The 144,179-nt window shown below is 45.2% G+C and overlaps 4 protein-coding genes, 4 long non-coding RNA genes and 4 pseudogenes across 8 annotated transcripts in view; 5 read left to right on the forward strand and 7 right to left on the reverse strand.

The window, feature by feature from the left end:
* Window positions 1-7,856, forward strand: part of LOC136545356 (uncharacterized) — an 11,249-nt gene extending 3,393 nt beyond the window's left edge. The window contains exons 6-11 of the long non-coding RNA XR_010781003.1: window positions 693-751; window positions 1,172-1,315; window positions 1,393-1,701; window positions 7,051-7,127; window positions 7,197-7,290; window positions 7,374-7,856. This is a non-coding gene — a long non-coding RNA (uncharacterized lncRNA). The remainder of the gene's footprint in view (window positions 1-692; window positions 752-1,171; window positions 1,316-1,392; window positions 1,702-7,050; window positions 7,128-7,196; window positions 7,291-7,373) is intronic.
* Window positions 7,857-50,372: 42,516 nt separating this feature from the next.
* On the reverse strand, window positions 50,373-51,382 carry LOC136543433 (uncharacterized; annotated as a pseudogene).
* Window positions 51,383-51,503: 121 nt separating this feature from the next.
* LOC136545357 (uncharacterized) lies at window positions 51,504-55,608 on the reverse strand. Its single transcript, XR_010781004.1, has 8 exons — window positions 55,357-55,608; window positions 54,976-55,023; window positions 54,602-54,886; window positions 53,821-54,511; window positions 53,511-53,727; window positions 53,305-53,364; window positions 52,764-52,837; window positions 51,504-52,605 (listed from the first exon to the last, which is right to left on the reverse strand). It is a non-coding gene; the product is annotated as an uncharacterized lncRNA (long non-coding RNA).
* Window positions 55,609-58,382: 2,774 nt separating this feature from the next.
* Window positions 58,383-61,257, reverse strand: LOC136543434 (uncharacterized; annotated as a pseudogene).
* A 2,646-nt stretch (window positions 61,258-63,903) lies between these two features.
* On the reverse strand, window positions 63,904-65,702 carry LOC136545358 (uncharacterized; annotated as a pseudogene).
* Window positions 65,703-66,944: 1,242 nt separating this feature from the next.
* LOC136543435 (uncharacterized) lies at window positions 66,945-74,660 on the reverse strand (annotated as a pseudogene).
* Window positions 74,661-86,734: 12,074 nt separating this feature from the next.
* Window positions 86,735-88,347, forward strand: LOC136545360 (uncharacterized). The gene is made up of 2 exons (XM_066537386.1): window positions 86,735-86,763; window positions 86,858-88,347. Exon 2 carries the CDS (start codon window positions 86,873-86,875, stop codon window positions 88,202-88,204), a length of 1,332 nt encoding a protein of 443 aa, XP_066393483.1. The 5' UTR covers window positions 86,735-86,763; window positions 86,858-86,872; the 3' UTR covers window positions 88,205-88,347.
* A 7,402-nt stretch (window positions 88,348-95,749) lies between these two features.
* LOC136545361 (uncharacterized) lies at window positions 95,750-97,499 on the reverse strand. Its single transcript, XM_066537387.1, has 2 exons — window positions 97,397-97,499; window positions 95,750-97,300 (listed from the first exon to the last, which is right to left on the reverse strand). The coding sequence occupies exon 2, from the start codon at window positions 97,283-97,285 to the stop codon at window positions 95,843-95,845; it is 1,443 nt and encodes a 480-aa protein (XP_066393484.1). The 5' UTR covers window positions 97,286-97,300; window positions 97,397-97,499; the 3' UTR covers window positions 95,750-95,842.
* Window positions 97,500-98,655: 1,156 nt separating this feature from the next.
* On the forward strand, window positions 98,656-99,648 carry LOC136543436 (uncharacterized). The gene is made up of 2 exons (XM_066535883.1): window positions 98,656-99,286; window positions 99,403-99,648. The coding sequence occupies exons 1-2, from the start codon at window positions 98,656-98,658 to the stop codon at window positions 99,489-99,491; spliced, it is 720 nt and encodes a 239-aa protein (XP_066391980.1). The 3' UTR covers window positions 99,492-99,648.
* A 22,810-nt stretch (window positions 99,649-122,458) lies between these two features.
* LOC136545362 (uncharacterized) lies at window positions 122,459-122,851 on the forward strand. The gene is made up of 3 exons (XR_010781005.1): window positions 122,459-122,524; window positions 122,611-122,682; window positions 122,766-122,851. It is a non-coding gene; the product is annotated as an uncharacterized lncRNA (long non-coding RNA).
* An 8,321-nt stretch (window positions 122,852-131,172) lies between these two features.
* LOC136543437 (F-box protein At2g23160-like) lies at window positions 131,173-132,408 on the reverse strand. Its single transcript, XM_066535885.1, has 3 exons — window positions 131,719-132,408; window positions 131,414-131,647; window positions 131,173-131,307 (listed from the first exon to the last, which is right to left on the reverse strand). The coding sequence occupies exons 1-3, from the start codon at window positions 132,406-132,408 to the stop codon at window positions 131,173-131,175; spliced, it is 1,059 nt and encodes a 352-aa protein (XP_066391982.1).
* Window positions 132,409-142,943: 10,535 nt separating this feature from the next.
* On the forward strand, window positions 142,944-143,314 carry LOC136545363 (uncharacterized). The gene is made up of 3 exons (XR_010781006.1): window positions 142,944-143,042; window positions 143,151-143,214; window positions 143,291-143,314. It is a non-coding gene; the product is annotated as an uncharacterized lncRNA (long non-coding RNA).
* Window positions 143,315-144,179: the final 865 nt, after the last annotated feature.

Genomic DNA, 144,179 nt, shown 5'->3' on the forward strand with positions numbered 1-144,179 from the left:
ATTCTGCTGACGCTGTAAAGCACCAAATTATTTTAATCGATGCTTCTGGTCGACCTCAAATTGTTTGTTGCTGGTTGAATGGAAACCTAAAACCTAGAAATTGGTAAAGACTGGATAGCTTTTTTTTATTTTGCCTTCATAACTCACCCGAAGTCGTAGTGAACCTCAAATTGGCAACTTGTACAGTACAGTCAGTCTTAGCTAATGAGAATCTGTATGGCCCATATGCATTCAGAGTTTATAATAGACAGTTAGCTAACTGAATGCTGCATAGTGGATGCATCCATCATCAGATACCAACGCAATTTAAGGTATTTGATTTTATTTTATCAGGTTGGTTGCCGAGAAAATTAAAACAATCATATTGTTTATTGCACGAGAAAACAAAATGGTCTTTAGTATAACTCAGCTTCTAAAACAGAGAAAAATTCTAAGTAATAAAAAGGTTGCGAATTTCAAAAACAGAGAAAATAATTATCAAGAAAGGAAAAAGAAATTAGCTTCTCCCATCATGTGAAGCCACATGCTGCAAGTTGCTATTCCTTCGTGATGATAAGAACGCCTACCTTTTTGTTACTTGTGCAGTTGTGCTTCTTTATGAGTTGCTTTTCAGTTGTCTTTCTTAGTTCTACTTGTCATAGCCAAATAGCCTTCAAACATGCTTTCTCATGGTATGATTACTTTTTTTTCAGTGATCTGACAGAACTTCCAATTGGTTCTATGTCCACCTGTTGAATTTTATAAAGACAAGGTAACAATTATTACTTTGCCATCACCACAATGTACCTCCACTATCAGCCCGCAAATTTGTTTGAAATTTCTGTTTATTTCTATATTTTAGGGTTTTCTGCTTTGGGTTAGCAAGCAGAAACCGCTTACTTTTGACTCAATTTTGGTTTGTATCTCAACCATCAAAATTTAGTCCTTAAATTGTTGTATAGCCTGCAATGTAGTATTATCTTATCTACAATAATTCATCAGGACAGGAGACATGAAACCTAGAACTGGATTTTCATGTTGCATCTTATGGTTTGTTCTGAATTTTGATTGCTGCAAACTTGCCTAAATGTAGAATACTAAAATGGTCAAAATTATTTGCATTGTGCAAAATAGGATTTAGCAGTCTGCAGAGTAGTTGTAGATATTTAACAATTTGATCTCTGAATGTCAGCTCGAGCAGAGCGCTCAGTTTCAGTGTGCATCTCAAGTACAAGGCTATAGAAATTGTGGAAAAACCTACCATGTTGAAAGTAAGCTTCGCCGATGTTTTTGAAATTCAACATCTCGTGACAAATGTATCCAGAAAATTGCTCAGGTACTATACATGAGACTATGTTAATTTTCACTTTATCTGTCAAACATTTTGAAAAAGGGGAATTTGTGAACTGTTAGTTGAATATACAAGAACAAGAGTGAGCTGGCAAACAAGAGTGCACGGCCTATATTGGCGTGGCGGTTCCCTAGCGCGGCGGTGTGCTGGCGCCCTATCTCTCTACCCCGAAGGCGAGGCAACCACGACCGGCGGTGGTGGTTCTGCACGGAGGCAAGAACCAGCTGCTGTGGTTGTGTACTGAAGCTAGGGTTGGCGGTGGCGTGACACACGGAGGCAATGCTAATCGGTGGCTGTTGTGCACGGAGGCTCAAAGGGGAAGGCCACACCCATGACCCCATCAGTGCTTGCCACCCCCTGTAGGTGCTCATGTAAGTTTCTGGTTCCTCTTGCTTCGAATTTTACAAAAACGCTAGCTAAATAAACTGTTTTCATCCCCCATGTTAGTAGGTGTTGGGTGAATTTTTGTGCTGTGCATATTTGTATTTACCATTCCAATAGGTGTTTATGGTAGGGATTCAATTGGCAGCACCAGGCGCGATCACAATTACAGTCAACAAATATATCGATTGGACTTAACACCACACACACACCTAATTCTCATTGGACATAACACAAGAATGGATAGTGGGTGTAACATACGAAGAACTATTTCTCACCAAAAAGGAAACTACAAATCCAAGGGATGGTCCCTCTCAAAACAATTATTCATTGCCTTGGTAGCTAAAAAAATACTTCTTGTTGTTCCCATGATGGTCATCAGTTAGGATAGCTACCTCAACGCCGGCGGTGGCACCAGCACCATCAGTACCTGGCACCATCGCCACCAGAGGTGGTGCCGACAGTGCTCCTAGTACTGCATGGCACACGAGGGGTGCGAGGAATGCAGCACACCTTCGGCTGTAGTCTATAGCGATCGCCCTGATGGTGGCTATGGTGAGGTGGATGCGAAGGTGGTCAGGGATGGCAGGACGCTAGACGGCCAGGAAGTTGAACTTGCGTTGTCTAGGGAGGCACTCACCATAGAAGCAGAACATGGAAGCATCATAGGTCAAGGCCGCCTCAAGGGCATGCCAAAACCTGCCGATCCACAGCCTGAGTCGGGTGTGTGGGATGCGGATCTCCGTAGCCCACCTGCCCCAACTCTGCTCTCGCACGCCCGTCCAGCCTAGGGCCTTCTGTGGGCGACGACGAGTGGACATTGTTGGCACCGTAGCCGGACGCCCTCTGCGGTGCCGCTGGGAACGTCCCCTCCTCGCTGGTGCCACGTTGCTGGTTGGCGCGGCTGCTGCGGGCATAGCTCATCACCTGCAGCATGCAAGAAACTTGAGCGAGGGTAGAGCGGTGGTGTTGAGTGGAGATGAACGGGATAGAGGGTGTGTTTTTAAACGCGAGGCTAGAGATAGACCGGTGCACTGGTCAATTAGTGAAGTACGAAGGTAAAAAATGAAGGTGACCATATTTCGATGCTTTGCAAGCACCGAGTCAAAACTGAATCTACTGGTGTGGTTGTGCTAGATTCTCTTCTCAGGTAGCAAATGCATACACGTACCATTTCAGAATTCTATAGGCTGTTTTGCTTGCTGGCCAAGCGTAGTTTTCTGTGTTTGTTCTTGTTCCCATGCTTGTTACCTGCCAGCCATTCAGACCTATACCTCTTACACCACAGTGTTTATTAGCACTCAAGGTTAGTGATGCTCTGATAAAGGTTTTAGGTGTGTGTGTACTGAGCGTGTTTCATTCAACGTCAAATTAGTTGTTCTGCTTTCTTGTATTTTTAAACATCTGATTAGATCACCACTAAAATGAACTGCCATTGTCCAGGCTTCAATGTAGTTTGACATATTACCAGATAATAGATCTAGATTAGGGAATGTTCCTGCTGTTCCAATATGGAATACATGCCATCACAAACGCCCAACGCATATATTTATCTCAAGGTGGCAAACAAGGACATTGGACAGTACATATGCGAGAATACACACAACCAAAGGTACACACATAGGTACTTAATAACGTACATGCTAGAATAGCATAGGAGACTAACACTGCTAAATAACATATTGGATACCAGGACTCTAGGTGGACGGAAGGAGCCATGGGCTTCTAGCTGCACATGTGCTGGTATTAGCGATGGAATATTCGCTGGATGGTACATAGCATTGAGCCATAGTACTAGGTTACAACGTCCTCAAGAGACTGCTAGGATAGCATAGGGCTCCAGACGTAGTACCTTCGGACTTCCTAGAGAGCTCTGGTGATTGTGTCCCTGCCAGGGAGTGCATAAGTACAGGTTAGCGAGTCATTCGGAAGAAAATAGAAGAGTGGCTGGAAACTGGCATAGACCAAGGAGCATGCATACCTTTAAAGACTCCCAGAAGGGATGTACGTAGGGGTGTTCCCTAGCATAAGGCTGAATAGCTGTTCGACAAGCTAGACATACCGTGGGTATGGTCCAGGAGAGGGCTCTGCTCCAATGGACGTAAGAGGAGTCGCTAACGAAAGGATATCACCATAGCTTGAACAGATGGAGCCGAGGTGGTCAAGTAGTTTTTTATGAGACTTCAATAGGCTGTCCGTCTGTACGCGCAGCATATCATACCTGGTCTAAACAAGCTAGGACCAGGACATGAAGTGGTTCAGTTGCTTGTATGTTTCCTTAAAGGAAGGATAAGTTAGATCATTGATGCAAATATTCAGCCTTGCTATAAAATAGCAGATTGCTTGCTCAGAAACACTTTCTTGTACCTCATATTCGGTCATGCAAGGGACGTTGTGGAAAGTCTGAACTTCTGGCAAGCCCTTGCTGCCCGGTTTGGAATGAATCTCAATGCTGAGCCAGGCCATCGTTTTCTTGGTGTCCACCTTAACTGCTCCCTCGGTGCGAATAGCCACGCCTATCTTGGGAAGGATCTGTCTTAGCATGCTTTTGCGTGATATGTCAAGTAAAACCGGATCCTACAAAAAAGTTAAGCAAATATGAAGAGTCAGAACATCTTTGCATGTATAGGTGGACCTAGGGAATTAAGCTACCACCTAAACTCATTTACGCACACGAGCGGTCGTAGCACAACTAATCACGGTGCACAAATAGCGGTGTCATGTTGTGAATAGTGTTAGCGAATGGCGGTACATGGTAACACAATACCATCATGCTTCATTCGAAGCCAACTAAATAAAGTAATACCTAGGGCATGGGGACATGGGCACCCAAGCCGCTCGATGGAAGTGGTGGCACGGGGACATGGGCACCCAAGCCGCTCGATGGAAGTGGTGGCATGGGGACATGGGCACCCAAGCCACCTGATGGAAGTGGGGGCACCGGGACATGGGCACCCAAGCCATCCGATGGAAGTGGCGGCGCTGGTTCCTCGATGACGCTCTTACCCTTATCCATGTTAATGATGATGCTCTTACCCTTATCCATGTTCCTGCTAGATGAGTGGGAACCTACTATGTGAGATATATAACATACACTGGTGCATACATAGGCCACATAGCTTTTAGATTTAAAACAAAAGCAAATATAGTTACGACTTCATGTTTGTAGGTATATTTGTTCCAAATAAAAATTCACACTGGCACATGCTAAGCTCTGAAAAGAGGACCAAATAAGATAAAGTTGCTGAAAGTAACATCAATGGTTTGACAATGTATGTTCTTGTAATTTATCTACTCGACCACCGCCTGGCACGTGGACCACAGCAAGTGCTATTTTCGTACCTATACCAGGAACCTATCGCAAGGAGAAATTTAGAAGGCTAAATTACCTACTACTGACCTATGCCTGCTTGCAGACTGCCGGTGCAGTCCTAGACATGGAACCTGCCATATAAATAGAGAAGCCTGCGCAGGTGTAGTATTGCCGGCGGACATGAACCCATGGGCAGGTGAACTACATGCACGACAAGGATGGGCTACTTGAGTAGATGTTGGTACTGTTAATAGTAGGTACCTTCAATGAGATGCACCTCAGGCATGCCACCAATCTGGCAGGGCATAATACCAATGCCGGGTGTAGTGCATTGCTATGAACACGTTATGCCCGAGTGGGTGCACGCGTGATTGCGATTACACAAGTTGTACCTTTTGCCCACTGGCAGGGTCACTTGAGGGCCCTTCTAGGCGCTGCCTCCTACCCTACATAGGCTTTTAGGAGTCTATGTCAGTGTGTAGTAGGTGCACCTCAGCTGTCCCCTACTGTAGATAGGTTTCGGTGCCTACCCTAGATAGGTTTTTAGGAGCTTGTGTTGGTTTCAGTATGTGCACGCGTGCACAGAGAACTACATTTTTGGCTGGCTACATGCATACATCCACACCATGACAAAACACACATTACGTGCCCCTTGTGTATTAGACCTTTCACCCTGCTGATGGTAGTGCAGATGCATGGCCATATTTCACTTACTTAGTTGCTCTATTACTTCCATTGACCAGCTCATGTACTAACCTAATGGTCAATGGTGGAAGCCTCGGCCACAAAAAATGACAGCAGCTAACAGGAACCTATCTTGCAGACCCACACTCATTCGGCAAGGTGTCATGACCTGCACACACACACAAAGAAACATATATAACAATACATTAATGTAGCTTGTAAACCCTTGCATCAGAGTTTGATGGATGCGATATTTAGAAGCCATCATCACGGCCTGTCCATAGAGCTAAATGGGTAGAGTGGGTCAGGAATTGGGTTCACCAATTACGACCCAGTTCCATCGATAGGCCATGCTGCCTCTTTCTTGGTCGGTGAGAGGAAGCCCCATATGTGATCAATGTGTCCCTATGGAGGGTCTGAGGACTACAAAAAAGACGCATCCAAAGAAGTGTTTGAACAATTGATGGGCCATGCATAAAAGGACAAAAAAATTCATCTGCCCTTCCCAGGTAGGATAGTTACTACGGTAGGAGAAATTTACACCACATGTGTCTTCTTCCCTTATATATAAATTTACTATTAGATACTCCTTTACATGCAAGAAAGCTACTATCAACAACTGTATTCCTTTGCATGTAGAAAATTTACTATCATCTACTCCAATGCATGCAGGAAATTTACTATCGGTGGTAGGAATTTACAGCGCATCTAATGCCTTGCATGAGGTAGACGAAACGAGAAACAGGAACACAGCATGCAGGCGGCTGTGAGAAATAGGACAAGGTACGGCTAGGTAGGTCATAACTCCCCTCCTGTGTCCACATTTATGGCACAGTACAGGTTGCCCAGTATACCACTTGGGTAGGTCATAAATCCCTTCCTGAGTTCACATTTATGAGACAGTACAGGTTGTCTAGTATACCGCTGTCATTTATGGTACAGTCTAGTTTGTCCAATATAGCAATGCCACCCAAGTCCATTAAATAGCCATTCTTGGGACCGCAGTGCACAGACAGTTCGTGCATCCTGTGAATCGAGTCCCCTTATTGGAGTCTAGAACAAACATTGTGCAGCATGCTAAGTGCTGAGCGCATGGCAGCGTTGCTCGACAACCAGTTTTGCCAGCCATACCCACTGCACCATAGAGCTTGTAACTACATCTGCCTGGATGGCCAAGGACTACATCAAGAAGCTTTGTGCCTACATTGCCGAGTAGACCATATATCCCACCGGACCCTACAGGTTCTAGGATTCGCCCTTTATAGACAACCCTAAGCCTTCCATTATGGCCACCCCTAAGTAGCTCATGTTTAATTGAATAACTACCTAACTCATCGTGCAGGTGCTAAAGAAAGCAATGAGAGACGTGGTACGTGTACGAGATGTGTCGAGTCTCATTGACATATCTGAGGTGCAATGGTACGTCTATAACGGGTATAAAGTGGTTTACCTCAAGAAATGGTCTGGTAATCAAGGCTCTGTGTTTAGGCCCAAGCTTCGGTACCTCAGGATGTCTGCATGTGTTGGCTGCAGACGGAGACTCAAGAGTACATAAATGTTTTGCTCCATTGGGTGCAAACACGTAGGCTCCTGTTTCTTTTCTTTTCAAAAAAACAGTTACGGTCTTAAGCTTGGTGATCATTTCTTTGAGTCATTGTTATGTAGGAAGCGACTGCAACTCACACGACACAGGATGCTGGGCTGCCCAAGCGCCCATTCAAGCTAGAGGATGGTGTTGAATCTAGCTGCTCACTCAATAAGGTCGCAGCGCTTTCGAGGACGTCACGCAAGGGGCGCCCGATACGCGCGCATCTTATTGAGCCATACGCAGTGGGGGAGGAGGAGTGTACAGATGAGGGACAGTATGGAGAACATACTACTGTAATCAGATACGTCGCTGCATGTCTGTCAACGTTTGTAATATATGGATGCCGCAACTTAGATCCTGTTTTAGGTAGGGACCGGGCTACTGCATCGCATGGGCCACTTGTGCGCGTGCACTGCTGGTATGCTATCCATATGTTTAGCTTTTCAGCACGCAAATGATGCGTGGGCAAGGCCTAATTTCGTTTCTAAGAATGCAAGCAAGGGCTCACATAATAGGAGTTTACATGTGTTGGTAATACTATGTTTTTTGGCCATGGTGTCCTGTTCTCAAATGTATAGGTAATGAATCTCTGTATGTAAATTCACGCATGTAAATACCTGCTGTCCATTTATGTATCTACATGTGTTGTTAATACTATGGTCCTGGACGTGGCGATCTGTTCTAAAATTGGCTGACCGGATTTATGCATGTAAATACCTTCTGGTCATTTATCTGTGGACCTGCTTAACGATAGCAAATGCTTGTATGTAAAGAGAAAAGGACATTGCATGTCCTGGCCATGCTGTGCTATTTTTCAAATTTGCTGATAGTAATGTTCTGCATGTAAACATCAGCTGTTCATTTAGCAAGGCTGTGTAAACATCTGCTGACAGTAGAGGTGTGCATGTAAACACTTAGATCTCCAACACAGCAAATCTTGGTATCTGAAGGGATGTCAAGTATGACAAAGGTTGGTGGTCATGCACACTATTATTAGTTTTACACTAACATACATCAATCAGTCTGAGTACAAGCAAGAAAGGTTTTACTCAAATTTTTTAAACCAAGAATCGAAAGCTGAACTTCAAATTTATCAAATCATTATCAATTTCCTGGTCCCGGTCAACCTAGTTGGTTACCGATGGGGACCAAATAGTAACCCCTGGTTTTGCAATTCCTGATTCAATACGATGGATCAAGCAAGGATGCTTTTTTGATGGCTTACCAGTTACATGTAATTCTAATTTCTAAGCACTATTTTTGTGCAGTTGGATTCTGGCAAATCATATTCTGTTCTCGTATATGGCACATCTGCTGTGGTTGCAATTTGGATATCATCAATTGTGGTTTCTGCACTCCATTCAGTACCTTTGGTTACCTCTCATTTCTCTGCATATGTGATACTATATTTTCAATACTTGAAATAGCAGTAGGTAACTATCACCGAGACCATACAAAATTTAGATCATTGATAGTTTGAGCCAACTAAAGTGTTACTGTGATTTGACCAACGGCTGGGAATTTGATGGATAACCCCCCCCCCCCCCCCCCCCCCCCCACCCCACCACCACCACCACCAAACAAAATGATCATTGTTTTGGATGAGCAGGTTCCTCAGGTGACGGAAGTTGTTGGGCTTGGCTTCACAATTTGGTTCACATAGAGATATATGATATCTAAGGTGATTACTTGTGCTCCATATGGGTACCTGTTTACCACCTCCAGTACGGATATTTTGATGTTTTTTTTGTTCGTGCAGGAGAACCATGATGAACTTACCACCAGAGTCAGCTCCATCACTGAGTTTTAATGAAGATGTTTTTCCTGGGAAATAATCAGTACATTTTTCGGACTTACCCTGCAAATTGTACCAATCGAAAGGTAGAAGTTGTGTTGTGGCATGTAGGTACGGCGCTCTTTGCGTTGATTCCAACTAATTGCAGGGCTGCTATCACGTGCTGACTCACACGCTGTGTATGTAGGCACGTAGGCAAGGTAGTATTATGTGCGATTTTCTTTGCATGCGTTACAGGCCCGTTGAGGCGGTTATCAATTTAATCGGAAGGTGTCTCGCACAGCCACGACGGCCACTCTAGCAGCTTGGCCTTTCTTCTGGCCCTAGCACATCCGCTTGGGAGCAGAGCACAGACGCTAGGCACTTAACTTTCTTCAGGCCCAGTTAGACATTACACAGCACGGCCCACGCAAGCACTTGGTCTCCCAATCCCACGTACCGCTCCGACTCCGCTTATCCCGACTCGCTGCTCGGCGGCATCGCCGTGCGCCCACGGCCGGCTTTTGGATACGGCGACACAGCGATGGCGCGGGCGCGTGGCAGCAGCCATCGGCCGGCCTGCCAGGCAGGGTAGGGCCCAACCTACCAGGGGTGCGAGCGCGCGGCTTCCGCCTGGAGGTGGCCGCCGGCAGGTGGTAGGGGGCAGCGGCGCGGCCAGGCCGGGGCCTGGGCCGGCAGACAGGCACCCGGCTTGGGCGCGGAGCTGGGCCCGACTGGCGCTTGGGTGCAGGAACCCGGCAGCCAGGTACGCAGGCAGCAGAGGCTGGGCAAGCAGCGGACGAGCAGCGGAGGCTGTAGCGCTACATGGGTTGTCCGTATAGGCCATTCATTTTCAGGTGCACGCAATTGATCTTTGGTAACTATGATCGGTACACATGCTAATCTGTTTTTGTGATTTGATGGAGAATGACGTATCGAGGGACCTAAGGTCATCGTCACGCCGGCCTCCGCCAGCGCGCCGAGCTAGGATGACCAGCTCTTGGCCGCAGGAACCCAACAGCCTGGTACACAGCTAGAAGTAAGGATGAAAACGGTACAGAAATATCCCGTACCGAACCGTATCGTTTTCTATATTTAATCCGATCGAATTCGTATTTTCGGACAAATTCGAATTCGGTTCGAAATTCAGAACACAAAATTTGAAATCAGAACAAAAACGGTTTAGACATTTTTTCGACCGTTTTCTAATTTTCTACTTTTAATTCGGAATATCCCGAATTCGAAATTCGGTTTCGAAATTCGGTTTGAACCAAATTTGGCCCACTACAAGTCCAACCTTAGAAAAATCATATCTTTTTCATACAATCTCGGATGAAGATGATTTTTATATGAAAATTGTAGCTCTCGATGAGATATACAACTTTTTAGTTCTTAGTTTTTTCATTTGATGTCTTGAAGATGTTCAAAAAAATTAAACAAAGTCAGCGATATATTAATCGCGTACAAGCGCTTGTTGCCTTAAAACAATCATATCTTCCTTACATCGTGTCGAATGGAGATACTTTTTAAAAAAGTTGTAGGACTTGTTAATTATTATGTACTTGTTAATTGTTATGTACTTGGTCCTACGGGTCAATATTCCGTATTGATTTTTCGTATACCGACCGTGTTCGACGTAATTCTGCTCGAATTAGTTCGTTTTCAAAATTTTTGATATTCCGTAAGTTCGTGTTCGTTTTCGTGTCCGGCTTTACCGCTTTCGTTTTCGTTTTCGTTTTCGTATTCAAATGTAGAAGTAGAAAACGGTTGAGTGGTTTTCCGACCGTTTTCATCCCTAGCTAGAAGAGGATGGGCAAGACGCTGGACAGCAGCTGAGGCTGGAGTGCCTGATGAGCTGTCTGATTAAACCATTCACTTGCAGGTATACACACCTGCTTTTCTGTTACCCATGGTAGTTAAAAGCTAATTTTGTCTCTATGATTCGGTGGATAACAACACAACGGTGAGGCTAATGATACTCTAGATTGTCACAGCAGTCGCAAGACTCGCATAGAAGCTAGGATAAAGTGTGACGCCTTTATGAGACAACCGATAAAGGCTGGTAGACAAGTAGTTGGAATTAGCAGGGAGGAAGAGAAACCAACATATGGTCGTGACTACAAATGGAGTGGCATGCATTATCCTCCCGGGGTCTCAGATTCTAAAATTCCATATCCGTTCGACTAATCTGTTGCATCCTTTCCTTTGTAGTACATACCTATTTTTTTCCCATTGGTGTTCCAATATAGAAAACTTTTAAAGCCCATGAACAAAGACACACCAAGGAAATAAGCAGCACATGCTTTCCAGGACTCGGTTCCCAGCTCTCTCCCATCGTGTCCGAAGAGCCAAACACTACGTAGAAAAAGGTTTTTAGGGGCGGCTGGTAACCCTCTGTAGGGGCGGTTTTGCCAGCCGCCCCTATGAAAGGGCGGCTACAAATCACAGATTTGTAGGAGCGGTTCCCAGACCGCCCCTACAAATCGATTTGTATGGGTGGCTGGTGTTATTAGCCGCCCCTACAAATCAATTTGTAGGGGCGGCTGGATATTGAGCCGCCCCTACAAATCAATTTCCAGAAATCACGAAAAAGAGGCAAAAAAAAATAGCAATTTTTTTTAATCTGAGGAGGACCCCACCGGCAGCACCCTCACTCTACGATTGTAGCATTTTTTTATGATTTTTGCACACTTTGCGCCGGTCAGGTTTCGAACCCGCGACCTCTTGCTCACGCGTAAACTCCTCTACCACTGCATCTCATGATCACTTATGTCTACGTTCCATTTTGGTTCCCCATATATTATACAAAACTAAGCATAAATTGATTATTTGAGGCCCTAAACTAATTCAAATGAAAAAGTTGTCAACTACAAAGTTTTATAACTTTTCGAGATCTACAACTTTCATTTTGGTAGTTTCTCCATCTGAGGTCGTTTACAAAATTTAAATTTCAAATTTAAGAAATTCAAACGTAGTTTTCGATGACAAGATGATTTCAAATCAAAAAGTTATCAACTACAAAGTTTCATAACTTTTTGAGATCAACAAATTTCATTTTTGCTGTTTGTCCATCCGAGGTCATTTAAAAAATTCAAATTTCAAATTTTTTGAAATTCAAATGTAGTTTTCCTTGACAAGATGTTTTCAAATTAAAAAGTTGTCAACTACAGAGTTTCATAACTTTTCGAGATCTACAACTTCTATTTTGATCATTTATTCATTCGACATAGTGGTAGTAACATTGTTCACAAATGTTACATATCCCTCTTATTGTTTATGAAACTATAAGAGAGAGATGTAAATTTTGTGAACAATGTTATTACTACTTTATCGGATGAAGAAATGACCAAAATAAAACTTGTAGATCTTGATAAGTTCTACAACTTCTATGTTCATGATTTTTTCATCTGAAATCAAATAGTGTTCCAAAATAACGTTTGAAGTTGTTATTTTTTGAAATTCAAAATTCAAATAGATAAAACACGGTCACATGAAAAGATAGATAAAATAATAGTGGTAAGAACACAATAAATTGATAGGGCATGATTTTAGAAATTTTTAGAAAAAAAATCATCAAATTTGAAGTTAGTATGAGGGAGAAAGACTAGTTACAAGTTTTAGCCAGAGATTAAAAAGAGAAATCAGAGTTCTTCAATAATTTTAAATTTTAATTTCAAATAGTATTTTCAAGTAGTAAATGATCTCAACTGAAAAAGTTGTCAACTACAAAGTTTCATAACTTTTTGAGATCTACAACTTTTATTTTGATTGTTTCTCCATCCGAGGTTGTTTACAAAATTTGAATTTTAGTGCTTAATTTTTAATACTCGGCGTCTATTTGTAGAGGCACTTCAATATTGAGCCGCCCCTACAAATCTGATTTGTAGGGGCGGCTGGATATAGAGTCGCCCCTATAAATCGGGTCATTTGTAGGGGCGGCTGATAACACCGGCTGTCCCTACAAATCCATTTGTAAGGGCGGCTCATTTGGCAACCATTTGTAGGCCCCTACAAAGAAAGCAAGGCGTTGCTACAAATCATTTTTGTAGTAGTGGAACCGAGGTGGACGAAGACAGGAGAAGGGGAGGCGGCGACGGGGACACAGGGCACGCAGCCACCACGGTGGTGTGGGAACGGGGAAAGCAACACTATCATGTTGCCACTTTTGGATAGAAAACATATATGTTGGACAATAAGTGGGTGGCTCGTCCTCTACAAGTTAGGAGCTGTACAAGCCACCCTGTATTAGTAAAAAATCACTGCCTTTGAACTGCTGTTGGTGGTGCAGCGATGTGAATGCAAACATAGAATTGTACGACCGAACAGATTTAATAAAATATTTGGAAAGAACACCACTATTTGGATTCAACAGCCCATCTAGGAATGGAGGAGGGTCTTTTTGGGAAGGCAAACTGACCTTCCCTCCCTTGCAGCAAAGATGGAAACAAATAGCGGCTACGTCACCTGGATATGACCTTTTCACACGCTCTTGGTACCAAAACTGCGCACCACATTGCTGGCACTCATGTGCTGGAGGCCCGTAGTATGAAGTCTCAGTGGAAAGGCAATCTGCACAAGGCACAAGGCATCAGACAACCCAGGAATCTATTTTATCACCACCTAGTACATATGTCTGTAGGGTAATCGTAGATTTGTAGGACATATATTGGCACCTGCTTTTTGCTGAGGCCCACCACAATTTCCTGCGTATGGAATCAAAACTTGCACGTTAACATAAGGGGAAAGCAACGCAACACCTACGCACACACACCTATACAAACGAGAAGGTACACAACTAACCTTTTTTCTTTAGCTATCTTTTAGACCTCTGACGTTGTTGCCTCTCACGTATTGTCCCCTCAACTATAACTAGAGGCGGAGGGCAGGGAAGACAGGCAAAGAGAGGAATGTTTAATTAGGGATGGGAACAGCATAAATGAAAGGGGAACAGTAAACAATCAAACACCTGGAACTGAAGCTGCACTCTCCCCATGCTGCCTCTTCCTTGGCCGGCTAGAGGAAGCTCCTTCCATGTGCCATCAATGTGTGCCTGTACACGTTCGGAGCACCACAAAAACTACATACCGACGAGACGAAGGTTAGGAGAGGAGAGGACCGACGCAAACAAAAGGAAAAGAAAATAAGAGAACAGGAAGCCAGATGTATAGCAGCAAGGGCACAAACAAGGCTGCAGGCGCCACTTCCCAGGATCGAGATCATGCGCTAAACACATATAGGCACAGTGGAATGATTTGGTCGGACATGATCACAACACGTGTATATGCACAAAGTGTGCCTGTTACATTCATATGCACATGCTAACTAAGTGAGCTCAGATGTATATGCACATGCTAACTAAGTGAGCTCAAATTCAAAGCTTTGCCTAGCCACTCGCTACGTTCATAGTTAGGCGTTAATTTTATAAAATCTTTCATTACGATAGGTTCACAGCACAGACCTACTGTGTCGTGCTTCCTATGCAGTCTGTTCTGGTTATGCCATTATCCGTGCCTGGGAAATGTCACGGCATCTATGCTGGTGGTTTTAGTGTAACAAAGGCCAGGAACAACAACACAAGCTACTGCAGGGGTGAATTATATGAGCTACAAGGAGGGCACTTGCAAGCAATGGGAGGAAGCGATGAAGCATCGGGCGGCACACCACATGCTTATATAGGCAAGAGCCGGAGGCATGGGCTCCTCTTCCACCATCGGGTGCAAGGACCTCATCAATGGGAGTGGGTCCAACCTAAATAAGGTGTGCATGCACGCTTGGATGGCTGTGTGAGTACAAATGCCGATGTATGTTCCTCGAAGAAGGAGCTGTTCTTCATGCACTGATAGCAAGGAGGCCAATCACTAGATGGACCCACCTACTCTCGCCTATGCTGTGCATGTGAATTTTTTTAACCGAAGGCACATGAAGCTTAGCATGCATGGTGTAAAAGAAGTACTATTTTACCTCCAACAAAATATTTAAGAGGCACTATTAGGTAGCTACGGTGCACATGTTCATGGTAAATCTGAATGGCAAGAACACCTACAATTTTTAAATAGTCTAGGGAACACTCATGCATGCAGGAAAGTTTACCACATTGTCTTGAGCAAAGTACACCTACAGTTCATATTGTCCTTGCATGCATGGTCATTCAATTTTTCATCCACTTCATTGAATGCGTCCACTTGCTTCATCTATCCACTGCTGAATGCATGGAGGAAGTCTGGTTGTGACGCGCTTCATCTGAGTCGTGGAATTTCTATCTAACGCACCAACTAAATGGAACATACGTGGACACCCTGGGAGGCTGCCTTGACGGCGTGCCTTCATATTTGCACATGTTCATAGTAAATTTGAATGGTAAGAACACCTACAATTTTTAAATAGGCTAGGGAACACTCGTGCATGCAGGAAAGTTTACCACATTGTCTTGAGCTACCTGTAAAATTTTAACCACGGATGATGTAAATCCCTGCTGACGGGTAAATTTTCTGCAGGCAAAGAGGCCCTTGCTATGGTCTCACCTAGGGTTGCTGCTACGGTGCACATATTCATGGTAAATCTGGATGGTAAGAGCACCTACACTTTTTATATAGCCTAGAGAACACTTGTGCATGATAAAAATTTACCACATTGGCTAAAAGGACCACAGGCCTCACCTGGGGTTGCTTCCTTCCCTGTAAAAACTGGGTGGCAGTAAGTTCCTCTATGTAAAAGGACAAGGCACAGTGATGTAAATTCCCATGGTAACTTCCTGCATGTAAAGGACACCTATAGTTTTAGATGGTGCTTGCATGCATGCTCAATCAATTTTTCATCTGCTCCATTCAATGCATCCACTTGCTTCAGCCCACCATGGCATGCATGGAGGTACCACTTCATGTGGGTCATGGAGGCACTACTTCATCTGGGTCGTGGAATTTCTATCAAACACACCAACTAAATGAAACATAGTAGACACCCTGAGAGGCCGCCTAGACAGCGTGCCTTCATATCTCTAATGTAAGTGTTGGTTGATTGGATGGGAGTTGAGCAGGGTTTGTAGAGGGACTGTTGTCGAGCCGTGGTGTGGTGTCCATGGCATGAATACGATTGTGTAGTTGCAGACGACAACAAAGCCCTTTCTGAGAATGCGGATTTTTGCATCGGATGAGTGTACCTGCACAAAGTAATCTGGACCGTACTTTGATGTGTCTTCTATGTGGATGTCCACCTGGAATTGTTGCTGGATTGCATCCGTCAAGTTTTGGTGGTTGATTGCATCTGCGACTGATGATGGAACCTTTGCAATCAGCGCGTTGCCAAAAGAACTGAGATCCACTACTTTGAGATCTGCTTCGTCGAGGATTCTCAGGTTTGGGTAACGGTTATTGGCCATCTTGGTGGTACTGCAGATGTATAGATGATTTATATTTAGTAACTTGACATATGGATATAATCGTAATTATGAAAAGTAATGAGGAATGCAGGCTTGACATATGGATATAATCGTAGTTATGTATGTGAGAATTATCTTTGGCAGAGAAAGAAACAGTTAAGTGATTTATGCTTCTGTAAGCAGTACTTCAGTAGATCAATATTCCTTAGCGTTTCCTACTAAACTTAATAGCTTTTTGGAAGCTCTGCAAACAAATCGAATCGGATTTTATACCTGCTTTGCTGGTAGGTGTTAGGCCTCAGTTTTTACTCGGAGGCGGTGACTGCCATCCTGTTTAAGCAAAGGATTTGTGTAAGCCATAGCTGAACTGATGGTAAATGTAATTATCATGTATAATAGGACGGTAGTGGACGTGACATAAACTGTTCAGAATAGAATGGCTAATGTGGGATTAATAAGTCTGCTCTGATAAACATGAGCAATATGCTATCTAAGAAAATAATAGTACTGAACAATGTAGGATTGATAAACCAAAATTTGTGAGGTAATAGTAACCTAAATTGGGTGGTAGGTATTATGAGCAATCGTGTTGTTCAACGGTCCTCTGAATTTAGAGGCTGTAGGTAAGGTATAGTGTACTAACAGATATAGTTTGATCTAGCTATACCACTGTGTAGATGGCAGGAAAAAAAGGAGGTGTACCTTAATAGTTGTTGCTTTAAGTGGGCAGGGATATATGTAAACTGAAATTTAGAGCAAACGAAAATATGACTGCAGAGTAATACGGACCAGTGAGTGGACACGTGAAACACTACTTCGTACCAGAAATATTCTTGCAAAGAGAACCTGAGGAGGGGTAGAAGTAAGAATGTCGATTGAGTAGTATAAGTACCTTAGGGCGGAGTCGGTGCTGATTAGGGCCGCGGGTGGTGATACTGAGCGGGTTTCATGAGATGAATGTTGCGGAGGCCGGAGGGGGGGGGGGGGGGGGGGGGGAGGCACTACTGGACTCGCATGCGCCCTCGGCAAAGGACCAGAAACCCTCGGCAAAGGCTTTGCCGAGGGCTGCCCTCGGCAAAGACCCCTCGGGGAATTTTTAGACGGCGAAGGGGTCTTTGCCGAGGGCCCTTTATCGGGCACTCGGCAAAGCCTTTGCCGAGGGCCAGGACGGCCCTCGGCAAAGAAATGGTTTTTTTTTTGAATTTTTTTTGCCGAGGGTCGGCCCTCGGCAAAGAATTTTTTTTTAAATCTTTGCCGAGGGCCTCCTCCCTGGCCCTCGGCAAAGAAATTTTTAGGATTTTTCCCAAAAAAACCTTTGCCGAGGGAGGCCCTCGGCAAAGGTTTTTTTTTAAAAAAATTGTTTACCGAGGGCCGGCCCTCGGCAAAGAAATAGTTTTTTTTTGAATTTTTTTTAAAAAACCTTTGCCGAGGGTCTGCTCCCTGGCCCTCGGCAAAGAAATTTTTAGGATTTTTAAAAAAAATCTTTGCTGAGGGCTATTGCTAGGGCCCTCGGCAAAGGACCCTTCTTTGCCGAGGGTCTTGGTCATTGCCCTCGCAAAGAGACAGAAATTTAATTTTTTTTTTGTTTTTTGCATTCCATCGACACAAGCATTTCATATATATACATATATATATCACAGAGAACCCATTTTCTCACAATATATCACAACCATAATTGTGAACCACAAATCACAATATATTACAACGACAAGTCACATGTTCATCATCATTCACATGTTTATTACGACAAGTTAATGAAATCCAAGCACAAGTCACAACCATAAATCACAAATCACGCTAAAGTCCAACCACATCACCTAGCACGAGTCCTCATCAAGCTAGCCTATGAGACGATGGTGAAGGAAAAGCAGGATCACCCGATGACGCACTAGCGGGTTGATTGGAACCCGCGGACGGAAGCTGCACAAAGGAGCAGAGATTGCATGTGTGAGTAATCCGGGAAAACAGTTTTGGAACTTAGAGATTGCATCTAGTAATCTAGGAATACAAAAAGATTAGACTCAATTGAAAATTTCGGCAGCACCTCCCCTGCACGGGGAGGTTTCCAAAACTTGCAAGAAACGACGGCACGAACGCCGACATCCACAACGGCACGAAGGCCGACATAAATGCAAAGCACAAGCGAAAAGTGAACTTTCATATTTACAGGAGTAGCTGTAGGAGTAGGAGGTGGAGGAGCTGAAAACTACATAGGTACACCCGATGCTTGCCCAAGACTTTGCATGATCACCATCATCTCCGTCATCTGCTTCTGCGCGGCCTCGAACGTGACCTTCTGGGCCTGCAGCTGTGCGGTCAGCTCTACGTTCTGCTCTTGACTTTGCCTTCTTGTTTCTTGCAGCTCGGCCTACAATATTTTACTCCAATGTATCAGTAATGCAAATCTAATTTAGGTGTGTAAATATCTACGTACAACGAGTAAAGCAGGAATTACCTGGAGTGCTTGGACCTGCTGCAGTGCTGGAGAAGGCCGTGGACATATGGGCTGGCTGGAGCTCGTGCTCCGTGCTCGGATAGCGTCGAGGGAGGGAACAGTGGTGGAGTCGATGGCGCCATCTACAATCCACAGCCGCCCGTGCTTCTTGCCTCCTCCGAGCCTCATGATCGCCTCTGCATCAATGGGCTCAGTGCGCATATTGTAATCTTCCCCATAGATCTCCCTTACCGTTGACGTGTACTCTTGGACTTTAGTGTACACGTTTGGGTCGGAGTACGCCTGGGGCGGGGCAGCCGGGTCGAAGGAGATAGAGGACGACGCCCTGCCCATGTGGGACATAGCCCACGCAGAGAACTCCGAGACCTCCTCGCCCGGGTGCGCAGCCTCCTGCGAGAAAGATGGGAAGATGGTGAGAAATCAAGCAGAATTGAGCATCAAAATAAATGAAAGAAATCACTTACGTATGCTTGTTTGTATCCGGGGAGGCTACGGCTGCCTTGATGGTGAGTTGGACCTTGCCTCATTAGACGCTGTTCCCGCTGCCTCTCGTGCATGTCAACAAAGTCCTGTGATAACCACTTGTCCATGATCATGGCCCAGCACTCGGGATACGATCGGCACCACCAGGGAATCACCTACAAGTCATTGAGTATTTGACATATCAGAAGATGAAATTGAACCTACTTAATATCAAAACGAATCATTATGAATGTTATTCGCCTACCTCAAGGTACTGGTCCTGGGTCAGCGTAATCCGTCTTGTTTGAGGCTTGGGGAGGGACTGCCTAAGTACCGACCTGTAGTAGTCTATGTGGGCCTGGACGCGCCCATGGTGGTGCATCTCGGTGACGTACTTCCTACAAGCTGCGGCAGCCGCCCGATCCGCCTGGGCCTCAAGTCCTTCTTTGGCCTTGAAATATTTCTGCATACAAAATCGATGTATCCATTCATTATTTCAATAAAAGATTTAACCAATGAATGCGATGTATTAAGCAATGTTGTGCGAGAGAGACTTACCCAAAACTCCGCCAATACTCGCTCCTACTTGTTGCGGTAAGTGTCATCCGTGACCAGCGTGTACCTGTCCCAGTTGGAGGCCGGCTCCCGCACCATCGGCTCTTCGGACAGTTGCACAATGCCGGGGTACCATTTCCTGCACAAAACACCAAGGATGCTCGCGGGGGTGCGTGCTAGAGTACCCGATAAAACCAACCAGGCCCTGCATAAGTGATTAAGAAAATTTATCAGTTTCTCTTAAGATTTCCAACATATCTTATGAAGTAGTTGTGATAACATCCATAGTTACTTACCTCTTTGCCATAGGCCGAATCACTGGGCGGTTGTGAGGAAGCGGAACCGGAGGGAGGCTCGTGGGACCTCGCTCGTAGAGAGTCCGGGTAGCGGTACCCTCTCCCTCGCCCTCGAGCGCCTCGCCTCCCTCGCCCTCGAGCGCCTCGCCTCCCTCGCCCTCGAGCGCCTCATCTCCCTCGCCCGTCTACTAACCCCTCTCATCCTCCGATAAGGACGAGGCCATGGCCATCACGTGCTCCTCCTCTAGCACCTTGTCACATGTTGAGGGAGGAGACCACTGCCTCCTGTGGCGGCTGCCCCTGGTCCTCCTCTCGTCACCTCCTATGGACGCTACCCCGGACGACGACCCCTCACCTCGAAGGAGAGGGCGGTCTCTCCTATAAACCGAGGGCGTGTCACGGCGTGGATGTCTGCTCGCCATCTTTGTCTAATCACCTGCAATCACAAAGAATGAACAAGACTAATTAGTACATATATTAGAAATAGATTCAAAATATATAAACAAAACACAAATTAAAAAACCATAGTATTACATGTATTAGGAATAATCTTCATGATTGGGATCATAGGTCTCATCATCACTATCAAAATTGTCCAAATGGGCAACACTATCCGAAGGTTCTATGTTGTCATCGTCGTCATTGCCTAGAAGTAATCGCTCAAGCATTGCTATGTCCTTGGCATTTACCACCACATCTCCATCGACCTCGTCATCAACCGTTTTGTTGTCTACTTCCATTTCGATTGCTTCGGGTAAGACTATCTCAAACGTGCCTGGTAGCCCATCTTCTTGATAGAACTGTCCATCATATGTGTTTGCATTGAAGTTGTAATCATCATCGTTTGGGGCAGGTAGTTTACCATGTGGAGATACCTGGTGCACAATAGCCCAACCCTTAAGATCCTCTTTGTCTTGGTTGGCGTATTGAGTATAATACACCTGCACGGTCTGTTGAGCCACAATGTAGACATCTTTTCTAGGATAGATGGAATCTTCTCGAATCTCCACTAGCCCAAGATGAGGGGTTCGTCTCGTTGATCGAGGATTAAACCAGTGGCATTTGAACATGACAGGTTTAAGAGGTTCGTCTCCATGAAATGAGAGTTCATAGATTTCCTCAACTCTACCATGATAGTCGAGGCCATCAGTGCTGGGTGTACAAACTCCGCTATTTGTGGTTTTTCGTTTGGGCCGAATCTGCTCGTAACTTGTTGTGTGGAAGCGATATCCGTTCACATCATAGCCGGTAAATGACTTCACCCTAACATCACAGCCGTTTGCAACCTGTTTCAACTCGTCGCTCATGGACGAATCGGTCTGGGCCTGCAAGGTGAATCATGATAGATCGTTATATTAATCAAACGTACGATCACCTTGGATGATCGAACATACGAGCTAAATTGGACATTACCTTTTGTTTGAACCAAAAAATGAAATCAGGCCTCCCCGCTCCCGCACCCCGTGAAACAAGGGTGTCTTGTTCATGCGAGGTAGGATCCCTTGATTGATGCTAGAATTCATGAACAAATTCCCTTTCCGAACAAGAATCAATGGGGTTGGATACAGAATAGTGACGGCATATTGAAATAAGTTCGTTGAGAACTTACTTGATGAATGGCTGCACCTCGGTAAGGTTATTCAACACATATAGCATGATACTGTGCCACTCTTCATTTCCTAATAGCTTTGGGGTTGATCCACTTGCGCTGTTGAGTTGGCCTTGGAAAAGGCTCAGGGTCGATTCATTTTCGCCAGTATTGTAACGAGGGGGTGGATTATGGTTGCTAGGAAGGTTCGGCTTGTAGTATAGCATTGTGAAGTTTGCCACCTCCTCCCGAAGGCATGCCTCTGCAATGGAAGCCTCAATTCTGGCTTTATTTGTACATTTTTTGCGAAGAGTCTTTAGACATCTCTTGATTGGATAGCACCAACGGGCCTGCACGGGCCCCCCCAAATGTGCCTCGGACAGGAGGTGCACAATCAGATGTTGCATCGGCAAGAAGAAGCCGGGTGGAAAGATCTTCTCTAGCTTACAGAGCAACACAGGTGCCGCTTTTTCCAAGTCCTGAGCGACGGTCCGAGATATCTCCTTGGCACAAAGCTAGCGGAAGAAAAAGCTCAACTCTGCCAGCACTTGCCAGACATGCTCAGAGACATAGCCACGGACCATCGCCGGAAGAAGCCGCTCAATCCATATGTGGTAGTCATGACTCTTCATCCTGTTGACTCACAGAGTGCCTAAGTTCACTCCCCTACTAAGATTCACTGCATATCCATCAGGAAACATTAACATTTGCATCCATTTTAGTACCTCCCTCCTTTATCGATTTGCAAGATGAAATTGACCTTAGGCCTTTTCCAGTTCTTGTTTCGGCCACTAGGAGGCTGCATCGCTTGATTCGGTCTATCGCACAACGTCGCTAGGTCCACTCTAGCCTTAATGTTGTCCTTAGACTTGTCAGTGTCCATGAGAGTTCCCCAAAGTGCCTCGGCAATATTCTTTTCAGTGTGCATTACATCAATGTTATGTGGCAGAAGAAGGTCATCGAAATAGGGGAGCCTCGTCAAGCCGGATTTATGAGTCCACATATGTTCCTCACCATATCCCACAAAACCACCTTCTTCATTGGGCACGAGAGCATCTATCTGAACACGAACCTCGGCACCAGTCCTCAAGTGCGGTTTAGGGTCTATCACTTTGACACCTTTCGTAAAGCTCTTGATGTCTTCTCTAAATTCATGGTTTAGAGGGAGGAACTGACGATGCTGGTCGAACGACGAATACTTGCCACCCTTCTTCAACCAAATGAACCTCACGGCTTCCTTGCATACTAGGCATGGTAACTTTTTGTGAACACACCAGGCGGCGAATAACCCATACGCCAGGAAGTCATGCAGGGAGTAGTGGTACCAAACGTGCATTTTGAAGCTTGTCTTTGTAGCTCGATCGTATGTCCATACCCCCTTCTCCCAAGCGTGGATCAATTCATCAATCACAGGCTCCATGAACACACCCATATTACTCCCCGGGTGTCCAGGAATTATCAACGACAAGAATACGTTATGCCGTTGAAAGGAGATGCCGAGAGGGAGATTGAGGGGGATAACAAAAACAGGCCAGCATGTGTATGGGGCGGCCATCATTCCATAAGGATTGAACCCATCTGTTGCCAGCGCGACACGTACATTATGGGCCTCAGCTGCTTTGTCATGATGTTTGTCATTGAAATACGTCCATGCTTTAGCATCAGACGGATGTACCATCTTCCCAGGATTGTACCGTTTGCCATCTTTGTGCCATGTCATCTGTTTCACGGATTCCTCAGTCATGAATAGCCGTTGGATCCTCAGTAGGAAAGGAAGGTGACGTAGCACTCTCGCGGGGATCGGAAGCTGCTTCTTCTGACCATCACCAGAGTCTACCTCCAGGTACCTGGAGGATTTACACTTCGGACAGTAATTTGCATCCTTGTGTTCTTTCCTAAATAGGACGCACCCCTTTGGACAAACATGTATCTTGTCATACGACATCTTAAGCATACGAAGGAGTTTCTCTGCCTCGTACAAGTTCATCGACAAAGTGTGCTTCTCCAGTAGCATGGTCCCAAACATGGCCAATATCTTATCGAAGCCTTCTCGACTCAGGTTTAACTCGGCCTTCAACCCCATTACGCGTCCAATCGCATCTAGCTGAGAAATCATTGTACGCTCATGAAGGGGTTTCTGTGCCAAGTCCAACATTTTGTAGAAGTCCTTTGCGGATTCCTCCATCTCCTCCTTCTCACGTCGTTCAGCGAAGTGAGCTTGGTGGGCGTCATCTAGCATGTCTGCTACCCCGGCATCATCATCAAAAGCCTCGAGGCGTGGTCTCACCACCTTCGCTCTTATACGATCTGCTTCACCATGGTAGATCCACTGCTAGTAGCCAGGCGTATAACCATTGAACACAAGATGTCTACCCATGGTCTTCTCGTCTACTTTTCTCCTGTTGTCACATTTGCTGCAGGGACACCAAACTAGAGAATGTCCTCCTGCTCCTGGGCCAAATGCATGTTTCAAGAAACCATCTGTCCCCTTCACCCATTCATAGTCGTAGTCACTCCCGCTTCTCCAGCCTGTGTATATCCACTGACGGTCCTCCATCCTTTAACATTTACAGCATAGAGTATTGTGACCATCAATTGCATCTACGCGGTGTTCCTACTGTCTAATAGGTGAGGATAGGTCCTAATCCCACCCGCGGATACGTAGATGAGGTCAGTTTCCATGCTTCGCTCCTCTCCGAGACAGAATTTCGGCAGCACCTCCCCGCTGTTCTCTCGATACACGTCCTGCAAGGGAGAGTGTGTATCCAGAGAACAACAAGGAGGTGTTGCCGAAACTCCTTCTCGGACCGGAGCGGACCATGGAAACTAACCCATCTATAAATCCATAGGCTGTCCAAAAAACGTGGACAATCCAAAACAGATACAGTCGCAGATACGCAAAGATCCGCATACCTACGACCGTATCTCTTTCGGACGGGAGATGCCTAACTGGGTTACGCGCGGGCTACGGCAGACATGCGCAAAAAGAGGTTATTTATACCTAGGGTGTCGGTGAAGTAAGGCTAGCGGGGCAGTGGCGAATCGACGCAGTGGCGAGGCGACGCAGTGCAGGCAGAACCGCGACGTCGACGAAGACGATCAGGGTCCTCCGGGTCCCCTCCGACGTACTCTTCTCCTGCATAAAAAGACAATAGGTTATTTTTTGTTCAAAATTTTGCCAGCACCTCCCCTGCACGGGGAGGTTTCCAAAACCTACAAAAAAACGACACGATGGCCGACATTCACAACGGCATGAAGGCCGACAACCACAATGGCACGAAGGCCCTCATATCAACTTACGGCACGAAGGCCCACACAACCACATACGGCACGAAGGCTGACAACGAGAGTTTTACCTAGGGTTGCGGTGGAGTCGGGCATCGCGGTGCGGGGGTCACTTTCTTCTCCGGCGAGGTCGAGCGGCATTGGAGTACTCCTCTCCCCCTCTTCCCTTTCTTCTCTCCTTTTCCCCTTCTTCTCCTTCTCTTCCCCTTCCTCCTTCTCCTCTTCTTCTCCTTTTCTTCCCCTTCCTCCTTCTCCTCTTCTCCTTCTCTTCTTCCTCCAACTTCACCCTCTGCCTCCTCCCCTCCAACAGCAGCCGGCGACGGGGGCGGCCTGGGGGCTAGGGTCGGGGCGGGAAGGCCGGCGAGGGGGAGTCGCTGGAGGGCCGGCCGGGGCGGTCGACCTCCCCTTGCTCGACGGAGACGGGGAACGGAGGCAGGGCGCGACCTCAGCGCCACTTAGGCGTGGTGGGGCGGCGGGCACCTGGCGGCCGAGCGTGGGCGGTGGGGCCCGCAGTGGGGCCGGGCGCACGTCGTTCGGCGCTGTGGCGGTGGTGGAGGCGCGGGCGAATCGGGGTGCACGCGGGGGTGGTGGGGCGCGCAGCGGCGGTCGCGCGGCGTGTGGGGCTAGCGGCGACGATGGTGGAGGCAACGGGCGGTCGGGTGTCTGCGCGCGCGAATGGGGGGCGGTCGGGGCTTGTGGGCTGCGGGCAGCCTCTCGTTTGAGGATCGCAGCAGGCGCGCATGTGGGTGCGCGGCGGGGGGGTAGCGGCGGGGCTAGCAGCGGCGGTGGTGGAGGGCGCGGGGTACGGGTGCGCGCGTGAAGGTTGGGCGCTCGGGGCGGCCCGGGTCTCGGCAAAGCCGGCGGGCGCGTGGCGGCGGGTGCGCGGCGCGGTGGTGGTACGCGCGGGGCCGCCGCGAGTCGGGCGCGTGGGGAGGGAGATGGTCAAGCGGGATTTTTTTTTCACGAGATTCCGATCGGGAATTTGGGCTGCGGCCCGATTTAGGTTTCGGTCCTTTGTCGAGGGGCCAGATCCAGGGCCCTCGGCAAAGATTTTTTATTTTTTTTAAATTCTTTGCCGAGGGCCACGGGCCAGGCCCTCGGTAAAGAGCCCTCGGCAATTTTTTTTTTGGTTTTTTTAGCCCAGTTTTTTTGTGGTGCTACAATACATTGTTTTGAACTCAATTTTAAAATTTAGGCCAATTTTGATTTTGTTTTGTATATTTCCTTAATTTATTTCGATTCTTTGATTTTTTTCGAATATGTCAAATTTGAACTGCAGGTGCATGGAATATTGCAATGTAATGTTTCAAAAAATGTTATTCATGTTAATTGGTGCATGTTGAGTCCCTATCCACGAACTCGCATCAAATTTCACGCATCTTGTTCGCGTAACATGACGACCGACTTGCCTGAAAAGTGTTTTAAAATTATATAAAATCCATACGAAGTCTGAAAATCACGAAACTTGGCGAAATGTCATGTTATCGCATGTGTAGGCTGTGATAAAAAATTGAGAAGGTTTCGAGCGAGTTGCGACGTCGGATGCCTAAAAATTTTGGCCAAAAAACTGGTTTTAAAAAAATATTTGCCGAGGGCCTGGTCTAGGGCCCTCGGCAAAGACTTAAAAAAAATTTACCGAAAAAGCTGGTTCCACAAAAAAAAAACCTTTGCCGAGAGCCTAACGGGTGGCCCTCGGCAAAGCTTGACGGGAAATGACCGCCGTGACCCAACGGGCCTAATTTGCCGAGGGCATCTTTGCCGAGGGCCGCGGCCCTCAGCAAAGATTTGATTTACCGTGGGCCTGTCTTTGCCGAGGGCCATACCCTCGGCAAAGGCCTCTTTGCCGAGGGCTGTTCTTTGCCGAGGGCTCCTGTGGCTGGCCCTTGGCAAAGAGTGTCTTTGCTGAGTGCCCAAGATTTGGCCTTCGGCAAAGCCTCTGGCCCTCGGCAAAGCACGTGTTTCCAGTAGTGAGGGGTGCTGTGGTAGTGTGGATTCGTTACTGAGTTACCAGATCTGGGAAGGAGAGGTGGGGAGCACGGGATGGTATGTGCCAAGGATGGAGGGAAGCAGCGGTGAAGCCATGGATGGCGCAGTATATAAAGTGGAGTGGAGCGGGAGCAGCGAGGTAGCAGTAGACAGTGAGTGGGTAGGTGGAAGTAGTAAAGTGGAAGGGTGAGGAGGATGAGGATGCTTTTATGCTGTGTTTAGTTTCTAAAAAGTTTCCCAAAAAGTGCTACAGTAGTCATTACATCGAATCTTGCGATACGTGCATGGAGCATTAAATGTAGACGAGAAAAAACTAATTGCACAGTTTGGTTGGAAATCGCGAGACGAACGTTTTGAGCCTAATTAGTCCATGATTGAACATTAATTACCAAATAAAAATGAAAATGCTACAGTAGCCAAATTCCTAAATTTCACAAACTAAACACAGCCTTAGGGTGGCTGTGTAGAGAGAGTTCTGGGCACTATCGACCGGTGTTGGGCCCAATATCTCCTGTTTTTTTCTCTTTTTTTCAGTCTCTTTGCCTTTTTTTTAGCGTTTGTGTGCTATTTTATTATAGGATAATTGTCAAACGCCTGCTGTTGTTGAGTTGGCAATAGTCTTAAATTTGAAAGTTCTTACTATGAGTAAAGAGTGTTTATTATATTTTCACCTTTCTCTCGTTTCCCCTTCCCTTTTTGAGGCTTAAAAGGGGGGAAAAAAAGGGAGTTCAAAGAAAAAAAGGGGAAAAAAGAGGGACAAAAGTGTGGTAAAAACACATACTTTGATTACATGAACTAAGCGACATTTATGGTATGTGGTACATGAAAAATGGGTACGTACATATAAACTTGGACATACACACACACACATAATCATGGCACTAATATATATATATATATATATATATATATATATCATGATTAATTATACGGTATAGGTGCACAAAACCTGTACATAAGGTTTTATGGTACATGATAACTGAACATATCTAATATATACATATATATGTTCCATGATAGAGTATACGCTATATTTACACAGATACTATACACAGAACTGCTGTTGCAGGAATTGTTCATCTAAATATGTCTTTAAATAGGCTTCTTGAACAAGGCATATCCTGTGTCCTGTCTCCCTGCTGATGAATGTGATGTGGATAGATGGTTCCCTGATCTGATATGAACACTGATCATGTCAAGTTTATTTATCTTGGTTGCAATATATATAAGTGGCTTATGTAGATATAGATATAGTTATATAAATCGCTGCTTTTTTTTGGCTGACGTAGCGTTACCTGATAAATCTGCAAGATTTGGTCTCCATCACTTGTAATTAATCTGTGGGTGGTGTCGTTCTGGAAGGTCGTATTGCCCGGCTCCAGCGATAGTACGCTGTTGGAGAGTATATTTTGATGTGAGCAGCATGGTACTCTTGCTGCAAAATATGTAGAGTTATTATGTTCTATGGGTAGTTATGGGATTGAAGTATGCATGTATTCAGTAGATTATCTTGCAGTTGTCAAAAGATTGGCATAAGTTGTTCATGCTTGTGCAATGTTGATCCAATGTCTGGAAAAGCTTAGTTGTTGCTTCGTCGTGACACTAAAAGTCGCGGGTATTTAGTTCCTGCAGATTCACCGCTTGGTATGTGTGGGCTATATTTTTGTACACTTTATCCACTACTGGATTCAGGCGCTTTGCCGAGTGCCTAATGCACTCGGCAAAGGCTACTTTGCCCTCGGCAAAGCCTTTGCCGAGGGCAGCACTCGGTAAAGAGCCTCCGGTAAAAAATCTGTCGGCAAAGAATTCTTTGCCGAGCGCCTTTTATCGGGTACTCGGCAAAGTCTTTGCTGAGTGCAATCTCGGCACTCGGCAAAGCAAAGTGACTGTCACGGCACCTGTTATGTTACCACATGCTTTGCCGAGTGGCATGTCAGAGGCGCTCGGCAAAGATTTTTTAATTTTTTTTTCAAAATTTCTTTGCCGAGTGCCCTACTGGGGAGGCACTTGGCAAAGATTTTTTTTAATAATTTCTTTGCCGAGTGCCCTGCCAGGTCGGCGCTCGGCAAATATTTTTAATTTTTTTTTGTAATTTCTTTGCCGAGTGCCCTGGCCCTAGCACTCGGCAAAGAGGCTAATTTTTTTTGATTCTATATTCACAAACACAGCATATAAGAGATATATATAACATCTGTGACATCAAAAACACAATATAGCACATATATATATCACATCCATCTCATCACAAAGGCAATACCACATATATATCACATGTCGATCACACAATATCTCACATACACGACATCACAAGCATAATAGGTCCAATATCCATCGAAACAAGTCGATAGTTGATCACAGTGCATCACATGTCCATCAAGCGGTGAAAAAGAGATACAAACTACCGGTGGGGAGGAAACTGAGTGCTTGGTGAAGGAAAAGTGCCGTCGCCTGCTTGCGCCTGAGATGGGTTATTCGAACCCACCGACGGAGGCTGCATAAAGGATAAGAGAGTGCATCTGTTAGAGTGGTCATCCAATGAAAGCACTAGTCGAAGCAATTTGGTTTCATACTCACAGGACTAGCTATAACTGGCGGCGACGGTGGAGCGAACTACGGCATAGCTACACCGTGCATTTGCCCAAAGTTCTTCAGGAACGTCGTAATCTCTGCCAGCTGCTTGGCCTGCCTTTCCCGCTCGGCCTGTCTTTCCCGCTCGGCCTGCTCGGTCCTCACCGCCAGGTCCCGCAGCTCCTGAGCCATCCTCTCATTATCGGCCTGCAACATTTCAATCGAATGTTTCAGTAATGCAAAGGTAACTAAGTTATTTAAAGATCAATGTACGAAGAGTTAAACGGGACTAACCTGGAGTGCATCGACCCGCTGCTGTGAAGGGGACGGCCGTTGGCGTATGGCCGGGCCTCCGCTCGGGGTCTATGCTCGGATCTGGGAGAGGGAGGGAATCTCGCTGGGCTCGAGGGCGCCATCGCCTATCCAGTACTGCCCATGCTTCTTGCCTTGTCCGAGCCTCATGACCATCGTCCCATCGATGTCGTCGGTGCTCGGATCCTAGTCTGGCCCATGGACCGACCTTGCCTCCAATGCGTACGAACTGATGCGGCTGTGGATGCTCGGGTTGCTGTAGGACTCAGGCGGGTCATCCAGGGTGAAGGTGACAGCGGACGTCGCCTTACCCTTGCGGGCCAGACCATATGCCATGAAATTGGAGATGGACTGCCCACCATGTGACGCCGACTGCGAGAAAGACAACAAGATGATTAGAAGAAACATGTAGAATGGAGCGTACATCCACTGACGGTCCTCCATCCTCTAGCATATATAACATCTCCACAGGTGACCCTACTCTCTAATAGGTGAGGATAGGTCCTAATCCCACCCGCGGATGCGTAGATGAGGTTAGTTTCCATGCTCCGCTCCTATCTGAGACAGAATTTCGGCAGCACCTCCCCGTTGTTCTACCGATACACGTCCTGCAAGGGAGAGTGTGTATCCGGAGAACAACATGGGGTAATGCCAAAATACCATCTCGGACTAGAGCAGACCATGGAAACTAACCCATCTACGCATCCGCGGGCTGTCCAAAAAACATGGACAATCCGAAACAGATACGGTCGCTGATATACAAAGATCTGCATACCTCCAACCATATATCTTTCGGATGGGAGACACCTAACTAGGTTACGCGACCAAAGACCACATACGGATAGAGGGGTTATACCTAGGGTGCCTGTAACAACCCAGAATTTTCCAGAAAACAAAAAAAAATCACAACTACAATTTTTTTTTCTAAAAATAGCCAATGGTCGGTGAATGTCTTGTAGGAAAACTACCCTAGTTGCATAAGTAGTACCTATTGTAGATGTTTATATCCTTGTATTTAATTAAATTTGCATGAGTTGCTTCTTATGTTCTTTTGTATTGATTAATAAAAGCAACAACATTTATTTAAATATTTAAATAAATGTGTGTGTGTTGTTGCCAACCCATGGTTGAACCCTAAATGACCACTAGTGGACCCCACTAGGGCATACATGTGTATGCATGTAGGAACTATGGAGTAGCTAGAAAAATGAAGAAATAACATAGAAGAGCTAATTTAATTAAGCTAAAATGGAGAAACCCCTTTTGGCCCTAGAGCTCAAGCTAGCCTGGCTCCATAGCCCGTGAACGGACTCCAGCCCAGCAGGCTGCGCACCGGCACCCGCGGGCCAACCCAACCCCCCAACCGGCCCAGCCTTTCAGCTGCCCCACTCCCACCGTGACGGGCCACGGATTCGGCACGGCCCAACAACGCCGAGACGGCCCAGCTGGGAGCCCGCTCTTCGTTCACGTTATACAGGAGCCGCTCTTCCCTTTTTCCTGGTCACCGCCAGCTGGGACCCTATTGTCATCGTCCTCCTCGTGCCTTCACCCCCTTTTTGTGCCCGAGTCAGGACAGAGGAGGGGGAATCTCCATCGCCAGCCGTTCTCTTCACGTCGGTTGACAACGAACGCGTGGATGCGACGCCACATCGCCTATCCGCACTGCTACCGTCCCCAGCTAGAGCCATCCACGCCATGACGCCATCGCTGTGGCCCACGCCCTTGCAACCACCCCTGGCACCCTCGTACGAAGCCTGAGCAGGTTATTGCGCCAAAACGGAGGCACCAAGGCAACCCACGACCGCACCATGACCTTAACCCTAGCCTAAGCGCACCGATCACCTCCACGGGGCCCTAAGCCCCCTTCCCGCCATTCACCTCACCATGATCACCACCTCCCTATAAGAAGGCACCACCGAGGTGCCCTAGCCATTTCCCATCACCTCGCCGTCGCCCTGGTGGCCACCACTTCCCATCGCGACCAAGAGAAGGAGGGGAAGGAGGGAGAAGGGGGGGGGGTAGAGAAGAGAGGGTTCTACCGGAGCCGCCGAAGAGGAGCCACTGGAACGGAAGGCGATGACCCGATCGGCTACAGCGGAGGAGCTGCTCGCCATGGCATGGCCTCGCCCCGACACTGCCTCGACTCGCCCTGCATCGATATCCCTTCGCCATCGCCACCTACAGTGAGCCCCAGCACCCTCCTAGCTCTCTACCGTAGTGTTCGCGGGCATCACTTTGCTATCTCCATAATGGGAACAAGCAAGAGGAGGCCCTGACCCCTGTACCCTGCCTACACACATGCACGCACACCTGCCGCCCCAACCATCGACCGCACTGCGCACCGAGAGCCTAGGAACGCTGGAGGGGCGATGCGTTGCGGAGCATGCCCGCCATGGCTAGAGCTCACCATGGTGAGGTTCCGTTCTTACCGCGTCAGGCCGATAGAAGCAAGGGAAGGAGGGCTATCTGTTTTGCCTTGGTAAGGGATGCGCCGCGCGCAGCAAGATCGAGGAAGAGAGCCACGTGAGGGAGCTGCTCACGTTTACCTTGTCAGTGGAGCCACACTCTAGAGCACCGTCGTGCCGAGAGCGTTCCCAATCGCACCGGCCACCTCGCTGGACAAGGGCGGGCCGAGAAGTCTTCGGTTTAGCCTAAAAACGCTGCTGAGGAGCCGCCGTGGCTAGAGAACGGCCGCTCACCGCCGGCGGGCACGCCACCGCGCGGGGAAGCAAGGGGAGGGGCTGGTACAGTAGTTCGGTGCACCATGTACACCATGAATCAAGAGGAAGAAAGAGAAGGTGAATGCGGTTCACCGTAGATCCCACGTGCACCCATGAACCGCTCGGTCATGCCCACCGCGAGCCACACCTACAAAGACTGGAGCCCTTTTCGAATCCATAGCGCAACATGGCATCACGAGGAGCTGCCATGTGTCCAGGCTGGCTCGGCCCAGACCGGCCCAACCCGGCCTGTATCCAGCCCTTGCCCGGCCCGCCAGAGCCCGATCTCGGCCCGGTCAAAGTTGACCGTTGACCGTTGACCAGTCAACAGACCCACCTATCAGTGACTCACTCCGTCCCAGCCAATCGGGTGCTGCCACATGTCACTGTCTGGAATTTCCAATTCTTTTTCTTTTTTAGAAATTCATTTAATCTTTGAAAATTCATAACTAATTCATTTTAACTCAGAAAAATACCAAACCAGTGTTCAAATCTTTCTAAAAATGAGCTCTATGTCATAGGCTTGTGTTTGAGTGCCTTTGGATCTTTCAAATTTCTATTGCTCCTTTGTGCACCTTTATAGGAGTCATTCACGTGACCATATGTTACGTTTAACAGAGCCGGAGGACCTGCTGACTGAGGAGTACGACCCTGACTACAGCGAGGACTTGGGAGACAACCTGCCAGGTGCCACGCCCCACCCAATCTCGTAGATCCTATTACGCATGTTATAACTAGAATTGCTAGCACTTTATCTTTTGTGCAATAATATGATGTTAGGTTGCATGGTAGTTTTACTTGAGCCTTATACCTTGTTGCAACCTTACTCCTGCACACCCGCTGATACGCTAGATGCTTGCTTGTTACATACTTACTGCTTTACTCTTACTCGCATTATATCTGTGATGTGATGCTGGTGAGGGAGAGACGTATGTGCGTAAGGCACGAGGTGCCGTAAAAATTGGTAAAACTAGATAATGAACATGGGGAGATCTTGGCGTGTGTTTTGGGTGTGTGTTGAGGGTTGAGTCGATCGGACAGGATCTTACGATGAGTCTTTGGGGCAAGTCTTGCTGAAGAGGTGCGACCTGGTCATCCCTTGCGAGAGTTACCTGTGGCGGGTGTATGTGAGAGGTGGACCGGGGTGTTGGTTATCCCTAGTGAGGTGTTGTCATGGCACGGGGAGTTGGTGATCCCCTTTTGAGAAGATATCCTGTCCGGTCCCCCTAAGGACTGGTATGTCTTGAGAACCAGAACCATGGGACCTTCGTGCACACCACTCGCTCTCGATGGGTAGGGGATGATTACCCGACTGACTAGGGCGGTACCACTACTACTAGGTTGGAAGGTGATAGTGTAGGGAGGTATGGGCATGGGGACCCACACCCTCCTAAGACAGCGTAGTGACCTTGGGGGCCTGGTACTACGTCTCACAGTCTCAGCGTTTTGGTGGACTCTAGGGTGGCCCAGGGCTGAGTGGTAGGGTGGTACTGTACCGGTTGGGAGCTAGTCGGAATCAGCCTAGACGAGCCGGATCATCGAGGATGGCGATCTTGTGGATTACCAGGTGTACATGCTCTGTAGAGTTGATCGATCTATATGTATAGCCGTGTCTACGGATATGGACATTCCTGTGACCTACGCTTTACTTGATTTGAGAGAGGAGTGCTTCTCTACCTTTCCCCCGAGTTTCGTGTTGGATTCCGGCTTTGGCCGTTGAGGCGAGATCTGAGCGGCAGTCAATCTCGTCGCCTAGAGAGAGAGTGAGATGAGATGAGATGTGTGTGATGGGTGGGGAGAACGTGTGAATAAGACGGGTTAAAAAACCTGATGAACATATTATTATTAAAATATTAACTACTTGCATAGGAAACCCACAGCCTAAATAGGTCTCTTTCTACTTCCCCCAATGCATTCCACTCTCCATAAAGCAATGCAAGTATAGGGTGGGCGATGCGTGGCCAGTACCAATTGTACTGATAGATTTTTGGCAGGTTCCGAGCCCGAGTACGACTACGAGGGCGATGACTGGGAGGACTAGAGGATCTGTTCTACGCTCGAGCTGGTTCTAGGAGATTGTTTTCCGCTGCTATCCTCATCAGAGGCTGTTCTGGATGCCATGTGTGAGTGTGTTTCGCCCTGCGTGGCGAAGAGAATAATTTATGTAAAACTCTTTATTATACTCTGATAATCGTGTATGACTTGGTGTATCACTGAGATTTGGGTAAATTGACGGATCGTTTCGTCATTTTACACTTCGTTTCTGTGGATTTCCCTTCATGGAAATCAAGGACGTTTCAGTTGGTATCAGAGCCATGCTTGACCCTAGGACAGACCCGTAGGTTTGGACAATAGGATTATGAAAGATCTTGACACTTTCGGTTATATTACCGACCGTGCTGCATTTTCGTGCATGGCTTACCTCAATTTCACACTCTCTTACCTAAATTTCATTCTACCTTTGAAAGGTCCTTGTTTGGTTTTGGTAATTGAGTGACAACTTAGGTGGACTAATTGTGTTTATGTGAGATACACAGGTGATTAGTCCACAGGTACATGTGTGTGAGCAACATATGCCATGAATGTGAAAATGGCTTGGAGATGTTGCAAAGCTCACACATATGATGATGAAGGAGCTTAAATGCACATGAGACATGACATTGAGTCATGTGATCAAGGTGGAGAAGATCCAGACAAGACTTGGCTTGATGGACCGGTTGCAAGCGTGAAGGGCAAGTCGAAGGCTTTGGAGTGATGGACCGCATGGCGGTGAAGCTTGAGCAAGACTTGGCGCCGATGGATGATGGCAACGGTGAAGAGCAAGTGAAGTCAAGATCGATGAACCAATATGATCACGTGATGATATGAAGTGGATCATATCATTGTTGATCGTGTTGGTGCATGTGTTGCATCGACATTGGAGGAGATGGAATGGAATGCGCAAGGCAAAGGTATAACCTAGGGCATTTCATTTCACCGGTCATAGGTGTGTAGAGAAGTTTATGACTGGGTTTAGGATAGATGGCCGTACTATCAAGAGGGGCAAACTTGTTTGCATATTGGTCATCTAGTGCCACTCGAGTGATCTAACTTTGCATTGTCGCTAGGATCGAGTGGCGTGGCAAGTTGAGTGGCTAACATCCTTTGGAAAATGATTGTGAAAAGCTAACACACATACACATTGTGGTGTACACTTGGTGGTGTTGGCACATTTACAAAGGAGGTGGTGTTTGTAGGGTTGAGATGGGTTTGGGTCCCTCTCTCCCTCCCGCCGAACTTGCTCGGCGGGATTTGGCGCTTTCGGGAAAATGGAATGCCTATTTTCTATTGCGCCGGATGCAAATTCTTGGTGGTTAGCTCTTTGGAGCAAGGGTGAAGAAGTTAGAAGTGAAAACAAGTTGGTCGCGAAGATGCTGGCGTCGGTCAACTGACCGGACGCTGGATCTGAATGCACCGGACGCTGGCAGGCTGCGTCCGGTAAGGCTAACGTACGGTGACGTAGAAGCTGGAGTGTGACCGGACGCTGGCTGCGTCCGATCATGTGTGACCGGACGCGTCCGGTCGAGGTCGATACCTTACTGGAAATGACCGGACGCTGGGGGTTCAGCGTCCGGTTAGTTGAAAGCTGCTGCGTCCGGTCAGGTCAAGTGACCGTTGGAATCGGGACACGTGGTTGTCTACGAGCGACCGGACGCTGAGGTCCAGCGTCCGGTCAACACGACCGGAGCGTCCGGTCGGCCCGACCGTTGCCCAGTGAAGGGGTAACGGCTAGTTTAGCCCTTGGGGCTATAAATAGAAGTGGCCTTCGGCCATGGCTTGTGCTGAGCACCTTGGGGGACTTTGTGTCCATGCTTGATAGTGCTTGGGAGCCCTCCATCACACATATACTTGATAGTGATCATTCGATTGTGTGAGTGAGCGATTCTAGTGCGATTGCATCATGAGGTTGCATCGAGTGGCACTAGGTGATCGAGTTGCAAGCCAGTGGTGCTTGTTACTCTTGGAGGTTGCCACCTCCTAGACAGCTTGGTGGTGGTCTCCGTCGAAGCGCGCAAGAAGCTTGTGCGGTGCTCCGGAGAAGTGCTTGTGAGGGGCATTGTGCTCGCCCCGCGGGAGCCGCGAAGAGCAACTCTAGTAAAGCGTGTCATTGAGCTACCCTCACTTCTGGGGTAGGTTCTTGCGGCGCCCGACGTGCGGGCTTAGCGGGTGATGCTAATTAGCCGCCGAACCACCAAGTGAGCGGTCGACACAACGGGGACTAGCGTGTTGGCAAACACGTGAACCTCGGGAGAAAAATCATCGTGTCAACCTTGTTCTTCCCGTTGGTTTGCATCCCCATTACACAAGCTTGCAATTACTTTTATACATATTAAGCTTGTGTAGTTGCTCTTGTAATTAGATAGCTTGTGTAGCTTGCTAATTACCTTCTTGCGTGTGTAGCATAGAAGTAGCTCCCTTGCGTGGCTAATTTGGTTTTAGTAACCTTGTTAGTCACATTGCTTAGTTTGTGTAGCTAAGTATTTGCGCTCTCTAATTAGGCATTGGTTGCCTTGTTATTGAGCATTGCTAGTAAGCTTAGTTAGCTTTGTGCTTTTGCTTACTAGCATGTGTAGGAGCTCCCTTGTTGCTTAAATTACTAGTGGCATAGGTTTGTGTAACCTTGCTCCTAGAATTGTTTAGGAAAGTTCTAACTAGCCCGGCACCTTTGTTGCATAATTGTTATCTTTGCAAGGTGCTAGAGAACATAGATAGAGGGGTGTAGTCTTGGCTAGACCGATAGTTATAATTCCACACTTGTTTCGGTTAGCCGACGCGATTAGTTTTAGAAAAGACTATTCACCCCCCCTCTAGTACGCCATCTCGACCCTTCAACCTTACCCATCACATCGCTTCGTTCCACCCTGATTCACCCTGTATCACTCAGGATTCACCAAGTATCACCCTTATTTACCTTGTTTTTCCTTGTCTTACCAAGTTTCACTCTGTATTACTCAAGATACTTCATAAATAACAAGTACTGACTCCGTCTTACGATTAAAATTGCAGATGGCTCCAGTTGTTCAGCTCCCTGTGGACGGACTGGCCTACCGTGGGTTCGCCATGATCCTGTATGACACACTGGACTCGCTAGGCGTCCCCATAGAGAAGATCGAGTACGTGTGCCGGGGTGAGCCTAGACCTGATGGGCTCAAGGGCCACATCATGGTCCACCTCAAGGTCCCCGCTAGCGAGTTCGTACCCATGCTGCGTGCCTTCGAGACACTAGAGATGGAGAACTCCATCGCTTCATGCGTGCAGTCTGTCTCGCGCAATGCTCTTCATAGTGTGATGCGTGACGCACACGACTACCTCAAGACGGGACCGTACCGCCTGCTGCCTGCCGCTCTAGACCTCAACAGGTTCTCGGAGCCGCAGATCACTGCTGCAGACCATGCTGCACGTGATGAGGTCGACCCCTGCCTAAGGGCCTTCGCGTAGTACATCATCGCCCAGGATCGCTACATCATGGATGTGGAGATGCAGAACCACCGCTACCGAGACCTCCTGTTCCATTGCGACGAGGAGTTCCTCAAGGTGGAGCAGAAGGAGGAGGAGATGGTCGGCAAGCTCGAGGAGGAGCGCATGGGCTATGACAAAATGAAGACCTTCTATGAGACATGTGAGAAGTCACTTCGGGAGGAGATCGCCAACCTCAAGGACAAAGTTGGGGAGGCTGAGCTTTGCCACGACTATCTTGAGTGCAAGGTGCTTGAGTGCGAGGATCAGATTGAGCATTAGAGGCTTACCTTGAGGGAGTTCCACGAGAAGGAGAAGCACCGTGGCATCAAGAAGCTTGCCCTGGAGGCCCGTTGCAACACAATGGAGAAGTTGGCTGTGGAGGCTGCCGTCACTACCACCTACAACATGCATCACCTGGTTCGCTACATCAAGTGCACCGAGTACCTTCAGGACAAGGTGAACCGCATCAGCCAGGCTTGGATCGACGCTGATCGCAAGCGCGTCTAGGAGATCAGGAAGGTCTAGGACGTCCTCTTACCTGGGATGCGCAAGAAGCCACGCAGACAACCCTTCCACGTTGAGGCCATCAAGCTCAACTTCAAGGCTTGCCCGATGGAGGGTTACTCAGAGGTTCCAAGGATAGAGATGCTGGACTACGCTCTCACCTACGTCGTGAGGATCCACCGCTTCGACGACGAGCTCCGTGCCATGGAGGGCACTCCCGAGGCTTCCACTTTTGGTCCTTCAACACCACCCGTCACTCTCGGACAGGAGTAGTTAATGTAGTAGTAGACATGTTGAGCCCTGCGTGGCTAGAGATATGACGCACCCATGGAGTAAAGTAGGATGTCCCACTTTTGGAGCTGCCTGCGAGTAGCACGATTCCCGCGAATCTATTAGTGTAGCTACTGGAGATGTCGCAATGTAATAAATTAATGTAATGGATGTTTTGGATCTTATTGCATCTTATGGATCTTATTTGCATCTTTGTATGAGTGTTGGATAGAAATCTCATTTTAAATTGATAAACACTTAACAATGCATCTAACAAAAAATGTTAAATAATGACCTAACCCTGCAGAGAGATGTCTTGTCGCCGTTCTGCTCGTCTGAACAACCGCTCACTTTCCCCCGCGTCCATGGCCCGTGGTCGTGGCCGTGGCCGTGGAGGAGGCAGGGGAGCTCCCTTCGGTGCCAGGGAGGAGCCCGCACCAGAGGAGCCCGCACTAGGGGCAGGTGCCGCCCAGCAGCTTGGAGGAGGAGCACCACCGCCGCCACCACCACCACAGTTGGCGAAGGTGATGGACCGCCAAACCTGCCTCTTGGAGGCATTGGCTCAGGGGATGCTTCACCACCACGGGGGTCCTCCCAATGACTTCCAACAGAAGTTGGTGGGTTTCCTCAAGCTGAGGCCTCCTACTTTCGACACCACCGACGACGACCCCATCGCCGCCGAGGACTGGCTCCATGAGATGGAGAAGAAGCTGGACCTCACCACCGGCACTAATGAGGAGTGCGTGGGGGTCGCCACCCACCAGCTCACTAGCACTGCACGCGCATGGTGGGACAGCTACTGTGATGCCCATGAGGACCTGGGGAGTATCTCTTGGGAGGAGTTCGCCGAGGCCTTCCATGAGCACCACGTGCCCGAAGGTGTCATGGATGCCAAGGTGGAGGAGTTTCACAACATCTCCTAGGGCTCCCAGAAGGTTCAGGAGTACACCACTCGCTTCACCCACATGATGAGGTATGCTCCAGGTGAGACTGATACCGAGAAGAAGAAGATGTACTGCTTCAAGAAGGGGCTGAACTCTCGTCTCAAGGTGGCCCTCTCGGGTCATGCCTGTCGCACCCTTCGCGAGATGGTCAACAAGGTGCTGGAGATGGAGAGGGATCGTCTAGAGGCGGACGCCCTCCATAAGGAGAAGAAGCGCCGGTTCGAGAGTTCCTCTCGTGGCCTGGCCCCGCAGAGGCCACATGCTCACGTGCTTCCTCCGCTCCGATCACGCTACACTTAGGGGCTGTGACCGCTCTGAGCCGTGGAGGTGGTACCTACACCACCAACTACCACCGCCTCGCTCAGAGCCATCTTGCTCCGAGTCGCCCCACTCAGGGAGCTGGCACATGGAGGACCGCTATGCCCACCTCCATAGGTAGCGCGCCCTTCACCTGCTTCGGTTGTGGCCAGCCCGGTCACAAGATCGCTAAGTGCCCCATCAAGAATGGCACATCGCCTGCTCTGACCCAGGCGAGATAGGCTGCTACACCTACTACTCCATGCAAGAACATTGCAGGGGCTGTCCGTAGTCGTCTCAACCACATGACCACGGAGGACGCCCAGGACGCTCCCGATGTGGTGTACGGTATGTTTTTGGTACAGGGAGTTATAGCTTCGGTTTTATTTGACTGTGGAGCTACTTGTTCATACATTTCCACCAAGTTTGCACGAGAGCATAGCATACCTGTGACCCCCTGCAAGGAGCCCATTGACACTAGTTCACCTTTAGGTCGCATTATATGCACCAAGAGATGTCAGGGAGTGAGTATCACCATTGAGGGCTACCCTTTTCTAGCCGATCTCACCTTACTTCCATCTGAGGGACTAGATGTCATACTAGGAATGGATTGGTTGACACAGCACAAAGGAGTGATATCTTGTTCACCAAGGTACATAGAGATCACACACCCGAGTGGTCACATAATCCGCTGTAAGCCTAATCAGGGAAAGACAGTCTCTATGTTGTGTGCCTTAGAGGCCAAGACAGTCGAGGAGGTAACCGTTGTGAATGAGTACCCTGACATGTTTCCTAAGGAGTTGCCAGGCATGCCACCTGATCAGGACGTAGAGTTTGTGATTGACCTTCTACCTGGTACCGGGCCTATTGCTAAAAGACCCTACCGCATGTCAGTCGATGAGCTGGAGGCACTAAAGAAATAGCTCAAGGAGTTGTCGGACAAGGGGTACATTAGACCCAGTGCTTCACCCTAGGGTTCCCCTATTTTGTTCGTGAAAAAGAAGGATGGATCCATGAGGATGTGCATTGACTATCGGAACTTGAATGCCGTGACAGTCAAGAACAAGTATCCTCTGCCCAGGATCGATGACCTCCTAGATCAACTGAAAGATGCCAAGTACTTTTCCAAGATTGATCTCAGGTCTGGGTATCATCAGATGAAAATTAGACCCGAGGACATTCCTAAGACAGCTTTCGTCACCAGATACGGGCAATATGAGTTCACAGTGGTGTCCTTCGGACTCACTAATGCCTCAGCTTATTTCATGAACATGATGAATAAGGTATTCATGGACGAGCTGGACAAGTTCATGGTGGTGTTCATTGATGACATCCTTATCTATTCCTCCACCGCTGAAGTGCATGAACAACACTTGAGAGTCATTCTGGAGAAGTTGAGGCAGAATCAGCTTTATGCCAAGTTTAGCAAGTGTGACTTCTGGCTCGAAAAAGTCACCTTTCTTGGTCACGTTCTCACTGCTGAGGGAGTCGCTGTAGATCCCGCAAAGATTGAAGCTGTGAAGGAGTGGGAACAACCCCACAATGTGACCGATATCCGCAGTTTTCTCGGATTGGCCGGGTACTATCGAAGGTTCATCGAGAACTTCTCAAAGATAGCCAAGCCCATGACCAACCTACTGAAGAAGACTAATGAGTTTGAATGGATGCCCGAGTGCGAGCACAGCTTCCAGACTCTAAAACAGAGGCTTACCACCACTCCTGTTCTTGCCTTGCCTGATATCCAGAAAGACTTCGTAGTCTATTGTGATGCATCCAGACAAGGACTGGGTTGCATTTTGATGTAGAGTGGGAGAGTCATTGCCTATGCGTCCCGACAGTTGAAGGACCATGAGCAATGCTACTCGACCCACGATCTTGAGCTTGCCGCTGTTGTGCATGTCCTAAAGATCTGGAGGCACTACTTGATCAGAAATAAGTGTGATATCTACACCGATCACAAGAGCCTGAAGTACTTCTTCACACAAGAGGATTTGAACATGAGACAGCGCAGATGGCTAGAGCTTATAAAGGATTATGACCTGGAGATTCACTATCATCCGGGAAAAGCTAATGTAGTCGTTGATCCCTTGAGCCGAAAGAGCTATTGCCACAATCTATCCATGGAAGCTGTACCACCCGAGCTGTGTCAGGAAATGGGTGACCTTCGTCTTGAGATTCTACCAAAGGGTATGCTAAATGAGCTTCGAGTGCAATACAACCTCAAGGATCGGATCCGCAATGCTCAACTAGAGTGTCCAGAAATCTGGGAGATCCGAGAACTCATGAAGAGGGGCAAGTGCCCCGAGTTCAGGGAAGATGTGCAAGGAGTGTATTGGTACAAGGACAGAATCTGTGTACCATCTAATCCCGCCTTGCGGCAAGAAATCTTGGAAGAGGGTCATGACTCTAAGTATTATATCCACCCAGGAAGCACCAAATGTATGTCGATATGAAGAAACAGTTCTGGTGGAAGAACATGAAGGCAGATATTGCTGGGCATGTCGCGCGATGCGACATTTGCAATAGGGTCAAGGCCGAGCATCAGAGACCGGCCAGGTTGCTTAATCCCTTGGACATCCCAGTGTGGAAATGGGAGATCATATCCATGGACTTTATAGTGGGTTTACCTCAAACCCCTAAAGGTCATGACTCGATTTGGGTGATTGTTGACCGACTAACCAAGGTAGCTCACTTCATAGCTATGAGGAATGACTACAGAGTTGAGAAGTTAATAGATCCGTACATCGAGCACATTCTCAGACTCCACGGAGCCCCCACTAGCATAGTGTCTGATCGTGGCACGCAATATGTGTCTAAGTTCTAGAAGAGTCTCCACAAGGCCATAGGGACTCGACTAGATTACAGCACCACGTACCACCCACAGACAGATGGTTAGACAATGAGGGTTAATCAGATTTTGGAGGACATGCTCCGAGCTTGTGTCTTGAAGTATGGGTCTGATTAGGAGAAAAGTTTGTCCCACGCAGAGTTCTCGTACAACAATAGCTACCAGGCTAGTCTCAAGATGTCACCGTTTGAGGCATTGTATGGCAGAGAGTGTAGAACCCCTCTGATGTGGTCAGAGGTAGGAGAGAGATCATTCTTTGGCCCCGCAAAGATCAAAGACGCCGAAGAAGGAGTCGCCCAAGTGCGAGAGAACCTGAGGATTGCCCAAAGCCGACAGAAGAGCTACGCAGATAACCGTCGGAGAGACCTCGAGTTTCAGGTTGGGGACTATGTCTATCTCAAAGTCTCCCCACTCCGAGGCGCTGTCAGATTTCATGTGAAAGGGAAGTTGGCCCCCAGGTACATGGGACCTTATAGGATTTGTCAGAGGATCGGCATGTTGGCATACATGGTAGAGTTGCCCGAGGAGTTGACAGGAGTACACCTAGTGTTTCACGTGTCCTAGCTACGCAAGTGCTTGTAGTTGCCAGAGCAAGAGGTACACACAGATGCACTAGATATTTAGGACACCCTAGAGTACAAAGAACACCCGATCCGAATACTAGACATAGCTGAGAAGGAGACTAGAAGCACCGTGATACCCATGTGCAAGGTTCAGTGGAGCAACCACATTGAACGGGAAGCTACATGGGAGAAGGAGTCCGAACTCTGGATGCTTTACCCCTACCTCTTTGAAAGGTATGTCACACCTTAAATCTCGGGACGAGATTTCTGTGAGGGGGAAGGACTGTAACAACCCAGAAATTTCTAGAAAAAAAAATCACAACTACAATTTTTTTTCTTCTAAAAATAGCCAATGGTTGGTGAATGTCTTGTAGGAAAACTACCCTAGTTGCATAATTAGTACCTATTGTAGATGTTTATATCCTTGTATTTAATTAAATTTGCATGAGTTGCTTCTTATGTTCTTTTGTATTGATTAATAAAAGCAACAACATTTATTTAAATATTTAAATAAATGTGTGTGTGTTGTTGCCAACCCTTGGTTGAACCCTAAATGACCTCTAGTGGACCCCACTAGGGCATACATGTGTAGGCAACACATGTGTATGCATGTAGGAACTATGGAGTAGCTAGAAAAATGAAGACATAACATAGAAGAGCTAATTCAATTAAGCTAAAATGGAGAAACCCCTTTTGGCCCTAGAGCTCAAGCCAGCCTGGCTCCACAGCCCGCGAACGGACTCCAGCCCAGCAGGCCACGCACCGGCACCCGCGGGCCAACCCAACCCCCCAACCGGCCCAGCCTTTCAACTGCCCCACTCCCACCGTGATGGGCCACGGATTCAGCACGGCCCAATAATGCCGAGACGGCCCAGCTGGGAGCCCGCTTTTCGTTCGCGTTATACAGGAGCCGCTCTTCCCTTTTTCTCGGTCACCGCCAGCTGGGACCCCGTTGTCATCGTCCTCCTCGCGCCTTCATCCCCTTTTTGCGCCTGAGTTAGGACAGAGGAGGGGGAATCTCCATCGCCAGCCGTTCTCTTCACGTCGGTTGACAACGAATGCGTGGATGCGACGCCACATCGCCTATCCGCACTGCTACCGTCCCCAGCTGGAGCCATCCGCGCCATGACGCCATCGCTGTGGCCCGCACCCTTGCAACCACCCCTGGCACCATCGTACGAAGCCTAAGCAGGTTGTTGCGCCAAAACGGAGGCGCCAAGGCAACCCGCAACCGCGCCATGACCTTAACCCTAGCCTAAGCGCACCGATCACCTCCACGTGGCCCTAAGCCCCCTTCCCGCTGTTCACCTCGCCATGATCACCACCTCCCTATAAGAAGGCACCACCGAGGTGCCCTAGCCGTTTCCCATCACCTCGCTACCGCCCTGGTGGCCACCACTTCCCATCGTGACCAAGAGAAGGAGGGGAAGGAGGGAGAAGGGGGGTAGAGAAGAGAGGGTTCTACCGGAGCCGCCGAAAGAGGATCCACTGGAACGGAAGGTGACGACCCAATCGGCTACAGCGGAGTAGCTACTCGGCACGGCACGGCCTTGCCCCGACACTGCCTCGACTCGCCCTGCATCGATATCCCTTCGCCATCGCCACCTACGGTGAGCCCCAGCACCCTCTCGGCTCTCTATCATAGTGTTCGCGGGCATCTCTTCGCCGTCTCCGTAATGGGAATGAGCAAGAGGAGGCCCTGACCCCTGTACCCTACCTACACACATGCACGCACACTTGCCGCCCCAACCACGGATCGCACTGCGCACCAAGGGCCTGGGAACGCTGGAGGGGCGACGCGCTGCGGAGCATGCCCGCCATGGCTAGAGCTCACCATGGCGAGGTTCCGTTCTTGCCGCGTCAGGCCGGTAGAAGCGAGGGAAGGAGGGCTATCTGTTTTGCCTTGGCAAGGGACGCGCCGCACGCAGCAAGATCGAGGAAGAGAGCCACGTGAGGGAGCTGCTCGCGTTTACCTTGTCGGTGGAGCTGCGCTCCAGAGCGCCGTCGTGCCGAGAGCGTTCCTAATCGCACCGGCCACCTCGCTGGACAAGGGCGGGCCGAGAAGTCTTCGGTTGAGCCTAAAAACGTTGCTGAGGAGCTGCCGTGGCTAGAGAACGGCCGCTCACCACCGGCGGGCGCGCCACCGCGTGGGGAAGCAAGGGGAGGGGCCGGGACAGTAGTTTGGTGCACCATGTACACCATGAACCAAGAGGAAGAAAGATAAGGTGAACGCGGTCCACCGTAGATCCCACGTGCACCCGTGAACCGCTCGGTCATCCCCACCGCGAGCCACGCCTACAAAGACTGGAGCCCTTTTTGAATCCACAGCGCAATGTGGCATCACGAGGAGCTGCCACGTGTCTGGGCCGGCCCAGCCCAGACCGGCCCGTATCCAGCCCTAGCCCGGCCCGCCAGAGCTCGGCCTCGGCCCGGTCAAAGTTGACCATTGACCGTTGACCAGACAACGAACCCACCTGTCAGTGACTCACTCCGTCCCAGCCAATTAGGTGCTGCCACGTGTCACTGCCTGGAATTTCCAATTCTTTTTCTTTTTCAGAAATTCATTTAATCTTTGAAAATTCATAACTAATTCATTTTAACTCAGAAAAATACCAAACCAGTGTTCAAATCTTTCTAAAAATGAGCTCTATGTCATAGGCTTGTGTTTGAGTGCCTTTGGATCTTTTGAATTTCTATTGCTCCTTTGTGCACCTTTATAGGAGTCGCTCACGCGACCATATGTTACGTTTAACAGAGCTGGAGGACCTACCGACTGAGGAGTACGACCCCGACTACAGCGAGGACTTGGGAGATGACCTACCAGGTGCCACGCCCACCCAATCTCGTAGATCCTATTACGCATGCTATAACTAGAATTGCTAGCGCTTTATCTTTTATGCAATAATATGATGTTAGGTTGCATGGTAGTTTTACTTGAGCCTTATACCATGTTGCAACCTTACTCCTGCACACCCGATGATAGGCTAGATGCTCACTTGTTACATACTTACTGCTTTACTCTTACTCGCATTATATCTGTGATGTGATGCTGGTGAGGGAGAGACGTATGTGCATAAGGCACGAGGTGCCGTAAAAATTGGTAAAACTGGATAATGAACATGGGGAGATCTTGGCATGTGTTTTGGGTGTGGTGAGGGTTGAGTCAATCGGATAGGATCTTAGAACGAGTCTTTGGGGCAAGTCTTGCCGAAGGGGTGCGACCTGGGCATCCCTTGCGAGAGTTACCTATGGCGGGTATATGTGAGAGGTGGACCGGGGTGTTGGTTATCCCTTGTGAGGTGCTGTCGTGGCACGGGGAGTTGGTGATCCCCTTTTGAGAAGATATCATGTTCGGTCCCCCTAAGGACTGGTATGTCTTGAGAACCGGAACCATGGGACCTTCATGCACACCACTCGCTCCTGATAGGCGGGGGACGATTACCCGACTAACTAGGGCGGTACCACTACTACTAGGTTGGAAGGTGATAGTGTAGGGAGGTACGGGCATGGAGACCCACACCCTCCTAAGACAGCATAGTGACCTTGGGGGCCTGGTACTACGTCTCACAGTCTCAGCGTTTTGGTGGACTCCAGGGTGGCCTAGGGCTGAGTGGTAGGGTGGTACTATACCGGTTGGGAGGCAGTCGGAATCAGCCTAGACGAGCCGGATCATCGAGGATGGCGATCTTGTGGATTACCAGGTGTACATGCTCTGCAGAGTTGATTGATCTATACGTATAGGCGCGTCTGCGGATATGGACATTCCCATGACCTACGCTTTACTTGATTAGAGAGAGGAGTCCTTCTCTACCTTTCCCCCGGGTTTCGTGTTGGATTCCGGCTTTGGCCGTTGAGGCGAGATCTGAGCGGGAGTCGATCTCGTCGCCTAGAGAGAGAGTGAGATGAGATGAGATGTGTGTGATGGGTGGGGAGAACGTGTGAATAAGATGGGTTAAAAAACCTGTTGAACATATTATTATTAAAATATTAACTACTTGCATAGGAAACCCACAGCCTAAATAGGTCTCTTTCTACTTCCCCCAATGCATTCCACTCTCCACAAAGCAATGCAAGTATAGGGTGGGTGATGCGTGGCCAGTACCAAGTGTACTGATAGATTTTTGGCAGGTTCTGAGCCCGAGTACGACTACGAGGGCGATGACTGGGAGGGCTAGAGGGTCTGTTCTGCACTCGAGCTGGTTCCAGGAGATCGTTTTCCGCTGCTATCCTCATCAGAGGTTGTTCAGGATGCTATGTGTGAGTGTGTTCCGCCCTGCGTGGCGAAGAGAATAATTTATGTAAAACTCTTTATTGTACTCTGATAATCGTGTATGACTTGGTGTATCACTGAGATTTGGGTAAATTGACGGATCGTTTCGTCATTTTACACTTCGTTTCTGTGGATTTCCCTTCGTGGAAATCAAGGACGTTTCAGTGCCGGTGAGGTCAAGGTAGCGGGGCGGTGGAGAGTCGATGCAGTGGCGAGTCGACGCGGTGCAGGAAGACCCACAGCGCCGACGAAGACGATCAGGGTCGCCGAGTCCCTCCCACAGGTCCTCCTGTAAAAAAGGGCAAAAATGGTTAGTGTCGACTCAAAATTTCGGCAGCACCTCCCCTGCACGGGGAGGTTCCCAAAACCTGCAAAAAACATGGCACACAGGCCAACAACCACATATATACCAAACATGGGCACGAAGGCCAACAACCACCAATATATCAAGAGGAGCCATGTACTTTAGTTCTCTTTCCATGCAGATGAAAGTATTGAAGTAGTACAACAACAATTACTACTAACCCTACAACTACTACTAAAACTACTACTAACAACTACTTAACTACTAACAATACTAATACTAAGAACTACTTAAGTATTAACAACTACTACTAACCACTACTACTTACTAACTACTACTACTACTAACCCTACAACTAACACTACTAACTACTACAACTAACACTACAACTAACACTACTAACTACTACTACTAACACTACAACTAACTACTACTAACTACTACTACTACTAACCCTACAAGGGTAGGGCTTACCTTGGCGGCAAGAATGGCAAGAGCGAGGGCCGACGATGACGGCGGGGATGACCATAGCAGCGCGAGGATCAACGGGCGGTCGGAACGGCGCGAGGATCGACGGGCGGTTGGGTCGGCACCTTCCTCTTCTTCCTCCTCCCCTTTCTCTTTCATCCTCTTCTTCCTCCTCCCCCTTCTCTTTCTTCCTCTTCCTCCTTCCCCTTCTCTTTCTTCCTCTTGCTCCTCTCCTTCTCCCTCTGCTGGCCGGCCGCAGGGCACGGCGGGGCCGGTGGACCTCGGGGCCGGCGGGGGAGCTCGGGGCCGGCCGGGTCGCTGTCCCCGGGGAGCTCGGAGCCCGGGGTGCCGGCGAGCTCGGGGTGCGGGCGCGGGGCCGCCGGGGTGGGGGCACTGGGCCGCCGGAGCCAGGCGGGATCACCGGCCGGGCGCCGGACCGAACGTCGTCGGGACGGGGGCGCCGGGGTGGGCCCGGCAGGAGCTCGCCGGCCGGAGGGGGATGACTGTGGGGGCGGCGGCGGCGCGGCAGGGATGCGGGGGCGCGGGTGGGAGAGAAGTGAGGAGGGGGTGGGGTTGGGCCGGCCCGTTCTGGGCCTTTAGGTTAAAAGATTTGCCGAGTGCCGAGCCCAGCGGCACTCGACAATGGTTTTTTTATTTTTTTTTAATTCTTTACCGAGCGCCCTGTGACCTGGCGCTCGGCAAAGGCTTCTTTGCCGAGTGCCAAGGTTGGCACTCGGCAAATTAAAAAAATTGTTTTTTTCTCCCTAATTTTTTCCTGAGGCCTTGCTACAGTAATTAAAACTCCATTTCAAAATTTGGAACAATTTTGAGTTTTTTACTATATTTCCTTAATTATTTTTGTTTCGTTGAATTTTTCTGACTATTTCAAATTTGAACTACATGTACATGAAATAATGGAATTTGGTCATTCAAAAAATGGTATTCATGATGTTTGGCGTATGTTGAGGCCGTATCCAGGAACTCGCATGAAATTACGAGCATGTTGTTGTCGTAACATGACGATGTACTTGCGGAAAAAGTGTATTTAAATTATATAAAATCCAAACGAAGTCTAAAAATCACGAAACTTGTCGAGGTGTCTTGTTATCGCATGTGGAGGCCGTGGTAAAAAATTAAGAAAGTTTAAAGCAAGTTGTGACGTCGGATGCCTAAAAGCCAGACATCTCCAGAGAGCCTAACGTCGGCAAAGAATGGAGTTTTAATTACTGTAACAAGGCCCCAGGAAAAAACTAGGAGAAAAAACAAAAAAAAATTAATTTGCCGAGTGCCAACCTTGGCACTCGGCAAAGAAGCCTTTGCCGAACGCCCTGTGACCTACCGCTCGGCAAAGAATTAAAAAAAATTAAAAAACCTTTGCCGAAAGCCTAACGTCGGGGTACTCGGCAAAGACTGACGGCAGGTGGCCGCCGTCACGCCGGCCACCTTTGCCGACGGCCAAATTTTGCCGAGTGCCCGGCACTCGGCAAAGATTTTTTTGCCGACAGCCGCTCTCGGCAAAGGCATATTTGCCGACGGCCTATCTTTGCCGAGTGCCGCTGGGTCCGGCTCTCGACAAAGATTGCCTTTGCTGAGTGTCCGACAGAAAGCGCTCGGCAAATCTATTTGCACTCGGCAAATCGACCGTGTCCGGTAGTGATCTAGCTGTCTCATGCTAATTTTACTGAACAATTGAAACATGTTGATACGTGCATTCTATGTATCTATGTCAGATACTAATTTTGCGAGAGTTGTGAAATTGTGAAATTGAGGTCAACTATCTTGTATCCCTGAACATTGGTAATGTGCTTTAGAGAGTAATAAATTGCAGCTGCTTCCATTGCTGTTGCGGTTTTCTCGTGGTCCCCATAATACCTGCGTGTGAAGTTGCCTATTGTAATGTATGTTTCAAACCTGTTCTCCTGTCTCTTTAGAGTCTCAATAAGAGGTTTGGTCCTGTGAATCTTGTCAACAGCACTATTGAAAATGACCTTTAAGCGATCTGCATATGTTGGGGGAACCGGTATCAGTGGCATAAATAGTGACATTATATTGCGGAAGCCAATAATATAATTTTTCTCGTTATAAGAAATGGAAAGGTACAATATGCTGGGGAAGCTAACGATGTAATAGTTGGATAATTGTTATTACCTCAGTAGAGGGTGGGCCATCTTTGAAAGCTTCGAGGTCCAAAGGTGGATCAATATGTTTCAGGAGTGAAGTTGCAAGTTGGTTGAGGTCTGCTAATGATGTATCTGTATACTGGACAGCACTCTTGAGGCTGTTAAGAAAAGCATGGTTGTGTGGTAGCATGCTGAGAGTGGCCACGGTATGCGACGGCTGGATGTATGTGCTGACATCTGAGATATGTGTTTCTGTAGTAGAATAAAAATCATGTAACGTTTGTTGGATTGTGGCGGTAATGTTTTTGGACTCTGAAAATACTGGCTTTGGTCCGGTAGAAGTCTCGGGGTTCAGTGATCAGTAGGTAGCTGTGATCCGGCGCTCGGAGGTCATAGTTTCTTGGTATTGTAGCTGCAAAAGTATCCTTTAGTCGATTGGTGCCTGTGTACAGGTGTAGTGCAATATATATTAGAGCTGAAGGGAGTATACTGTGAAATACTCATGTACTAGAAAACCAGAGCGGCTTTGCCGCGCCATCTGTTGAGTGAGCCTGCAAGTTTTTACAGGTTTTGTTGCTCCTCTTTGCTCTATATCTTCTATACCTTTCACCATATCTTCTTTGCAAGACGTATTACTGATAAATAGAGGGGATAATTTTGTTTGACATTGGTAATACTGAGTTGTAGTAAAACTTTTGTTTGCTGAAATCTTGAGGACAAATGTGTATGTCTATTTTCTGCCCAATCAAATGTTGTTCTTTCAGGAGACAGGCTTTCAAATAATCAAAGAGGCATATATAGCTTGTGTCTGTCTATTATGAATAATAAATTGTTTTTGTGCTGAATTTTCATAGAAGGAAAATAGATCTCCCTGGGAAGCATTGTCATTTGAAGGTATGGCAAACGTTTAGAGATAAGCATATAGCAAACATGTATTAAGCACACCTTAGGCAGAGATGGATAGACTGGCATGCTACAGCCTATACAAAGACGTTCACTCAGTATTCAGTGTCGTAGCCACTGAGACATCCACTTCGAGTCTTCCAAAAGCTTCACAGACTAAGGTACTTCCATTTGCTAAAATAGCAGCACGTACAGTCTAAATAGTGCAGTACCTGAGTACATTGAGTCTATAAGTGATCCAGATTCAAGATTCAGGAGTAAGTGATCTTAAAATGGTATGAGGAGGTAAGCAACGTAGGCGGAGGAGACATAGGCACCAACTGGGACTCACCAGTTCTGCCCATTTAGAAGAATATGGCAGCATTAATGAATAGAAACATGTATTAGAGGAAAATTTATTCTTGAAAAGAGACATATGGAAACATGTATATATAATAACAATAACAAATCTTAGAATTCTAAATTATGCATTTATTTCAACCAAGGCCCCAGGAGTCTTTCCGGCACCATTATGATAATTATACAACCGAGATAGACCTATTGGCATGAAATCTGAAATTCATAAGTAACACACATGCATAGCCATGGTTCGCATGTAGGTCGGCAGGTGTATTTTTTCCCAATTTCATGAGTACCATAACAGTGGGTATTCTATGTCTTTACATTGCTTCAGAAACAAACAAAATGGCATGATGTACAACATGCAATTGGTAAACACGATCCTCTGAAAATAAATTTGAAGCTGACAACACATACAGAAAACAATAGATGTAGAGACGATGAGAGGGGTGTACTCAGCTGAATAGGTTGGGTGGGGAGGGGATGGCAAGTAACTTCGGTTGGACTGGCTGTACTGCCGTAGTGGGCTGCAGCAGGGAGAGACAGGCAGGGAAATGTTCATGCCAACATTGGAGCTTCTGTATGATGAAATTGCAGTCTTCACCTGGCCAAAAAAAAAGACATACCATTAAGAAATCATGAAGGATACCTTGAGATATGATCGGTGTGTCATATTGTATAGGAGATGTAGAATGGAAGAATCTGCATTATATAATTGATAAGCATGTAAAAGTAGTCGCATCCATTCGGTCAATAACTCACCCCTTCATACTGACTCCAAGGAGACTTTGCTGTTGCCATAAGTAGAATGGTGTAGCCAAGACTTCAATTGTGTACTGAAAGGATGCGAGCATTGCTATTAATTTTGGAATGAAAAGGAAGAATTAAAGCCTTTAGTTAATATGTTCACTATGGGAGAATGAAAGAATCAATATATAAGATATAGTTGTCTTTTACTCTTTGTAGAACTGCATGTCAGTCTTAGTGTCTTTAATTATTAATGAAATTTTGCTTTTCTGACAGGGATATCAAAGGGGCAAGCACACTTGTTGATGGTAATGGCGACAGGAAGGCCAGCATGCAAGTGGTAAACTCTGTGAAGCATCTCATAATTTTATACTCGACTGCCTGTCTTATCTTATACTTTTAATCAATAATCTGTTATATTTACATATAAATCAGCATATGTATGAAATCCTTGAAAGGGAGCCTTTACCGGATGGAAGAATTTGCATCATATAATTGATAAGTATGTCAAAGTAATTGCATCCATTCAGTCAATAACCCACCCCTTCATACTTACTCCAAGGAGGCTTTGCTGTTGCCATACGAAGAATGGTGCAGCCAAGGCTCCAAATGTGTACTGAAAGGCGGAAAATTTAGACATCGAAGGAAAGAAATGAAGTGCTTAGTTCACATGTTCAATACGGGAAAATCCAATGATCAACATATAAGGCTAATCCAAAGCCGGTGCAGCATCGCATTTGGTTAAGCATCAGGAAGCCTTACCCATCGTTAATGGCACATTAAGCTTCGTTAATTCGTTGGAGCACACTGCCAGCCCCCCATTGTCGTTGGAGCATACCGTCATTACCTTCATGTAGGAGAGGTCTGATTAGAGTCACAACTGGGGTCCGAGATGTTTCATCACTTACATTATTAGTAGGATTATGTTCCTGGAAAAATCTGAAGACTGCATTCCTGCTGGCACTGATATGGCGTCCACCTAAATTTATGGCACCCTCAAAAAAAATAGGATGAGATGAATTAGTACAACATTTTAACAAACAGCTGATGTGCGTATCAGGAATTCATGTACCTTCTTTAACTGGAGTACGCCAACGCTGCTGCAGAGTTTGTTGGCGTGCAGAGCTTGGCACCAGGGGTGGGGAGGGAAGCCGTGAGGTTCATCGAGGTGCGGCATCGAGGTGGGCGGCAGCGGAGGCGGCGTGACGGAGCCGGGCTGCGCCGCTAGGGTTTGGCCGCGCCGGGGCTCCTGTGCTGTCGCGGCGCAACGTCGGGCCGCCAGAGAGGAGTGGAGCGTCGTTGCTGGGAGAGGCGGAGGGCATCGCGAAGGCCAGCCGGAGAGGGCGGACCTGCGCCATCGCTGCGACGGCGTGGACTCGGCGTCCGGCGGCGGCGCGACTCCGGGGAGAGTGGACGGAGGAGGAGGGCGGCCGGCCCATTGAAAAGGCCTAGATTGCGGGTTGATTTCGGTAAAGTTCGAGGGTTTTTTTGCAAAAAAAAACTGAGAGGAGGCTTGGACTGCGGGTTGATTCGACTAAAGTTCGAGGGTTTTTTGCAAAAAAAACCACGTCTCCCACGCTCTGGGCCGTTCACGCGCCCGATCCGACGGCCAGGAACGGCCTGCGACGTGGCCACTCTCGCCGGCCCGCTTTTGGTCCCAGGATTCATAGTATAAGATATTACAAACCTGGATTTTTTTTTTGACACAACAGGCAGTATTGTAAGTGGGTCGATGGCTATTTCGGAGGTGTCTCCTTCCTGACCTGCATGCATTGAAAATGGAATTCTGCTAGGTGAAGGATTGAAACATTAAGAAGAGGTAATTGTAAAGAGCGTGGGAATTGAATAGGTACCTGTGATCCATGGTAGTTGAGCCCATTCATGTTCTTTGCACCATGGTAACATTTCTAGTTGGAAATAGTTTGTGTCCAGCGTTTGATGTGCAAGCACAGCTGCCTATGCCTGTGGGTTGTCCAAGTGAATGATGAAGTTTGGTGGTACGTGTATTATGTCAGATAACTCAACATATATGTTTAGCGCATGCGCAATGTGTTCTATAATCTGGTGTGGGCGTAGGCTGTATGCATCGTGTTCTTATTTGTTGAGCCTGCCGATAACTGCGAACTGCAAATCTCTTCCTGAGATAAAGTATTGAGCATGATGATACTTTTTAATGCAACCTTAATACAACATACAGGAAAAGCGGGAGTTTTCGTTGCTATTTTACCCTGTGTGGATGTTGATGAATGCATTGCTGATGGAAATAGCAAGATGCCTGCATAATGTACGGTTTAGTGTTAGAAGCAAAAATTGTCTGTATTAATGGCATGGGTGTGAGCAATTGAAGATTACATATAAAATAGTTCACACTAAACATGAACACAAATATAATGGACCTGGTTTGTTTAAATTGTAATATTGGGACAGGTGTTTAGGGATTTCTATCAACAGCAACAAGGTAAATTGGCATAGTAAATCTATAACATAAAAAATTCGCGAATGTGTATCTGTGTTGGGCAAAAGGAGGGTGGGAGATTTTAACTTTAATCTAGAAATTAGATCTTTAGAAGTGAAAATGGTAAAATGAGGAAACAGTAATTTGTATTACCAGCAGCTGGGTCGGACGATGGCAGACCGGTGGCTGTAGCAGAAGGAGCGTTGCTGTTGAGTGCGCGCAGGGCACGCCGGCGCAGGTTGTGGGTCACTGGTTCCCAGTGGGGGCGTCGATCGCCGGCGGCCCTGTGCAGCTTAAGGACCGTCGCCAGACCTCTGCTGGGATAATCGGTGACGAACAAACGCGCGGAGCTATCTAGGGTTGGGTGCGGCACTACGATAGATAGAGGATGCAGGGAGGCGTCAATGGCCGCCGTGGGGCGCTGCAGTGGCGAGGTTGATGGTTGCTGGTTTCTTGATTGCCTCACATGCGTTAGCTGGGCCAGAGATCTTAGAAATTGAGCCCAATATTTAGGCCCACGTTAACATGAAGACCGAGACTTTAAAGTCTTTTCTGCACTTCCCTAGGGCCATGACTCCAGCGGTATTTTGGATGTTATTGTTTTTCTATATAAAATCTGGATTATTTGGGTTATACTATTTCTGGGGTAAATTGCCACTGTTATAGAAAAAGTTAGTGTACTGTTTCGTTGATGTGAATGTAAATTTTAGGGCAAAAGAAAATTGAAATGTTGGTGGCCTCCTTGATCTTTTTTTTTTGTTTCCTTGTATATCTGTACATATATACGTATATTTAGTTTGAAGTGTGAACATTTTTTTTTCCTTTTTCTTTTCCTGTTTTTTTCCCCTTCGTGTATGTTTCCTGGAAATTGTCTGGTTCAATGAACTGGAACCGTAACTAGTATGGCTACGTGGTATATGTAAACAAACGTAGGTCTATTTAGGAGTATTTAGAAAATACAACAGCTATAGTTGACCTCGTCACCTCTGTTTAGTTTACCTATTTGTCGGTCACATACACTGCATTATGAAAACGAAACATGGTAATAGTGCATTCAGTTTGGTCACTACTATATTAATACTGGTACCACAAATGCTTGGTGGAAGCATTTTAATAGCCATCTACATAGGTTCAGTTCAGAACTAAACGGGTACACCTTACGAATTTTCTTACAGCCAGTGGTAGCCTGGATATTATACAGTTAACAGGCTGGAGAGCTAGGGTGCCAATAAATGTGCGCCTGGTTACTAACCAACGCTAGATGGATGTGCAATGCCTTAGATATTATACAGTCAAAAGGCCTCGAAACTGATTCCACATCTATTTGTGCAGTATGATCATTGGGACAGCGCTAAGCATCCTGATCCGCAAAAGGTTGATGGTACTCCCTTCTGAATCACTGCAGCCTGCACTGAGTTAGAAAGGAAGAACGCGATGGACAGGCCATTAGATGAAGGTTTTGGTATTTTTTTAGTAAATTTAGAAAATTAAATGGACTAAAAAACGTGGTAGATATTTGATAATTGCGAAAGTCGAAACTTAATGAATAGCTAGCTGCTATCACTCTGTCCACACGCTGAAAGGAAAATATTAATATTTATTGTGAAAGACATATAACCTCAGATTGCAGGCTAAAATTTATGCAGAAGATAAAGTTCAGTGCCTGATGGCAAAGATATGAACATGGCAGACTAAACACATAATGTTTACTTAGTTTGATATGGTACCTTAAGTTGGGCTGCTTGATATGGTACCTTAAGTTGGGCTGCTTGAACTGGATCCTGACTGATTTTTCGTGGTTTCAGATCTGGCTCTGTCAATTGATTGCATGGAGTTAGCAAAAACTATATACTCGCAAGTAAATTGGAGCTATTTTTTTTCTTATTTGTTCTAATAATTTTTGTGGTGTCTTGTGTTGCATGGTTTTACCTTTTTGTTTGTGGGTGTGGTGGTGAAGCTGTTGGACCACTGAAATTTTCATGCAGCAGTCCTGGTGCAGGTAAATTATCCTCATCTGCAACTTACTGGGAAAATGGAAGCAGGATGGTTCACGGAGTTTCAACAACTGTAAGCTATATGGTTGCTGTGAAGAATTGATGTACACACAGATCTGAGAGGCACAAAATAGTATTTGTTGACAATTATACCTTGTCAGTAAGATCGTCGTGTTCAAATAAGCGCTTGCGAACATTTGAGGTCTCTGCTAGCTAGTGACCTAGAACATGTACAAAGGACGTTAAGTTGGTGGTGGAAATTATTAAAAGCTGAAAGGAGGTATACTTAGACAATTAATTCGGGTGTGGTAGTGCATCTTACTTGGTGGTAGTATCCCTTACACTACAAAAAAAATCCCCTTATACATAACGGTTTACTTTGGTCACAGACATGCGAAAATACGTCACAGTTAACTCATGATAACGATCGCGAAAAACGTCATGTATCTCACGTCATACATTTGTTGAACCGAAATGGACCATCACATGTTGGCTTTTTTATTCGTCATTGATGAACTGGTCGGCAACAATAGTAAAAGGCAATAGTGATGAAATGAACCGTCACGATTATGTTACACGTGGCTGCTACGTTGCCACGTCATCAGTAGGCTGTTTGTGGCCCATTGTTCATGAGGCCCATGTGTTGTGTAGTTTTTTAGTTTTAGTTAGGCCCATATTGTAGCAGGTGCTATTGGGCTAGCCCAATTGCACAATAGAATTGGCCCACTGTGGGCTATCAAAAATCAGCAGACATTCAAATTTAAATTGCACCAACTTCAAATTTAAATTGACAATAAATTCAAACTTAAATTCACACCATTCAGGTAGTCACAGATCATCACAGATTCATATAAATATGCCATCGCATATAAATAGATATAGAGGTCACATCATCACAGATTCACAGATACATCTAAATATATGCCAACATAGTAATTATCAGTTACATAAGAAGTTTGGCACACCATAGGCTAGGACATGCATCAGACCTTACATCAGTTCATCAGTTCACAGAACATGCATCGGTTCATAGGTCGAAGATCATGCATCAGTTCAAACAAAAGACCATGCATCTACCTGTTCACAGACTAACATTGCCGGAAGACAACTTGTCAAAATGCATCCATTACCAAAAGAAGCATCCAACAGCATCGGTGCGCCAGTCGGTAACCCAAGACAACCTTACTATTTTGCTTGACATCCTGGAATCATGGACATCAAAGTCCTGATCAGTGCATTAGTGTCAGCTTGCCTTTTCTTCAATTCCTCTTCTTGCTTAACCCTCGTTGTTTCTGATTCCTGGAATTTCTTTATCATTTCTTCCATTTGCTGTTGTTGAGTCTTGATAACCTCCCTAAGATCACTTGATGTTTGTTTCTCCACCACCGGTTCCTCTTCTAGGTCGCGCTCACTGACACAAGTACCTTTGCTTCTGAGCCCCACATTTACAAGAAATATGTTCTTCTTAGTTTTCTGAACAAGAGCCTCAGAGACCACATCAGTCACATCCTTTGGTTCAAGACCATCATCTACAGGTTCATTTAGCTTCTCCTCCATTTCAACCTAGCAGTGGAGGAGACATAGATAGCTCAATGACCATGACATATGAACCTAATGTATCATCTGGTTGTGAACTAAGTATGATTTTACTTACAATAAGAGATTGAACTGCAGGAGCAAACCCTTTCTTTTTGCTGTAGTGCATCTCTTTAAATAGTTCCAGTGCATTTGGTGGTTCATTTTTGTACTTGTCCGCCTGAAAATGAATAGAAAAGGACACTTTAAAAAACTGTTGCTGATTCTATGTATTTCTAACACAGATAAAAGGCAGTAAACAAACTAAAGTTACAACATGTTCTAGTGAAAGTGCCATAGCTAATTTTACAGCCCCAAGTTTAGTATGTTGTGACATAATTTTGAAAACCAAGCAACCAGCAGCAGATTTTTATCAACTATTACTAATCTATGTGGCATAACTACATACAAAGCTCTCTTAAATATGCAGAGAAGAAAAGACCTGACAAACAAATGACAATACTTGGTATTCAACTTAAAGTTAGTTCATATACAGTATCTTGCAATTGAAGCTCAAACAGCATGTTCTAGTGAAAAGTGCTAGTGAGTTGTACTCACCAAATTTACAATCTGCATTTCATAGCTGCGAGAACTAGTGGTCTGATGGAACTGCACTTTGCTTCTGTTCTCTCTGTTCTTCTCACAAGTCACCTACAACAACACAGTTATGTTGTTAAGCACATATGACATCAACATGATGAGATGGGGAATAGTTGGATGAACTTACCATTTTTTGCTCATTTTTCTAGTGTTCCACAAGTTTATCCCATTGCTCATCAGTCATTGAGGCCACAGGAGATGTTTTGGGCACTAGATGTAGTGGCAAAGCATCAAAATACCTCTTTTTGAGCTTGTAGTGCTGCTGGCGAATAGCTTTCTTCATCATAGCCACACATGCTTTTTTTCATAGGTGCTGCCTTTACATCCGTATGAAACTTTGGCTGGTAACAGTAAACAACATTGCCAAATGTTATTGAATACACAATGTTAGTGTTGGAAATAAACAGTGGAAAGAGGCGAGTTTGAACACTTACACCAACTCTGTCTATGTACCCCTTGATGATCTTAGGATGTTTCTTGTACTCCTTCCAATGTGGAAATATCGGAACATGGTTCCTTACAGCAATGTTGTACTCAGTTGCAAATTTTGCAGCAATCATCACTGAGTTCGATCTTTTCTTCCCCGATTCAATAACCAAAGGAAGTTTGCCTTTCCTCGAGTTAGTCATTGAATCAAGTTCTCTCCCAATATTAGGTCCCCTCATCCTGTCCTCCTCATCAAATGGGTCATCTACAAAGGATAAGCATAAACTTCTGAACTCTGATTCAAGAAATTCACCACTCGGTAATGCAGAAACAAAAGTAGTAACAAATGCTAGTTAAATATTATCCTATCAACTTATGAAAATTAAAGTTGTTGATTTAACAATAATATCAAAACTAGTGTTCAAGACTGAGCCAGTTTTCATTTTATTATGAACAATGTATGAAGTACAGAATTTTAGTCATGCATTGGTGACTAAATTGTCTATCCATGAGTTATCTTAAGCATTGGAGTATCAACCAACCATAATAAATATCCTAATATAATTGACTAATTGAGCCTAGCAATACCAGGTTGACTTGAGCAGAAAATAACTGTAACTTGAACTGATGCTCATGTAGAGAAGCAAAGCATGCACAATTTGACTGCAAAGACAAGCTCGACTTGTGGTTCTTCTATGGTACTATGCACTTGCTGAACCATCAGGACAAGCTAAAACATGCGAAGAACAAATACCAAGAGCATGACACAGCATGACACATCTTCAGAAACGTTGACACCCTCTATTTCTCCATTTTCATTGACATCATTCATTATGGCAGCTTCAGAGAGGTTCAGCTCAGTTTGCATATGCTCATCTCCAGTCAGGCAGCCATTTTGCTCACCTACATCAGCTACAATGCAATATAGAATTAGTAATAGTACTTTGGAATGCTGGTTCTACAATTTGAGTTCAATTTGTTACAGGATTGTAGTCATTTAACCTTCCTCTATAGGCTGATTGCAGATTTCAGCTTGATTAGTCACTGCAGTAACATCAGCTGGATGATTCTTCTGTGACCTTCTGAGAACACCAGGTTACATCTCAGGTTGCGCCTTCTGAACAGCTCTCTTGGTAACCTTTGTTGTTGTCTTCTTCTACATAGAACCAATCAAATGTATAGATTGGGAGATAAACATTAAATGCAATGAGCAAGCAATCCACATATTAAGATGACACTATGGAATAACTAGCACCTTATATGATAAACTAGCAAGTGTACAACCCAACTCTGTCTCCGGTTCTAGGCCATCATCACTTAGATGGCCATCACTGTTAGGCTCATCCTCACCATTGTACTCCAAACCAGAGTTTTTTTGTTTCCTTCTGCTGCTGGATTTCTAGGGAAATCCTAGTGTTCGTAAAAATATAGCTAGTACAGGAAGTCCTAGTTGCCGCATCTTTGCGTTGTTGCGGAAACACTTTCTCATATGCTAAAGTTCATAGTCAGTAAGCGGACGATCTGCATTAAGAAGGAATAAAGAGAAAATTAGGGACATATTTAAGCATCCTGTTCACATCAGCAACCAGTTCACATCCAGTTCACAACCAGACAGAAAACATTTTTAACATCCACTTCACATCAGCAAGGCCACAAGCAGCAGTCCTTAATCTGTACAAGGATCCTCTGCTACTTGCTATACAGATCTTAATCTATACAAGGACATCTTATTTTTATTTTCCCTTCACATAAAAAAAATTGGCACCCATCATATATACCAATCAGACATAGCATATCTTTGGAAGAAAAAAGAAATCAAAGCAACCTTCCTCAGCACTTTGCTTCTTTCGCATTTCACTACACCATCGAGTACAGCCTGAACTAAGAGGCAGCAAAGAAAACTAATAGCACTAAAAGATGGCGGTAGGAACAACGATGTTAAGAAACACAGCACCACCCCACCAACCCTGAACCCACCATGGCAATCAGACTTTGTGGACCAAGAAACACAGGCATCTTAACTCAAATAGGGTTCTAATCACCTACAGCCATTATCACTTAGATAGGGTTCGTAGGAGCATATCTAGGCGACCCGATACTGTGTAAGCAAGATCACTGAAAATAAGGATGCAAGAGAGACACTTCGCCTGCAAACTGGTTTCCCGTCCGTGGCCTCTTCGCTGGTTTTCTGCCCCTCTTCTTCGGTGACATCGGCGTTTCTATAGGTACTCCTGGAGAAGAGGAAGCGGTGGCTGTGGGATAGTAGAGCGGCGGTGGCTGCGGGACGGCGGACGGTGGGGCCGCTGGCTGCGGGACGATGGATGGCGGGGCGTAGGGTTCTGGGGGCGAGATTTGGAGGATTGGGGGGGATTTGGGGGCGGCGTTGCCTGCAAGATGGCGGAGCCCGATTATATAGGGCGCTGCAATATTACCAAAATAGCCTCATCGTTTCCTTTGTGTGATGGAGTGCTGTCTAGGTGGGCGGGCCAGATTGGTAAATTCGCATGCCAAATTGTGGAGTGGGGAAGGCCGCTGTCAGCAAAAAATTCAGGGTGCACACCTACACTATTCAGAATGCCCGCCGAAACATTCAAGGTGCTTCTTTTTTCTCGAAATGGTCCTTATATATTTTTTGTAGCTATAAAGATATTAAAATAGTGCACGGTAATAACCAAATTTGGATTACTATATATACTTGCTCGGTATTAATTGTATAAATTTGGTCAATTAAATTGTTTAGGCCTGGTAATGTAAATAAATCACTACTGCCCCCTCTTATGACAAGTAATAGTACTTAATAGCACATATTAAGCCCAATAATCTATATAACTTCGAAGCTCTCACATGTATTTCTACAAAGGCTACATTTTACTTTGTGGTACGTGCCACATAACCTATACTGATCATTAATGATTTGAGAAGTGTTCGACTCGAACGTATCTTGCTTATGGGGTTTTGGTGGTTATATATATATATATATATATATATATATATATATATATATATATATATATATATATATATATATATATATATATATATATATATATATATATATATAGTCAGTACCAAATAACTTGTACTAATCCCTAAAGGTTCTCTACCTACGTAGATCAATCAACTCCATCGTGTTATGCTATATAAGGCTGATTTTTTGGTGACTACCCATTGATGTCTGTATATATAGTACTCCTTGAACATATTATACTCTACACATCGATCAGCTATTGCTTGTATTTCTCCACTGGCTACATTTGACTTTGTGGTAGGTGTCACATAACCTATAGTAATCGTTGATGATTTTAGAAGTGTTCGACTCGAACGTATCTTGCTTAGGGTGATTTGGTGTTGATTTTATATATAGTAAGTACCAAATAACTTGTACCAATTCAATTCCTAGAGGTTCATCTCTAGCTAGCTAGCTAGATCTCAATCGAAATCAGGGTGACTACCCAATGCATGTCTAGTAATCATATAAGATGTTCTACATCGATAATCAACTCCATTCCAAGTTAGGATGATTATGTGAAAATAGAGTGATTTTGTGGTGACTACATAGTAAGCACCAAATGTACATCAAGATATTGTGTATGTCCTATATTTAAGAATATGAAATTATAGAAATTCTTGAAATTTTGACAAAAATTCTTCAAAAATAAAAAAGGTATGAAATTTGGTCAAAATCTTGGCCAAAATCTACTCCTTAGTTTATCACCTATCTGTCTTCAAAATTCTCTCGGCCAAAAGGATGTTGTGTAACTAAATGACATTCTTTTCTTTAAATTTATTCTGTTTGCTGAAATTTGTTATTTTATCTGTATAATGAAATTTGGTCTTCAAACTTGCAAAATATGTACCTTTTCTCACTTGATCTGGAGTACATGTGTGCAAAAACTGTGTGGATTACATGATGAAAACAGAAATGGTCACAATCCAAACAGGGGCAGCTTGCAATACTAAACAGGGAAATTCTGGACATAATATAGTCATAAATCCAAACAGAAATGTCTTGTTGCTTCCAAATATGGTTTCTTAACTCCATTACTAAATAGGGAAAATATTACATAATAATACATGACAAATGATCAGATCACTAGTACAGAAACTACTCATCATCGCTATCTACCTCAATAGGGACAACTTCTTCTTCACTCCAGTACTCCATCAGTGTGTCATCCTCTGCCTCATCACCCTCTTCATCTTCACTAATAGTCTTTGATTGATTTTCCTTTGTAAATCGAGCAACCTCAGCAGTCTCAACAAGAAGGCCTGCCTCATCAGCCCTGTTCAAAGGCATGTCAGGTAACATCTCAGAAACTTCTGGTCTTCTGCCAATGTCCACAGCACATGTCTGCTCTTGATAGGGTGCAGCAGTGGATACGACACTATCTATTTCAGACACATTGTACAAATGACGATGCTTAAATGTCTGGACAATAGGCCAATTCGTTCCATTCTTAATATCTAGCAAATAGAAAACCTATGTAGCTTGAGTTGCCAAAATAAAACAGTCTTTCTTGTACCACAAGCTGCCAATATTGATGCTTTTACAAAATCCATCATCCCTTACTGCAGTATGCTTACCATCCAATTTATACCAGTCACATCTAAAAACAACAACAGTTCTTTTTGTACCATCATCCTTGGCATTGTACTGTAACTCAATAATCTCTTTCAATGTACCATAAAAATCAATCATCTCACTTCTGTATGCACCTGCACAGGCCACCCCAGAGTTTTGTGTCTTCTTGTTTTTGTCATGCTCGACGGTGCAGTACCGCACACCATTGACAACACATGTGGAGTATGATCTTACTCTAAGGTCAGGGCCACAAGCTAGGGCAAATATATCATCATCTACCTCCTCTGATGCATTCAACCTCCACACCTGCAAAAGGGAATGTCTCAGCGCCAAAATAATTATCTACAAGATAACTAAAAATTTAGGATAACAATAAGATACTAACGTAATTCCTAAACCAACTCCCAAATCCCTACTATGTCCTTCTTTCAAGATCTGCAGCAGCCACCCCTGCTGCTGTTAATTCATCTTCAAACATTCTGTAACTCAAAAATAAAAAAATCAGTAAGTTGCTAATCTGAAAATCATTAAGAAACAGATGTAATATACAAAATATAGATTTAAGAACATACTTTATGTACTTCTCGGCCTGATCACAGTTATGGAGAACATACCAAACCAACTTATCAAGTTCCTCGGAGTAGGAAAGATCACATGCACCAATAAGATTGACATTGTGCCCAAAAACATCAACAGTATAGGCTGATTGATCTGAAAATCCAACATTTCTTGGGAGTCGATTAAACCTTGTCTCTACATCATCCATATATCTCGAGCAAAATGTGAGGGCTTCATCTGCCACATAAGCCTCTGCAATTGAGCCTTCTGGGAGTGCCTTGTTCCTAACAGACCTCTTCAAACTATACAAGCGCCGTTCAATTGGGTACATCCACCCAAACTGCACAGGTCCACGGAGGATGGCCTCATCAGGCAAGTGGACAGCAAGGTGAACCATGACATCAAAAAAAGCAGGGGGGAGATTTTCTCAAGCTTGCACAATATGATAGGTATTTCAGTCTTCATTCGAGCCAAGACATCTTTGTTTAGTTTTTGCCTGCACAATTCCCTAAAAATTTTGCTGAACTCAACAAGTGTTTGATATATATCATCATCCAACAGCCCTCTCAGCCCAGCAGGTATAATCCTTTGCAACAGAATGTGGCAGTCATGAGTTTTCAGGCCTTGCCACTTGATTGAGTCAGCATTTAAGCATCTTTGTATATTTGAAGCATATCCATTTGGAAACTTGGCCTCCTTCAAGAAATTACAAAATTCAATCTTCTTTGACTTGGACAACGTATATCGAGCTTTGGGCATGTCATATGAATCTCCACTATGCTGTAATTGCAACTCCTTTCTAATTTTCAAATCAGCTAGATCAAGCCTTGCATTAACTGTGTCCTTTGACTTCCCTTTTATGTCCAGAATGGTACCAAGGAGGCTTTCACACACATTTCTTTCAATATGCATGACATCAAGATTGTGTCTAAGCTTCAGAGATGGCCAATATGGTAAGTCCCACAAACAAATCCTTTTGCTTCAGAGATGGCCAATATGTAAGTCCCACAAACAAATCCTTCTGCCCCAAATTGGCACACGATTCCTCGAACGCTTCCTTTTCTATCCTACTCTAACATCTCTAACCTTTTCTAATTCTTCTAGCAGCTCTTTTGTGGTGAAAGTACCTGGCTTCGCACTGCTATCATGGAGGGATGCAAATTCACTGTCCTTGCGCAAACGATGACCTCTCGGAAGGAAACGATAGTGCCCAATATAACATAGCTTGCTCCTTATGGCATATGACAGAGGATTTTGGTCACAATGGAGACAAGCAAAGTAACCACTTGTGGTACGCCCTGATAGGGTACTTAGTGCTAGATAATCATGAATGCACCACAACACTGCAGCACGAAGCTTAAAATCTTTTCCGGTGATAGCATCAAGAGTATCCACACTAGACCATAGCTCAAGTAATTCTTCTACAAGAGGCTGCAAGAAAACATCAAAGGCCTTCCTCGGTGAATGAGGATCGGGAATCAACAAAGCCATCATGAAATTAGATTCATCCATGCATGCCCAAGGTGGTAAGTTGTATGGAATCACAAAAAAACAGGCCACATGCTATAAGATGAACTCATGTTGCTAAAAGGATTGAAACCATATGTGGCAAGTCCAAGTCTTAGGTTTCGGGCATCTTCAACAAAATCAGGCCAGCAGTTGTCAAAATTTTCCCATGCCTTTCCATCTATTGGATGGGTCATTTCCTTCTCATTGTCTTTCCTCTACAACTTATGTCACTATCCTTCCTCAGATCTTTTCTTGGAAACAAACAACCTTTGTAGCCTAGGGACCAATGGAAAATGCTGCAATACTTTTGCTGGAACCTTCTTGCTCTCATGATCTTTCCATCTTGATGCCTCACAAACTGGACAATTATCCAATTCTGCATATGTCTTTCTAAATAGCACACAATTATTGGGGCACACATGAATTGATACATAACCAAGTCCTAATTCACGTTGCATTTTCTTTACTTCATCATATGATTTTGGAATAGTATTGAATTATGGGAAAGCTTCTGACAAGATCCTCAAAATTGCAAAAAATGTTGAGTTAGTGATCCTATAGTATGACTTCACATGGAGCATCTTGATTACAAATGTGAACCTTGAAAAATTGATGCAACCAGGATATAGCTCACGCTTAGCCTCTTCAATCAGCTGTTTGAAACGTGATGCAACGTCCTCATTTCCATCTTCAAGTGCAGCCTCATTTCCATTTTGTTCAGACCTAACGAGTTCCCCTAACATCCCTTCAAGTCCACAATCATTAGTGTCCTCAGATATAAAAGAATCAACATTTGCATCCTCAAGTACTGCTGGTTCCTCCAAAACATGAACATCGATGTCCTCTCCATAATTTATCCACCTGCTATATGTGCTAGACATGCCATTGAACAGTAGGTGCCTCTCCACTTCATTTTGGTGCAGAGATTGATGGTTCATACAGCGACTACATGGGCACAAAATTTGCTCATCCTCAGTAAACCTCTCTCTGACGAAGTTCATGAAAGACAGGACACCACAAATATACTGAGGCGTAAACAGAGCACCATGAATCCAATGTCTATCCATCTACATAAAAAATTGTAGAAAATAAATAAATCTTCATTACAACCACTACATCAAGTAACAAATGACATCACTGAATTAAACTGTGCATCCAAATCCATACCAGTCGAAGTCAGCTGATCCAAGATCCGCAGGTGGCCGGCGATGGATCCCGTGCAGGGGAGCCTTGACGGAGCCGCTGCCGCCGCTGGAACCGCTGGCCCTCAGTATCCTCTCCACCGCTGCCGCCGCTTCCACTATACCGCCAACGCTTCTGTTGCCACCCCCTACGCCGCCTCCAGCCAGGAGCTCCTACGCCACCGCTAGCAGCTCCTAGGCCGCCGCCAGAAGCTCCTATGACGCTGCATATGCTGCTGCCAACGCCATAGGTCAAACGGCCGTCGCGGACAGGATCGGCCGCCGCGGACAGGGTCGTGGAAAGGGGCGGCCGGCGCAGACAAGTGTGGTCAGTGGTCAAATGGCTCCTTAATCTCAAAGCACTATAATTTGTTTGAGAAAGGACTAAAGAAAAAATAGATTAGCAGTATGCGAAAACAATTCAGTATCCTAGTGGTTAGGTGCCTGCTCTTGCAACCGAGAGGTTCGCGGTTCGATTCCCAGTAGCGGCAAATTTTTTTGCACATTTAGCTTCCTCACCGACAGGTAGGTCCCACCTTCCCTGTTTACATCCCTCACCGACAAGTAGGTCCCACCTGCCCAGCGCCAGCCCCCTGCCTCTCAGTCTCTGATCAGCATGACACGTTGGATGTTGGATCTGTGACCTCCCACATGAGTCTGTCATAGATGACTACGGAGGTGCCAAAATGATCGGTGATGTCCAACCATGACAATAATTTAACTAATCGTCATATATCTATCACCTTGGATTTGGACCGTCATAGATGACTACATTCTGTGATGATTTGTTGGAAGGTCACGGGTAAACCGTCATATATAAGGGTATTTCTTGTAGTGTTACCGGTGTTTCACCTGGATCAACAACAGGAGCAGGTGTCTGCACATAAAATTTGAGCAAGAAATCTATCAAGGTATATAGATATATAGAAAATTATGAATAACTAAGGGAGATAGTTTTAGCATACTGATTGATTGTCGTGGGTAATCTGAAGAACTTGTTGCTGAGGTTGTGGACCATGCGTGATCTAAAGTGAACTTGGTGGCTGCGTAGATGTGGTTGCTGGAGCTGGAACAGTTTCTGCGGGTTTTCCAGATGCAGCAATGTTCAGTGCAGAGTTTCGCCTATCAGATCTATCTAAAATATGATTGACCAGGTACTGCCTCCTTGCTCTAGTGGTGAATATGAGTCTTCAGTGAGGCCAACGGAGAAAGTAAATTTCTTGGAAATAATGGACTGGAGAGGCTGAGGTAGGCCAGATGCTAATTTCAAAGGGTTTATAATTAGACCGCGGTCTTTCTGAACAATTAACTTGGCTATCTCATCATAAGCGAAAAAACTTGCTTCTCCTGTTTCATCCTTCGCGGTGAAATTTAGTAGGTACCTATATATTTCAGATAAATGAAACGTTGTTAATTGCATGGTCTTCAATTACTTAATATACGATGAGGTTGCTGCTGAGGAAGTTTAAATAATTATTGATTACCTGGGCCAAGGTGTTGTGGCATAGCATTTTGGACATTTGTATCCTCCACCAAGCTGAGGATCCATTTTTTTTCTTGCATCCTTTGCAAGACATGTACCACCAGTTATTGTTATCTGCTATGTTTGTGACGGTCACCGTGCATTTATAGCCTTCGTCCTATTATGGGATTTATGGGTCACAGAAAGTTGCAGTTAATTATAGGGCTATAGAAGTAAAAGGAATTTTCTGAAATAAAATTAGGGAGGATCACTTGGGCTATACCGCAAACTCATATGGATCTATGCTATTTAGCTCAGCAATATTTTTCTGTTGTAGTGGAGTATCATGTGGCTGCATAGGCACTTCTGCTTTAGACGGCGGAGAGGCCGTTCTATATATATTGGCTGATCCTTAAACCTATATCATTCACACGAAGTAAGTAATGTAAATATGTTTCTTATAATCTGAAGTGAACATTGTTGATTTCAATATATGAAAATGTGTTTCTCTGATGCAGTAGTTACCCTGTTGTAAAATGGCAAAGCTTCTTTGACATCAGGGTTTAAATAGTAATGGCAACCACTGCTGGCACTAAGATAAGGTTTGTCTTCAATGTCCCGTGAGTGCCATTTTCTAGGTATGAAACCGACGAAGAGAGCAATAACTGCTTTTGGGTTTTCTTTAGTGTTGAGATAGTCTACAGTGAAGTTCATTGCGTAATCACTCCAGAGGGTTATTTTGAGCTCGTTGTCACTGCGAAGAGAAAGTTCGTTATTATTTATATATCACAGCTAAAAATATAGGCAAAAGGTTTTGATGGGTACTGAAAAACGAATTATAGGTTCCTTGTGTATATACCTCATGTCCTTTATAAAGACTTCCCTAAGGATACTTGCTCTTTCCTTGCCTTTGGGGGTTATGGATGTTACCGAGAGTTGTATCTTGTAATGTAACCCAGGACATCTGACAACAAAGATGAACGGGATAGTAAAATGCAGACTGCATATGAGTAATAGCAGAAATTCTATAAGCTTACCTGTCCTTCAGAAGGAACTATCTTGTCAAATGCAGTAAGAGTGTACACATACGCTGGAAATGTTTTTGGTAGATTTTCAGCTAACTTTACTGATGTAAACTCGGTAAATTCTAGCATCAAGTGACCATCCAAAGGCTTGTATGTTGCCTTCGCAGGGTTGACTTTGAATTTGCTGATCACATAGATATTGTCGACACATATAAGAGGATCTACTGCCGGTATTATTTCCTGGGGAATCTCAGCATACATGGCATCTCCCTGTATGTAGATAACAATGGAATTAGAGGAGAAAAGTATTGGAGCTGTGCATTACTGTAATATACATTGGCAGGCACAATTGTGTGATGACTATGTCAATATATTTTTAAAGAACAGTCTACTGAAATGTGTACAACTGTTTGTTAGTGTAAGTGTACATGCACGAATCTTACCTTCGCATCTGCTAAGACCAAACCAATATATAGTGGTGCTCTTTGACCCATGGTCTCTCTTACTGTCCATTTTCTCATGATACGCACGCATACAGAGGATTTGGGCCGTCCTTTTTGGAGCTTGCCTAAATAGGTGCCCTGCATCCTATAGATCACCAAAGTATGGAAACATTTAGGATAAAATTTAGAAGTACATGGACTCTTCATCATCAGGATGTTTCAAGGCGTGTAGTACTTTTCAGAAATCAGGAACATGTAAAGACGCAAGGTTAGGGGAGTAGAGCAATGAGGCAAACATAGGAATTGAATGTAAAGGATTTTAGTATATCGATCAGCACATAACCAATAACTGGACAGAGCAAAACCAAATTTAACAGCCATACGTACGTACAATAATCATGGTAACTATTTTATTTAGCTTGAGGTAGATATGCTGAGGTTTACATGGATTGAAACTAAGAAGCAAAGGCATCTAGGCCCAAACAACAATATACAAGAACTGTTAACAGCAAAATCCTATGTAGTTGCCTCAACAGTCTATGAATCCAAAAGCGCTGTGATCATGTCATCACATGTCAGACTTCAGTCATAACTTAGTGGACTTCACTATGCAGAAGGTAGATATGCCAGCACCTCCCTATAAACAACATTTCTTGTTTCATTTGTGCAACTACCATGTTCATCTTCTATAAGAATCTTCAGACCATGTTTGGTTGTGACACGTGAGACAGCCACGTATAGCTGGCCATGTGAGAAAACGGGTCTTTTAAGATAAACACCCACAGCCGATAGTGTTTGTCCTTGACTTTTGTTGATTGTCATAGCATAGCACACCTTTATTGGATACTGACGTCTTTGAAGAACAAATGGCCACTTGTTACTTTTCATGGTGAGAGAAATCCGTGGGATGAGAACGCTTTGCCCAGAAAATTTTCCACTAATTATTCTAGCCTCCATGACCATGTCTCCTAAGGAAACTATAACTAATCTTGTGCCATTGCAGAGTCCATCAGATTGGTTGAGATTACGGAGAAGCATCACTGGAACACCCTTTTTGAGTATTAACCGGTGCCGAGGAAAGTTGTTTCCATTGAGTGAGTTTAAAAACTCAACTGGATAAAGCAGATCATATGCTTCATGTGGTCCTACAGATTTTGCAATGCTATCTGAGCTAAGGTATTCTTTTTCTATTCCTGGGAGCAAGGAGACAATGTAGTCATTGATCACATCAGTTACTTCATTTGTTGGTGTTAGTATTGCTCTTTCACTGAGATATGCTGTATTACAATATTGTGACTCCAAATTTGGGTAAATAGCATTTACTATACAAGAGAGCTTGTCACCGTCTGTTACTAAAAGCAAGTCTTCAGGTATCTTAATCCATGAAGGTTCGGTTTCACCTTCTTTTGCAACTGAAGGTATTTTGCCTTCTCCAACATCTAGCGCCCATTTGCTAAATTCAGCGACCTCTTTCTAGTATTCTGGATCTGATGATGAGCAGGACAAGTGCATATTTTGGCATAAACTGAGCGCCTGTACATGTGACCACAGACGTGAATTAATTATGGCAGAGTTGACAATTTCTGATCTACTGCCTCCTTCAACAACAGGGAGTATTTGCCTGAGATCACCACCAAGTACCACTACTTCACCACCAAAGGGGATGTCAGCAGCCTCTGGGTGGTGTGCGGACTGTACGTCACGAAAAGTTCTATCAAGAGCTTCAAAAGCTCTTCTATCGGTCATGAGAGCTTCATCCCAAATAGCCAAAGTTGTCTCTTCAATAAGTTCAGAAAGCATCGTCCACCTTCTTATGTCACACACTGATCCATCATCTAAGTCACATGGAATTTTAAATCTAGAGTGAGCAGTGCGGCTACCTGGTAAGAGAAGTGAAGCGACCCCCGAAGAAGCAACAGTAAGAACAATTTGTTCCTGTGCTCTAAGGTAGCTAACGATGTGGTTCCATAAATAGGTCTTGCCAGTTCCACCATAACCAGAAACAAAAAAGAATCCCGGCTGATTGTTGACAACCTTGTTCACTATGGCGTGAAATGCATGTATCTGATCACTATTTAGAGTAGTTGTGAGGTTCGCTGTGTCCAAGAGAGGGTCCGAGGGATATGAAAGCTCTTCATCAATTAGGCGGTTGTATGATACAGAGTACAGATTCTCTGTTCATTGAGGTAGGTTGAAGTCACGTATGTTACTCCCGTTTTTTTGCAAATATGGAGGCTAATTCTTCAAGAAGATAGTCCCTTGCATTGGTGTCAGGCATTTGATAATTAAGATCACCAATGATATCTCTAAATTGATATTAGATATCATCAGCTAACAGTGGCCATACTTTTTCAAAGAAGGCATTCCCATCTCCAACTTCACAGAAAAGTATCATGGTAACAAATAGTTTGCATAATTGGGCTGATGTAGCCCAAGCGGTAGCCTCATCAAAAGCATTGTACCACTCTTGATCATCACCGAGAAGACCACAGGATCTACATGCCTCTTTAAAAGTTGGATGACATGTATGGTTGTGAAATCTAAGGTCTTCGTAGCTGGTTGCACCTTTCACAATTAGTAATAGCATTCTAAGATAGTATATCGCTCTCCCGCTGATGGATGTACATAGTGGAGGCGACCAATCTTTCCCTGCCGATGATGACGTTTCTCCCAGATTCTATCCTTCTGTTCCCATTTCCATCTAGAAGGAAACTATGAATAGGTGAGAGTTCTAGCATTAGGGTTTAGCTGATTGCATGTAAACCATTCAGTTAACATAGTTTTCCTTAGAAATTCTTCTGAAACAACTCTGTCCATTCTGGACCTAGCACTAAAAGTAATGAAGTTTTCATTAGGTAAGTGCACAGGCATTCTTTCAACAGCAGGATGATGTCTATGAATATCATAGCCGAATATTTGCCATCATGCATCTTGTTCACAAATGTAGCGACAGTCAAGGTATTCCTTCACCTCATTGATTGTGTCTGTATCTCTATCATATGGAGTAGATTCAGCTCTTCTTATCCTTTCAAGATAAACCTTACTGCAGTCTGCACCCTTTGTGACATATTTGAAGAGATACTTTATGAAAGTACTTTTGTTGCACCATTCGACATTTATATGAGCTTGATACTTCTTCAATAGGCTTATATTGTATGGAACAACCCATCTGTTGTCCATCTGAAGACCACCTTTTTCAATATAAAGATTGTTCTGACGGCGTTTGTAGAGTGCAAAGCCATCAAAATTTACGGAAGTTTCTTCATGATATGGTTTTGGGAAATGTTTTGAGCACTTTCCATCTTTCATGCAAGGGCAGGTTGGATTTTGTGGACCACACGGTCCATGGATCATATGCTCAGCAACAAGGGCATAACCTAGTGGGTCATCCTTTGGATCAGGTATTTCAACGCTAACATATGAGTCAATCATTGTAGGAGTCGGATCTGATGTGTCTGCTGCAGTCCATAAAATTATGTGTGCATGTGGAAGTCACCATTTTTGGAATTCCACAGTATGCAGCACTGTAATTTGGACAGCAAAATTGACACGGGTAAGATGAGCATAAATGAATCAGAATAATAGGATAAGGTTTCTGTACATGAGAAAAATGATAGCACAAGAGGAAGTGAAAGCAGGAGGTTTTGTAACAGGAACCAACTAATTCAGCATGGCTAAAGCTATATGAATGAAGACGTCTAGGGGAACATAACAATGCATATGAGCAGTACCTGCGTTGCATGGTCCAAAAGCATAACCATCTTTGATATCATGTAAGAGCTCCTCCAACTTCATATTGAACACCCTAACAATAATATCAGCCCTATCATTTGGTTTCTGTCCAGGCTCGAAGATGCCTTCAGCAATTTCTAGCCATTTACGAGTGCTCATGAAAAAGTAGTCAGGAGGGCCATACTCTCTACAAATTGCAATCCCATCATGATAATTATGTATCATGTATCGTCTACCTCCTGTGTGTGACGCTGGTAAGACTGTCATTTTGCCCATTTCACTGCCCTCTGTACAACCCCTGCTAATAGCATCACGGATACCTTGAATACTTTTCATCCGAATATCTTTCTGATGCTTCATTATATACCATAGCCTGTTTTCGTCAACACATGCACGGGCGTCGACTTTGGCTTGGCTAGATAAGGCACCATAAGAGAGATAAGAATTCGGTCGATTTCTTCTGTAATGGAACATGTAACAGAAGTAATCTTGCATGGTGACTTTAGTGTAAAAATTTTGTTGTGTTGGTCTTGTGCCTGCATATAAAACTCCAGCCTGGAACCCACACTCACCAAACGGAAACAACAAGGGATATTAAAGAGCCATAAAAGTAGGATGCAAAGCTGATATCTGCTTAAGCTCTCCTGAACGTGTCTCAATGATGATATCACACTCAAAAGCATCAGGGGAAAAATCTCCGACAACAAGCATAGCTAGTTGATCAGTTGTTGGCAAGTTATACTGGGGCAGATCCCCATCTCTAAGCCCAACAATTTGAACAACAAAGTCTTCATCACCATGGTCAGCTAACCTTTCTCTGGCCATTCTAAACTGTTTTGCCAAAGGATTATAATCATCTAGCATAGTTATTGGGGACTGGACTATAGAAGGATCTAGATCTGAGCCCCATCTCTCATCACGATGCAGAGATTGAATTATGTTGTGAACCGCATTAGATGTGTCATAAACATATAGCTGAATTTTTTTTGGAGGGTTCCCATCTGGAGGCAGCAATGATCCAATACGGTGATGGACTTGGCCACATATCTTGAAAACCGGAGGACCACGTCCATCGTTCATTGTCCGGTCAATGTTAGCCCCCATTGATGTGAAAGAAAAAAAGACAATTGTATTGCCTTATGTTTTTCATGAACTTGTTTGAGACTGTGCCACCATTGAATCTTGCCAATGAGGCTAACGGTTCTGGACGAGGCAGAAACAGTGGTATAACTTTACCACCTCTACAACAACTGTTGTAAACAATTCTTCCTGAACGTTGGCTTGAATCACGACCAACCTTTTCAGCATACCAAAACGCTGCATGACAATGTGGGCATTCATGATCTGGTGCTCCATAGTAGGATCTCCGTGGATATGAAACTGCATTGGTCGAATGAAGAATGGACCGGGAAAAGATAAGGCACTATTTCATACATGAAGATATAGAAACTATGAGAAGGAAATAATATTGAAGGCTCAACGGAAGCTACAAGGCTGGAAAATTTGAGGGATTAAATAGTTTGTACCTTTCAGAGCCTCTACAAATGCCTCATCAAACTGGCCACATGTGAGGTGATCGGTTGCGTGCCAGGGACCTCCTATTACATTTGAGAACCATATTTTTGTAAATTTTGGTGAGATCGTATGCTACAGAGAAAATGTAAACCAAGCGACAAACAAAGGAAAATATGCGAAGGATCCTGAAAAGATTGGATCGTTCGCGATATTACCTTTCCAAACTAAACGGTGCTGATCCAAGAGTCTCTTCCGCTTTTGTCTAGGTGTGGAAGGGTCAGTGTTTGGTGTACCGCATGAGCCACCTGATCTTGCTGCAGGAGCACGTATGGTCACAAAGCAGCGGGACAGTCTATGAACTAAGGGAAATAGAGGGAAGCAATCGCTGCAGGATACGTACAGTTTCCTGCAGGGGAAAATGCTGCAGTGCATGGCGCAGAGGTGCTTATAGGCACCGATGTAGAAGCTGCCAGGTTTTAATAAAATAGTCAATACATATATATATATAAAGCGCAATAATGAAAAGGGCAAATAACACGCATTAATCGCAAAGGTGCCACTGGGCACCAATGTAGGGGCTGCCAGGTTTAAATTACAACGGTCAATCCACATATAGTGAGGAAAACAACAGTAAAACCAAAAGGAATAGAATGAAGGCGGCCTAAGTGGCACGTACGGGACTGCTGAGCATCCATTTGAACTTGAATATTCATGAAGAAACGGCACCATAAAGCTGCATAGTCTAGTAGCACAAACCAAGACAAAAGGAAAAGGCACAAAGTTTTTAAGAAACAAAGGCAACGATTAAAGACGACGTCGATCCTTTTCATTTTAGATTTTCTCTATTCTATGTGTACACTTCATACAATCTCAGGTTCCGTATTAGGTGCTGTGTTTGAAAATAGAGTTCGATGTTGCAGCGGTCCATAGACCGCACAGGACGTATGTACTAGCCCACAACTTGCCAGTAACATGAAAGGTAATTACAGATCTAATAGGCTATCAAAAAAGGCAATATTTATACACATACATACACGACACAGGGTACAAAAAAAATTTGTTGTTCGAAACAGGTAGGTTACAAAGAACAAGAAGTGTTGGGCATATCACTAACCTCATGCAGCAGCCACTCTGCAGAAGCCAATAAGTCCGAATCATATTGGACTCCTTGCAGTGAGCTAGTGATTAGAAACCTGGCTAGTTGAACACCTCTATTAGCTACAGGAAGGAGGCGCTGTGCTAGTTCTATAAACTATTAAACCATGGATGTTGTAGTCTAAGACAACAAAGCCGTATATGTCTTGTAACGCCAGAAGTGCTTGCAGAGCAGCAGCCTCGTAAGCTGCGGAACGTTCCATGCCAGTGGCGGACCCAGGATTTGAACTCAGGGTATGCCGTCCAAAATTTTTCATATATAATTCGGTAAAACCATTTCTCAATTCGGTAATAATTATAAAATCAAACATAATTTGATATATACACACTAAATTACATGATAAGTATGAAACTGAAAGACATAAATTTTAATATAAATAGTTCAAACATCGATTAACAGTCCCAAATATAAACATAAAAGAGAGTATATATCATGCTACTTATCTGACTTTTTAAACTATTTTCTAAGGGATGTGAATGTTTCGATTATATTATCTTTATTCACTTAAAAATGCCTCTTAACAAATTCTTAATTTTGCTTTCACTACATCATTGTAGAAAATACCCTATCAACAATTGACATTGCCTAGCAATATCAATAGGCGTTATGTTTTTACATAAAATAAAAGAGAAGAGACAAAAGCAGAGATGGAATACCTCGGTAGCTAGCAGTCGAGATCTATGCCTAGCACGTTAGTCGTGCACGCACAGCAGCCGACCAGCAGCAGCGAAGTAGATGGGGCGGATCCTCAATCTGACCATCTTAATCATGATTAGTGGTGACGTCGTGTCCTCGTAGCCTCGCCTGAGCGCGTGTACGGCTTCGATGATCAGAGACGGCGGCGATCTGAGACCCAATGGCATTGGATCGATGGACTCCTACCATAAAGTCCCGTCGTGTGGGGTCCTTCCAAGTGACATCGTGTGGCCGTAGGCCGGCCCGTAGCTGGTATAGGCCGTGTCACAGGGTGAGGTCGTGAGGCTCGAAAGTGAAAAGGCCTCACACCGCATGGCGCAGCCTCAGTTAGTTATTTTGAAAGTTTTTTCTGTTTTACTACAAATAAATATACATGTATATATACTCTATACATGCTAGACCTGCAGGGTATGCCAGTGCATACCTGACATATCCTGTAGATCCGTCCCTGTTCCATGCCAGAACTTTCCCAAAAAAAAAAGTGTTCGTGAGTTGACACGGGAATATGGAACTGGCAATTCAACCTCAATGCCATATAAGTAAGTACCATCTTCGAGAATTTCATGTCTACCAGATATGTAGGGAAAGCAGCACTGCTGTGCAACTTGCTGCAGGATAGTGAGGTACGGCACACGTACTGTGAACATTTTCAGTGGACAATAGAAGCGCCGTGCGAGAGGCTAGAAGCAATAAGCAAACATGGCCCCCAATCCCCCATTAAACAACCGAGGTAAAAAAAATAGTGGACACAGACTGTGTCAAGAACGACAATAAAACGTCACATTTTTTTCAAAATTTATTTGTAGACAGTAAAAACAGAATCAATATTTATAGTCTCCCTTTTTTTTCCCCCTTTGGTTTGTGAAAAACCCAAGACAAAACCTTTTTAAAATGTTGTTTTCCCTTTTTTTTCCCTGGAGCCGGGGGGAACGGCCCAAAAAAATAAAAGAAAAGCAGAACACAATATTAGTCACATAAGTCATAACAACAATGCAGAACACAACAAGAGGTACACGTATAAATGCAAAACAGAGGATAAGACGTAGGCATGTACCTGTGCAAGACACTGCGGTGTCACAGAAACAGAAGCTGCAGCACAAGGAAGACCAATTGGAGTCCTCTCACAAGACAGCTGAGGTAAATATAGAACCTATATTCACTAGCACAAAATTCAGCCATAAAATGTGTCGTTGCCAGGCAATTGGCAATAGGTATACCCTAACTGAGACATACCTTTGGGACAACTAAAGGACAACGTCAGCCTGGAACCAGAGGTGAGGCCAGGGAGGAGTGGAAAAATTTACGATGTAAGTCATATGGGTTATGACAATAATACATAGCACAACACAAGGTACACAGATGCATCCAAAATAGAGGATGAGACGCAGATATATACCTGTGTGAGGCAATGCGGTGTCACAGAGGCAGGAGCTGCAGAAGAATAAAGGACAATACGAATCCTCTCAGACAACAGCCTAGATAAATGTAGAACCTATATTAACCGATGCAAAATGAAGCCTGAAACTGTGGGATAGCCAAGTGACAAATCCTGACAGAAGACAGGTCAGGTAATATGGAAGCTTATATTTGAATGACAATTTAGAGAAGCTGTTGGAGGGTAGTTTTTCAACCAAATCTCTATTCCTAACGTTTAGGAAGGATATGGAGAGTGTCTTGGAGATGCTCTAAGCAGGAAGAAGAAGCCAGGTGGAAACGACGATTACAATAGGAAGCGGTAAGAAGTGAAACAGTAATAACAGAATCGGATCCAGGTAAAATCATGCGGGAACAGCTGGAACCGTCGATGGTCTGCATCCAACGAGCGAAAAGATTCTAGGTGACGTGGCCACGGGTTCTTTTTTAGGAGCCCGCAAGGTCTGTAGAGTTAAACACGATGTGATGTGCACTTTTAACCTTTTTTTTTAGGGAATGTGCCCTACTAACCTGCCTTGAAGAGTTCTTGTGTAGAACATGTTCCGTAGAGGCTTCCAAGTCGTCTAACGCTTATACTGAATCTTTCAAGGCATTGAAAGCAACACATGGTAACGGAACATTAAAAACGAAAGCTCTGCCACATTAACCTCAAAACTGTCTACTGATGAAAAATACATGACTGAGCATAGCTTTTTTTTTTATATATGTCTGCTTGATTGTGCCTCAAAATTTTGTTGTATTGCTTTGAGTGGATGACTGGTTTAAAGATTAATTATCACAAATCAGAAGTTCTAGTACTAGGGGCTGAAAGAAATGAACAGGAGAGAGTTGCAAACATGCTTAATTGCTCAATTGGGAATCTACCTATGATTTACCTTGGTATTCCCATATCTGATGCTCATCTAGGGATTAAAGCTCTAAGTGGGATAGTGGCCAAAACCAGGAAAAGACTTCAACCCTGGAAAGGAAAGCACATGTCTTCAGGGGGTAGACTGATCCTAACCAATTCATCTTTGAGCAGTCTTCCTCTTTACATTATGGGGATGTACAACCTGAAAGAAGGAATACATCAACAATTAGACTCTATTAGGTCCAAATTCTTCTGGCAGGGCGTCAATGATAAATTTAAGTACCACATGGTTAGATGGGAGAATATCGGCATTCCAAAGGATTATGGGGGCTTAGGGGTGATAGACACTAGGACTATGAATGAGGAGTGGGCAAGTGGGTATGGAGGATGTTGAAAGCCAAGGATGATGATCAAGTTTACACTATTCTTAAAAGAAAATACTTCAAAAACAAATCCTTTGCACAGGCTGAGGGTAAATAGGGATCTCAATTTTGGAAGGGGATAATGAAAACTAGGAATTCTGTAAAGTGGGGCCTAACTGCTAGAGTGGGTAATGGAAAGAATGTACTTTTCTAGGAGGAGGTATGGGTTTTAGATATACCACTAAGGCTTGAGTTTTTATCCCCCTTTGATCTCTGCAAGATGCAGAAAGTGGTGGTGGTTGATCATTGTAACACCCCTGGTGTTAAGCATCACTAAAACATGATCATGTCATCATCATGCATAGTAATCACTCATAGTAGCTAATCAAGTTTTGCATCCACTAAAAACAATGTTCTTTGATTAGCAATGCAATGCATGTGTGTTGTAATGTGTTGAAACCAAAATTCTTTTAAGGTACTTTGTTACCTTCTATTTTGGAATTTCACTAAAATACTTGAACTTATGCTCTAATAAACTTTGAGGTGTAAAGTGAGTACTTTACACTAGTGTCAAGTGTTGGGCATGAATTCAAGTCCAACCAAGTAAAAAAATTGAACCTAAAAATTGAAATCAGAATTGAAAACCCACACTTAGGCAATTTTGCAATTTTGCCTAAGTCCTGGAATTTCGTTTTGAATTCAATTTTGGAGGGATTATAAAAATGAAATTCATAAATAAAATGGTTCAAACATTAGTATCAATTGTTAGTATAAAGTTTGTAATACAAGATGGTACTATTGATTGAAAGGTTTGCTAGTTGATTAATCACTAATTAAATTCCCTAAGATAGCTAACCAAATCAAATTTTCAAAACCCTAACTGAAGTTCCGAAATCAGTTTCAAAGTGCTCTTGTTCTTGACCTTGGATCTCTCAATCTGTTTAGAATTAGGAGATGATTCTTAAATCAATGCTGGAGATCATATCAAGAGGAACAACTTTTATTTCTGGAGCTTTTCAAGTTTACATTTAGGATCTGGAGAAAAATTAGGAAGAAGATTGATCATGCTGCTACAGTACTACGTCGGCAACCAGCTTGCCTGCCTGCTTCACCGACGAGCCGCCGCCCTCCAGCGCCGCTGTTTCTACGCGTTGCACGCAGCTGCTCGCGGTGGCAACGCCAACCAGCTGCTGGCGCGCCCAGAAACATCGACCGCGTCGACTTAAGCCCGAGCCACCGCTGCTCTCTATCTTCTTCCCTCTCCGCTCGCCCCCGTTCCTCTCTGCCCGCCGGTCGTTTTCATCGTGGCCACCGCGCACATAGCTCCGCCTCGTCTTTGCGCTCTAGTTGAGCTAGCTTGCAGTGTCTCGCACCGCGGGAGTTGCCCGCGCCGCCGCTTCCCACCACAGCAATTCGCCATCGCCGCCGTGACCACCTCACCGTGGCCAGGTCGCTCCGGTGAGTCTTTCACCGAGCTGTTTCGCATACTAGCTCCGCCCTGATGCCGTGATGCTCGTCGACTTACCCGTTTAACCTCTACCGTACAGAATCTGTCAGAACGTGTTCTTGCCGTTGGTTCGCGCCGCCGTCATCGCCCTCACCGTCGACCGTGCAGCTCCGCCCCGTCTCCGTCTCAACCAGTAGGCGCAACGGCTTCGTGGTGAGCTCTTGATACTGCCTAGGTCGCTATTTAAGCCAATTAGGTTCGGGTTTGGCCGGAGCATAGTTGCGCTGGCAAGCTCTGCTCTGTTGTGCCACCTTGGCCGCGGGCAAGCACGTCCCAGACTCCAATCTGCCCGAATGACCCCTCGGGCGGGTTCACATGATCGACTAGAGTGTATAGGCATAGCTAACGTCGCCAGTATCATCGTCGTTGATTACCGCCGTCGTGCTGGAGCGCCGCCAAGCCGCCATGGACGCCGTCGTGCTTGCTGCCGTGCTCTAGATTTTCAACCGGTAGCGTCAGGAGGTTTGCGAGGTAGTGGAGAGTCCGTTGTGGTATCTCTCGTCGCCGGCGAGCTCGCCGTCGGCGAGTACCCGCCAGTCAACGGCCGCCGTGCTGCGGTCAGCGCTGGCGTGACCCCTGGTGTCACTGTCAGTGTGATTTTTGATTTTCTGAAAATGTTAATAAATGCTAAAACTTGATTAATTCATAACTAAATAATTAAGACTGATAAGTTTATGAAAATTTTTGTGTAATATTATCTTTGTATGCTCTACCTAAGAAAAATAGGAAATGTACATTTTCAGTACGTCTAGTAGGTTTAAAATTTATCTCTTTTAATTAATAAATGGATCTTCCATGAATTTTATAGGTTAAAATAATTATCCTAAAATCATAAAAATTTTATTGTATATTTTTTATGCTTCAATCAACCTTCATAAAAAGTTTGGCTCTGTTTTGATAAAAATAAATTGTTTACATAATTTAAATGCCTTTTATGGATTAATAAAAATACTAAAATGATTTCTATAAATCCCTAAATGGCTTGGGTGTGATTTTGGACTTGATTGTGGACCTTGGAACACTAATCCCTTTGCTGTTCCCTAGCAATTACTTTACTTGATTATTGTACTCATATTAAACTTGTTAATAATAATAACAAACAATATTGATTTGTGAGTAATTAACCAAACTTAACCGCAAAGGAAAGTTGTATTCAAGTAGTTACCTTTATTTAGTCATCTTAATGTATGCTTAGCATCTCATCATTCTAAAGCATGCATGTTTAATTACGTTTAGTAATCGAGAGTGGAATTCCATTGTTGAGCAAGTCCCAGTAGTGGAATTCTTTTAAGTCGGAGTTGGATTTTGTATCTGTGGTATTTCTGAACTAACTGACAACCTCGACACCTAAGGCAAGCCCCGAAGCATAAACCTATTTCCTTGTGTTTACAAATGCTATTCACATAAGTCTATGGCTTGTTGCATTTAAGTAAATAGGAGTTGGTTGAATACCAATTGTTGCATGCCTGCCTTGACTTTTCAATACTCATCCTTGTCACCCTATTAGCTATGATATGTTAATAAGGCTTAGTCATGCTTAGTTGATAGGAGTTAAGTAACGAGTTAATGGTTCCACACTCAGGGTTGGTCCTGAGTCTTAATGATGATCATGAATATTAATTTGAGACCGGGCGAACTCTTTGCTTGCGTCAAGAATGGAGTCTTGACGTAGTGCCCCACCTGCGTCGATTAAGGACCATTCCGTTGTAGATATGTTGTGTTCGAGACCTTGTAATACTGGCCACATACTCCGGTAAGCATGATATCTCTGTTATTCCATTATGTGAAAAGACAATTGTGTACTGGAAGTGTGGAGATGGTGAGAGTAGCGTGTACCCATCCTGTGAATCCACCAGGACTGGCGCAGGGAGGTGGAGTACTGTGCTCTCAGGTAGCGCAGACCGGTTCACATTTTGGGGGAGCCGAGTGAGGGTTGATATATGTAGGTCCGAGACCGAGAAATGCATATGTCGTGTGGTAAGGAAACCCCGGCTGGGCCAAATCAATTCAAATCGCCGTGCTTCTCAGAGAAGGAGACTCGATCCCCCGATCTACATCGTAGTTAATAACTGAAACATTAGTGATTTGATCCTAAGGTGAGATGGTTAAAGAAGTGATTGATGTAGATCAGGTGCAATTGAGAGACTCATAATTACTTAACTTGGGCTAAAACTTTAAAAGTAAGGATCAAACATTAGTAAGCTTTTCTGCAAAAGTTAATCTTGATTCTTGTTACAGACTTACCTGCATATCATTGGAGTCTTTTCTTTTCGTCGGTTAAGTCTTGTTAAGTACCTTTGTACTCAGGGTTTGTTAAACCCTTGTTGCAGGAGGAGAGCCAGCAGTAGAAGAGTTTGTTGTGCACCCTTGGACAGGGTGAACCCTCTTTTGTGTGTTGCATAGTGGTACCTGTCATGCTACCCTACTGCCTAGTTGGCTAAAGCTTATAAGTTTGAAATAACTTAATGGATAATTTGTAAACTTATGGTTTGTAAGACTTCCGCCATTTACTCTGATGTAACATATTTATGTATTTGTACAAACTGTTGTAATATTGCAATGTCTTCTTTAATGGATCTTGCTCGAGAGAAGAAAGTGGATGATTCGGGGTTCTCCGAGGACACCCGACAGACTTCATGAATTGTTTGGCTCCCATGTGCTGCAGTCAAAAGTTTGTAAGGCAATGACAGGCACAGGTGGACCATATAATTTGAGCGGTTCTACCACAATCATTGGACAGTGCATGGATGGAAAATTGAATTTCGAAGGCCTCTAGGGATAGAGGATATGCATGAGTGGAAAAGACTGATGGACATTCTCGATAATGTTGTTATATCTGAAGGAGAGGATACCTTTTCATGGATACTGGAAAAATCTGGTCAATATTCAACTAAGTCTATGCATCGCAGATTATCGTTTAGAGGTATTGTTAACAGGAGAATGGTCAAACTATGGAAGAATAAAATTCCAATGAAAATTAGAGTCTTTATGTGGCTAGTGATGCAGGGTAGACTCCAGACAGGGTCTAACTTGAAAAAGAAACAGTGGAGGGGTACTGGCAAGTGCTGCCTGTGTGGGGCTTGGGAAGATGAGAATCATATCTTTTTTTTCGGTGTATTCTAGCTAGATCAATTTGGGCTTGCTTTAAAGAAGCCTTGGGGTGGGACAGAGCACCCTGTAGCCTACAAGATTTCTTTGATAACTGGCTGCCTTTGAATAGTAAACAATATCATGTTAAGCTCTTTGCATTTTCTGTTGTTCTGTGGTCAATCTGGACTACTCGAAATAAAATGGGGATAGAGAGGAAATTCCAAAGATCAACTAACGAGGTCTTTCACAAAATGTTCAACTTTCTGCAGAAGTGGAAGATACTGCTGAGAAAAGGAGATGCAAGATACCTAGAAGATATAATCAGCGTCATGAAGCTGTGGCTGGAGGCGTTCTGGAAGCAATCTGACGGCATGGAAATTGAAGACGTGCTGTGAGAAGCCTAGTCAATAACTCGAATGTTCTGTTCTTTCTCAAAATTCTGGTTGTAAGGTGTTTGATGCAGGCTTTTTGTATGCGTGGCTTTATTTAGGCTTCTTTCGCAAACTGGAATCCCCAGTATTTATATTCTGTGTGTGTCGGCCTTTTGTTTTTAGTTCTTTCTTGTATCGCTGACAAACAGCAACTTGTGAGCTTTCTATAAAAGCTGGGTATTTTCCTCTGCCAAAATAAATTGTGCCTGCGATATCAGAGCTTGCTTCGCTGTAGGCCTGTTCTATACTGCTGCAACTAATAGTTGCTATGGTTCTTTAAGAGCTACTTAATTTAACTGTACACGTTAGCTGTATATGATACTTGAAATATTCCATGGCGCTTTTCTAATGTAACTTAAATGGCAAAAAAACTTGCAATTTTTTGCTAAAAGTTCTGAGCTGTGGATGTTGTCCTTGTGATGAAGTTGTATCAGGAAGCAGTGCCAAAGTTCTACGAGAGAAGAGCATCTCCAAGAGACTCTATTTCCTTCCTAAATGTTAGGAATAGAGATTTTGGTGAAAAACTATCATCTAACAGCTTCTCGAAATGGTTATCCAAATATAGTCATTTCTTATTTCGAATTTTTCGCTAGCTAAAAAGAGAAGACGAGAATAACTCTCTAGACTGTGCACTGGAGAATGAAAAGATATATGAAAGCGATTTTTAATTATGCAAATGACTCTTTAAATGATAATTTCGAAAGTGAGATTTAAAGAGGCTCTTCGAGATGCTTTTAGCTACGTGATGAGGTGAAGTGCCAAAGTTCCAGAAGCAATTAGAGGAAAGGGCCCTCGGCATTTCCATGTGATTCTGTTTTGAAATCCACACCATTTCCCAGCTAGGAGGCAATTAAATAAGCCCTTGTGTACCTTTGTCTCGGTTCTAACTCCTAATTACCGCAACAATTATTTTAATTGACACATTGCAAATAACCTAAATTTTGTAGTGTTCCTTTGCCCATTATTGTAGCGTTCTCGGGCAAATCCGCCTATTATTGACCGGTAAATTACTTGAAAACTGATTTTATTAACCACACATTTTACAGATTTTGGGAAATCTGATAAAACATTCTCAAGACTCACCTTTGTAGAGAGAAGTGAATAAGATCATCATACACTAGGCATCCTCTCTTTTTTTTTTTTTTTTTTTTTGAGGAACACTAGCCATCTGTTGGACGGTCATGAAGACCAGACACTAGTCACTGTTGGCCCAGCAGCGAGGGCAAGAGGCCCAGCCCAGAAACTCATTTTACAAAACGCAGCCCTTGAAGCCCAAACCTGCTCTCCTGGTCTGCTCCACTGCCCGGCCCAGCGGCCCCTGAGTCAGTGAGTCAGACAAGGTGCTAGTGTTTTAGCCCAATTCCTCGGTCGATTTCGCTTCCTCGGCACCGTCCAGCGCCGTCACCGTCAGCCCCGGTCGTCTCCGGCGCCGGTACGCTTTCCTGCTGACTGCTGCTGCATCTCTCTCTCTCTCTCACGCATGCCTGATTCCCCTCGCATCTTTCGCTCGGTCCCCCGCTTTGCAGTTTGCTTTCGGTGGAATGGACTGCCCCAAGACGCGCGACGCGGAGGCGGTCGCCGGGCTCCCCGACGACCCCCTCGTGGAGATCCTCTCCCGCGTCCCCGTCAAGTCCCTCTGCCGCTGCAAGTGCGTCTCCAAGGCCTGGCTCGACCTCATCACTGACCCCCTCAACCGCAAGAAGCTACCCCAGACCCTAGAAGGGTTCTTCTTCGTTGTCGACAGCGACAGGGATGATGGAGATGGTGAAGACAGCAAGAGTGATGGAGGTGGCGACGACAGCGACAGTGATGATGGAGATGGTGAAGACAGCAAGAGTGATGGAGGTGGCGACAACAGCGACAGTGATGATGGAGATGGTGAAGACAGCAGGAGTGATGGAGGCGACGACAGCAACAACTTGCGACGCCAAGTCTGTGTGCATTTCATCGACGTGTTTGGGAGACCCTCGCGTCCTGTGGACCATTACTTCCCCTTCCTGACTGAGCTGCCTGGGATTGAGGAAATCATGCTCTTGGATGGCTGCAGTGGCCTCCTCCTCCTCTTTGGCTGTAGCCAGGGATCAGGCAAATCATTTAACAAGAGCTATTATATCGTGTCCAACCCTGCGACTGAGCAATGGGTCGCTGTGCCCGGCCCTGACACGGAGTGGCTTTACTCGTCCTTCTATTTGGTTTTCGATCGGCTGCCTCTTCCCACTTCCATTTGGTCGAGAACACGGATAGCAGTGCACATCTACTCGTCTAACTCTGGGGTGTGGAGTCCTGTCGGAATAGACTGGGGTGACCTTCGCATAGAACATGGCTTGCACAGAGCCAGCGCGTATGCTAATGGCATGGTGTATGTGGTCTTGTATGAGGGACTGAATCAGATACTTGTGATGGATGTGGAAGGCAACACAAGGAAGACCATCCATGTTCCCTTACAGGAGGGCTATGAGTTCAGGCTGTGTTATGATTATGTTGGTCAATCCCAAGGGCATTTGCATTTGATTTACCATGCTTACCTTGACCTGGATTGTGATGAAATCCCCCCAGAAAATCAGAGTTATGAATTGTTCATATGGGTTCTTGAGGATTACGATACAGAAGAATGGGTCCTGAAGGACACTGTAAGCTCTTTGAAGCTGTTTGGATCGATGAGTCCCGGAACGACCAATGACTTCGAAGTGGTTGCAGTTCATCCAGATCACAATTTGGTATTTCTTATTCAGCACTATAAAGATGAGCTTATATCATATAACATGGACAGCAAGGTACTTTGTCGTCTCTGCACTCTTGATCCTGGCTATGTGCCCATCTTTCCATATGTGCCCTACTTCTCAGAGTTGCCAGCGCTTGAAAATAAGCACTGAAATTGTTGCTTGTGGGCTACTTATTGGGACATTCAGCCGAAATCAGATCTTCCTGTTATGGTGTACCTGGCAGCTTGGGTAACTGTAGTAGGATTGGGCGATACCTTTGGTTCTTCGATTGGCTATGTATGTGGTTCAATTAATACTGCAATCTGTTCAGACGAGTATATGTAAGCTAGCCTTACATCTGGTTGTCTCAATGAATATTCTAAATGCTACCTTTGAGCTTCCAGAATTATAAATCTCCTTATATATGATGCGTTCTTTTTTTCCATGGCTTTACTAGTGAGTGAGTACTGTCTGGTGTTTATACTGAATCTTTCGTGGCATTGCAAACAACACATGGTAACAGAAATTAAAAATGAAAGCTCTGTCACATTAACCTCAAAACTGACTAGTCATGAAAACTGAAAAGTCACTACCGGAAACAGTAGAATTGCCGAGTGCCTGAGGGTTTGCCGAGTGCATTCCATCAGGCACTCGGCAAACATCCTATTTACCGAGTGTTTTTAATTCAACACTCGGCAAAACCCAACTTTGTCGAGTGCCTAATAAAAAACATTCGGCAAACTACAACGAAACACTCGGCAAAGTAGAGGCACGTGCGCTGGGCGTGCGGCGGCCATGTGACGGCCGTTGGGTGCGTCGCCCTGCCGTTATAACTTTATCGAGTGTCCGTTAGAGACACTCGGCAAAGACAAGGTTTGCCGAGTGTTTTTTATGGACACTCGGCAAAATCATGTTGTTGACGAGTGTTTTTTATTGGCACTCGGCAAAATAATAAATTTTTTTTCTCTCCTGCTCCCCAAACTTTTTCTGCTCTCCACATACAACATGTGGTACTACATTTTAAAATTTGGTATATTTATCTGTTTGTTATATTTAATTAATTTATTGCATTTAGAGAATTTTTTTTGTTTAAGTCAAATTTGAACTGCAAGTGATTCAAATAATGGAATAAATTGAGTGGAAAAATCATATTCATGTTATTGAGTCCATTTTGGGGCCTTACCTGGGAAATGAAAAGAAATTTCGAACATTTTGTTCAGGAAATACGACCACGAACGTGTGGCCGAATGGTTTTTAAATTCTAAAAAAGCAAACAAAGTCTGAAAATCACGAGATTTGTCAAGATCTCATGATATCATACATGGAGACTGTGGTAAAAAATTAAGAAGGTTTCGCACAATTTGTCACGTACGACCTTTACAAACCGAAGCATCTCCGAAAAAGAATCAAGGAGTTGAGAAGAATCTGGTAAGATTTGAAGTCAAAGTGACGGTCAAATTGGGGTTTGACTTCAAAACTTTTTGTATAGGCAATAGACAACATAGATTGGTTCACGTCAAATTTTTGTAATTTTTCGGATCCGTTTGATAATTTTAATTTATTAACTGCAATTATAGAATTTTAATTGATATAAATTGAAGTTGAGTTATAACTGCATGAAATAATGGATTAATATTCGTAGAAAAATCAAATATGCATTGTTGAATGAATTTGACAAGGTATTTTCAAATTACATCATAACAAATTTAGTAAAACGCGTTATGAAGAAGGAGGATGGGTGGCCATGAAATATCAATTTTATTTTGCCGAGTGTTAACTGTACGACACTCGGCAAACAATATAGTTGCCGAGTGTGGACACTCGGCAACATACCCAAGCCGGCCCCACTTACCAGTACCGTACCGGTTGGAAATTTGAAAAAAACAATGCCGAGTGTTTTGAATCTGGCACTCGGCATACCTTTACTTTGCCGAGTGCCAAATCACGGGCACTCAGCAAAGCCCTTTGGTTTTTACCCGATCCGGCAGCACACTTACTCACACACACTCACTCGCACACACACGCACACCGGACCGCCCTCCGCGCCGCCGGACCGACCTCGGCCGCTGGGCCGCCACCCCCCGCAGCCGGACCGCCACCCTCCGCCGCCGGATGGGCACCCCCCGCTGTCGGGCCGCCGCCTTCCCATGCCGCCGCCACCGGCCCCCGCCTTCCCGGCGCGTCGGCGCGACTCTCGGCCCGGCCCCTGGCGCGACGCCCCTCCCGCCGCCGCACTGCGGCTCGGCCACCCGGCGCCCCTGCCTCCCAGCGGCCGCCGCCGGGTTGTCCCCCTCGCCTGGCCACCCCCTCGCCGGGTAGCCACCTGCTCGATCTCCACCCCTGCTCCGTGACTGCCCCCACCTGGCCACCTTGCCTCGTCCCAAGAACCGATGAGCCCTTCCTCTCTCCTCCTTATCCTCCCCAGATCGAGCTCCTGCAACTTGGATGTGTAATTTTTACTCATTGGATGTGCTTGTAGTAGTATATTGAGAATATCATGTTTTGTCTCATGGTTAAAGAACTGCCTTGTAGTAGTATATTGAGAATTTCGGCAGCTACAGATTTAGACAAAGAGAGAGCATAAAGCATTCCATGAAATCCTGATTGTCTGCCCAGCATAAATGGATCATAGATAAGAGATCACGTATTGAGAGGAAAGCTTAGGTTCTATGGAGGTGGAGATGGACATGTGATAAGGGTGATCAAGCTCTAACTTGGAAAAGAAGAAAGAGAAAAACAAAAATCCTATGGAGATCAAGGCAAAGGTATATGATAGGATTTTGTTTTGGCACTCAAGACACCATAGAGGGTGTGAGGGTGTTTAGGATAGATAGCCGTTCTATTAAGAGGGAAAAAACTTGGCTAAGCGATTATTGAGTGCCACTAGGTGAGATGATTCATGCATAGGCATTAGGACCTAGTGTGCTAAGAATTAACCCTTGAAAAATGCTTGGAAAAATGCTAACACACATGCACATGGGTTATACATTTTGTGGTTAGCAACTTGGAAACAAGGGTGAAGTGTTTGAGGAGATAGAATAAGAAAAGGAGGAGAAGGCAGGGGACCGGACCCTGCTGGCGTAGGGGTTCCAAACCTAGGAGTGAGTCCAGTCCAGACTGCAACCCTAGCCAGTGGACGGCCTTGGCGGCCCTGGACCCAGCGCCGCTGGACGACCGGACGTAGGGCGCAGGGTCCGGTCTCGGCGTGGCAGCACCAGGCGCGCGAGCAGGTGGATTCAGACCGTGGCGTGTGGGAGCTCTGGACCCACAGTGCAGGGTCCGGTTGTGGCACAGCAAAGGCCTCGGTTGCGTAATGCAAGGAGGAGAACCGGACTCGCACTGTGGCAGTCAGGTTGCTTGAGCCGGACTAGGTCCAGTCTCAAAATCGCACTCGGGGAGCTTTCTGCATGAAAATTGAAGCAACCAGACCCGCGGGTGCTGGGGGTCCGGACCCTAACTGCTAGGTCCAGTCCGGTTGCATTGACTAAGAGCTATTGGCGCTGATCAAGTTACCGTTGAGATCCAACGTCTGTGGTTGAACGCAGGGACAGGTGGCGCACATCCATGAACCGGACACTCACTGTAGATGGTCTGGACCTAGGGTCCGGTCTCCGGAGGTCCCATGAGCATATATAACGGCTAGTGGAGCTTGTGTGACTCTATAAATAGTAGAGGTACAGCTTGGGCTCACTATCTTGCACATTTTCATCAGTGATACATCCTTGTGAGCTTAAGCAAATATCTCCCACTCATCTCCTCCATTGATTCATCATCAAAGTGAGATTGAGAGTTATCCTTTGTGCATTTGCTTGAGTGATTGCATCTAGTGGCACTTGGGAATTATTGTGGCTGCGGTTTTCTTTGTTACTCTTGGTGGTTGCTGCCACCTAAACGGCTTGAAGCAGCTTGTGGTGATTGGCATGAGGTGGAGCTTGTTCATGGCCATGCTAATCATGATTGTAAGGGGTTCTTGACCTTTGCCTGGTGGAGAGCCAAAAGGTACTCTAGTGGATTGCTCGTGTCATTGAGTTACCCTCACTTTGGGTAGGTTCTTGTGACGCCCTAGTGAACGGCTTGGTGTGGTGCCAATTAGCTCGCGAACCACCAAGTGTGTGGTCGACACAACGGGGACTAGAGTGCCGGCAAGTACGTGAACCTCAAGATAAAATCGTGTGTCTCCCGGTGTTCATTTGGTATTCATTGACTGATTGATCATCTCTTGCCACGTGCGGTATACCTCTTGCATTTATATTCCTAGAGATATCTTGTGTAGAGGTAGCTGAGTAGCTAGTGTAGCTTAGCTTAGTTGGTAATTTAGTTGTTTAGCTAGCTCACTAGTGTAATGTGATCATAGCAACTAGAATTATTGGTGTAGGTGGCTTGCAACCTTTGTAAAGCTAGAGCAAATTTGCATTTCGTCATTTAGTGTACTAACCATTTGCTATAGTGAATTTGTAGATAATTTTTATAGGCTACTCACCCCCTTCTAGCCATTTAGGACCTTTCATGCCTGTTGGGTGATATGGACCACAAGAAACAGAGTTTTCTTCAATTATGGTCAGATCAACATCAATGTTGGGAAATGGGAGTTTAAAGATGAACTTGGCTTGTGTGCACACAAAGCCAAGTCTAACAGGCAAGGCCCTCTTAGTCTTTGGAGAGATAGCTATAATGTTTAATTTATCTTTTTTTATTTTGGGCCTAGCTGACCTCACTTTGTTGTACATAAACCATTCTTTCATTTAATCAAAAAAGCAAAAAAAAAAAGAGAAGTGGGCTCCCCTACCTGTTCGGTCAAAAAAAGTTACAAAAATATATATTTTATATTTTCAGGGTAACCTAATTTGTTTAGAATAAATTATGATTTTAAAACAACCTACAGAAAATGGATGAGCGCAGTACTGCGGCACCATACATGCACCACCTAATGGGTGGTTCTAGGTCAGTACTAGAGGTAGGTGTTCGGTCTGTTCATTTTTTTTGGTTCGATCTGTTCAGTCTCTGAAAAATTCGGGTTTGAAAAAACAAGAACTGAAATTTACAAAAAAAAAATGCTATATTACAGGCGTCTAAATTTTCAATTTTTTCAGGTGACGGATCTGAGCCATTGGATCAAGATCCAACGTCCCCAGCTGACCCAGCGTTGTTCATCTTCTTCATCGGCTCATTGCCTTCCACCCCGACTCCCGGCTCCAGCCCGCTCCCCCGCCGCCGGCCGAGCCCTAGCGCGCCCGCGATGGCCGCCTTCCCACCCCCCTCGCCGGAGCTCCCCCGACCCGACTTGACCCGGCCGCCTCCACCGCAACCAGGGCCCCTAAACCGCCCTCCACCATCCCCACCGTCTGGACTGCCTACCTAAGATACAGAACTCTAAAAATGATTTAAGCACAATAACTATGCCAAGTACTATTTTAATGCAAGGCTTTGCCACGTCAGGTCTTTTAACTGAAATGCATCAATCCACAATACCCGTCGGGCGTCGGGGAGGGAGAGAGAGAGAGAGGGAGCAGAGTGTTGAGCGGAGCGTCGCCTGAAACTCTCATATATATTAATCAACTGAGATATAAGAGGTGTGAAAACAATAATAGGAACCGAACCCAAAAATGGAAATATTTCGGTTCGATCTATTCGGTCCACTGAATTGACCAAATGTTGTTCGAATATTTTTTCTCATGCTCTTCAAACATAAAAATAATTTCTTTAGTCATTTCTTTCCAAATATTGTCTTCTTTGACCTCATAAAACATATACAATAAAGATAGTAATTTTAGTGTAATCTGACAGTTTATACCTTAGATTAAGAGCAATAAATACAAGTATGAACACATTATTAGATCACTCACTATTTGTGACTTGTGAGAGGCCTATTCAGGTTATTCAGTCTATTCAGGTTTTAGAGCCTAAAAAACTGAGCCTAACCCGTACCATGAATTAAAATAAAATCAAAACCAAACCCGAGACTCGAATAGACTGATAATTCATGTTATTCGGATTCGGTTCAGGTCGGTTTTCGGGTTAAAAGGGCCCACCCCTATGGGTCGTTGCCTTAATTTTTTTCTTCTTTCTTTTATCATTTTAATATTTAGAGTTTTAGACTATGATTTTCGAATCTATTCAACGGCAAAAAAAAGAAACTTTATCTCTACGGAGTACACTTGAGTCATTACACTAGACTAGAAAACAAAGTCACAAACTCCTTATAACCAGTATAAACGATCTTATAAGATGCTACGACGGAGCGACACATCTTTTTTTCTAAAGAAAGTATACCACATTAGAGATCGGAATAAAGAGAAATGGTTGTGCATTTTAGGCAGCGGTGATCGCTCATTTGGTGTCCTTCCATCCTTTATTGTCTTTCCTCGAGCCCTTGGTTATTTTCACATGAAGAGTCTGTAACTGTACCCTCAAATTTGAGTTTGTTTGATGAAAGGTTTCACCATATGTAGTTCTTAACATCTTCGGAGGACTGTAATTCAGTTGGTTCCCCACAGAGAGCAATAGTTTATCAGCCTTTACTATCCGATCAATTGCATTTATCTGCTATCAACAATACCTTAAACATAAGCACCTTAATACAAGCATAATGATTTTTTAGAACTTAGATGCAAGAACCAAGAATCACATCGACACTCCAATGCCATCTGTTACATCTAGTTCAACAAACAAAAGCCCATCACTGTTGCATACTTGCAAGACATCATCATCTTCTGAAATCTGGATGCAGGGAATAGAAACGCCGTAACCTTTCCCTCTGATATATTTTCTGCACAATTCAATGCTAAAGTATTGTATAGCTTAAACATTTGTCTTGAAACTTAAAATTCATCATTTAAACATCCAGGGAGAGTCTGCTAGTTTACCAGCAAGAATATCATCAAATTCATTATTAACTAACATGTAATGGCTCGATATTCAGTCCCCTGATTTCATCACAAATTCACATGAAAATGCCTGAGGGCCCTTTCCTGTAATTGCTTCCTGAACTTTGGCACTTCACCTCATCACCTAGCTAACCTGTAGACCTTTGGCACTATTTCCTGATACAACTTTTTCACAAGGAGAACATCCACAGCTCAGAACTTTCACAATAAACTATATACGAGTTCTTTTGGCATTTGAGTTTCAGTTGAGAAGCGCCATGTAATATCTCAAGTATCATAATTCACACAAAGCTAACTTGTACAGTTAAACTAAGTAGCTGCAAAGTACCAGACAAACTATTAGCTGCAGAAATACAGAACAGGCCTACAGCGAAGCAAGCTCTGATATCACAGGCACAATCAAACAGCATATATAGAAAAGCTATGCTCTGTCATGTACTTTTCATCACTAGACTTTTTTTTTAGGTTAATGTGGCAGAGCTTTCGTTTTTATTTTTCTGTTACCATGTGTTGCTTTCAATACCTTGAAAGATTCAGTATAAACGAACATGTACTGGGCTAAGGAAAAAATAAAAGAAAAACACCAGATAGTGATCACCCACTAGTAAAGCCGCTTGTGCTGATTTGTATGGCTGATTTTTTGGGAGAGAAAAATATTGTACCAGGGCTTATAAGCTGGCTTTTAAGAGCAGCCGAACAGGCCATTTTGGAAGCACAAAGCATTGAGACAACTAGGTGTAAAGCTATCTTACATATAAGTCTGAACAGGTTGCAGTATTAATTGGACCACAAACATAACCATTTGGAGCACCAGTAAAAGGTATCACCGAATCCTACTACATTTACTCAATTTGCCAGGTACAACATAATTGGAAACTCTGATTTCGGATGAACGTCCTAATAAGTAGCCCACAAGCAACAATTTTCAGTGCTTATTTTCAAGTGCTGACAACTCTTTGAAGTAAGGAACATATGGAGCGATAAACTGAAAGCCAGTTCCAAGAGTGCAGAGATGACACACTTCCTTGCTGTCCATGTTATATGATATCAGCTCCTGGTTAAAGTGCTGAATAAGAAATACCAAATTGTGATCTGGATGAATTGCAACCACTTCGAAGCCATCGATCGTTTGGCCAGTTATCTTTCCAAACAGCTTCAAAAAGCTTACAGTGTCCTTCAGGACCCATTCTTCTGTATCATAGTCCTCAAGAACCCATATGAACAATTCATTACTCTGCTGTTCTGGGGAGATTTCATCATGACCCAGGTCAGCATGGTAGATCAAATGCAAACGACCTTGGGACTGGCCAACATAATCAGAACACGGCCGGAACTCATCGCCCTCCTGAAAGGGCACAGGGATGATCTTCCTTGTGTTGCCTTCCACGTCCATCACAGCTATCTGATCCCCCACAGACAAGACCGCATACAGCATGCCATTAACATATGCGATGCCTAAGCCAGGTGCTATGCGAAGGTCACTCCAGTCACTTCTGACAGGACTCCACACCCCAGATTTAGACGAGTAGATGTGCACTGGTATCATGTCCACCCTGCTCTGGACCAAATGGAAGTGGGAAGAGGCAGCCGGATCAAAAACCAAATAGGCGAACGACAGCCATTTCATGTCAGGGTCAGGCACAACGACCCATTGCTCAGTCGCAGGGTTGGACACGATATAGCTCTTGCTAAGTGATTCGCCTGATCCCTGGATACAGCCAAAGAGGAGGAGGCCATTGCAGTCATCCAAGACACAAATGTTCACAATGCCCGGCAGTTCAGTCAGGAACGGGAAGCAATGGTCCACAGGACGCGGGGGTCTCCCTAACATGTCGATGAAATGCACACAGACTTGGTGTTGCAAGTTGTCATTGTCGCCTCCATCACTACTGCTGTCTTCACCATCTCCATCATCACTGTCATTGTCGTCGCCACCTCCATCGTCACCGCTCTTGTCTTCACCATCTGTATTGACACTGTGGCTATCGTCGCCGCCTCCATCACTGCCGCCGACTTCACCACCTCCATTATCACTGTCGGAGTTTTTGCCGCCTGCATCACTACCACTGTCTTCGCCATCTCCATCATCACTGTCAGAGTTGTCGCTGCCTCCATCACTGCCGATGTCTTCGCCACCTCCATCGTCACTGTCGGAGTCGTCGACGCAGCGGTCAACAACTAAGAAGAACCCTTCTAGGGTCTGAGGTAGCTTCTTGCGGTTGAGGGGGTCAGTGATGAGGTCGCACCAGGCCTTGGAGACGCACTTGCATCTGCAGAGTGACTTAAACGGAACGCGGGAGAGGATCTCCACCAGGGTGTCGTCAGGGAGGCCGGCCACCGCGCCCACGCTCCTCTTGGAGAAGTCCATGTCACCGCGAGCAATCTGCGAACCGGCAGATCGAGACGGGGAATTTGAATGAAGATGCACTTGCGAGAGAGAGAGAGAGAATGCAGCATCGGGGAGGCAAGCGGAACGTACCAGCCAGCAGGGAAGCGTACCGACGCCGGAGATGGCTGGGGCCGACTGACGGTGGCGGCGCTGGACGGTGCCGAGGAAGCGAAATCGACACAGGAATTGGGGAAATTCTGGGAGGCCTTTAACTGTGTGTCATTATAAAAAGTTGATAATTATCTATATGTCATTAAAAAAAAGTTGAGTTAACTATTTTATCCTTCACGCCACTTTCGTCATATTTAACTCTAACGGTGTCAAACTGCGGTTGTGAAAAGTTCAAAATATCCTGAGGTCTGAATATGCAATTATTGGCTGCGTTCACTGGTCTGATTTTTCCAGACCAGCCGGCTGCTCCTCCTTATAAAACACTGTTCATCAATCGACTGCTACAGTGTTCCTCTCTCACAAAACCATCCAGTTTCAGCTAAGTTTCAGACCAGCGAACGAGGCCATTTTTTTTAGACATCTTAATGACCTCAAATGAAAAAACTCAAAACTAGAAAGTTGTAGATCTCGACAATATCTATAAAAATTATCTTCATTTAATTCTGTAAAAAAATATGATTTGATATTATTAATGTCTTAGAAAAATCATATTTTTTATATAGAATCAAATAAAGATAATTTTATAAAAATATTGTAGATCTCGATGAGATATATAACTTTTTAGTTTTGAGTTTTTTTCATTTGAGATCATTAAGATGCTAAAAAATTAATTGTATATTTAGACCTAAGGGTATTTTTGACTTTTCACACACGTAGTTTGATTAAATCTGACAGAAGTAACATGAAGGACAAAAGAGTTAAGAGCAATGACACCTATAAAAATTTAACTTTTAATAACTTATAGGTAATTACTAACTTTTATAATAACAGACTAGTAAAAGCCTCGTATTCTAAACCCTAGCACCTTGTCTGATCGGGGCTTGGGCAGAGATGGAAGGGGCAAAGGGCTAAGGAAGCGGCGTTGACCAGGAAGAAGAAGCTGGGAAACAACATGCGGCTACGGCTGCGCCACCCATCCGAGGGTGACGTGGAGCGCTGCTGTCCACAGAAGACGAATCCGGGGCGACGTTGCTGCACGTATGAATTCCGGGTGACGTAGGCACGCGCGAGCTGAAGTGCTAGACCCTCTCCAACAATGCAACCCAAATACAAAATAGGTCGTCTATAGTGTTTTTTTACCAGAAACACGGTCCAACGGATGACCCAAACATAGCACGTATTTTGCGTTCAAGGCGATCCGATACGCAAATAAACGTCTCGAGTGGGAGACGACGCAAATGTCTAGACCACCGACGGCTCGCGTTGCGCGCCCACCCGGCACCACCGCGCGGCCCCTCCCCTCGCTCCTGCCTCCGTTCCTCCCTCGCATCTCTCTCCCTCTCTCTGCCTTCCCTCCATTTCTCTCCCTTCCCCTCTCCCTTCGTTTTTCTCCCCCGCAGGCGCGTGGCTTCCTCCCGTCCGCCCCCATCACGTGGTCGCTGGCCTCCATCCCCACCACCACCGCCGCCCTAGGCCCGTCGCCGGACCTCCCATCTGCCGGATCGGGAGGTCCTCTGCCGGTGCTGGGCTGGGACGCGGTCTGGGCGCTCGAGGACCAGCAGCGCTGCCGCCTCCACCGGATCTGGGAGCGCGGCGTCGCGTGGAAGCCCTCCTCGCCGGGCTCCGAAGGGGCTGCGCCGGCGCCCGTGGTCTTCCGCCTCGACCACGGCGGGGAGGTCGACGCCGATGGCAATTGCCTCTTCACCGCCGAGCGGACGGTCGACGCGCGCGAGCTCGGGCACCGCGCTATGCGCCGGTTCGCCAAGGTCTACACCGCCGCGGGGGAGGACGACAAGGCCTCCATCGACGCCGCCGTGAGGCACCTCTACGCGCCGCCATCCAGGAGCTCGTTGATCTTGGCATTCAAAGGTACCACGACTCGCGGATCTGCCCTTGCTCGCTGCTCACTGCTTGCTCAAATCTTTTATTTGATTTTCTCGCCGGTTATTTGATTTTCTCGCCGGATCTCGTGCCGGAGCTCGCAGCTCGGTGGCTGGCCGCGAGGAAGACGAAGACGGAGGAAACTGGGAGTCTTTGGGGTCGCTGTTGGAGAAGGAGGGTTTTGGGATCGTGACCCTTTGCCTGTACGTGACTCAAATGCTTGGAATAGATCTCATATTTGTGTTTTATCGTTGGAGAAAGTCTTAGTAGAGGGAAATGTCTGACCAGGCTGCAGTATTAACTGGACCACATACATAACCAATCGAGGCACAAGCATCAGTTAAAGGTATCACCCAATCCTACTAAATTTACCCAAGCTGCGGTACACCATAACAGCCAGGATCAAGAGTGCAGAGACGGCACACTTCCTTGCTATCCATGTTATATGATCTGAGCTCATCTTTATAGTGCTGAATAAGAAATACCAAATTGTGATTTGGATGAATTGCAACCACTTCGAATTCATTGGTCGTTCCGGGACTTATCGATCCAAAGACCTTCAAAGAGGTTACAGTGTCTGTATCATAATCCTCAAGAACCCATATGACCAGTTCATAATTCTGATTTTCTCTCTCTGTGTGTGTGTGTGTGTGTGTGGGGGGGGGGGGGGGGGGGTCATCATAATCCAGGTCAAGGTCAGCATGGTAAATCAAATGCAAACGCCCTTGGGATTGGCCAACATAATCATAACATAGCCTGAACTCATCGCCCTTCTGTAAGGGAACATGGATGGTCTTCCTTGTGTTGCCTTCCACATCCATCACAAGTATCTGATTCATTCCCCCATACAAGACCACATACACCATGCCATTAGCATACGCGCTGGCCCTGCGCAAGCGAAGGTCACTCCAGTCTATTCCGACAGGACTCCACACCCCAGAGTTAGACGAGTAGATGCGCACTGCTATCGTAAACAAAACCTTGTTCTCGACCAAATGGAAGTGGGAAGAGGCAGCCGGATCGAAAACCTGGTCAATTCAACAGCCTTTTAGTACAATAGATTTGTTTTCATTTGAGAGAATCACAATGTTTCAGCGTTTCATTCTTTGCTTCATGTTTTCTATGCAGAGCAAATGCAAGGCTTTCTCTACATACACAGTTGAACTTTTATCAGTAGGTTTTACAACAATATTGTCAATACACAACCGGACTCAGTGGATTTGCCGAGTGTCAGGGGCACTCGGCAAAGCCCAATTTGCACTCGGCAAAGGCCACTCGGCAAAAAATGGGCCGGCAAAGGCGTCTTTGCCGAGTGCCTTTTGTCGGGCAATCGGCAAAGCCTTTGCCGAGTGCCCGACACTCGACAAAGTTGGAACCGAAAAAAATGGGAAAGAAAACCCGAAAAAAATGGGAATTTTTTTTAATCGGTGGAGGCCCCCCCCCCCACCGGCCAGCGCTCGTCCATCTCCGGCATTTTTCGCGTAAAATTCGCGGCTACGAGGCCGGTGACCTCTCCCTCACGCATCATCTCCTCTAACCACTGCACCACACTGCCACATATGTCTAGATTCCGTTTTGGTTCCCCACATATTATACTAAACCGAGTGTAAATTGCTTGTTTGAGGCCCTAAACGAATTCAAATAAAAAGTTGTAAACTACAAAGTTTCATAACTTTTTGAGATCTACACTTTTAGTTTAGGAAGTTTTTCCATCCGAGGTCGTTTACAAAATTTGAATTTCAAAATTTTGAAATTCAAACACAGTTTTGCATGACAAGATGATTTCAAATCAAAAAGTTGCCAACTACAATGTTTCATAACTTTTCGAGATCTACAGAGTTTATTTTGGTTGTTTTTCAATCCGAGGTCGTTTGAAAAGTTCGAATTTTAAATTTTTGAAATTCAAACACAGTTTTGTATGACAAGATGATTTCAAATCAAAAGGTTGCCAATTACAAAGTTTCATAACTTTTCGAGATCTACAAAGTTTATTTTGGTTGTTTGGTCATCTGTTCATCCGACATGGTCGTTCTAACATTGTTCACAAAATCTTATATATCTCTCTTGTAGTTTCATAAACTACAAGAGAGATATGTTAGATTTGTGAACAAATTTACTTTCACTTTGTCATATGAAGAAAAGACCAAAACAAACATTGTACATCTTGATGAGTTATACAACTTTGTAGTTGAAAACTTTTTCATTTGAATTAATTTACTGCTTCAAAATGTGTTTTGAAATTTTCTTTGCCTAGTGTAAAAAAAACACTCGGCAAAGAGCTTCTTTGCCGAGTGTCAAAAAAACACTCGGCAAAGAAGCTTCTTTGCCGAGTATAAAAAAAACACTCGGCAACACTCGGCAAAGAAGCTTCTTTGCCGAGTGTTTTTTTTTGCCGAGTGTTTTTTTTTCCGCACTCGGCAAAGATGCCCGAAAAAAAACATTCGGCAATCCACTTGGCACTCGGCAAAGAGCCGGTCTCCGGTTGTGATAGAAGCAGAGTTTTTAAATTACATCACAAAGAGAAACATGAATCATTTTTCACAACTGCAAGCGAACACTACTGGAGGCGCCCTCTTTGCCGAGGGCCCAGGGCACTCGGCAAAGGCCCAAAAGCCCTCGGCAAAGGCTTTGCCGAGTACCGCTCTCGGCAAAGAGCCCTCGGAAAAAAAATTAACGGCAAAGAGCCTCTTTGCCGAGGGCCATTTGTCGGGCACTCGGCAAATCCTTTTCCGAGTGCCAACGGTGGCACTCGGCAAACAAAAGCAGTCGTCAACGGAGCTGCTCCGTTGACGGCGCCTTTGCCGAGTGCCGACAGTTAGGGCACTCGGCAAAGACATTTTTATTTCAAAAACTCTTTGCCGAGTGCCGCGGCGGCCAGGCACTCGGCAAAGACATTTTTTATTTTTTTCAAAAACTCTTTGCCGAGTGCCGCGGCAGTAAGGAACTCGGCAAAGACATTTGTTATTTTTTTAAAAAAAAAGCTCTTTGCCGAGTGCCTCCCCAGCTTGGCACTCGGCAAAGATTTTTTGCTTTTTTAAAAAAAAATCTTTGCCGAGTGCAATGTCCTGCCACTCGGCAAAGTTTCCCAGCTTTGCCGAATGTCATGACCATTGCACTCGGCAAATCAACCGAAATTGCAATTTTTTTTGTTTTTTGCATTCCACTGACACAAACAGTTCAAATATATATCACATGTCACATATATATCACAAACATCACAATAATCACATATATATCACAACGAAACCATTTTTACACATTATATCACACCACAACTCAAATAACAACATATCGCAACCACAAGTCAAATATCACAACCACAAGTCACAAATTCACAACCACAGTCCATCAAGTCCAAGCACAAGTCACAACCACAAGTGAAGCTCAAGTCCAAGCACATGACGAAGCTCAACTCCTCAAAAAGGCGACCTATGACACGATGGTGAAGCAAAGGCTCCATCATTCGGTGACGCATGAGCGGGGTTATTCGAACCCGCCGACGGAGGCTGCAAAAAGGATAAGAGGTTGCATGTGTGAGATTCATCTAGTAAGTTTCTATGTGAGACATTGGTGTATGTCATAGCTAGTGCAAGCATCTAGTAAGTTTCTATGTCAAGCATCTAGTAAATTGTGAATGTCAAGCATGGTTGTATGTCATAGCTAGTGCAAGCATGTAGTAAGTTTCTATGTCATGCATCTAGTAAGTTTATATGTCAAGCATCTAGTAAGTTTGTATGTCAACTATGGTTGTATGTCAAGGAAGCATCTAGTAAGAGTGAACTTTCATACTTACAGGAGTGGCTGTAGAAGTAGGCGGTGGAGGAGCTGCCAACGGCAAAGGTACACCCCCTTGCTGGACACTCCACATGAAGGCCTCCATTTCTTGCATCCTCCTCTCCTGGGCCGTGAACGCTTCCCTCTGGGCCTGCAGCTGCGCACTCTGAGCCTCGACCACGAGCTTCTGGGCCTGCAGCTCGGCCTGCAATACAACCTTGAATGTTTCAGTAATGCAAATGTAACTTATGTGTGCAAAGATGAACGTACGATGAGTAAAACAGGACGTACCTCGAGAGCGTCAACCCACTGCAGTGACAGAGTAGGCCGTGGGCGTATGGGCTGGCTGGAGCTCGTGCTCCGTGCTCGGAGCACGTCGAGAGAGGGAACAGTGGTGGAGTCGATGGCGCTGTCTGCAATCCATAGCCGCCCATGTTTCTTGCCTCCTTCTAGCCTCATGATGGTCTATGCATCAATGGGCTCAGTGCGCACATCGTAATCTTCCCCATGGACCTTCCTCACCTTTGAGGTGTACTCTTGGACCTTAGTGTGCACGGTCGGGTCGGAGTACACCTCACGCGGGGCAGACGGGTCGAAGGAGACAGAGAAAGACGCCCTGCCCATGTGGGACATAGCCCATGTAGAGAACTCCGAGACCTCCACGCCCGGGTGTGCAGCCTCCTGCGAGTAAGACGGCAAGATGGTGAGAAATAAGGCAGAACTCAGCATCAAATAAGATAAAAGAAATCACTTACATATGCTTGTTTGTAGGTGGGGAGGCTGCGGCTGCCTTGATGGTGAGTAGCACCTCGCCTCAGCAGACGTTGGTCCCGCTGCCTCGCGTGGTTCTGAGTGAAGTCGTTGGACAACCACCTGTCCACGATCATCTCCCAGCACACGGAGTGGGATCGGCACCACCAGGGAATCACCTACAAGTCATTGATTATTTGACATAGAAAAAGATAAAATTAAACCGACTTAATCTCAAAACGAACCATTATTAATGTTTGTCGTCTACCTCAAGGTACTGGGCCCGGGACAGCTCCACCTGTCTTGCATCAGGCTTGCTGATGGACTGCTTCAACACCACGGCGTAGTAGTCTCTGTGGGCCTGCACGCGCGCCTCGTGGTGCATGTCGGTGACGTACTTCCTACAGGCGGCGGTAGCCGCCTGATCCGCTTGGGCCTCAAGTCCTTTCTGCTTGAAATACCTCTGCATACAAAACCGATGTATCCATTCATTATTTCAATAAAAGACTTGCCCAATGAAAATGTTGTGCGAGAGAGACTTACCCAAAACTCCGCCAGTACCCGCTCCTGCTTGTTGCGGTACCTGTTGTCAGGGGCCAACTGGTACCTATCCCACGTGTAGGCCGGCTCCCGCACGTCCTCGGACACGTTCACAAGGCCGGGGTACCATTTCCTGCACAAAACACCAAGGATGCTCGCGGGGGAGCGTGCAGGAGCACCCGACAAAACCAACCATGCCCTGCACAAGTGATTAAGAAAATTTATCAGTTCCTCTTTTGATTTCCAACATTATCATATGAAGTAGTTGTGATAACATATATAGTTACTTACCTCTTTGCTATAGGGCGAATCAGTGCCCGGTTGCGAGGAAGCGGAGGCTGAGGGAGGCTCGTGGGACCTCGCTGGTAGACAGTCGGGGTAGCAGAACTGTCGCCCTCAGCGGCGTCGCCCTCGGTGGCCTCGTCCTCGGCCGCCTCGTCCTCGGTCTGTCGGACGTCCTCGTCCTTGACCTTGTCCTCGGGCGTGGCCGTCACGTGCTCCTCCTCCATCACCTCGTCTGAAGGTGGCGGGGAAGGAGTCCGCTTCCTCCTCCTAACCCTGGTCCTCCTCCTCTGACCTCCTGTGGACGCTACCCCTGACCCCGATCCCTCGTCTAAAACGGGAGGGCGTGGTCTCCCGTAAAGGGAGGCCATCTCACGTCGTGGATGGCTGCTCGCCATCACCTGCAATCACAAAGAATGAACAAGACTTATTAGTATATATATTAGAAATAGATTCAAAATAAATAAAGAAAACACAAACTAAAACAAACATAGTATTACATGTATTAGGAATAATCTTCATGATTAGGATCATAGGTGTCGTCATCACTGTCAAAATTGTCCAAATGGGCAACACTATCTGAAGGTTCTATGTTGTCTTCGTCGTCATTGCCTAGCCTTAATCGGTCAAGCATTTCTATGTCCTTGGCATTTTGCACCACATCTCCATCAACCTCGTCATCCTCCGTTTCATTGTCTACTTCTATTTCGATCGCTTCAGGTAAGACTATCTCAAACGTGCCTGGTAGCCCATCTTCTTGATAGAACTATCCATCATATGTGTTTGCGTTGAAGTTGTAATCGTCATCGTTTGGGGCAGGTAGTTTACCGTGTGGAGACACCTGGTGTACAATAGCCCAACCCTTAAGATCCGCTTTGTCTTGGTTGGCATATCGCGTATAGTACACCTACATGGCCTGTTGAGCCATAATGTAGACATCTTTTCCTGGATAGACAGAATCTTCTCGAATCTCGACTAGCCCAAGATGAGGGGTCTGTCTCATTTCTCGAGGATTAAACCAGTGGCATTTGAACACGACAGGTTTATGTTTGTGACCATGAAATGAGAGTTCATATATTTCCTCAACTCTACCATGATAGTCGAGGCCATCAGTGCTGGGCGTACAAACTCCGCTATTTGTGGTTTTCCGTTTGGGCCGAGTCTGCTCATATCTTGTTGTGTGGAAGCGATATCCGTTCACATCATAACCGGTAAATGACTGCACCCTAACATCATAGCCGCCTGCAACCTATCTCAACTCCTCACTCATGGACGAGTCAGTCTGGGCCTGCAAGCTCAAGCATGATAGGTCGTTATATTAATCGAACGAACGAGAAACTTGGAATATGGAACGTGGGAGCTAAATTGGACATTACCTTTTGTTTGAACCAAGAAATGAAATCAGGCCTCCCCGCACCCGCACCCCGAGAAAGAAGGATGTCATGTTCCTGTGAGGTAGGATCCCTTGATTGATGCCAGGACTCATGAACAAATTCCCTGTCCGAACGAGAATCAATGGGGTTGCATGAAGAATATTCAGGGCCTATTGAAACAAGTTCATTGAGAACTTACTCGACGAACGGCTGCACCTCAGGAAGGTTGGTCAACACATATAGCATGACACTTCGCCACTCTTCATTTCCCAATATCTTATTGGTCGATCCACTTGCGCTGCCGAGTTGGCCTTGGAACAGGCTGTGGGTCCATTCATTTTCGCCAACATTGTAACGAGGGAGTGGATTATGATTGCTAGGAAGTTTTGGCTTGTAGTATAGTGTTGTGAAGTTTGCCACCTCCTCCCTTAGACTTGCCTCTACAATGGAAGCCTCAATTCTGGCTTTATTTATACATTTCTTGCGAAGAGTCTTTAGACATCTCTCGATTGGATAGCACCACCGGGCTTGCACGGGCCCCCCCAAACGTGCCTCGGATGGGAGGTGCACAATCAGATGATGCATGGGCAAGAAGAAGCTAGGTGGAAAGATCTTCTCCAGCTTACAGAGCAACATAGGTGCCGCTTTTTCCAAGTCCTGAGCGATGGTCCGAGATATCTCCTTGGCACAAAGCTGACGGAAGAAAAAGCTCAACTCTACCAGCGCTTGCCAGACATGGTCAGGGACATAGCTTCGGACCATCACCGGAAGAAGCCACTCAATCCATATGTGGTAGTCATGACTCTTCATCCCGTTGACTCGTAAAGTGCCTAAGTTCACTCCCCTACTCAGATTCGCTGCATATCCATCTGGGAACATTAACGTCTTGATCCATTTTAGTACTTCCCTCCTTTGATCGGGTTCCAAGACAAAATCAACCTTAGGTCTTTTCCATTGTTTGTTTCGGCCACTAGGAGGCCGCATCTCTTGCTTCGGTCTATCACACAACGTCGCTAGGTCCACTCTAGCCTTAACGTTGTCCTTAGACTTGTCAGTGTTCATGAGAGTTCCCCAAAGTGCCTCGGCGATATTCTTTTCGGTGTGCATTACATCAATGTTATGTGGCAGAAGAAGGTCATCGAAATAGGGGAGCCTCGTCAAGCCAGACTTATGAGTCCACATATGTTCCTCACCATATCCCACAAAACCACCTCCTTCATTGGGCACGAGAGCATCTATCTGAGCACGCACCTCAGCACCACTCTTCATGCGTGGTTTAGGGTCTATCACTGCAACACCTTTCGTAAAATTCTTGATGTCTTGTCTGAATGGATGGTTAGAAGGGAGGAATTGACGATGCCTGTCGAACGATGAATACTTGTCACCCTTCTTCAACCAAATGAACCTCACAGCTTCCTTGCATATTAGGCACGGGAACTTCCCGTGGACACACCAGGCGGCGAATAACCCATACGCCAGGAAGTCATACAGGGAGTAGTGGTACCAAACATGCATCTTGAAGGATGATTTTGTAGCTCGGTCGTATGTCCATACCCCCTTCTCCCAAGCGTCGATCAATTCATCAATCATAGGCTCCATGTATACACCCATATTACTCCCTGGGTGTCCAGGAATTATCAACGACAAGAAGACGTTATGCCGTTGAAAGGAGATGCCGGGGGGGAGATTCAGGGGGATAACAAACACGGGCCAACATGTGTATGGGGCAGACAACCGTCCATAAGGATTGAACCCATCTTTTGCCAGCGCGACACGTACATTACGAGCCTCAGCTGCTTTGTCAGGATGTTTGTCATTAAAGTACGTCCATGCTTTGGTATCGGACGGATGCACCATCGTCCATGGCTTGTACCGTACACCTTCTTTATGCCATGTCATATGTTTCGCGGATTCCTCGGTCATGAAAAGCCGTTGGATCCTCGGCACAAATGGAAGGTGCCGTAGGACTTTCGCGGGGATCGTAAGCTGCCTCTTCTGGCCATCTCCAGAGTCTACCTCTAGGTACCTTGAGGATTTACACTTCGGACAGTACTTTGCATCCTTGTGATCTTTCCTAAATAAGACGCACCCCTTTGGACAAACATGTATCTTGTCATATGGCATCTTAAGCATATGAAGTAGTTTCTGTGACTCGTGCAAGTTCTTTGGCAGAATGTGCTTCTCCGGTAGCATGCTGCCAAACACGGCCAACATCTTATCAAAGCCTTCACGACTCAGATTTAACTCAGCCTTCAACCCCATAACACGTCCAATGGCATCCAGCTGAGAAACCGTTGTACTCTCATGAAGGGGTTTCTGTGTCGAGTCCAACATTTCGTAGAAGGCCTTAGCGGCTTCCTCCATCTCCTCCTTCTCACGTCCTTTTGCGAAGTGAGCTTGGTGAGTGTCATCTAGCATGTCTGCTATTCCGACATCATCATCAAAAGCCTCGAGGCGTGGTCTCACCACCTCCGCTCTTATATGATCTGCTTCACCATGGTGGATCCACCGGTGGTAGCCAGCCGTATAACCATTGTACACAAGATGTTTACCCATGGTCACCTTGTCTACCCTTCTGTTGTTGTCACATTTGCTACAGGGACACCAAAGTTTAGAATGTCCCTTAGCTACACCCGAGCTCCATGCATGTTCCAAGAAAGCATCTGTCCCATTCACCCACTCAATGTCAAAGTCACTCCTGCTTCTCCGGCCCGTGTACATCCACTGACGGTCTTCCATCCTTCCACATATACAGCACATAGTAATGTAACCATCAATTGCATCTACGCGGTGTTCCTACTCTCTAATAGGTGAGGATAGGTCCTAATCCCACCCGCGGATGCGTAGATGAGGTTAGTTTCCATGCTCCGCTCCCTATCCGAGACAGAATTTCGGCAGCACCTCCCCGTCGTTCTCTCAATACACGTCCTGCAAGGGAGAGTGTGTATCCAGAGAACAACAAGGAGGTGATGCCGAAAGTCTGCCTCGGACCGGAGCGGACCATGGAAACTAACCTCATCTACGCATCCGCGGGCTGTCCAAAAAATGTGGACAATCCGAAACAGATACGGTCGCAGATATGCAAAGATCCGCATACCTCCGACCGTATCTGTTTCGAACGGGAGACGCCTAACTGGGTTACGCGACCTACGACCATGATACGGATAGAGGGGTTATACCTAAGGTGCCGATGAGGTCAGGCTAGCGGGGCGGTGTCGAGTCTGTGCAATGGCGAGGCGACGCGGTGCAGGCAGACCCGCAACGCCCACGAAGACGATCGGGGTCCTCTGGTCCCCTCCGACGGATCCTCTGCAATATAAAAAGGCAACCGGTTAGTATTTGTTAAAAAATTCGGCAGCATCCCTGCACGGTGAGGTTTCCACAAGTTTCGAGCAAGTTGCGACGTGGAGATGTCTGGGTTTTATGCATCTGACGTCGCAACTTGCTCGAAACATTCTCAATTTTTTACCACAGTCTACACATGCGATGACATGACACATCGACAAGTTTCGTGATTTTTGGACTTTGTATGGACTTTATATAATTTTAAAACACTTTTCCGGTAAGTGGCTCGTCATGTTACGTGAAGAAGATGCGCGAAATTTGATGCGAGTTCGTGGATAGAGACTCAACATACACCAAATACCATGAATAACATTTTTCGAAGCACTAGATTATAATATTCCGTGCACTTGCAGTTCAAATTTGAATTATATATAAAAATTCAACATAATCAAATTAATCAACAAAATATAACAAAGAAACTAGAAAAAACACCAAATTTCAACATGAAGTTGTAAACAATGTAGGCGGGCCCAACAAAAAATTTGGGGTAAAAAAAACTGAAAATTTGCCGAGTGCCAGCTTGGCACTCGGCAAAGACTGTCTTTGCCGAGTGCTGGGCCAGGAGCACTCGGCAAAGAATTTTTAAAAAGAAAAATTTCAAAAACGGTTAAAAAGTATTTGTCAAGGGCCTAACGGTGATGCCCTCGGTAAAGATTGACGGCAGGGGATGGAAGTCGTGTCAGGCGATGTTGCCGAGGGCTTAGGCCTCGGCAAAGAATTATTGTTGCCGTGTGCTTGTCTTTGCCGAGGGTCTGGCCCTCGACAAAGAGTCTTTGCCGAGGGCTGTTCTTTGCTGAGGGCGTGGCCCTCGGCAAAGACTCTTTGCCGAGTGCCCGAGCATTTGCCCTCGGCAAATCCTCAGGCCCTCGGCAAAGGTGCTCTGTCCGGTAGTGGAACTTCACGGAGACCTGGTTTCATTAGCTAGCCACCACTACCACATGATAAGCAAACATTTTGCTTGAGAACTCGTACAAAAGCAATAGGATCTTATATTCGTATCTAAGAAGAGTTACTTAACTTTTTACAATATGTCGCTACACATAATTTTGTGACTTTACCAAGACAATGTTCAATATATTAAGGTATAAGAATTTTAATTAGATTTCAGCAACTTCACAATTTCCAATCGACCATGGATTGTTGTATCCTAACTAGGGTCATAAATAAACATCTGCATCCCAAATGTCTTGGCAAAACAAAAATCCATCATCCATGGCGTTGTACCCAACAAGGGCACACCAACAAAGGCGCACAATTCAAAAAACAATTCAATTAAAAAAAGAAACACACAAAGGCGCAGCAAAGCCGAGCCGTGTCTTTCTAGTATACAGCTAACGTGTACAGTAAAACTAAGTAGCTGTTAAAGTACCATAACAACTATTAGCTGCAGCAACAGAGAACAGGCCTACAGTGAAGCAATATTATAGGCACAATCAAGCAGCATATATAAAAAAAGCTATGCTCAGTCATGTACTTTTCATCACTAGACGGTTTTGAGGTTCATGTGGCAGAGCTTTCGTTTTTAATCTTCTGTTACCATGTGTTGCTTTCAATGCCTCTTGAAAGGTTCAGTATAAACGAACATGTACCAGCCGCCGGAGATGGTCGGAATCGACGACGGCGCAGCTGGCCGGTGCCGAGGAAGCAAAAGCGGCCGAGGATTTGGGGAATTTCTAAGAACCCTAACCTAGCACCTCCCGCACTTGTGCTGGCCCCGTTTAGTGGAATGGACGCTGGACAGTGGAGGACTGGAGGCAGTTTTCCTTTCCAAAATGAACTTTTGGGCTGGGCCTAACGCCTTAGCTGATGGGCCGCAGGTCTTCCAATCCTCTAGTCACTCTTACCCTATTCTTTTTATTTAAGTCTAAATTGTTATATATTATAGAGCAAATATTCTTTATTTTAAATATTTTGCATGAAGAAACCCAAATATGTAACTTATACAATTCTTCCATGTGACGTTTTCTTCTTGATACAAAATACTGTATCGAAACAGAAGTTACAAGTGCAGCTTGAACATGTGAGCTGAATCAGCTTAAGGCACCGGAAATGGAATGATGGATTTTGTTCCAGCGAGAAATGGAATGGATGGCAATTGCAGTTAGCTTTGCAGTTTCCCTTCGTGAACATTCAGCAGTATTTACAACACTTCACTAAGGCTGTGCAATAGGAACAACAATAGAGAGGATTAGAACAGTTACTAAAAATAACTTAGCTATTTTACTGAAGTTGGCTAGTTTCATGTATTTGTTGCACTGAACCCAAATACTTGTTCCTCCTCTTTTTTCTTGATGTAGTTTAAGATATTACTCTTGTCATTTAATTGTAGAATAACCCCATGCTCCTTATTCCCTCATTTTCATTTTAGTAACTGTTCTTATCCATCGACATCTCTTTTATGCTAATATATTTCGGTGACCAAATTCAGTCTATACATTTTCCTGCAGCTGTGCTCATTTAACTGCCTTGCGGAGAGACTCAATAGGTAATTTTCTGTTCTGTGCCTCTTGGCTACTGTCTACATGGTTCAGCTGTAGTTCTAGTCCAGTGAAGATTTGTTGCTTGTGAAGGTTTCTAAGGCTTATTTTGCAGGTGAATACTCGGTCAATGATGCTTGGAACTTCAATGAGCTTGAGCAACAAATCACCAAGGGATATTTATGATCATTAATTAAACCTTCCTTCTGGACTCTGGAGGTTGCGAGCTAGGTAGCATGCGGCTTGCAACCAGTGGCCATGTCATTTGCCACCAATTATATAGAAACTAGCGGGTAACCCCGCGCTTCGCGCGGGCAGGAGACTAATAATGTAGACAATGTATAATAGTTTTAGATGCAGTGGCAAAGGTGGTATATATCAGTCAATTATGATTTAAACACTCCATTTTAACACGTTGCACGGGCTAGAAATGCAGAAGCAATAAGTCGTCCTTTTATTGCCTAATAGCATATAAGCACGTACAAATGTGTGTGTATTTCCTCTTGCATACCAAGCCGCAAATAAAGTCTGCGTACAAAGGTATTTGAGCAAACATACTGCTGTTACATCCGGAACCGTGTTTTTCTCTCATAAATTTCTCCAGATTTCTCCAGAATTCCTCCAAGCGAACGGGGCCATGAATAGCATAACCAAAATAGGTAAACTCGCTAAGCTGCTAAAAGTTCGCTACCCTTGTCAAATTGGAGAAGCGTGAAGCACACATGGTGGAAGGATGTCCTGACGATGATGCCAAGAGGTTGGAGCTATGAGCACTGTAAGCCTTTGATGAGTTGACTGATCGAGTCTGACACACTGTGGTCATAAGAAAGATCAAACTATGAATTGACAGGTGTGGAAAAAAAACTACAGCAAGACTGCAGAGATGAGTGTTCAGTAAGAGCATAAGGCAACGGGATTATGACAAAGCACACCCCAAAAGTTGCAAACTTTGCATAATGATGGATTACAAATAATAATGCCGTTCTTGTTAATGATCTGTTGCTTTCAAACCTTGAATTTGTGAACCAAAGATGAGATAGTGGCAACCGCAATAAGGGAGTATGTAGTGGCTACCGGGCACTATATAACATTTTGCTCTACAATCAACAGGTAACTAGCAAATCAGGCTACTGCTGTAGGAAAGTAGAAAGGCAGAATAATGAAACAGATAGTGCTGAAAAGAAGTAAAATATGCAGAAATAAAGAAAGACACAATGCACCAATTTTAGAAGGGAGGAATTTGTACCTGCAGACTATGTACGCAGCGTTGTTTTAGTTTTCAGAAACGGCAATAGTACGTAGGAGGTCGTGCGCTTTGTTATGTAGCCAAATCCTCTAAGTTCAAATATCCTTTTTCCTAATCACCCTATGGAAGAAGAATGGCAAATGTTTGAAATTAAAAGAGGTCATGATGAAATGTTGATCAAAAGTGTAACATTGTCCAGCAAAGAATATTGGCTACCTTGATTTGGTTGTAATGCAGGCCTACAATTATGTCCTTCACAGAACCTATTGTCAGGATGGAAACATAACACCTGTTAGCTAAACCGAAGCAGCACAGAGACAGAATTAATGTTTAAAATAATGGAATGTTTGTTTTTTTATGAGATCAATCTATATAAACAGCTTCACGTCCTTTTCTATTTTCGTGACTGCTTTCAAAGAATAGGACGTAGACTTGTATCATTTTTATTATAATATGGTGGCACATACAGGGGAAGGTTCACATAAATCTATAAGGCAAGAAGAATTATAGGTCGATGGGAGTGACTGATATGAAATCATAGAATGGAAAGAATATTAGGGGGAAAAAAGAGATCTGTTTTAGTTCAACTCAATCAATCAACAATTCTTCATGACCAATGTGGGAAGTCCTTGATGTAAGTAGATAATGACCTGACAATTTAATAACAAAAACCATTAATGTGCAGCATGTAAAATCAAATATTTTGAGGTAACATCTAGTTTAGTAACACAAAACAATCGATGTGCTCTTCGTTGGGGTACAACTGAAGTTAAGAGTAATAAAACACATCACTTTTTGTTACAGGAATAATAACTTTGTAAATCCCTGGGCAAGTCAGTTGCATTAACCGGTAAGTGGTAACTAACCTTAGCTTGAACCATGAAAACTGCTTGTGGCTTGGACCATTAAAACTGCTTTTGAGGCAGTCCGTAATATCATGGAGTGCTTTAAAGGATTTGTGTGCCTAATACTTTGGCGGCCTGGCATCTTGACCTGGAAAACACTATGAAAAACAAATACATGGGCAGTGGTTAATACCCAATGAATTGGATATATGTGCAGAGGTAATTTACAAATATATGATGATGCCAAACATTCGAAGCAATGAAGGTAGATGAAGAAATCTGACCTCGGAGAGGAGTAGGCTCGCCGTGCACACGGTTGGAGTAGAATGGGCAGATGAAAGTACCAGATAAGTATGGAGCTGCCTTTCTCTCACTGACACTTGGTGCAACAGGTTACTCTTGTGATCGCAGCCCAGCATGACTTTGTCGCAAATAAGAAGTTATGCAGTGTATGAGAAGGATCATCATAATCTTTTCTGTGCAGAGAAAATACATTGTCAAATTCAGTTCAGCAACTGAACAAAACATGTTTTTTTTGGTGAAGAAACATTGCGTTAGATTATCCGGTAGAAGATGAAATTGCACTGCAGCAATGAACAAAACTAATGGATATGACAGCTAACTGAAAGGAGAAAGTAATTTATTGGCTAATGGACAACTAACATCTATGTGTTTGAATGACATACACAAAGATTCGTTTTTCTGAATGCTCAGAGATGTAAATGAGCTTGCAGAACCAAAATGAGTAAACATGATTTTCCTCGTGCCTGTCACATGATGCAGGAGGAGGTGGTAGACACTATCAGCGAGAGGGAGTGGCCCTGCAAATGAATTTTCATGTGCATATCAATATATCATATGGGAAAATTGAGGAAATAAAAAGAGAGAGAAAAAAGGAGAGCCTACCTGCTGCTCGCATCTCCCTGGGCGACGGCGGAGGACGCTTGGTGCCTCCCTGCGCCTGCGGGCGGTGGGCGAGGCCGTCGCTGCTGCAGGAGTACGCGAGGACGAAGCGCAGCGAGGGAGATGGCCGGAGGCGGGCCGGCGCTGTTGTGGGGCCGCGGCGTGCCCCGGCCGCGTTGGTGCAGCGTGGCGCAGCGGCGCCCTGCGTGCCGCGCCGCGCGGCCGGGGGAGGGCGTAGGTGGGAGGGGAGGGGGGCGCTCCGGCGTGGTGTCGTCGCAGCTGGCCGGAGGTGGGCCGGAGCGCCGTCGCGCCCTGCGGGCCGCGCAGCGTTCGGCGGAGGGCACAGGCTGTGGAGGTCGCAGACGGGGAAGAGGAAGAGCAGGCGGAGGCTGCGAGGCGGCGGTGCACAGATGACGGATGCGACGGCGAGGCGAGGGAGGAGAAAGAACAGGAACAAGGCTCGGCCAGGAAGGTCGGCGGCGGGGTTAAAACACTAGTAACCACGGCGCGGACCTCGACAGGATCTACGGCGCCAAGCTACCTGTCAAGTTATCATCACATCTACGTCGAGCTCAAGACCTCGGCGTCAGTAACGATGACGCCGAGAAGTGTAAGCTCGGCGCTAGCAGCGTCAAGCTAAGGGTCCAGATTTTGAAATCTTACCTCAAGGATATATTTATAAAAAAAATTCCAAAAAAAGAGTTAAAAATAAAAAATTCGATCAGTAGGCCTATAGCTAAACATGACCATCATTTTCCACAGCCCTGATATCATGGAAACAATTAAGCAGCATCTATATAAACAAGCTAATGTGGTAGAGCTTTAATTTTATCACCATAAGTTGCTAGCAACACCTTGAAAGAATTAAAGTTGCAGTATAAGTAAACATGTAATGGACTGAGGAAACAAGAAAAAACTCCGGTAGTAATGACTCACTAGACAAGCCAAGGGAGAAAAAAAAACATTCTATAAAGAGATTTATAATTCTGGAAACACAAAGGTACTTGACACATTTGACTTTAATGAAAAACATCATAGGTTGGGCAACTGAATTCATCGAGACAGTGTTAATTGGACCACAGACATGACACATCCAAGCCCAAAAATGTATCACCTAATTCTACTAGATGTACCCAGTTGCTAACGACTCCATACTTGGAAAAGATCTCATTTTTGTTTAACATCCTAATAAGTAGCCCACAAGCAACAATTTCACTGTTTATCTTTCAAGCGCCAAACTCCGAGAAGTAGGGAACATATGGAGTGATGTGCTTATAGCCATGTCCAAGAGTGCAGAGATCACACGGTTCCTTACTATCCATGATATACGATATCAGCTTTTGGTCCCAGTGCTGAACAAGAAAAACCAAACTGTAATCTGGATGGATTCCAACAACATTGTAGTAGATATGGCAATTCTCTTTCCCAAACAACTTTGATAAGCTTACACTGTCCTTCAGGACCCATTGTTTTCTGTCATAGTCCTGGAGAACCCCAGATTAATAATCTGTCCCAGACCTGTCCTGTACGACCGAAATCATCACAAATAACTTCCTGTTCACTGCAGATGTAGTACAAGCACCCTTGGGACTGTCCAATATAACCAGACATTGGCCAGGGGCGCGTTTAGTTCGGCAAAGTTTGCACCTAACTTTGCATAGTGCATGATTCTTCACTGTAGCATTTCGTTTGTATTTGTGAATTATTGTCCAAACATTGACTAATTAGGCTCAAAAGATTCGTCTCGCAAAGTTAAAGCAAACTGTGCAATTAGTTTTTGATTTCGTCTACATTTAGTACTCCATGCATGTACCGCAAGTTTGATGTGACGGGGAATCTTCTTTTTGCATAGTGCACTTTTGGAGAACTAAACAAGGGCCAGATGTCCCTGCCTACCTGACGTGGTGCAGGGATGATCTTCTGTATGTTCCCTTCCAAATCTACTGAAGTGAGCTCCTTTCTCAAGAGAGAATTCTGTATTTGGCACTGAAACAAATCACTCTTCCGTATTTAGCACTGAAAATTTTGAACTTCCTTATCTAGCATCAACTTAAAAATTCCTTCCGTATATGGCACTTCCGTCCATTTGATGCAGTAACGGTGTCAAGTGCCACCTAAAATGACATATATGCCCTTCTATGTACCAACAACATGTAGTGCCAGATAAGAAAAGAATAAATGGACATAATATCAAATAAGGAAAGCACAAATATCATAAATATACTTGTGAATAAAACATAGCATTTTGATAATTGAAGAGTGACAATAATAGTCAATAAATTTGATGCACAAGCTTCACAAATCTGACCATATTGTCAGCATACTTAAAAAACAAAAAAAAAATGTAGACACATGAATTCCTGCTGCTACTACGGTGCTTGCGAAATTCAGCAGATTGGTTGTTTAACTGATCACTAACATATTTGAGCTACTCCTTCAATATGCGCTTAGGCAATTCTGAAAATTTCAATTTCTTTGGTAAACTCGATTGGGTCAATGTCATGTGATTTTTATGATAAGGTGGTCTGATTCTTTGTTCCAGAGGGCGAAGCCTGATATTTCTTTCCATTATATATGTCGGACAATTGTAAGCAGTAGCACACCCGGAGGTGAGCTACAATTCACGTAACTGAACTGACGAACCATTTGGTGACACTGCTATTGGTTACAAAGTACTACCTATTAATCTCTGGTGTTGACCTTCCTACAGAAAGCTAGGTGATCTCTTGAATCAATCCAGATGGAGGCATGGAATTCTCTTTTCTGCTGACACAATGTTGAAGGAGTGGGTCAATGTCACCCGCAGTGACTTTGGTAACCTATAAGCTCTGCTCATATTGTGAGGTTTTCTTGGATGTTCAGGAACGAGCCGCAGATGTTCCCGCCAAGATTTGTGGGAACACAGGTGTTTACATTTTTTTTTAAGTATGCTAACAATGTGGTCAGATTTGTGAAGCTTTCGCGTCAAATTTATTGATTATTATTGCCACTCTTCAATTATCAAAATGATATGTTTCATTCACATGTATATTTGTGATATTTGTGCTTTTCTTATTTGACATTATGTCCATTTATTCTTTTCCTTTCTAGCACTACATGTTGCTGGTACATAGAAGGGCATATATGTCATTTTAGGTAGCACTTGACACCGTTACTGTATCAAATGGACGGAAGTGCCATATACAGAAGGAATTTTTAAGTTGATGCTAGATAAGAAAGTTCAAAATTTCCAGTGTCAAATACGGAAGAGTGATTTGTTTCAGTGTCAAATACAGAATTCTCCCTTTCCCCAATATGAGAGCAGATATAGCATGCCATTAACATAGACACCAGGAGAGTAAGGTGCTATGCGATTGCAACCCCAGTCATTTTTGTTGTGACTCCATGCCTGAGTTTCTGATGAGTAGACGCGCACTGATGTTTTGTATCCCTCCACAAAAACTTTTGGACCAAGTTGAAGTGCCAACGGACGCCTGGGTCGAAAAGCAAAGAGGTGACCGTAGATTCAGAGATCATCTGATGCCATGTCAAGCCAGAGCTGCGGAATCGACTGAAGAATTGGGGGATTTCTAAACCCTAACAGCACCTCCAGCAGTCGCCATTCGTCCTGTTCGCTTGAACTTATCAGGGGCTCCGCAGGGGAGCAGACCAAGCCAGCGAGTGGCTATGGGGGTCATTGTTTTTTTCGAGACAATTCCCTGTGTGCCATTAAAAAAGATCGCAATGCCCTGTGTGCTCCTGAAAAAGTTCAGCGGTCTTCAGCGTCACTGCTCCAACTTTTTTGTGCCCTCCATGCCACTTCCGTCAGTTTGGGCTCTAATGCCGTCAAACTGCAGGTGTGAAAAGACAAAAATGCCCTTAAGTGTAAATATATCATTAATTTTTTTTGAGCATCTTAACGACTTCAAATGAAAAAACTCAAAACTAGAAAGTTGTAGATCTCATCGAGATGTATAATTTTCATATAAAAATTATTTTTATTTAATTTCACAAAAAAATATGATTTGATATGATTAATATATCTTAGAAAAATCATATTATTTTTTTGTGAAATTCAATAAAAATAATTTTTATATGAAAATTATAGATCTCAACAAGATCTACAACTTTCTAGTTTTGAGTTTTTTCATTTGAAGTCGTTAAGATGCTCAAAAAAATTAATGACATATTTAGACTTAAGGGTATTTTCGTCTTTTCATACCTACAGTTTGACGGCGTTAGAGCCCAAACTGACGGAAGTGGCATGGAGGGCACGAAAAAGTTAGAGCAGTGGCGCTGAAGACAGCTGAACTTTTTCAGAGGCACACAGTGAATTACGATCTTTTCTAATGGCACACGAGGAATTCCCCTTTTTTTCTTGATGAGTAGACCGTGGGGGTCACTGGTGAGGACTGTGTATGCTCGAGGCTGGGCCTTTCTAAAACAGTCTGGGCTTCAAGTGCTGCGTTTTGTTTCTAAAAAAAAGTGCTGCGTTTCGTAAAATGAGCTTCTGGGCTGGGCCAACAGATGGCTAGTGTATATGGTGTAGCGTGTATAGATGGCCATGCAGCCCGCGGGCTCACGGCCCGGCCCATGGCCTGGCGTTTTGGCCCGGCCCGAGAACAGCACGGCACGGTGGCCACCGGGCCCGGGCCGGCCCGGCCCGAGCGACCAGGACGGGCTTGGGCCGCCACCCTGGCCCATGGCACGGCACGGGCACGGCCCGGTCCAAAGAGGCGGCGGGCCGGTGCCCCCACGGCCCATTGGCTGGCCCAACAAGCCCCCTCCCCGGCTCCCCCTCTAGATATAAAAGGCAGGCGCCGCTGCGGGCCGCCCCTAACCCTAACCCTAGCTTCACATTCCAAATTTCCAATCGCCTCGCCGCTGAGTCGCTGACCGCTCTCCGCTCTCGCCTCGTGTCTGGTGCCTCGACGCCTCGTCCTCGATCTGTCACCGCCGTTCGCCTGGTGCTCGCCGGCCCTGCTCCGGTGACCTCGCCGCCGGTCCTGCACCTCGCCTCCCTCCCTCCTTTCCCTCTTCTCCTTCTCCTCCCTCCTTTCCCTCCTCTCCTCCTCCGGTGTACCATACTACCATGTGAGTGGCTTGTGCATGTCAGTCGTTCTGCTGCCGCTCGCCGTCGTTCTAACCGGTGTCTCTCTCCTCTGGTTCGGTCTTGGGCTCTTGGCTCCCTGCCCCTGGCCTCTTCTCGGGCACTGGGCTCCGGTGGAGTAGGTGAGTCGAAACCCTAACCCTAGATCTGTCTCTCTCTTTCACTCACTGTCACTCTTTTGTCTCTGTTCTTGTAAGTTCTAAATTTGTAATCTTCTTCTTCATCTTCTTCGTAGGTTGGTGCCTGACGCCGTGTCGTCCTCCTCTGGAGGCGCCATGGCAAGCCCACCAGTGTCAAAGTGCCTCTGTCCACCGTCGAGGGGTGGTGCTAGAGCTGGAGCCAGGTGCCGGGCCTGGGCCGGCCGGCCATCCCCCTCCCCCCCTCCCTCGGCCTCGGATTGGGAGGTTCTGGAAGTGGAGAACGACGACGACATCCGTGAGGATGCAGCCGGGCTGTTCGGCATCGATCTCGATGACAGTGATGGCACCCATCTGATTGATCTCGATGCCAGCGACGACGATGGTGGGGTGGTAGCCTCCACTAACACTCATGGTACCTCATCAACTGGTGGTGGTGGTAAGCTCATATCTGCTGTTTGGGAGGATTTCACTAAGATTAAGGAAAATAACATACGAGTAGCTGCTATCTGTAAAATGTGTGGCAAGAGGTATACTGCTAGATCAGCTGCTGGCACTGGTCATTTGAAAAGGCACCAGAAATCTTGCAAGGCTAAACATGATAACGATAAGAGGGTCCAGTCTAGGCTTGCTTTGAATGCTGATGGTTTGCATAACTGGGTGTATGACCCTGCTATTGCTCGTATTGAGTTGTGCCGGTTGATTGCTAGGCTGGACCTTCCATTAGGCATAGGTGAAACACAGGCCTGGGAGGATTACATTAAGCGTGCTCATAACCCTAGATTTGAGAAGGTTTCCAAACAGGCCACTACTAGAGATATGGGTAAATTGTTTGCTGAGCAACGTTCTATGCTTATGAATTCTTTGTTTCCTTCTTGCTCATCTGTGTCTTTGACATCTGACATTTGGTCTGGTAATGCTAAGGAGGACTATATTTCTGTTATTGCTCATTATGTTAGTGTTGATTGGGAGTTGCAGAAAAAGGTTATAGGTTTTAGGCTAATTGAGGCGTCACATTCTGGTGAAAACATTGCTGAGAAGATATCTGTTGTGGTTGAGGAGTTTGGGTTGATTGACAAGATCTTTGCTGTCACTTTAGACAATGCTTCAGCTAATTCTAAGGCTTATGATATCTTGCAACCTGTCTTGTTTGGTTACTTGGATTCTTATCCTGCACCTACACATGATGATCCTCACAAGGTCAAGTATTTACTTGTGCATCAGCGTTGTGCTTGTCATATCATTAATCTCATTGTCAAATCTGGCTTGAAGAGGTTGAAACCTTTTACTGAAGATTTTAGAACTGCAATAAACTTTTTGAATTCCTCTAATCAAAGAATTGCATTATTCAAAAATTACTGTATTACTCACGGTATAAGGCCTAGAAAGTTTGGATTGGATATGGATGTTAGATGGAATTCCACCTATTTAATGCTTAAGCATTTGCTACCATACAAAGAAGTATTTTCTGTGTGGCTTAACTCTAATTATGGTTCAGAATTGTTGACTGCACAGCATTGGTATGTTGCTGAACAGATAATGGTGTTCCTGGAACTCTTTTATGATTCTACTATTGTTCTGTCTGGTGTTTAATATCCCACAGTTCCACTTGTTTTGCACCATATCCTTGACATTGCTGAGCATCTGCATAAAGCTAAAACAGATTAGAATTTTAGAATGATTGCTTATCCTATGAAGCTTAAATTTCTTAAATATTGGGAGAAAATTCCACTGCTCTATTCATATGCATTCATTCTTGATCCTAGAGCTAAAATCAAAGGATTCTTTAATGTGCTTGAATTGCTTGCTCAACATACTAGATCCAGTTATAGTTTATACTATGGTGATGTCAAAGCTGAATTGTACAGATTGTTTAACAAGTATGAGCAGAAATTTGGTGGGGCAGCTAGGACTCAAAGGGTTTCACAGCTTTCAGCTCATTGTGGTAAGAGAAAGCAGGCATGGGGAAGGATCTTTGGAGGTCCTAGTGCTTCCCCTGGCTCTGGCTGTTCCCCCTCATCTTCATCTACTCCATCTGGTTCTGGTGTCAGTGAGCTCTCAGCTTACTTGGACAGTGACCCTGTCACATGTTATGAGGAATCCTTTGACATACTGCTCTGGTGGCGTGACCATAAGCTAACCTATCCAATCCTATCTATTATGGCTCGAGATATCATGTCTGTTCCTGTATCTAGTGTCTCTTCCGAGTCTTGTTTCAGCTGTACAGCTAGGATACTCGAAGACCGACGGCGGCGCTTGTTGCCGGAGCATGTGGAGATGCTCACCTGCATGAAGGACTGGGAGCAAGCAGTAAGAAGAGAACAGCATGCACCTGAGGATGTGGACCTGGAGGAGGCATTCAAGAACCTCTTCCTTGATGGTGAAGGCGAAGCCAGCGGCAGCGGCAGCGGCGGTGCTGCTGGTGCTGGATAGAAGAAGTGAAGAACCTCTCCTCTCGCTCTCAGGTACTCAACTCAAATCTATAACTATAAGTACCAGCCTGTTTACATTAATGGCAAAACAATAACATGAATTATGTACAATTTTGCAGGTACTTTTGGACTTCTTTTGCTGTGCTGGATACAACAAGTGAAGAAGAACTGGAGAGAGGAGAGCCTGAGAGGTACTGACTGTCTATCTCAACTAAATACTATGACTCAATCAACTCAATACTTTTGGACTGATTGGATTCTTCTATTTTTGCAGGTACTTTTGGAGTTTTGGTCTTTTGCTGGTGGCTGGTGCTGTGCTGGACTGCTGGTCTGCTATGCTGTGCTGTGAAGCTGTGTGTGTGACTGAGTCTGTGTGTCTATGACAGTAAGAAGAGTGAGTGACTGAGTGTGGACTCTGATTCTGTCATTCTATTTCTGTGAACTTTGCCACAGTCATTCTATGAACTTTGCCACAGCTGTTGGCTTTTGTAATAACACATTAAGACTAATATTTTGAGCTGGCTGCACTCTTTTTTTCTTTTTAGGGTTTCTCACAAGGGTGAGTTTTACCTAGAAAGGTTTTTAATGAGGCGGCATTGCACAAAATAGCTCCTTTTGATCATCATTTTCATATAATCTAGTCTCCTTTTGCCTTTGTGCTGTGATCTGTGATGTGAACTGTCAGTCTATCACTGTGAATGAAAATGGTAACTTGATCAGTTGATCAGTTAACAGTTGTGTGAATGTGAATGTGAATGTGAATGTTGAATGTTGATCAGATCAGTTCATAACTGTGTATGAATGTGAATGTTGATAACTGTGTGTGAATGTGAATGAAAATGTGATCTTTTGTTTGTTGAAATTTCAAAATGAAGTGTTTCAGCACTTGGTGGTTTTTTGGAGGTGTTTTTTTGCCTGTCGGGCTGTAGGCCGGCCCGGCATGGTGAAAATGGCCGTGCCCAACGGGCGGCACGGCACGGCCAAACGGCCCATGGGCCGTGCCTTGGGCCGAAGGCCAGGCACGAGCACGGTGCAGGCACGGCCCGACAGGCACGGCGGCCCGTTGAGGCACGACACCGTTCTAGGCCGGGCCGGCACGGCTCGATGGCCATGTATAGTAGCGTGTGATCTTCTCCACTTTTCTCTTCATTCTCTTTTTTTATTTTTATTTTTTTGCAAAGGGAAGGGATTGTATTAAGATTTGGCATAGTACATCCCAACTTACACATGAAAAAATTCTTCCATCTCTTAGGCTTTCCTCGATGCAATCGATGCTCTAGATGAATAGAGCCTTGTTGAACACTGGAGCCAAAGTGCAGTCGTTGTGTCGAATCCAACGACCAACCTCAAAACATTGGACACATCGTAAGATCCATCATTTCAGCCAGTCCAAAACACATCTGAATTGATGAAAGATATCAGCAGTTGCATCGTTGGGTATAGCATAGGATGCAGATTCATTATCTCTAATCCTTGATTTCCTCTCCACGACCATTGACGATGAGATCGATGATCCAGAGTAACTATCTTGGTTGGGAGTGCCCAGGATGTGGCAGAACCACCCAATTTAACCTAATCCCAAGTATACTTATCAGCCATTTGACACTAAGTACACCAGAGATCAAGTTAAACCCGGTAGTCTGTCGAGTACACCCCACAGGAGGACTAAAAAATCCATGTTTTCATCAGGACCATAAACAAGTGAATAAAGCTTACGTCATTTATTAACCATTTCATACATCACAACATTACATAAAATTAGAGTTAAAATAGATTTCATAAAAGCAACCGAAGAAAGATCATTTTACAAAAGCAGTGGAAGTTAACAATTTTGAATATTGAAGCAGAAGTAGAGATGGAAGAGTAAAACTTCTACAATCGTGATGACAAAGAAAGCCTCGCTGAGTCCACTATAAGGTATGGGAGAATTATCTATCTGGCACTAAAATAAACCAGTCTTTCATATTTTGCACTAAAAATTTTGAACTTTCTTATCTGGCACCAAGTTAAAATTTTCTTCCGTAAATAGCACTACCGTCTATTTTCACCTGTAACGATGTTAAGTGGTTTGCAAAATGACGTGAGTGCCCTTGTTTGTAGTAGGTGTTTGGAGCACGCATGCACGCTGCTGCTACTTTTGCACGTATGCTGCTGCTGCTGCACAAGGCTGCCTGCTGTGTTCATCATGACCTTGGACTCGTCTCAGCTTCAACGATGTGCTCAGCTTCAACGAGTCCAAGGTCATGATGAACGCAGCAAGCAGCCTTATGCAGCAGCAGCAACATGCGTGCAGAAGTAGCAGCAGCGTTCGTGCGTGCTCCAAACGCCTACTACAAACAAGGGCACTTGCGTCATTTTGCAAGCCACTTAACATCATTACAGGTGAAAATAGACGGTAGTGCTATTTACGGAAGAAATTTTCAATTTGATGCCAGATAAGAAAGTTCAAAATTTTTAGTGCCAAATATGAAAGACTGATTTGTTTCAGTGTCAAATCAATAATTCTCTCATAAGGTATCCACACACAACATTCAGCTCCAGCAGCCACCTGTTACCTGCAACAGGGGGGAATAAAACTCTGAGTACACGATGTACTCCGCAAGACTTACCCGACTAGGTGGGAGTAGTCTCCCGACTCTCAAGGAAATGCGAGGGCTATTTGGCTAGTTGTTTTGCATAGAAGCGTTACTAATAGTGCATCCTTATATTCAAAGTTTTAGCAGTTACATCAAATTTATTACTTAGCCATTCTAGGTAAGCACATGAACTGCTTTCAAGCATGTGGTAAGCAACCAAAGCATATTTCATGATCCAGCAATAACCATATCATCATCTCCAGGTTCCAGTTGCATTAACTACGATGGCAGTGATACAACAAATGGTATCCATATTCAAGGAGGGCGGCGATTGCAATCGATGTACATCTAGCTGGGTAATCCCAAACACACGCCCATACTTCTCGAAAGAGCAAGTACAAGGCTGCCGTTCCCATCGTACAACCAAGGCCCAAAATGACCTGACCACCCCCAGGGAACCCACCCTATGAGGCCCACCCCATGAACCGGCGATGGGTTTCCCCCTCATAAGTTTTACCATAGACATTCCCCGTCCAAAAATAGCTGCTAGAATGGCTAGAGAAACACTTCGGTGAATGTTTTTGTGCACCTTAGTTGTAAGACAGTACTTAGCTTCACGGTCAACTGTAACTTAGGCCCCTGTTATGTGTTTGGTACCTTCAAACTTGCCACAACGCTACCAATGGTATGGTCCTTAATTGACACAGGCGAGACTAATGCAACTAGAGCCTCGCTCTGTTGCTATAACTAACTATATCCAAACCAAAGTTCACAGTCCTGCCTGGTCTCCAATTATTATCCAGCACCTCAAGTCCATGTGATAGTAGTAGCAGAATAGCCATGACCTATCTCTCACGAGTGACAGTCCATCACCCGACTTCTACCATAGGTCCTATAGCATGGCATACTATACGATTCCTATCATACTAGTAGGACTCATAGGATAGAACATTTATTCAGGTGGGTTTCAAGCAACTCCTGCAACTTAATGCACAAACAACAGAATAATAAGTGCTTGAAAAATAGGGGTTATGCACCGGGGCTTGCCTGGGTAACTTGTATTATACTACGTTAGTATCCCTCCATCTTCGGGACATGATCCGACCATCTCCATCTCCTGGACTCAGTTGCCAATACACCATCTTTCCGCTTGACGTCACATACTTCAGTTGATTCAATGCATGCTTAAGTCAAACAAGCATAACAAAGACATTTACAAACACTACAAGACAAGAACACGTCATCACGGTGAAGGGTAACTAAACATTGGAGGTTCGACTCTCATCCTCTCCTAGCGACTTACTTGTGAGTTACTATTATCACACAAGCGAGCAAAACATGCCAAGCACACCTCTACTTACTAAACACACTTTGCCTATGCATCATGTAAAACAAGTAGTATAGACAAACTTATATTAACCCTAATCTAAACACCTAATACATATATAAAAGCTTAAATAATTATAACCAAGGAAAAAAAAGGTGGCGCACCAAACATCTATTTTGGAGGTGAAAATTTTATGGAAGGCATATCTTAACTAAACAAAGTTAGTGTATGAATTTCATAATTTCTAGATAAGCAGATTATTTACTAGCATTTAATTAAGACTTAATGGTAATAAAAGCATGTGACACGTGATAAATCAATAGCTCAGGAAATATGCATTCATTGGACATGAAACTTTTACCACAACACACACACATCAAGAACAACTTACTATAAAAATTTCACTGCATTTGCACTAGCCAAACATCCTCTATTAATTTATCAAGGAAAATATAGATTTGAAAATACAACAATAATTTTATACTAAAACATGTGATATTATATATCTAATGCATAGATCTAGTCATGAGGAGTGTAACAAAACTGGTTTGGCATTTTTAGGATTTTCTACAATTTACTATGAATTTTTAAAGTTTCAGCTGATTTAAACATAAAAGAAAAAGATAACAGGTAAAGAAAAACACATTTTGCATCGAGAACCCTGTCATTTCTACTAATCTACTCGTTGGAAATAGTTACGGTACACAACTATTCATATGAGTCTAGTACTTCGCATCTAGACCCAAGAAAGAGCTTCTATTTGAATCCTCGTCCTTCTTCTTCTCAGGCTCGAGCAGAGCACGCATGGAGGAGCCGACGGGCAGCCGATTTGTCCGGCTGGGAACCCATCGACGGCGAGGAAGAGGCCGGCAAGGGTCGCGATGCCCTCACCCACCCGCGCCTAGGGGCGGATCGACCGAAGATGGCAACCCGACCATGGCTGTTGGCGGCAGGTGCGGCCGTGGCCCAACGATGGAAGCGCTCCGGTGGCTCGTTGCACACCTGGGCGAGTGCGGAGGTGGCGCAAGGCATCTGCGGGGCCAGAGAGGCGGAGCTGGTGGCGGCTAGTGGCTTAGCGCGAGATGGCTGGGAGCGGTGAAGCCAAGGTGTGCCGGGCGGAGAGGTGGACGAGGCGGAGGCGGTGGGGCGCGAGGGAGCTCGAGGGCAGGTAACAAGCGGCGGTCGCGGGAGCTCGAAGTGTCCATGGCGGACGCTTGGCTCGGTAGCAGCAAGGGGAGGGAGGGAGAGCGCTGTAGGCAGAGCGAGGAGTTGGGCGCGGGCTCGCCTCCCCCTAAAGCCCAGCGTGGAGGATAGGGCGGCATGGATGAGCGGGCGAGCAGGGCATGGGCGGCCATGGCGCCCCTGTGCATGACATGGACTGGGCACGGGCAAGGTTAGAGCAGGGCGTGGGCGCGGCAGTGGCCATATGCCTTTCTTTGACGCTCGGTGCAACGAGTTTGGTCGAGAACTGGGTCCCACGTCCTATACAAAAGATCTTCGTGAAATTGTAGACTACAACTTTTCTTAAGGGACCAAGGTCATTAGGGCAGCAGATTAGCAGGTAATTAGGGTCAAAATTAGCAATGCCAGTGAAAACACTAAGAAAGTCTCCTAGGAAACAATATTTTATTCAAACTTTGAAACACTAATTAACCTATCAAACATATCAACTGAGCACCAACAAGCACTCCACCACAAAGTTCATAACTTGTACTAAGTTTTTCACACGGGCATATTTTAGAGTTTATTAATAAATTATTTATTTATTTAGCCTTCAACAAGCTATCAAGCAATTAACACCAATTAGGGTTTTTGACATTTTTAAGCATTTTCTCCATATTTTTCCAACATGAACCCTAAACTTTTGTTCACAAACTCATTTAGAGATGTTTAAGCACAAAAATAAAGTTGGTTGACATCACATATGTTGACCCTATATTAATAAAAGGCGATTCAAACAAAGAAAGCCTTGTAATTTTGTGCTCTTTTGATTTCAAACATTATGCAAACACCACATGCGATCAAAATACACTTAGGTTCATGCAAAGCACTTAAGCAACACTATTCATGCACATTTTTATTACTGACAAAAGATTTGTCTTTCCCTAAAAAGATTTACGTTGGCTATAATTGAAAAGAACTTTTACTCCACATTTTTACTATTACAAACAAAAGATCATTACAGAGCCCATGAAACTTACTAATAAAGTTTTATTATCTTTAACCTATCGCTAATCAGGTACTTAACACCAAGGGTGTTACACAGGAGAACCCCTCCTCTTGCAGATAATAGCCACATATTGGCCATCTGCCGACGAAATCAATGCCTACAACATTGAACTCGTCGTGACAATCATCGAAGTCACCCGATCGAAAATCATCTGATTTCGTCGGTAGATTTATTTGGGCAAAACCGCAAGCAACTAGACATAAAAAACTACAGAAAAGAGAGATATGTTCCCTCTCCTTATCACCAGTAGACGCACCGACAAGGAAGGAGAGAGGCCCTGGGCGGCGGTGGCGAGGAGCAAGATCTGCGGCAGGGGGTTTTCCTAGACGCGGCCAGAGGCACTTCTCTCTTCATTCAAAGGTGAATCTTGAGAATGTTTTATCAGGATTCCAAAAAGTCCATAAAATATACCATTACTAGAATCAGGGCCCCTTTGGAATGGAGGTGAAACAAAGGAAAAGCGTAGGATTGAGATTCCCCTTTGATTGGTAGGAATTGGTCATAGGAATTCCATAGGAAACTTTCCTTTCCCTTCAATTCCATAGGAAAACTATAAGAGAAAAAAAAACAATCTACCTAGAACTCATGAAAAAGTTCCATGCACAAGGAACAAGGCAAACAATGGACTTATGAGACCAACTTGTGTCTAATCATGAGAGTGGAATAGAATAAATTAGCTTTATTAAGAAAACAATCACTCTTTGCTCCTCAAAATTTCTTTAAGATTCCTGTGTTTCTCCTTTGCCTATCCAAACACCTTGGTATGGAAAATTCCTATGTTTTAGATTCCTCTGTTTTCCACTTGCATTCCTATCCTATTCCTACCTTTCTCCTTTTCCTGTGGTTTACATTCCTGCAATCCAAAGGAGGCCTCAGTTTTCATGTAATTTACCGGTCAGTGATAGGCAGATTTGCTCGAGAACACTACAACAAAATAAAATAATTCCACCGAGAGAGCAAGAAACACTAAGTTGTTTGTAGTATGCCAATTAAAATACTCGTTGCGGTATTTAGGAGTTAGGACCAAAACGAAAGTAGGCAAAGGCTTATTTGATTCCCTCTTGGCTGGAAAATGGTGTGGATCAAAGGAAACATAACATGTAACTCTACTGATGACTCTCGGCCAAGAGGCGTCTCGGTTCAACATATACACATCTAAAAAATGGAATGGATTTTATTGCAGCAAAAGAATGGAAGCCAATTGCAGTTAGCTCTGCTCTTTCCATTCTTCAACATTCAACACTACTTAAGTCTTTAAACACTGCACAACACTGCACAATAAGAACAAGAAGCTTGAGGAATGATATACATTTTCAACAATGGTGATCACAAGGTCAATTACGAGCTCTAGGCCTCTAGCTACCGAGCAATATTTTTTTTCTGAACATCTTGGGAGGAGCTCCATTGGCTCACCGCCTGAAATAACAATGTACTTGATGGCAAGATGGGCCTCCTGCATGGCTGCATGTCTAGAGTAAGAGTACAATGTATTTGATATAGGCCGAATCCCCAGAGATTTTAGTTATGCCATATCACTAAGCGTACCCTAACACCACATGACGCTACAACACCTAAAAAAAACAACATTTATATAGTATATAAATCTAGTTCAACACCAAACCCCATCACAGTTGCTACTTGCAAGATTCATCATCTGAAATCTGGATGCAAAAAATAGAAATACCTTTACTCTTTTCCTCTGCAATAGTTCTACAGGATTCAATACTTTAATGTTGTATAGCTCAAGTATTCAGCTTTTGATGTCATCACGCATTCACATGGTGAGTGTCCACAATTCAGAACTTTGACCGATAAATCACGGGTTCTTCTGGCATTTGAGTTTCAGTTGAAGCACCTTGTAATATCTCAAGTACCACACTCTGCAAATGTTATATTGTACAATTAAATAAGGTAGCTGTAAAAGTACCATATCAACTATTAGTAGGCCTATAGCTAACCATCACATCGTTTTCGACAACATTTATATCAAAGAAGTGATCAGGCGGCATATATAAACAAGCTTTTCTCAATCATGTAGTTGTCATAAACTCAACAGTTTTTGAGGTTAATGTGGCAGAGTTTTCGATTTTTACCATGAAGTTGCTGGAACCACCTTGAAAGATTTAAACTTGCAGTATAGGAAAACATGTACTGACTGATACTGGACTGAGGCAACAAGAATAATCATAGGTACCATAATCACTCACTAGTGAAGCCAAGGAAAAAAAATAACCCATGCTACTAATAAGAGACTATAATTACAGAAGCACAGAGGTAGCATTTGACACATTTATCTTGAACACAAAGCATCATAGGTTGGGCAACTGCATTCATCGAGATAACTAGATGTATACCAAGCTTCAGCCTGTCTCAACTCTCAACATGCTTGCAGTGTTAATTGGACGACAGACATGACACATCCAAGCCCCAGCAAAATGTATCACCTAATTCTACTAAATGTGCCCATACCCAGTTGCTAAGTACTCCATGATTGGAAAAGATCTTATTTCTGTTTAACATGCCAGTAAGTAGCCCACAATCACCAATTTCACTGCTTATTTTCAAGCGCCAACAACTCTGAGAAGCAGGGGACATATGGAGTAATGCACTCATAGCCATGTTCAAGAGTGCAGAGATCACGCACTTCCTTACTATCCATGTGATATGATATCAGCTTTTGGCCCTGAACAAGAAAGACCAAACTTTGATCTGGATGAATTCCCACCACATTGTAGTCAGAGTCAATGTCCTTATGGCAATTCCTTTCCCCAAAACTTTGAAAAGCTTACAGTGTCCTTCAGGACCCATTGTTGTCTCTCATAGTCCTCAAGAACCCAGATTAATAACCCATCACCGTCAAATCCTTCATCATCCATTTCATGGTTGGTGTAGTGCAAGCACCCTTGGGACCGTCCAATATAATCAAACAACGTCCAGCTTTCCCTGCCTGCCTGACATGGTAGAGGGATGATCTTCTGTATGTTCCCTTCCACATCTAACACAGTTAGCTGATAGTACTTTTCCTGAGGAGAGAGCAGATGTAGCATGCCATTAACATAGACACAAGGAAAGCCAGGTACTATATGATAGCAACCCTGTCACTTTTGCTACGACTCCATCCCTGAGTTTTTGATGAGTAGACGTGCAATGATTTTTTGTATCCCTCCTTGGAGAATTGGACCAAGTTGAAGTGGCAAGGGGCACCTGGGTCGACAAGCAAATAGGTTAACGCAGATCCATAGAATATCTTATTCTGTTCCAAGACAGATCTGGGCACAGCCACACATTCCTTAGTGGCAGGGTTGCACACAACATAGCTCCATGAAGCGCCCCAATTGCATTTGACGGCAAAGAGGAGGAGGCCATTGCAGCAATGGACGAGCCTGGTGTTCTTAATGCCAGGCAGCTCAGTCACATAGAAGTCCACAAGACGCACCGATCTCTGCAACACGTCGACGAAACCATAGCGAGGCAATTCCTCTTCGTCGCTGTCCACAGCGCCGCGGGCTTCGCCGTCCCCGCCGTAACAGGCGCAGGGCTCGTCGTCGCAGTCGCCTTCGCCATGACAAATATGCAATTCGACCATAAAGAAGAACCCTTGTAGGGCCTGGGGTAGCTTCTTGCAGTGGAGGGGATCGGCGATGAGGTCGCGCCAGGCCTTGGAGACGCACTTGAAGCGGCAGGGGGACTTGGCAGGGACGCGGGAGAGGATCTCCACCAGGGGGTCGTCGGGGAGCCCGGACGCCGCCGCCTCCGTGTCGCGTCTCGTCTTGGGGCAGTCCATGCCACCGAGAGCAAGCTACAGAACGCGGATCGATCGAGCGAAAGATGCAAGGCGCGAGCGAGAGATGCAGCAACGGGGAGGCTGGGGTCGACGGCGGCGGCGGCGCTGGCCGGTGCCGATGAACTGAAATCGAGTTGGGAAATTGGGGAATTTATTATGGTTAATTGAACCGGTGCCATTATAATTCTCACATTTCTAAGAAATGCCATTACTATTATTACAATTACATTGGAGTCTGAAAAATACCATTATGTACACTTGCCGCGACGTTTGACCCACATGCAGGTGTATACAGGGGTTACATACATTGGTATAGACCGTGTTGCCCCCAGATTCTCCATACATGTGCGCCGGTTTGACTGGATCGACTCAATCCATCCATTCCCCACCGCCTCCTCTCTCTTGCTCGAACCCTAGGCAGTCCGCCTCGGAGGCGACTGCAACCGGTGGCGGCGGCGACCGCGACCGCGACTACTGAGGGCGCCGGCGTCGACCGCGACTACTGCTGCTCCTTCCCCGCCCCATCTGTTGAGCGGAGGCGACTGCGACCGGCGGCGGCGGCGGCGACTACTGCTCGCGGCGGCGGCGACCGCGACTACCGAGGGCGTCGGCGGCGACCACGACTACTGCTACTCCTTCCCCGCCCCATCTGTTGAGCGGAGATGGCATCCACAGCTGCCAGTTCAAGTGCTAGCCAGGTTGGTGGTCTCCCACGGATCGATTGCCCCAAATGCAAGATCCAGGTCATTAGGCGAAAGAGCAAGGCTGACAATATGTATTACACTTGCCCCAACAATTTCTCGGTAATTTGTCTTGCTTTTCCTTTGATGTTAGGGTTCCATGTTTGTCCAGCTGCAAATAGTGTTAAGTGGGTTGGGGTTTTGATTGTCAATTGCAGAACGTTGACACTTGTGCGAACTATTGATTTGAGGATCAATACCTGGCCTATCTGTGCGCCAATCATCCAGACAAGCTCAGAGATGTGGAAGTGGAAGGTGTACAGGGCCCTTTTGTTGCTCCTGCGGTTCAAGGAATGTCACAAGAAGTGCCCAAGATTGGGATGATGGACTTGAAGGTTCAGATCATTGACTTGAAGGTTGACATTTTAAAGTTGGAGCAGGAGATGAAAGAATTGAAGAATGGAGGATTGAACAAGGCTTTTAGCTTAGGCAATGCATTAGTTGTTGTATTGATGCTAAATCTGTTTGTAAGCCTCTTAGTTGCAGCAGTTTGGAAATGAAGTAGTATGCACCTTGGTTCTAGTAGTTTGGAGTTTAGTGATATTAGCTTGTAGGTTGTCAAGTGCTACTACTAATTTCTGTTTATGGAACTGTGTATCTGTGATCAAGGAATGTATGTTTATGTAGGTTCTGTGAATTTGTGATGAATCTGTCAATGTGAGCTGTAGCATTTGGTGGCAGAGATGTATGTTTTGCAAAGGCAAGCTGTACTATGAAAGGTTCCATATGACCTAAAAAACGAACAAGTGGATTTGTATGTGAATTTGTGATGAATCTGTCAATGTGAATCTATGAATTTGAAATTATTTCTAAAGCGAAGAGAGGAAGAAACACAAGTTGTACTATAAAAGGTTCCACATGACCTAAAAAACAAACAATTGAGCCAGCAAGTGAAAAACAATTAGCCTGGCAATGGTTTTGCGATAATGGAATGGAATGGAACCCGCTGCACGGTTGAAAAGTTCCTGTCACCTTCTAGATAAACACAGAGAAGCAGCTCACCTTTCAGATAAACATAGAGAAGTAGCTCACCTTCCAGATAAAAACAAGCTGTACTATGAAAGGTTCATGTCACCTTCCAGATAAACACAGAGAAGCAGCTTAAAAGCAACTAGCAACGGTGCTGCACAGTTGAATGCCATCTAATTAACCTGCTTTGAAAGCAAAAGTAGAAGACACACTTGACAAGTGGACTGAGGTTCCAGATCTTGGCATTCATCAAGTATTCGGTGCTGACCATAATAGACATCGAGTTTAGTCCCTAGCATACATCAAGTTTAGGGCCTACAATACATGAAGTTCAAGGCCTACAATACATAACGTTCAGGAGACAAAAGAAACTGTCACATGGTGTTTAAGGCCTACAATACATCAAGTTCAAGGCCTACAATACATCAAGTTCAAGGCCTACAATACATAACCTTCAATCTTGTGATCACAACAAATCACATGGTGTTTAAGAAGTCCTTCAGGCTTCTCACAACACTAGCTGCTGGAGCAGCAACTTTCTTTTGCTGCTTCTTTTTCTTTGATGTCACAGAACCGCCCAATTTATACAAGATCAAGTATGGTTGTCCCTGCTAACACGTTGACACACGCATACTTTCACTTATACAAACCCGGTAGTCCGTCGAGTGTCACGAAGGACCTCGGTAAATCAATCATCACAACCAAGATCGTGTGATTAAGCAAATACACATCACATACGCAGAGTTGCAGCGGAAATAATATTACAAATGGGTTCACAATTAAAAGTACCAGTTTGGGTTTCAAAACCGCTTAGTGAAAACAACATAGCTTTCAAATGATTACATTAATATAAGTTCCAAATATATTGCTAGCATAAGTGACATCATCCGACAAAAGCATATAGATGAGAAGTATAGAATCACCGAGCCCACCGGCGGTTAGCCACAATCTTCAACAGGACGAAAACTTCACCTGCAACATGGTGGGATAAACCCTGAGTACTTGAATGTACTCAGCCAGACTTACCCGTCTTAAACCAAAATAAAGCGACACCAAGGATTATGCAAGGCTTTCTTTAGTGGGCTAGCTGACTCATTTGCGAAAAGCATAAGCTATCATGAAGAAACCATTTTTAGTACTTTGCATCATCTTTATTATGACCTATCCATCTAGGTAAGCACATGTACTATAGCAATCACTTGATTAACCAATAACGATCTAGTTACCAATTTAGATTTAGCATATCCCATACCATCCAGATAACCATCATTGTTCCATAATAATTACTACGATGCCGTAGCTTGAGTCAAGTGCTCACTATCCAGGAGCGATGGCGATTCGAATCGATTCCTAACCAGCTGGTGATTTATTCCTTACATAAACCTCACTCACCCGCTAAAGTGAGGTATCGGTCACCGAGTCACTGTACCCGGGGGCCGACCGACTGCCCTTCGGTCTTATCATCGTGCCCCATGTCCTACCACATCTGCTCCGGTACAGTGCGCTGCGGGCAATCTACTCGGCCCGAATAATCTCCCAGCTTCGCAGTCGAAAGGTACTTTATTCGGCCAGCTAAATGTAAGGCATGCGTTCAACATGACAAGAGGGACGAGCAATGATCGGTCCTTAATCGACACAGACGGAAACTAACAGCACCCCAGAACCCTGTCTGGTTGCCTCCAACTTTTTCCGTCCGGTCTCCAATTATCCATCACACATGGTTAATTCCAGGATATAATTCTTTCCATAGCTAAATTCTTCCAGTAACCACCTATAATGTAGGTGATCGGATTATCACCGATCGCTACCGGTCTTAAGCAAGGCTAAGCAGTTATTCGATCCTGACCTAACAGGGTAACAAGGTAGTAAGGTAGGCAAGGATAGTAATAAATGCATCAACGGTTTCAATCAACTCCTACAACTTAATGCAACAATATATAAACTCATATATAGAAAGAATTGTTTTTATAAAGTAGGAGACTTAGAATGCTCCGGGGCTTGCCTGGGATCCGACACAAGTCAGTTCAGTTAGCTTGCATAGACTTGGTGACATCTCCGGTCCTAGCACTTGCTTAGTCCTTCCATCTTCGGGATAGATCCACCAAACCCAATCTTCGAGTTCGGCTCCACATCACATCCTTCACGTGGTTCATCTAGCGTACCTAAATGAGATGCAAGATGCATGTGTATGAAGGTGATGAATGGTAACACAAGATGCATCACATAAGCATTCAAGACAAACACAAGATTATGCAAGACATAGACACCAATAGCTATTTAACTAACATCACACAACTAACTATAGAGAGCAAGCACATCAAGCATGACACAAGTTTAACAAGGTCACAAGCATCATAACTTGACCATCAACAAGGGCATAAGCCACACTTAGCAACACATGGAGTAAACAACCACAACATGCATATGTCTATTTCAGGACTGGAAATAATAGCTTCATGTTTGGATCATAACTAGAGTTATACAAATCCAATAGCCATGCAACAAGACATTCTGGAAAGCTTATGGAATTTTCTACAATTCATATTTAATCATCTTAGCATGATTCTCAAGTTAAGTGGGTTGAAATTATATATTTACAGAAACTGGTCCACAATTGACAGAGAGCAGTCATTTCTGAAACCCAACTTTAAACAAGCATAACTCATAAACCACAAGACCAAATACCACAGAATTTTAACAGAAGCTAGATACATGAATTATCTACAACTTTTGTATAAACAAGTTTCACAACAAAGCACATTATCTTGAAGAACTTTGCTAAGTTCCCAGATCTGTCCATAAACCACATCGGCAAGAAAATAATTGTTAACTTATGTTGCAAACACATAATTGGGAAAAACCAACTTTACCAACATTTCACACATGACTAAAGAACTCCAGAAAGCATGGTGCTCACCCCTAAATAAATTTTCTTAAAGCATTTCTTAATTTATTTAGACATCAAGGTGTATTTATGAACATATACCAAAAATGCACAATAAATTCTACAAAAATTACAGTAGCTCATATATCCTCTCAATAGTCTACTGTACAAATTTCATACCATTTGCACAAGTATAGCTGCCTCTACGAAAAAGACAATTTGCTATTGTAAGAAATCATGTGAGAGCGAGATAAACCAATAACTCACTCATACTTCATCCAATACTCATGAAATTTTTACCACACATCAACTATCACATGAGTAGCATGCCACAAAAATTTCACTTCATTTTGAGCCATAGATCTGTGGTTATGGAAAATAACAAATTCAACTAGCATTACAACCTTACTGCACAAATCTATTTTTACCGCACAATATTTAAACTAAAACATGCCATATTATAGCTCTACTGCATAGACAATTTCACAAGGATTCCAAAAAGTCCTCATTTACTATTTTACGAATTTCCTATGAATTACTATGAATTTCCAAACTTCAGCAAATTTCCTGCAAAAAAAACCTCAACGGCACTATTCATATGAGTCAGTGGTTATGCACTTAGGCCCTCCCCTTTACTCGAATTTGAGCCCGAGGTCCTCCACGCGAGGTTGAAACAGAGGACGCCGCGGAATTGACCTGTGGCGGCCGGAGAAGGGCCGGCGGTGGCGGGGGAATGGTGGGGAAGCACCAGGAGGTTGGCGCGCACTCGTAGATGGCCGCAGCATGGCCAGAGGTGGCCTGTGGCCTGCTGGTCGCGCGACGGCACTACGGCGGCCGTGGCGACAGGAAAAGGGGCGCAGGAGGGGCGGCAAATGACGGCGAAGGTGGTGGCGCACTCGGTAGGATCGGAGAAGGCTCGGAGGTGGAAGAACGACAGCGGCGCAGGAGCTTCGCCGCTCGGCAATGGCGGCCATGGCCGCAGCTTGGCGTAGAGCGACTGGCGAAGCGAGAAGCGGCAGCGTGAGTGAGAGGAAGGAGTGTGGAAGCTCTGGCGCTCGTTATGGAGGAGCAAAGGGCGAGGTGGCGCATGGCCGGAGGTGGGACGCGCGGCAACGGCGGGGGCGCATGGCGGCCACGTTCACAACACGCGTCGCCGTTCGGGCATTTCCCCGAGCACGTGGCGGGCGTCGGTGTGGGCAAGGTGGGCGTCGGATTGGGCCAGATCTGGGCCAATTTAGACCTCGGGCCCAAAACAAAGTTCGAAGCCCGCAAACTGCTCTACATTTTCTATTTAAAGTGTACAGTCATTAGAGTTGTAGATTAGCGGTTAATCAAGTCCAAAGTTGACACTGTCAACAACTTAATAAGGATTAAGCCTTGCTCGGTTAGGACTCCAATTTGTTGGTCAAAACAAGATCAAACTTGACCCAACTTTTTACATGCTCTTCTCTAATGAAATATCTCCAACTTCTATTTTTGGGTCAAAGCATGATGCTTAATAAAAACTCGAGAACGCGGCATGCCAACCTAATGACAATGAATTCCAGACTTGGAATAATTCTAAGTGCTGAAAACAACAGCAAATTCGATCTTGTGACCTCGATTTGACTTACTTCCAAGCTGATCTAGCTCTTAGTCGAAAAACAAAGTTTGTTCTACATGATATGGACTACAACTTTCCTTTAAGGTCCAACCTCAAAACTGGTATAGAACCTATTGTTCTACTTTGACCAAAGTAGGATCACGATGAAGCTTAAATTATCCTTTTTGATCCATTGGAGCATTTTCTTGGCATTTGCCCAACATGAACCTTTCATGACTTTTGTTGTAGAGTTCATCTAGAGTCATTTTGGCAAGGTTGCAAGGTTTTGTTGACATCTCATGTTCTCATTCACTTAATAGTGCAATTCAAGCACTTAGTAAAATCATTCCAACAAGGATATAACTTATCATTTCATGTGACTTTTTTATTCCAAACTTCATGAAACTTTTTGAGTGACCAATATAGATGGGTATTGATGTGAGACACATGAAGATATCCCAAATCACACCACCCAAGCATATATCTTGAAAAGTGGTCTATAGGCGAGCAAAGGTGCAATATCCAAGTTTAGGTTGGGGCTCGTTTCTATAGGTTTGACCTTGACATCTTCATCATCACTTAATATGCCATGTTTGAGCTCAAACCCATTGCTTAACTGGTGGCAAACACATGGGGTGTTACATTTGGTGTCTTCTTCTTCTTAGGTGTTTTCTTCTTCTTGGGTGCACCCTTCTTCTTAGGTGTTGTTGTCGATGTTTTACCACCGATAGCCTGCCACGGGGGTACCCGGGGCAGTATGTTCGGGCTTCGGCGTATGCCGAACTCGATGGTTAACGCAAGAGACAGCCGATTTATCCTGGTTCAGGCCCTCGATCGTAGATCGAGTAATAACCTTACGTCCAGTCGGCCTTAGCCTTTGCGTTGGATTGATTGTCAAGGGTTGTGTCGTACAATTGTTGTCTCTCTGCCTCAGGAGCCCTGCCCTCCTTTATATAGTCAGGAGGCCAGAGTCCTGGTCGGTTTACAATGAGGTTTCCTGGTAGGACTACTTAATAGTTCTACTACTAAGATTATACGGAAAGAATCCTAGTTGGACTAGATCTTCTTTCTCCTTTGCGGGGTATCCTGTGGGTCCCGCATCGACAAGCCCCCGAGCACTTCATGGTTGAGCTCTGAAAGTCTCGCTTTGCTCTTTCAAGTCTTGTTGAGTAGGAACAAAATGTCATCCGAGTGCTCTCTAGAGCGAAACCTTGTAGCGCTTCTTGGGATCTTCGAGCGGTGAGTGCTTTTTTTTTTTGAAAAAAGTACATCCATCTGGTCGTAGCCCCCGAGCCTCTTGCTAATTGGAACAAGGAGCTGGAGGATCTTGTCTTGAAGTTGCTCTGATTGTTCGTTGAAGTTTTATGAAAAAAGAACTCGAATATGGCTCGTTCTGGGTTTTTTTTGTCGTAATGTCTTGAAGTGGTCTGCGTTGAGTAAGTCTTTTGGTGACGTGCGCTTTTTTGAAGAAAAAGTGCACTCACTGAGTGTAGCCCCCGAGCCTCTTGCTTTTGCTTTGCGAAAGTTGGAGGGTCCAGATGCTTGTCTTCAAAAAATTCTGTGGTTATGTATCCTGCTTTCTCCGAGTTCTTCTCTTTTAGAAAAGGGGTTGGATGAGGAGTCTTGATGTGTCTTGTATTCTTGGTCCTTTGTCTTTGGTTTCGAGCCTCCGGGAGTGTTTGAAAATGAAAACCAAGCTCCCTAGCTTAGTGTTGATTAAGCTATGATGTTGGCCGAGCCCCCGAGCGTATATCCGTGTTGTTTTGTTTAGGAAGAACTCGGATGCGAGGTGTTGGCGTATTCTCTTGATAGTCTGCTGTTGTCAGATGTAGTTGTGTGGTGGTGGTTGAGTGTAAATGCCTTTTGTTCACGGGTTGTACTGTGCTGGTATATTCTTCCGAATATGTCCGTCTTCGAGTACTGTTTCTTCTCGTCTGAGTCATCCATTATTGAGTCCTGTCCTTTCACTGTGTCCTTTGTTGGGTTTATTTCGTTGGTACCCTTGGTCCATGTGCGCCGATCCTTTGGCCTATAAATACTGTCCCGGAGTGCTTGCTTGCATCCATTGGCCATTCTGTTGAAACCTTCTTGGTTGTGAACATGGTAGTTTGTGAAGTAGAGCAGCCCCCGGGCGTATTTTGTAGTTCCTGTGTGTCTTATCGTAGCTGGAGGAAGTCTTGTGATAGGGATTAGAGGTAGGCTAATCCCGCGACAGCATTGTGCCAGGATGTACATGGTGGTAGTTGGAGGAAGTCTTGTGATGTGGGCTTTGTTCCTTCATCCGGCAGTTCTGGGTTGATCCTCGTCGCCTGTCTTGAGACCGTCCGGTGCAGATCAACACCATATCCAGCATCACATCGGTCTTGGGTAGACAGATGCCTGCCGGCCTTCTCTGCTCCATGTTGCCCTGCCGTGCTGCCGATTTCCGCCTTGGATGCACTGCGTTCGTCCTTTGAAGAAAACAGTGTAGCTGATGGCGGTTTGTCCTTCCGAGTAGCAATTTGGGACACGTAGTCATTCCAGAGCCTAGTCGTGCCCGTGTTCCTCTTTGCTACTTTGCTTTTCGTGGTGCCGAGTTCGTTGGGTCTTGTAAGATTTGTAATCTTCTGTTTTTGAAGTCGCTTGTAATGTAACGAATCTTGTCTTCTTAGTTGTCTTTGACCTTTCTGTTGTGATCCCTGTCGTTCATGAGACTACCGAGTTCTTCCTTACATAACCGGGTTCTTTTGTCCCTCATCAGGTAGCCCTTTCTTTCTTCTCGGTTCGACGAGTTGTTCTTGTAGTTATCTGATAATCCTGCTGTGGTGCTGTGCGGATAAGTCTGAAATCTGCCCGTTGGTTTGTACCGTTGTGTGGATTCGTGCCCTCCATCATTTTAGCTGCGTCGGTAAATGGACCGTTGCGTTTCCACGCTGTGCTTTAATGGGCCTTATGGGCCGTTTGTATCATTGAGAAATCTATTTAAAGACCCTTTTATCTTCCTTTCCCTTATCACCCAGCTCTTGCCTTTAAACCCTAGTTCTCAGAAACCCGCCGCCGTCATTGTCGTCATTGCCCGAGCGCCATTATTTTAGCTTCGTCCTCCTTAGCGCCTTTTTTGCTCCCGCCAGTTCATGGGAAAGAAGAAGACCACAAGCAAGTCTCAGGCGACCTTCGTGGACGAGGAGTCATCCCTGTCTTTGATTGAAAACCTGGAGTTCGTGGCCATGAGGGCGGCTCAGAAGGTTTGGCCTGTTCCAACGACCGGCGAAGACCAGCTACGCGAGCTTGTTAGTGATGGCTTGATCCAAAGCAAAGTCATCGCTGAATGGAGAGTTCCGGGCGAGCATCGGGTTCCGGCCCCGGGTCCTGGTGAGATTGTCCTTTTCGTTTCTTTTGTCCACGCCGGACTTTGTCTTCCTGCTTCCGCCTTCCTTCATCAGTTTCTTGGCTATTTCGGGGTTAGTCTGAACCATCTAACCCCCAATGCTGTTCTCCATCTTTCTATTTTTGTTCATCTTTGTGAAGCCTTCCTTGGGATCCCTCCTTCTCTCTCTCTTTTTCGCTTTTTCTTTCGCTTGAAACCTCAACCCCGCCGTGAGGAAACCAGTGCCCTCGGCGGTTGCGGGATTCAGTTTCGCCAGGGTCTTAAAATCAAGTTTTTTGATTATGACCTGGTCGATTCTGTCAAAGATTGGCGTGCCGAGTGGTTTTACGCCGCCAATTTGATCCCTTCTCTTGTCGTTCACTCCGGATCTGGTCCTGTGGTTAATGACCGATGGGACAAGAAGCTTGAGTCACCTGCTGAGATTCAAGCGATCCAGCCACTCCTTGATAGGATTAGCATGCTGAAACAGCAAGGTTTGACCGGCTTTGGTATTGTTTCAAGTTTCCTTCGTCGCCGGGTTCAGCCCTTGAAAGAGCGGGAACATCTCGGCTTTGAGTATTCTGGGGCCGAGGATCCTTCGCGCATGGTCCCAGCTCTTGAGCTGACCGGTGAGGAGGTACTCGAGCGCCTTCAGAAGATGCTGAAAGGAGTGAGCGTCATTCCTCCTGCCGTCCCTGAGTACTCGGCCAACAACCCGCCCCCAGCTGTGAGTTGCCTATCCTCCTTTTTCTTTTTATTTGAGTTCTTTAAGTACTCTTTCTGCGTCCGTTCTTGCTTAGTTTTTCCTTGTCTTGGTGTTTTGTCTTTTTTCGTAGGTGCTTGGGCGGAACTTTGTTGATCCGATCCCCCTTGATGTTCTCCCTGCTGTGGCGGAGACTGGGGATCGTTCAGCCGGTACTTCTGCAATTAGTAAGTCTCAAACTTTTACAGCCCTTCCTGGGGTTTCTTTCAGATTTGATGATGTATATGAAGAGTATGTTCCTCGTCTAGTCCCTCGCGGTCCTCGCAGTGTCCCGAAGAGGGGGCGAATGGACGGGTCCTCATCTGGCTTGCCTGTCTCCAAGAAGCCTCGCAAACCAAGTACTCCCTCAGGTACTCCAGTTGTTGCTAGCATGCTCTTAGGTGAGCACGTTTAGTATTCTTTGTTCTTTTATTTTCATGTTTCTCTCTTGAACCGAGTACTTTTCATCTCTTTTTCAGCAGGTGCTCTGGTTTCGCTGGCTGAGGAAGAAGAGGATGATGAAGTTCCCCTCATCATGCGGCGGTGAGTCGTTTTTCATATTCTTGTCGCATTGAATTTTTCCTCTTTGTTTTTAATTTTAGTCTTGAACTTTTTGAAGTAATCGGAGGTCGGGTGTGAGTTCTTTCGAGGCTCTCGCGCCGACTTCTTCCGAAGCTCCGGGGTCGAGTTCTTTGGTTGCTTCTGCCCCGAGCTGTACTGCTCCTCCGGTGTGGATTTCTTCCACGGCTCCAGCCCCGACTTCTTCCGTGGCTCCGCTGTCGGCTGTCCCGCTCCCGTCGCTGGGTGGCGGGGACGTCTTTGCCGTCGTGGTTCCCCCTGCGAGGCCTTCTCTTGGCTTCGCAAAGAAAAAAGTAGTCGGGTGAGTAGATTCTTGCTTCATCTTTTTGGCTTTTATCTTCCTTCCTCTGGTTCTTATTGGTGCTTCCTTTTATCACTTTTCAGTGCTTCGTCTTCTCTAATTTCTTCATCGACTTCTTCTCTGCCTCCCGTCATGCCAACGAGTTCTGAGCTTCGAGACTCACAACATTCTGTTGATGAAGTCGCGGCGGGGGCTTCAGAGCTACCTGGCGGAGTCGCGGATTTGGTCGCTCCGGAGGTAACTATGGCCGTCGCGCCGGGTTCTTCTGGGGGTTTAGCTCCGGCTTCCCTGGAGGTTGCTCTGGTCGCTCCTGCTTCGCCCCAGCCGGCTTCTTTTTCCCCTTCTTTTGCCTCCGGCGGCCCCTCCCTGTCCGATGACGTGGTGCAACAGTTCGATGCCACTCATCGGTTATCGGAGCTGACCGCAGCCTGGGGGAGCTTGTCGACCCTCGCGACTTCTTTTGGTGAAAAGCTCCAGGTAAATTTTACTGCCACTTCTCTTTCGCATGCTTGTTTTTCTTCTATCCTCACGCCTTGTTTCTCTTTGCCTCTTTCTGCTCAGTCTTTTTCTCGTGATCATTCTGGCTTCTTTTTCTCATCTGAAAATGAGAGGAAGTTGTCTTCGGAGG

Source organism: Miscanthus floridulus, chromosome 3, assembly GCF_019320115.1.
Source record: "Miscanthus floridulus cultivar M001 chromosome 3, ASM1932011v1, whole genome shotgun sequence".
Classification (NCBI taxonomy): Eukaryota; Viridiplantae; Streptophyta; class Magnoliopsida; order Poales; family Poaceae; genus Miscanthus; species Miscanthus floridulus.

Excerpts from the sequence above, each read along its gene's own strand:
- LOC136545361 (XM_066537387.1), bottom strand. The coding sequence starts at position 97,285 with ATGGACTTCTCCAAGAGGAGCGTGGGCGCGGTGGCCGGCCTCCCTGAC.
- LOC136545360 (XM_066537386.1), top strand. The coding sequence starts at position 86,873 with ATGGACTGCCCCAAGACGCGCGACGCGGAGGCGGTCGCCGGGCTCCCC.
- LOC136543436 (XM_066535883.1), top strand. The coding sequence starts at position 98,656 with ATGTCTAGACCACCGACGGCTCGCGTTGCGCGCCCACCCGGCACCACC. Across the intron at positions 99,287-99,402 it reads GTTGATCTTGGCATTCAAAG|CTCGGTGGCTGGCCGCGAGG; the intron begins GTACCACGACTC and ends CGGAGCTCGCAG.
- LOC136543437 (XM_066535885.1), bottom strand. The coding sequence starts at position 132,408 with ATGGACTGCCCCAAGACGAGACGCGACACGGAGGCGGCGGCGTCCGGG. Across the intron at positions 131,648-131,718 it reads GTCGTAGCAAAAGTGACAGG|GAAAAGTACTATCAGCTAAC; the intron begins GTTGCTATCATA and ends CTCTCTCCTCAG. Across the intron at positions 131,308-131,413 it reads AATGGGTCCTGAAGGACACT|GGCCAAAAGCTGATATCATA; the intron begins GTAAGCTTTTCA and ends TTTCTTGTTCAG.